Source organism: Myotis myotis, unplaced genomic scaffold, assembly GCF_014108235.1.
Source record: "Myotis myotis isolate mMyoMyo1 unplaced genomic scaffold, mMyoMyo1.p scaffold_m19_p_1, whole genome shotgun sequence".
NCBI lineage: Eukaryota > Metazoa > Chordata > Mammalia > Chiroptera > Vespertilionidae > Myotis > Myotis myotis.
In genome coordinates this window covers 55,297,273-55,441,451 of record NW_023416313.1, presented here as the reverse complement: position 1 = coordinate 55,441,451, position 144,179 = coordinate 55,297,273, and the positions used below count along the sequence as shown (strand labels likewise).

The following is a 144,179-nucleotide window of genomic DNA, read 5'->3' as shown; positions in this document are numbered from 1 at the left end:
TACTGGTACAATTACTAGTGGTCTTCTAATTGAATCAACTTCTGTTAAACCAGTGGTTCCCAACCTTTTTTTGGCCATGCCCCACCTCAGTAGCTCTACAGTCCTGATGCCCCCCTGTGACATATAATTCTTATTATTCAAAAAGTGAACTCCTATTCATGTGGAGGGAGCCTAAAAGGCCATTAACTTGGTCTAAACAAGCTTCCAAAGAACATGGCATCCATGAAAGAGAAAAATTAAAGAACGAAAGGACAGTTGAAGTACTGAGGAAGAAGTCACTAAGGGGGGAGGGGGGGGAGTTGGGGTTAATGGGGGGGATGAGGACACATTTGTAATACCTTAACTAATAATTAAAAAAAAAGAAGAAGTCACTAAGAAATTGTTAAATAATAATATGAAGTGATATGAAAAAAATAACAAATAAAGTTTCAAAACATGTAATAGAGAACTGAAATGCATAAATATGTCACAATACATATTTATATACTGTATATGAGGCCCCTCAAGCTATAAGAAATGCAAAAACAATTCACTGATAATAACTCATTCTCAAATTGTCCCCCTTAAAAATCAAATTGCCACCCTGTGGGGCATGTGACCCACGTTGGAAACCACTGTGTTAAACACTTTCAACCTACTCACTGCCTTTCCCTCTCCTCTGTCTGTTTTCCCAGACTCCTCTACTATCCCCAAGCCAGTTAGCAACTGACCATCATTTTACTCTTCTTTTTTCCCCACCTCCCCCTATGTCCTATCAATAACCAAGCCTTGTCGTTTGACCTAAGTGTCTCCCATCTGTTTAGAATTCCCTCCTAAACTTTCAAGCCTCCATCTAACTGCCACATCTCCAGGAGGCAGATGCCAGTCCCTTGACCTATTTGATCCCATGACACTCTGTACTTCCCCATTCCTAGAACATCACTCTACATAAACAAATACTTAAATTTTTTTTCATCTGCATCCCCTCTTCTTTGAAGGGATGGCTTCTTTACTCTCTCATTCAATATTTAAATCTCAGTGCTTGGCACACTGTAGTGGCTCAATAAACATTTAATTAAATGTATAAATGGAAAGAAAATGAGCCATTCACCACAATACAATGTGCACATTTTTAAAAAATAAATAAATGGCCATCACCCTGGCCAGTGTGGCTCAGCTGGTTAGAGCGTCATACTGTGCACAGAAGGGTCACGGGTTCAATTCCTGATCAGGGCACAGACCCAAGTTTCGAGTTCAATCTCTAGTCCAGGTACGTACAGGATGCAATGGGTAACTGTTTCTCTCTCTCTACCCCCGCCCCTTCTTCTCGTTCTAGAATCAATGAAAAACATATCCTTAGATGAGGATTTAAAAAATAACTATTTACAATAGTTAAGATCAGGAAACAGCCCAAGTACCCATCAAGAGATGGATAAAAAAAACTGTAGTACATTTACATCGTGGAATACAATGCAGCTGTAAAAAAGAAGGATCTCTTATCGTTTGAGACAGTAAGGAGGGACCTGGGGGGTAAGAGTACTATGCTAAGAGAAATAAGCCAGTCAGAGAGAGACAAGTATCACATGATCTCACTTATATATGGAATCTAATGAACAAAATAAACCGACAAGCAAAATATATCCAGAGACATGGAAGCATGGAACAGATGGATCTCAGAGGGAAGCGGGGAGAGAGGTTGGGAAGAGATTAAGCAAAGAACTTATATGTATATATGTATAATCCATGGACACAGATGATAGTGTCGTGAAAGCCTGTGGTAGGGCTGGAACTGAGTGGAAAGGGGCAATGGGGGGAGATGGGGGACAGCTGTAAAACTCTCAACAATAAAGATAAATAAATAAACAAATAATTTTAAAACAGAAATTGCTTCCAAAAAATAAATTTTAAAAAATAAACAGCCATCACAAAAGTATATCAAGGATAGGAAATCATAGTTCAGGAAGGGAGGGCAGTTAAAGAAAATAAAGAGAGGTAATATATAAGACAATCATAAAATTTGAGAGTTGCACAGACCTGAGAATTTCCCTATTCGTTTTATACATAAGGGATCCAAAAAGTTTAAAGTAATTTGCCGAAAATCACATGATTTAATGGCAAAGCTAGACACCGGTCTTGGTCGTATAACTCCCAGGTACAGTACCACCATGAAATGAATGCTAGCAGGAAAAAGGGGAACAAACTGAACATAGTCTTAGCGAGGATGCTGGCACTCAGTCACTATTCTCTGTATGCGTTTCAGTAATAACATGAGCTAGAGAGACAACGTTCTGACTCATTGTTCCCTGGGCCCATGCCCATTCACCTTACATCTGAGCAATAATGTCTCCCTGAGAGACTGTGCTGTCATTCTCCTGGGAGTCCTTGAACACTCTCAACAGTCTTGTGGGAAATGGAGGGTTAGGGGTTGCTTTTCCATAGAAGACACAGAGTGGCTAATTTCCTTCTCTCCTCCCCCACACACCCATTTCAAACTCATCCATCACATCTCAGGAAAGCACAATACATGAAACAACAAGAATAAAAGCCTTTATATTAAATTCCTTGTGGGTGAACTTTGCAGATAAAGCAGAACAATCTGATCTTAGCAAGTTAAATGGTTTGCAAATCACAATGTGCTGCACCTTTCAGATGCACCCTTATGTAAAATAAATCACCTAGTATTATCATAACAGTATTTGGGAAATTTGCAAGTGCAGTAGAGAGAGATTTGCTTCAGAAAATCTGCATACACACACACACACACACACACACACACACACACACACATCTATATATTTACATTTGTATGAATTTATGTCGGGGGCCTCCAACCATTTGGAAAGAGATAACTAATTTTTTATTTACCTAAAGTCACAATAGCTTGATAGGAACATTGAGACAAGGGAAAGGGGGACTAGAATGTAAAGGCATGGAAGGGAAGAATAAAGGATGTCATCATTGAGTCCGAGTTCATAGGATCAAAGATAAGAACGGAAGGAGACAGCTTGTCACTTCCTTATAGAATTCATAGTATGCTTCATAGAAATATTCCAGGACGGTATCAGGCTATAAGATATCTAGTTGACACTGATATGTTTGTTGCGGATCATGTATATTATACGTGTATTTGTACACATTATGTGATTGTACATAAACAAATGAAAATAAAGGCTGTACTTGCTAAACAAACAAAGAATGTTAGTAGTTTTCTGTTGGTAGGACATCGACTTTCACATCATGCCTTGACATGACCATATCCTATCACTAGCATGTTTAAAAACAACTTGCCATGGTTAGAACTCCAAATTGCATTTAAGAGACAACCAAACACAAAGTAAAATAAACAATTATTGAGTCTACAAGTTAAAGTAACATATAGATATTTGTGTGCGTGTGCGTGAGCACAAGCAAACATACACACACCCCACATTGCTTCAAATAAATGAAAATAGCACTTACTACAAAAAGTATCTGCCCAATAACAATCTCACTACTCTGTATATGCCTAGGTAGATCATACCCCCAAACACACACAAAAAAAATAATATTAAAGGAGATTTTTTTAACTGTGAAGTTAATAGAAAAAAATTAGAGTTATTAATTAGATCATAGAAATAATAATAGGTGCCATTTAGTAAATGTTTCCTTCTATGCTGAGAATGGTGCTTTAAACAAACAAACAAAAAACATAGCTTCAGGCATAAGCCTTACTAAAGAAAAGTTAGTAATATCATTTTTATTTAAAAAGACAGTGTATATATATTGCTGACTTTAAAGTACAATGATCACACATGAAAAATTCCCCCAATGCTGATAAGACAGAAGTTGATTTATTTTACTTATGGATGTAACTGAAAAGTGCAGCACATTGCAATTTGAAAATCATTTAATATACCAAGTTCAGATTGCTCTACTCTTATTGCAAAGTTTAATCAGATAGTATATATTAGAAAGAATTATTCAGCAGGTTTTTTTATGCCATTATTCTCTTAAAGTCTAGTGGCAAAAGTGAAATTTAAGAGGGGGGAAATAGGAGCAAAAAAATTAAGTTAATTGAGATTCAGATAAATAATTCAAGATTAACAACATCCATTCTCCCAAAGGGGCTTCTGGGAGGCTGTAAACTCTGTATCTGGTGTGGAGTCTAAAGTCACTGAAGGTCAGTAGGACAGGCAGTCAAGAAGAAAAGCTAGATGCAAATTGGGGAAAAGCAAGAAATCTGTACCTGACTCTCACCTCATCTAACCCCAATAGTGAAGGTGACTTGCAGAAGAAGCTGGCACTGCCCACCTTCGAGTTTCACATGTGCCTGACCTAGGAGAGAAGCTGAAGTTGCTGATACAGCCAGACCTAGAGGAGCTGTTGGCCCGGTTGCTCCTCCACCCAGAAAGTGAGGTGGCAGATTAGCCTCCTTGCACACCACCTTCCAGCAAACCAACAACAATGTAGATGACCTTTAACCTTTGAAGTGCAATGATTGGTGGAGTACTTCTGCCAGCCAACACTCACCCACATGTTTCTACTAGTCAACCTAATAGAGAACTATAGAAGGAAGGAAATGCTCAGAGACATAGTTCCAACCTAGCTACGTTGACACAGTACAAAGCCAACCCTATGAATTAATGGTGGTTTTCTTTCCTATCTCAGTTTTGTATCCTTTCTTTAATGTTTCTGCTAATTATGAACCACATCACTGAGCCATTGGCGATACACATTTGTGTGCAGATAAAGTCAGTGATTTGGATTTCCCGGTCTCAAAACAGATTTTTTTTTTAATTTGACCTTTGATCCAAGATTCCACTGTATTTTAGCCCAAAAGATCTATTTCTCTAATAAAAAGATTAGCTCTGCATCATCTCACAACCTTGAAAGCTTTACCAAGAGCAAATGTATCTTCATGTTCCAGCAGCAAAAGAGGAGAAATTAAGCAGTTAGGTTTGAAGCCATGAAGAAACCAACTTAAATCTTTATCTTCACCCTTACAATTAAAAAGTCCACCTTCTTTTATATACAGTTATTTACTATAACTTAGCTTCACTAGTGTAAAAGACATTATTTCATTTTGAACGTTGAGGTCTTTTAAATACAGAAGACTCAAAAGTAGATGACAGCTTCTTTTACACATTAAACCCTAATCTTTATTTGATTTTTCAAAATTGTGGGGCACAAATTGTCCAAAGCATAACACTCTGAGTCTCTTTTCTAGCCTGTAAAGTCAACAGTTATGGCGCTCAAGTTTAATCAATCCCATAAAACATTACTCAGAAAGTGACCTGGTGTTACGTCGGAAGTACATCTCCTACATTAAAAAGCTCTTTCACTGCAGCCAGAACAGTGTTATTGAAAGAGATAACTAATAGATACCCAGGTGAGGATGGGAAAAGGGAGGCAGAGGAAGAAAAGTCAAATAGAAGAGAAGGCCACAGAAATCCCATTTTCAAGCATTTCCCTATGGAGAAGTGGTTGCATAGATGAATGCACAGGTTGAATAATAAAGGGCTTTTATATTTTATCCAGCAGAGAGCTCCTCCATGAATTTCATAGTGAAGCCACACAGTGTTTCTTTCTGCTGCAAACTAGAGATTCCAGCGCATAAAGCAGAGGGAATGCCCGATCAGAGGTCACTGACACGGGTGGCTATTTTGGAAATTTCGGCACTGGTCATGCCAATCATTTCTTTTAGAAAATAAGTCAAGACATACCAAGAATATAACCCCTTTAGTTCTGAAATCACACGCACTTATTCACTCTGAGTGTGTATGCACCATGTTTGTCCACTTGAGTAAGTTATGCGTGCATAAGAACTTAAATTATGTTAGATTTTGAAAATATAAATCTAAAAATTCAAACCCTGCCAATTTGGAGGGGAAATGCCCATAGTAAAATATGAATACCCCCTTTCCCTGTATCCCATTTTACCTCCAAAAGGTAACCCTTGTGAACAGTTGGATGCTTATCCTTCCAAATGTTTTCCTCCACTTTTATAAATACAGTGTAAGCAACCAGTACTCAACCGCGCCCATGACTTTGCTTCTAGTCTCTATTAGAAACCAACCCCATGGCCACATTAAGTCCTAAACAAAAAGGCTGACATCTATATTTAATATGTCTAAGCAAGGTAATCATAACTTCATTTTTAACACAAAGTTCAAGCTTCTCTCCTGCAGATATGTGGATGTTACTCACACATGGAGCAGATAGGACAATTGTACTTACAGAAGAGTATGATTGATTTCTTCTCTCATTCACCATCTGCATTTCTACTTATCCTTTTGTTTGTTTGTTCTTTTTTTTTTTTTTAGTTTTTTTCTACTGATCCTTTAAAACTACACTTTCTGATCCCTCAAGGGTCAGAAGAGAGAACATCTCTTAATTATTTATTGTTAGAAGCTGATTTGGGGCTTCCCAGGCATCCAGGAATCTAAAGTTAATCTCTTTGGGACGTTGCCTTAAGTCCTCCTTCCATCTGTATAGTTGGGGCTGTCTCATCTGTAGTTCCCATAATTTTGATAAATGCATCTCTCTCTGCCGGTTGGGACTGCCTTCTCAGCCCCAGGAGTTCAGCTATACCTGCAGCTTCTCTCTGCTATGGTCTGATGGTTCCTCCAAGTGTTTGTTGTTCTTGGGCAGGGTTTAAGTACAAACTCCGCCAGTACGTGTGTGTGTGTGTGTGTGTGTGTGTGTGTGTCTTTCTCATGCATGGCCCACCTTCAATCATGGGAAACACCCTTGGCTCTTCTACCCACCAACTCCAGGAATGAGGGCAGCAAAGCAGCCACGCTTCCTTTGATTCTACTAGCAGGTATCTCCCACCCTTTCCATTTCCCAGCTAGAAGTCAGACACCAGTCCACCAGGATCCCAATCCAGGGCACACGTCTATACTTCCAGTGGCCCAACTGAAACCCCTTTTACCAAGCTCAAAGTGAGGGGCAGGTACCCCACAACCTGCTCCAGGGAAATGGGAGGGGAACTTAGCACATCAACAGTTCCCGCAATATCTTCATAAATCTACCTTGAATCTCCACTTCCCTGAATTTGGGGGGGGGGGGGGGGGTTATGGGGGGTTTTTTGTTCCCCTGAATTTTTTATGTCCTCAAAGTGTAAGAATGATTTAAGAATCATCCTACAAGATGGTCGGTCTGACCAGTCACTTCATTTTTTAAATAAAGTTCTTTAATAGTCTCCATTAAATCAGTTCATTTGTTGTTTTACTAGTCACATTAATATTTAATATCTACTAATTTAGAGTCTTTGTTGAAGTACTATTTTAACATCATTTCATACTATATGTGGATACTATATTGGATACTATATGTCTATACTATATGTATATGTTTATGTACAGTTATGAATGTGTGCATGTATCATACATATAAATAAAATTATTTGTTGTATTTAACCCCGTTTTACAGAGTATTTGGGAAATGGGCATTCTGGTTAACATAAAAATTCCTTTTTTATTTTTATTGAATTTATTGGGGTGATACTGATTAATAAAATTATATAGATTTCAAGTGTACAATCCTATAATACATCATCTGGATATTGTAATGTGTGTCCATCACCTAAAGTCAAATCTCCTTCCATCACCATTTATCTACTCTCTACCCTCTTCTATCTCCACACACACACCGTTTCCCTCTGGTAATCACCATACTGTGTGTCTATAAGTTTTTCGTGTGTTTTTTTACTTAATCCCGTCACCATTTCACCCAGCTCCCCAACCCCTATTCCCTCTGACAGCTGTCAGCCTGTTTCCTGGATCTATTAGTCTGTTTCTATTTTGTTTGTTTATTCCACTCATTAGATTCAACATATAAGTGTAATCATGTGGTATTTGTCTTTCTCTGACTGGCTTAATTCACTTAGCATAATACTCTCCAGGTCCATCCATGCTGTCACAAAAGGTTAAGATTTCCTTCAGCAAAGTAGTATTCCATGGTGTAAATCTACCACAGCTGTTTTATCCACTCATCTACTCATGGGCACTTGGCTGCTTCCAAATCTTGGCTATTATAAATAATGCTGTAATGAACATAGGGGTGCATATATTCTTTGAATCAGTGTTATGGATTTCTTTGGATATATTCCCAGAAGTGGAATTGTTAGGTGATAAGACAGTTTCATTTTTAATTTTTTTGAGGAAACTCCATACTGCTTTCCACAGTGGCTGCACCAATCTGCATTCTCAACAAGGCACAAAGGTTCCCTTTTCTCTTCATCCTCACCAGCACTTGTTGTTTGTTGATTTATTGATGATAGCCATTCTAACAGGTATGAGGTACCAATGTCATCCCAATAAATTTAGACGAAATAAAATTTTTAAACAAATAAATAAGAATAATGGTAGAAGGCATGGGTCAAAAAAATAACAGGTGTGAGGTGATATCTCATTGTTGTTTTATTTTGCATTTATCTGATGATTAGTGACATTGAGCATCTTTTCACAAGCCTGTCCCAGATTCTGCCCAGATCTCAGCAGGACAGGGCCACCAGGAGTTGAGAGGGTGGGGCTAGAGGATCTCCCATGAGAGAGAAGCACAAGTTCACAGGAAAGCCACACCATCCAGTCACTGACACCCCCTGAATCTACCCAGACCTCTACACTCCGGCCCAGGCAGCTGACTCCTCAGTAGGGTTTGAGCTCCATGGGGTGGGGTGAGAAGGAGTCCAGAGGGTAGGGTTATTGCATTCCCCAAAGCTGATACCCTAAGGAAGGGAGTGCTCCACCCAAGAAAGATGGTGTCTGAGGTGCAGACAGTGACTCAGCACAGGGATCCCAGTGGCTATCTCCTCAGCTCTCAGCCCAGAGCCACAAACCTAGTATCTCCTCACATGACACCTGCTCTCCCTACACTGGAACCTAGGGTGAGTAGCTGAGAATGAGATTTTGTACATTGGCCCTTTAGGAGGACACCTGTGTCTCTAGCAGACTGCTGTCTCTCCCTGGCAGAATCCCTGCTGATTTTCACAGCTAGATGTTATGTGGGTGCCTCTTCTCAGGTCTGCTACACTGGGCTGGGGAGACCAGCTTGGGGTTGAGACTGCACACTCCTCAGGAAGAACCTTGGTAGCTGAGATATCCCTCCCTTCAGAATTTCAGCCACTGCCCATGGGACTGGGGCCAAGCCTTTTCTATTCTCTTTGAGCCTTCCTACCAGGCTCAATGTGGCTTCTTCTGTAAATCCTTGGTTTTAATAAGACTTCTATTCAGCTAGTCTTCAGTTGGTTATTCAAGTTGATCATTCTATATTTTAATTGTAATTCCAGCTTGGTCCTTGGAGAAGGTGAGTGTATCATCCACCTAGTCTGCTGCCATCTTGGATCTCCCAAAAACTCTTGTTATTTCAAACACAATTAATAAATATAAGATGTTATAATTATTTAAATTATTTGATTCAAATAAGGTGGCTTCTTAATAAATGCTTTGAGTGGTAATTTCTTTTTGAGTGTAAACTGAGAAAATCCAGTTATTTTAGAGCAGAAATTAGCCAGATTCCAGTTGGCATAGCTTTTTGCTCTACTCCTCTGTTTAAAACTCTCCCTCCCTCCTTTTTGACCATGCCAAGTGTCTTTTTTTGTTGTTGTTACAAAAAGACAAAAACGAACTGCAGATAAGGTACTGATCTACTTTGAAAAAGCCTCTCCCCAACATTTGAGTTGCCTGAAATGCTATACAAGAGAGAAAAAAATACCTTTCCAACTTAATAAAAAAAACAAACCAAAAAACAAAACAAAAAACCTCGAGAGCATTATGCTAAGCGAAATAAGCCAGTCAGAGAAAGATAAATATCACATGATCTCACTCATTTGTGGAATATAATGAACAACATAAACTGATGAACAAAATCAGATCCAGAGACAGAGAAGCATTGAACAGACCATCAAACCTCAGAGGGAAGACAGGGGAGGGTTGGGGGGAGGGGGAGAGATCAACCAAAGGACTTGTATGCCTGTATATAACATAACCAGTGGACACAGACACCAGGGTGGTGAGGGCATGAGCGAGGGGAATGGGGGGGGGGGAGAAGGAAGGATAAGGACACATATGTAATACCTTAATCAATAAAGAAAATAAAAATAAATTTAAAAATAAAATAAAAACAACCTCTATCTATTGCTGTTTTCATCATGGAAGATAATTATGATTCTCTCTAAATAAATAAAGTCTGGTTTTCCAACATCTTGCAGTGCTCTATTCGCTGTTCTTAATACAAAGGATTAGCAACTTCCCTCCTATGACCCCAAGAACAGAAGGGATAGTAAGCAGCCCACACAATATTCTGCTCAAGAATGTTTTAAGGCATCCTAAAGGAAACATTCTCCAACAAAGTCAGTTGTGTTATATGTTCAATAACCATATGTTCCTTTCCATGTGAATAATGTACAGCATAGCCGATACCTGCAATGATTTGAGGAGAAGGCAATTATTGACTCAAGGGGGTTTTACTGATTAGACTCTGAATGGCTCAAACATGACCAGAACTCCAATTGTGCATTATTAAAGGTTTGCTTTGATCCATGGGTATTTGTTCTTTTGTGCATAACTAACTTCTAAGCAGCACATACTACTTCCATGTCCAAGGGGATGTGACGATTAGTTATGATCCAAAACCACAATGTCATTTTATATTTTGAATAAACTTTACTACCCTTGTTCCCAACTGAATACTTTTCACACGTAAAATCATAACTTTAATTCAAAATAAGTCCTCTGAGAAATTTGCAGGGCAGTAAATATGAGTTCATTGAATGGATAAATGAAAAGAAAATGAATAGCAGTCCTACAAAACAGTTTAGATAAAGGAAACCTAAAAAATGAAATAGAAAAATACATTCTTGGCCAGTTTTTTTCTGCCCCAGAGGAAAAGGAGGGGAAAGGTTAAGCAATAATAATTTCATCAATGGTTATAGAAAATTCTAGCTCATTTGATTCTCACAAAAGCCTGTGTAATGGGTAGGGTAGGGGATTACTAAATACAAATAAAGCTATTAAGGTTTAGAGAGCTTATCTTTTCCCCAAGGTCACATAATTACTAAGGCTCATTCACTCAACATATATTTAAGTTTGGGCACTTAGAATTAAAATAATGTCACAGCCCTAGCTGGTTTGGCTCAGTGGATAGAGCATCAGCCTGTGGACTGAAAGGTTCTAGGTTTGATTCCAGTCAAGGGTATAGGCCCGGGTTGCTGGCTCGATTCCCAGTAGAGGGCGTGCAGGAGGCAGCCAATCAATGATTCTCTCTCATCATTGATGTTTCTATCTCTCTCTCCCTTTCCCTTCTTCTCTGAAATCAATAAAAATATATTTTTTAAGTACTGATAATGTGAGGTAATGGATTTTATTTTGACGATCATTTCGAAATGTATATCAAAACATCAAGTAATACACTTTAATATATATAATTTTGTCAATTATACTTCAATAAATCTGAAAAGAAAAAGGAAATAACAAGGCCATAAAAATGAGAGATGTCCTCTCAATGGAAACTAGAAGGCAAGGGACTATTGTCAAACTTCTGAAACGAAATAACTCAAAATCTAGAATTCTACACACAGCAAAAATGGCCTTCAAAAATAAAAGTAAAGATATGTTCATGCAAATTAATTCATATGTTAACAAAAAGACCAGTGGTTAGGGGCAGTATAGGGAAAGGGAGGGATTAACAAGGTGTAGGAGGAATTTGGGGAGGGGGTCAATATATGTGTCCACTATTTTTACTGTGATAGTTTCACAGCTGTATACATATGGCAAAACTTACTAAATTGTATGCTTTAAATATTTGCTGTTTATTATATGTTAGCTATACCTCAGTAAAACTGTTTTTAAAATAAATAAATAAATAAATAAATAAATAAATTTTCAAACAAAAACAGATTTGTCACCAGCAGGCTTGCCCTAAATAAAATTCTAATCGTTTGTTACCACCTGTTTTTTAAGATTTTTTTTTATTTTATTTATTTTTTATTATTTTTTAAGATTTTATTAAATCTGCTGAAGAGAGCAATTTTTGTTTAAATTAAAATATAATAGGTAAAATTGATCATGATATCACTCTTTTTAGTAACTTAATAATTGTATAAATATTCTGACATATTAGAACTTTAATCTCCTACAAATCAACTTTTTAGTGATTATGGTGTACATTGTCCTATACCTTCTAAATTATTGCTTACTTAGTGCAAAATAATTCTTAATAATATTACTTAGTGAAAAATCCATCAATTCCAACATGTTCTTGTTCTACAAATAAGGAACCAGAATATCATTTAGGGTGGCAAGGGGTTGAGTTCACCTTTATTTGGAAGTTGAAAGGCAAGCTTAGGAGGTTTGTACTGTCATTCTCTGATTCCCAATCCTGGGAGCTTTTATTCAGAGTTCCAATAACACACATACATTCAAATAACCATCCTTTTTTACTAAGCTTTTGGGCAAAATTGTGATTTTACTAGTCAATCATCTACCTGGTAACCTATACCAAAAAGCATACAGAGCATTGTTGTTTTCCCAATAAGTACTAAAAATATTTATATGTTCTGCTTGTTCTTTTTCCTGGTTTTCAGCATGCTCTATTAGCTTATCCTTAGCATTCTATATTCTAGAGGTTGCAACCCTAGAAATACCAGAAAAGTAAATGGAAGTACAAGAAGAAGGAAAAGATAAGAAAGAAAGGGGGATATTACAATTTATTAATTTTTTTTCATAAAGCAAGGAAAAATGACTTGTTATTTTAGCAGTTGTCACCTGAGTGCTTCTTAGGGAGAAAGTTTGTATTTATATAGGAAATACTATGAAACAATCTCCTCCGCTGGAGGAAATAGGCAGGTGTAGGATGGCTATAGAAAAGAGAGGAGAAGTGAGGAAAGGAGAAAGGGAGAGACCTAGGGAAGGCTGGGCAAACTGGCAGGAGGCTGGAGCCTATGTAGGAAGCTGAAGGACTTCAAAGAACAGGATATTTAATTTTATGCTGTTGATGCCTCTGAGCTATAAACCCCCGCCCTCATTCTGAAACCTTTAGTAAATTCTGCTATCAACACAAATTCTCTGTGAGAGTTATTTGAAAAGAAATTCAAGAAAAGGGGATAAGTTTCATATTTATAATTGATAGAAAAAACTGTAGAAAATGGAATATTGATGAAATTGAAAGTTTAAAGTTAAAAGTGACTATAGAAATGTAAACTTATAGAACTTTGCTGAAATTGTGACTGAGTGCGCAGCTTCACATAAAAGATTGGGGAGGAAAAAAAAGAAAAGATTGGGAAGTCTACGTTTTATTTAAATCTCATAAATAAGGTGACTACAATTGACATCTAGATCACATCTCATTTCTTTTCTTTTTTTTTTTTTATATCCCTCCTACCACCAAAAGCACTGGAAAGAACATTCAGAAACACAATCTTAATTAAAGATAACAAAAACTACTCTAATGTTAGAAATGATCAAAATAGAGTACACTCATGAAGCACATCAATATCCAGAAACCTTTTGTGATAGACAGTTAGACAGACATGAGTAGAGCAAAGACAATGGGCCAGGTACCAAAGGTAACCAGGGTGGAAAACCCCAGGTGCCTCGCAATGAAAAAACTAGGAAAACAAAGACCTCACCACCAAGGTAACAGTTCCTCCCCTACCATATCACTGGTCATGCAATTCAGACCCTCCTCTGACCTTTCCTCCACTGACATATTGCTAGTCATGAGGGTTAGACCTCCTTAGAGGGGGAATGAGCAAGGGGCCCAGAGAATAGCCCTGAAGCATTAAGCCCCCAGGACAATGAGGTTCTGACCTATATCAAATACATCGAGGCCTCAGTTGTGTTGCGGCTCCAGACCTAGAAAAGCAGCAAAACCAGACAAGTGATGCCATGGCTGACATCAGGACCAGCTGTGTTGACTAATGATCCTCTGCCCTGGTGCCAACCAATCAGCTGAGACATGACTCTGAAAGGACACACCGGAAAGCTCATGAATATTCTATTGGGATCCTCCCCCGAGACCTCCAGGTAAGTACCCTCTAGAATAGTGGTTCTCAACCTTCCTAATGCCTCGACCCTTTAATACAGTTCCTCATGTTGTGGTGACCCCCAACCATAAAATTATTTTCGTTGCTACTTCATAACTGTAATTTTGCTACTGTTATGACTTGTAATGTAAATATCTGATATGCGGGATGTATTTTCATTGTTACAAATTGAACATAATTAAAGCATAGTGATTAATCACAAAAACAATATGTAATTATATATGTGTTTTCCGATGGTCTTAGGCGACCCCTGTGAAAGGGTCGTTCGACCCCCAAAGGAGTCGCGACCCACAGGTTGAGAACCGCTGCTCTAGAAGGAGAACCCAGTGCAGCTCTCTCTGTGGAGCACACCCACACCTTCCCCATCCCCTTCCCCAGCCATGTTTTCCTTGCCTCTCTCTTTCCTAAGCTCCCAGGGCCCTTCTTTTGCCTCTGTGACTTGTTTCCTGACCCTATTTCTGCTACAGCTCACTTCTACCTCTGTGACTTTAAAATAAACTTTCTCTTATAGTTTGAGTCTTGTCTCTGAATTCTTTCTTAGCCAGAACTCAAGTACTGAGGTTGGTGAACCAAGGTCTTATCTGACTCCCTTAGTCTAACACCCTGTGCCATTTCACTGCCAACACTTTAATAAATATCTTCTAGCGATCAGTATTACATCCTTGATTCAGCTTTGACTCCAATACATAATACTATGTTTAGCATATAGTAGGTGCCCAAGAAACTATTGCTGAACTAAATAAGTTTATAGACCAAGAGCTTGTCCTTTTTAAGGTATTTTCCTTAACACAGAATATCACTACATTTTAGTTTTCATTAGACAATGGGCATTCCTACAAGCAGGAACAACTAAGGATTCTAACACTTCTTAGGGCATAAAAATACCATTTTAGAAATTGCTTGTTCCTGGAATAACCTTTTTTTAAGAATTGTCATTGACAGCTTTAGGAAAAGGTCTGGTTTTGTATCTTAAGTAATGTACTCGCTAAAGTAGAGTTTGAATGCTTCTGAACACCCAAGCATGTCCGTAGTGAGGAATTCCAGAGATAGTGAATACTCTTTTTTCTCACTAAATTAACACATTGAATGTAAATGAGATAAATGAAAATGAAAAGAGGTTGAGTAGGTCATTGTATCACTAATATAGTAACAACAAAAATACTGAAGAAAAGTTTAAAAAAGAATATAATAACTTTGAAAGAAAACTGCTTCAACCACTGCTAGAATAATTACATTTGCAGATAAAGCTGTGTTCTGTTCCCAAATACCACCTCTATTATGAAAGGGACAAATGAAAAATATACAAACTAATCAAGAGTTTATTTCAAAAAGAAATTGTCTCATGTAGCAGGAGAAAAAATATATAATCTCACAGCTCTATAAAAATGAAAGATCTTGATAGTTTAAAAGCCTTCACTGAACTAGGCTACTCTGTAGAAAATGGAATTTACATGAGTGGAGAGAAAAGGTCAGTATTCCAGCAAGGAGAACATGAGAAAGGGAGAAACCAAGATGGCGGCATAGGTTAACGCCGGAGATCGCTGCCTCGAACAACCACTTCAGAGATATAACTAAAGGACAGAACGGACATCATCCAGAACCACAGGAAGGCTGGCTGAGTGGAAATTCTACAACTAGGAGGAAAGAGAATATCATACCCAGACTCAGAGGAGGCGCAGTGCTGAAGTGAAATACTAAGGTGCGGAGTGCGCACGCGGAGTGGGCTGGCGGTGGAGGGCGCGGTTGTCGTTTTCAATTGGGAGGGAGTTTCAGACTCTGAGCTCCAGATCCGGGCGAGTCTCTGGGGACCCAGACTCAAACGGGAGAAGCGGAACTGTCTGGCTTCGGTCGGAACTCGAAGGCAGCTTTCTCTCCGAGGTTTGCAGCAGTTGCTGGGACTCTGAGAGGCAGAGCCCCTAGGGACGGAATTGAGAGCCGCCATAACTGCTTGCCCCGGCCCGCCCTGTAGATCCCCGGGGGCCCGCCCCGCGCAAGCCCTGCACAGAACCATTTGCCGGATAGCCTCAGGCAAAGGCTAGATTAGCACCGCCCTAGAGATCCAGCACAGAAGCCCTCCCACTGCAGACACAGCGGAGTCTCATAGCCAGTTAGCCTGGAGGTCAAATCACCCCTGGTATTGCCGACATCAATCAAGGCTTAAAGGCAACAAGACTGCGCCGCACAAAGACTACTAGGGGGTGTACCAAGAAAGCATAAAAAATGCGGAGACAAAGAAACAGGAAAAAACTGTCAATGGAGGATATTGAGTTCAGAACCACACTTTTAAGGTCTCTTAAGAACTGTCTAGAAGCTGTCGATAAACTTAGTAAGGCCCTCGAAAAGACTGGTGAGACCGCCGATAAATGTAGTCAGATCCTCAAGAAATCTAATGAGACCCTCGATGTTGTGATAAAGAACCAACTAGAAATTAAGCATACACTGACTGAAATAAAGAATATTATACAGACACCCAACAGCAGACCAGAGGAGCGCAAGAATCAAGTCAAAGATTCGAAATGCGAAGAAGCAAAAAACACCCAACTGGAAAAGCAAAATGAAAAAAGAATCCGAAAATACGAAGATAGTGTAAGGAGCCTCTGGGACAGCTTCAAGCGCACCAACATCAGAATTATAGGGGTGCCAGAAGATGAGAGAGAGCAAGATATTGAAAACCTATTTAAAGAAATAATGACAGAAAACTTCCCCCACCTGGTGAAAGAAATGGACTTACAGGTCCAAGAAGCGCGGAGAACCCCAAACAAAAGGAATCCAAAGAGGACCACACCAAGACACATCATAATTAAAATGCCAAGAGCAAAAGACAAAGAGAGAATCTTAAAAGCAGCAAGAGAAAGAAACCCAGTTACCTACAAGGGAATACCCATACGACTGTCAGCTGATTTCTCAACAGAAACTTTGCAGGCCAGAAGGGAATGGCAAGAAATATTCAAAGTGATGAATACCAAGAACCTACAACCAAGATTACTTTATCCAGCAAAGCTATCATTCAGAACTGAAGGTCAGATAAAGAGCTTCACAGATAAGGAAAAGCTAAAGGAGTTCATCACCACCAACCCAGTATTATATGAAATTCTGAAAGGTATCCTTTAAGAAGAGGAAGAAGAAGAAAAAGGTAATGATACAAATTATGAATAACAAATATGCATCTATCAACAAGTGAATCTAAGAATCAAGTGAATAAATAATCTGGTGATCATAATAGAATCAGGGACATAGAAAGGGAATGGACTGACTATTCTTGGGGGGTAAAGGGGTGTGGGAGATGCGGAAAGAGACTGGACAAAAATCGTGCACCTATGGAAGAGGACAGTGGGTGGGGAGTGAGGGCAGAGGGTGGGGCGGGAGCTGGGAGGAGGGGAGTTATGGGGGGGGGGGGAAAAAAGAGGAACAAATGTAATAATCTGAACAATAAAGATTTAATTAAAAAAAAAAGGAGAACATGAGAACGAGAGAAGGAAGGAAGAGGAGGGGAGGGAGAAATGAAGAGATGGTAAAAGGCTATGTGCTCTGCAGCGATTTTCCATCTTGTAACATCTCCTCAAATATTTAATCAATGCTGACAAAACTTATTAGACCTCTGTTGAATGTCACTTACAGGGAGGAGGGAAAACCACTGAAATAGAGTGAACTTTGGGTTTGGGTGTGAAAGTACTATTTCCAAAAGTTTTTTTTTTAATTCTCATAAAGCAGATGCCAATGGCTCATTCAACTTATTAATGAGGGGTCCAGGAGGATGGACAGCTAGCTCCAGGGGGATGGGAATTGGGTATCTATAGCCATGTGAAAGAGAATGTTACAATAAGACTGTTAGATTAGATACAAAACTAGTTAGTATCTTACAGGGTAATTCAAGCATAAGTTTAGGATATAAATCACGTTCGTCTCTACTAGAAAAAAAATCAGAAGCTAACATTAATTTCACAGTCCGGGCTCTGAATCACAGCAAATAGTAAGTCAAAAAAAGGTATATTCCCCTTTGAGGAGATGAAAAAAACATGGCCTGCAGGCTAGCCACCTGGTTTTATAAATAAAGATTTTTGGGAACACCGTCATGCCCATTTGGTTAAATATTTCCTATGGCTGCTTTCAAGCTACAGTAATATAGGTGAGTAGTTGTGACAGAGGGTGTATGGCCTGTAAGTCTAAAATAGTTACTATGTGATCCTTTAATGAAAAGTTTGCCAACCCCTGCCCTAAATGATTAAATAAAGGACCGAGATGGCCTATAAAAAAATACTCTGATAGGACACTGAAAGGCATATCACCCACTCTTTGCCTTGTTTCCAAATTTTTAACAATTTTTTCCTAACAAGAAAATGTAGATGGAATAAAGCATAACTTTATGAACCAAGATCCCGACTTTGAATGTGTAAACCCAGAAACCAACTGAAATCAAGGAAGAACTTTAACTTTCACCGACAATGGAATTGACTGGGACCATTATCCAATTATACCTTCACGGGGCAAGATTGCTGCAGACAGCATCCAAGTAATATAGTAACCATATGCTAGAGTCAGAATAGACTCTGTCAAATCTTCTATGCTTTCTCCTTTTCTTTATAAAACACAATGATAATTATTCACAGTAATAATCCTGGGATACAACACAATCTTGAAGTCTGGCACTGTTTCATGAAAAGTAATCTAATCTTGCCCTGGCCTGTTGGTTGGAGCATCATCCCATACACTGAAAGGTGGCAAGTTCAATTCCTGGTCAGGGCACATAGCTAGGTTGGGGGTTCGAAACCTGGTTGGAGTGTGTATAGGAGGCAACTGATCAATGTTTCTTTCTCTTGCTCTCTCTCTCTTCCTCTTCCTCCTCTCTCCAAAAATCAATAAAAAGCATAAAACAGCCCTAACTGGTTTGGTGGATAGAGCGTCGGACTTTGAACTGAAGGGTCCCAGGTTCAATTCTAGTCAAGGGCACATGCCTGGGGTTGTGGGATCGATCCCCAGTAGGGGGCGTGCAGGAGGGAGCCAATCAATGATTCTCATCATTGATGTTTCTATCTCTCTTTCCTTCTCCCTTTCTCTCTGAAATCAATAAAATATATTTTTAAAGCATAAAACATAAAATAAAAATATTTTAAAGTAATCTAATCTTGCTCAGCATAGTTTCAGTGATAATGAGTGTTTCCTTGGTCTGAATCTCACAGTACAAACAATACATCCTGTGGCAGTGGTTGTCAAACTGCCCACTGTAAGGGCAGGTAGAAACAGGATAGAGGAGTCAGCAATTAAGGAGTCTCTCTTATTTAAACTCCAGCAGCTGCCTTTTACCAACTTAAAAAACCAAGTATCCACTTTGAATTAAGGCCTACATGAGGAGAAAAAAATTAAAAAAAATTTTAAGTGCCCAAAGATGCTGCTCAGTTGTCAAGGATATTTAATGAGGAAAGGAAACATAGACATGAAATGGGACATCACAGCAGATCCTGCAGCCATTAAAAGTACTTTAAAAGTCATTGGAAGTACTATGAACAACTTCATTCTCAAAAATTTGACAATTTGAAAGATAAACCAATTCCTTAAAAAACAAAAACCAGCCAATATGAAATAGGCAACCAAAATAGTCCTGTAATCACTAAAGAACTTGGACTGAACATTTTAAGACTCCTGAAAAAGAAATCTTCAGATCACAATGATTTTTCTTAGAATTTTACCAAACATTTAAAGAATTAACACCAACTTAACACAATCTCTTCCAGAAAATTAAAAATGAGAGAATACTTTCCAACTAATTTTCAGGCCCAGTATTACCCTGATGCCTAAATCAGATAAAGATAATTTTAAAAAAAACACTAACAACCCATATCTCTCATGAACTAGAACACCAAATCTTAACAAAATATTAGTAAATAAAAGCCAACAATAACACAAAAAGAAAAATATACTATGACCAAGTGGAACTTATTTCAGATATGCAAGCTCATTCAATATTCAAAAATCAGTTCATATAATCCACCATATCAACAAGCTAAAGAAGAAAAATCCACTGACAGAGAAAAAGCATTTAACAAAATTCAATACTTATTTATGACTTTAAAAAAAAATAGGCACACTAGGAATAGAGAGAAACATTTTCTATTCCACGCAGATTGAATCATGTGGCTTGAGTCCAGCATTAAGCCAGAACTGATACTAGGCTCAGGGAACCAACTCTTACCCTGCAGCCATCGATCATAAAGAACACTCCAAAAAGCTCAGAGCCAACATCATACTTAATGGAGAAAGACTAAAGGCTCTCCCTCTAAAATTGGGAACAGGGCAAGGATCTCCATTCTCACCAAAATATTCAATTCAAAATATTCATGTTTGAAATATACTGGGTGTTTTAATCACTGCAAGAAGGCAAGAAAAAGAAAGAAAATACAAGGAAAACATATTGAGAAAGGATAAATAAAACTATCTCTCTCTGCAGATGACTTAGGTGTCTATTAGAATATCGCAAACAATCTAGAGAAATAACTCCTAAAACTAATGAGTTCAGAAGGGTCACAGGACACAAGATCAACACTTAGAGATAAACTGCATTTCTATATACTTCAACAAATAATTGGAAAATTAAATCCAAAACTCAATACAATTTACAATACAATTGTCCCAAATAAAATAAAATACTTAGGTATAAAATCTAACAAAATCTGCTGCGTTTCCGTAGTGTAGTGGTTATCATGTTCGCCTCACAAAATTTATACAAGATCTATATGATGAAAAATCATAAAATGCTGTGAAAGAAATCAAAGAAGACCTAAAAACTTAGAAAGATAGCTGTGTTCATGGACTGGAATACTCCGCATACTAAAGATGTCAATTCTACTTGAATAGATATATAGATGCAATGCAATTTGTACAAAATTCTCAGCATGGTTTTTGTCGACACCAACAAGCTTATGCTAAAATTTATAGGGAAAGGGAAAAGTCTGAGAATAGCCAAAACAATTAGAAAAAGAAGGATAAGGCATTAAGCAAAAGCAATATGATCAGTAATTTCACACGTTAGTATACTCTTTCATGTGCACTGTTATCTTATGTGAGATGCAGTCTTGCACAGTAGTTCTGCATACAATTTTGGAGCTAGACAGGCCCGGATCCAAGTTCTGGCCTTATTGCTTGCTAGCTTTGTGACCATGGGCAAGTGATTCAATTTCCCCATCAGTAAAAGAGAGATGTGAGGATATATGCTTCATATGGGGTGTTATAAGATTTAAACGAGCCCTAACCGGTGTGGCTCAGTGGATAGAGCGTCGGCCTGCGGACTAAAGGGTCCTAGGTTCGATTCCGGTAAAAGGCATGTACCTGGGTTGCAGGCACATCCCCAGTAGGGGGCATGCAGGAGGCAGCTGGTCGATGTTTCTCTCTCATCGATGTTTCTAACTCTCTGTCCCTCTCCCTTCCTCTCTGTGAAAAATCAATAAAATATATGTTAAAAACAAAAAGAATTAAACGAGATTAATATGTGTAAATGCTTAGAAGAGAACCTGGCACATGAAGAGTGCTCATTAAGTGGTAACTAATGTTATTTCTGATTCTTACTACATACTTGTGGTGCAAATAGGGTTTTAAATTACCATTTTTATATAGCAGTCATGTGACTTGCCCAAGGTCACAAAGGAAACCTTGTATCCTATTCCACCAAAACCCTCTGACAATATCCCTGTAATCTTCCTCTAGTATTTAAATATAACAATGATGACAATAACAATAATAATAGCTAACACCATGCAATATGAAGAAACTGAGCACAGAGAGGTAAGTGGTTTGACCAAAGTCACCCAGCTAATAAGCAGCCTAGTCATGAACCAAACACAGTGAATTTGGGACCAGAGCCCAGGTTCTTAATTTCCACACTATAAAAGAGGTGCCATTTCATTCATTCATTCCATATACACAATTCTTAGAACTACTATTTTTGAGACGGTGCTAGGTTTCAAAACAACAGGATGTATAAAATAGTCCTGGACACCCAAGAGCCTACAATCTAGTAAAGATAAATTATAATGCAATCCGATGAATGTTGTTTTAATGGCATGAATAAGATGCTTCAGAATCACAGAGAGCAGCTGACAGTGTCTGGCCCAATCAAGGAAGGCTTCATGCGGGAGGTGCCCTTTGAGGGAAGTCTTGCCTCAAGATGAAGGAGCAAGTGGCATATTTCAGGCAAAGGAAATGCCATCAGTAAAGGCTTGGGATTCAAATATGCAGACATACTGGGGCCAGTGAGAAGTCTAGTCACATTATCAAGTACATAAAGGACAGTAACAGGGGGAAAAGGTTGGAAAGATGGGCAGGAATGGCATTGGAAAGTCTCCAGCATAGTAAACCAAGAAGTCCGAATTTTATCCTTGAAACAGGAGACGGGGCAAACAGGTTTTTAAACAGCTGTGTAATTAAATTACTGTGATTCAATCATTTTTAGACCACTAACCCTGGAAGATGATAGACTTGGCTGGGACACATATTGGCAGGACATCCAATTAACAAATGGTTAAAATGGTCTTAGAGAGACATTTCCAAATGTGGTTGATCATTAGCATGACCTAGAGCAGTGGTTCCCAACCTTCCTAATGCTGCGACCCTTTAATACAGTTCCTCATGTTGTGGTGACCCCCAACCATAAAATTATTTTCATTGCTACTTCATAACTAATTTTGCTACTGTTATGAATTGTAATGTAAATATCTGATATGCAGGATGTATTTTCATTGTTACAAATTGAACATAATTAAAGCATAGTGATTAATCACAAAAACAACATGTAATTATATATGTGTTTTCCGATGGTCTTAGGCGACCCCTGTGAAAGGGTTGTTCGACCCCCAAAGGGGTCGCAACCCACAGGTTGGCGACCCACAGGTTGAGAACCGGTGACCTAGAGAATGTTTTTTACATATGGATTCTTAAGCCTCACCCAAGATCAAATGAGTCAAAATCACAAGAGTGGAGTTGGGGGATCTGTAAGTGTGTCTGTGTACGCGTGTGTGATATGGTGGTGTGTGTGTGTGTGTTACTCTCCAGCTGATTCTGAAGATAAGCCTGGTTTGGGATCTTAAAAGAAATCCAGTGGAGCCCTGGCCAGGTGGCTCAGTTGGTTGGAGTGTCCTCCTGTACATCAAAAGGTCTCAGGTTCAATTCCCAGTCAGGGCACATATCTGGTTTTCAGGTTTGAATCCTGGTCGGGAGCTTATGGAAGGTGGTCAATCAATGTTTCTCGCTCGCTCTCTATCTCTATCTCTATCTCCATCTCTCTCTCATCAATAAACATGTCCTCAGGTGAGGAGAGAGGGAGAGAGGGAGAGGGGGAGAGAGAGAGAGAGAGAGAGAGAGAGAGAGAGAGAGAGAGAGAGAGAGAGAGAGAGAGACCGACCCAGTGGAGTCCAATTAAAATAATATCAGTGAAAATAAAAAGAGTCTGGGTTAAAGATACTAAATTAGAATCCTCAGGATTTTGTGTAGTGCGGTTGGTGCAGAAGCCTCTGATTCAAGTCCCAGGAATTACAGAGGAACTGCCTCGTGGGACTCAACGAAAGACAAAAGGGGCCAGGCCATCAGCATGATATCCCTAAATTATCACCTCAATGCCAATGGCATGTACTAAAGAGTTACATTTTTATATTAAAAGAAACCTTGTCTTGCCCTAGCTAACACTACTTCATTCACGTTTCCATCCTTTTTCCTGCTTCTCCGCTCCAATTCCAAATCAGTGTCCCTACTAAGGCCCAAATCTTGTCACTGAAATATCTCCTTGGCCATTAAAACTTGTTTCTTCCAAAGTCTGCTGTTTAAACAATCTGAATTAGAATGATTGTATCATCCCCAGTAAATTAGCTACTTACTATTCCCTGACCTATTCTTCCTATCACAATCTCATTTGATTATTCCAAGCAGACAAGTCTATTTTCCTCCGTTGGCAAGCAGAAGAGGAAGGTGGGATGGAAGTTATATTAAGAAAAAAGTAAGTGCACTGTAGTGCATACTTGAAAGCATTTCTACAATAAAAGGACGGAACTTAGCCCAGGAAAGTCACAGTGTCAAGCTTAAATGCTTTCTCTACCGGTGTGCTGGGGGAGGTGGGGCACATAACCTGGAAAGCTGGCTGAGCAATTATATTACTGACAGAGTTTTATGAGACAATATCAAAGGGGAAGTGCAATGAGGCTGTGTCAAACCACAGGCTGCACAAAAATATGGGATCGTAGAAACAGGGACAAATAAAGTTGGCAATGAAGAGGGCATTAGTTTAATTGCTTAACCTTTCCTTTCGACTGCATCTGTAAGTGGAGCAAAATGTCCCCTCAGGTCTCCTGAAGGCACCTGGTGCTTAACGGGAGAATAAGGACCCTGGAGGCAATGTCAGGCAGGAGAGGGAGCTGATCGCCCAAGGAGAAGTCAGGACTAGTCAGGGTGAGATGAAGTGTATAACCCCTCAAATGATGTATTTCAGCTTTCCACCGAGTCCGAAATGGCAGGTGGCAAAGCTCTGACCCCAAAAGAAAACAATTTGCACTGTTTGAGCTGGTGGAAGAATTCATGGAAGAATGGTTGCTTTTGCTTCATGCTTTGTAGGTACCATTAGAGATCACTGGGAATAGACACAAGGGAGAAGGAAGTTGTGTTTGGTGGGCAGCTCAGCACAGCGGCGCCTTAGGGACCTGCAGGCTGTGAATTCTATTTCTGGCACAGCTGCTAATTTCCCCTGGGACCTTGAAAGGATGCACTTAATATTGTAAAGCTTCAATTTCCTTGTCGGGAAAGGTAGGCCTGAACCTTATCAATAAATGATTACTAAGCAAGCATTTCATTCACGTCCCCAGAGCAGCCTATTACACGGGGTTATTCACAGGAGGAGCAAATTAAAATGTTTCTAAGTACAATCAAGCTAATATATACATCCTATATAATAAAAGGCTAATATGCAAATTGTCCCCTCAGGAGTTCAACCGACCGGGAGTTCAACAGCTCACTGTGACATGCACTGACTACCAGGGGGTGGCGCAGAATGAAAGAAGGCCCCAGCTGGCAGCCGGGGGGAGGAAGGCCCCAATCAGCCCTAATCGCCAGCCAGGCCTAGGGACCCTACCCGTGCACAAACTTCATGCACTGGGCCTCTAGTACCTATAATAATAAAAGCGTAAATGCTAATTAGACCGGACATCCTTCCAGATATCCTTCCGGATGATGCCGGAGCTGCAAGGGAAGCCCGGGTCCCAGGTGCCTGCCGGCGGCCAGAGGTAAGCCTGGGTCCCAGATGCCAGAGGGAAGCTGGTGCCAGCAGCCGAGGGAAGGAAGGCCTGCTCTTGAACAAATTTTGTGCATCAGGCCTCTAGTATCTATATATATATGACGGTAGATGTTTTACTTAAATCTAAACTTTAGAGTGGCATTTTTTCCCCTAAAGAATCAAGCCTCAAATGAGAAGAAATGTCAAAGCTCTTTGAAGAAACATTAAGCTCTATTCAAATATGAGGCTTTGTCACTATTAATAAGCAAAAATAAATTAATGTGTTAAATCCTGAAGGTGCATACTATTTCCACCCTCCAACTAAGACTTTTCATTTATTCCATGTTTATTTATCAAGTACCTTTCCTGTGCTGGCACTATCTAGGCACTAAGAATGCAAAAGGGAACTGTAGCCAGATACAAAAGGACAAACATTGTATGATTACACTTATAGAAATATCTAGAATAGGCAAATTCACAGTGACAGTAAGTAGAATGGAGGTTGCCAGGGGATGGGAGGTGGATGGGAATGGGGAGTACTGCTTAACGGGTACAGAGTTTCCGTTTTCAGTGACAAAAAGTTTTGGAAATGAATGGTGGTAATGGATACACACGTTGTGAATATACAAAATTCCACTAAATTGCACATTTAAAATGGTTAAAAAGGTAAACTCTTATGTTATGTATGTTTTACCACAATAATAACACAATAAATTGAACCAAAGGAAGAGAACTGAACATGTTCTTTCTTCCTAACAAATCCAAGACCCTTACCTCCCAGTTTTCTCAAGTTCTTTATCATTTTGCATTCTGACACTAAGAACCTACTTGATTCGGGGTTATTTCCAGAATATTGAGTATTATCAAACTTTCATTATCTTGGATGTTCACTGAAGCTCTCTTCTCACAGCTGAGTAAATATTCTTCCAACAGGAAGCCTGACAGATGAATTGTCTTGGCCCCGAGATGTATTTTCCCATCAGAACTCAGGCAAGTGTGGCAGTTTCTTCCTAAGCTCCTCTTTTGAATAGTTTAGCATGAGTCAAGCTTTCACCACCTTCCCTCACCTTCAGGGTATTCTTTCCAAGACAATTTGCTGTTAATAAAGGCCATCTTCCCACAGGAAAGGAGAGAGGGATTAACTTGGAGAATCAAGCAACACACTCAGGAAAACTGAATTCTGGTTCCAGTTCTAGTCCTAATTTAACCATAAGACCAAAGCCTACCCCTCCAAGTCCTCTCTATGGAAAATGAGAGATTATAACACCTCCTAAAAACCTCTCTGTAATTTAACAAATCAACTCCCATAGGAACATGTTATTAAAAAGATTTAAATGGAGCAAAATTATTTTGGTACTTGAGGAATTAAATCACTTTGGTTGGGATCCAAGACTAATCCAATGTATACTATATTCTACTTAAAGTTATGAGTGTTAAGTCAAGTTATTGAATTTAGGGTTTATTTGGCATAGTACTGCCTGATGTGTTTGTTGTGTTGCTTTAAGAATATAATTTAGACGTATTTTTGTCAGCCACGTAATTCACCCTAAATTTCATCTTCACTTGCTCATCAAATTCACTAATTTGCTGTTCTTTAAACTCATGCCTCACCCTAAGCCACAGTCATTCAACCTCATCTCTAGTGACGTTTTGAACAAGGTATCTGGAATAATTCTTTGTTGTGAGGAGCTATTCTGTGTACAGTAGGATATTTAGCAGCATCTCTGGTCTTGACCCACTAGATGCTAGTAGCACCCTTCCCCAAAAGTTGTGACAACTAAAACATCTGCAGACATTACTAAATGTCCCCTGTGTGGCAAAATTGCCAACACCACCCTGCCACCAACTCCCATCTCTCACCCCCAGCCCACCGAGAACCACAGCCCTCGACTTGTTTCTAGTCATGTAATGAACTGCTTCTGACACCACCACCATTCATTCCTTCATAACACCTTAATGGGCACAGTTTGTCTCACCTTGTGTTTTTCAGAACATCTCCCCTCCTATGATGAATAGAGTAATTCTTGTTCTTGTCCAAAAGGCACATCTATGGGTACAGCACAGGCATGTGATATTCTAAACAGTATCTAAAAAGGATTCACTCCCTTAAAGGCCTCATTGTTCCTGAAAATATTTAGCTAGCAATGCCTAAGAAGATTTTAAGGTAGGACTTAGAGATGAGGTATAGATCAAATCAAAATTGACTAGAAACCTTACCAAAATCCTTTTAGGGGGAAAAAAAAGTTGTGTAACCTTTTCAGAAACCATCACTCACTTCAAATTGTTTTAATCCAATTTCGGTGAGAATTAAAGAGCACACAAACACAGCTTGTGTGTCAAGATCCTCTTGAACTTTTCTAGCAAAAATGGATTCTTTCTATAAACCATTCTTGACTGTGTGGCAAACTTGTCTAATTTCAGTCTGACTGGAAATGTTTTCCACATACTTTCTCCCTGACCCCAACACCAGCTTCGTAAATCTCAGATGGTCCTTGAGAGACTACAATGTGATTTAAAATATTGGAAAACTTGAGATTTCAGGAAACTGATGTAACCTGTTTAATATTTACCCCTCTCTTTCAAATCTCCCAGACTGTCTAATGAGCTTTTCAGGGTGTTTCTTCCAATCGATTGCCAAGATAAATACAGCTACATTTGAGGGAGGGGGGAAAGGAGAAAGATATTTCTATAACTCTGGGTGGTTTCTACCTCTGCCACCTGATTAGGCCTGCAAATGGGAGAAACCATCCATTTGGGGGGAAAATAAGATAAATCTCCTAGTTTTAAATACCATAATGATATGATCTGAGGAAGTACAGTTTCTATTAGACAAAAAAACAAATTCTATAAATTCTTTTGATTAAGTATCCATTGTACTTTCCAAGGAAAGATGTAAGCAGACAAGAGTCCAGGAGCTAAAATTTCAATTCTTTGGTCTCAACTACCTATCACAAGGCATTAGTGAACAGGAGCTGAAACTGTGTGCTTAAGCCCAGACATGTATTGTTAAATGTGACATGCTCAATTTATCATTAGTTATGAAGTGAAAACGGATGAATACACATTCAATTTAGTTCAGCTGCTTTCTTCATTTATCACACTCTTTCATCATCCATCATCTTCCCCCACCCTTTTGATTTGAACAAATAACACACTTTCATAAGTTTAATCTAATTAATCATAATTGTAAGGTAATGTTCCCTTAATGAACCATACATCTGATTTTATAAAGTTTGTTGCAATTTTAATAAAATGTGTTCCAGATAGAATCTAAAAATTTTCTCTTTGAAGCCCAACCACCTAATCATTCCTCTGCCTCATTCATGTTTCTCAACTCCGCGTGGATGCGTGAGCACACACACAACACTCACACACAAGCACACTCTTCTTTCCGGGGTCGATGAAGATATAACAATACTGAGAGTCACTGGAGCATATTGGTCTTCTATGGAACAACTGTTTCAGTAAATTGGAAAGTGTTCGTTGCTTTATGAGATGAGATAGGAAGTTAAGAAAATTAATTACAGAGTAGAGAAAAAAGTAATGAGGAATATAAAGGATTCCTCTCCCATTGTTATTATTATAAATATGAAGTCAGACCCTGATGGTAACCACAAAGACCAGGACAGGAAACATAAAAAGCAGAAATTGACATTTGTGCATAGTAAATTATGCTATCAATCCCAGAATCACCTCTTTCCAATATAACTCCATAGCGAGTCTCATAGGAGAGATGATAGTCTAAAAACTGTTGTAATCACATATCATTCCCCATATTTGAGCAGGGGGAATAAGATGAGTCCCCCAGTCTGAATCTGCAGAAGCTTTGGTTTAGGTGGCAAAATGTCACAGAACACTTAAAGCCAGAAGAAACATCAAAACTATTTTTTTCAAATCCCTTGCTTCAACAAATGAGGCAACGGAAGCCTTAAGAGGTTAAGGGACTTGCCACAGGGTCACAGAAGTAGGTGGCAGTAGAATGAAGACTACAACGCAAGCCCATTGACTGGCATCCCAGCACACACTCCCACCTGGACTTGCATTCCCTTCCATGGCAAGGAAATTCACAGGCCTCTTCCCTGTTTAATACCAGTTGCTTTCTCTTTTGTATATATATAAAAAAAAAAAAATGAGCACATTTTAGGAAGAAATTAGGACCTTTTAAGAGTCTATACCATACATAATATTAATATAAAGTAGCAGTCTCAGGACACTTTAGAAGCCAAGTATCACACTGATGATGCTATTAGAGGGAACGAAACCCTTCCACTGCGTCTCTCATTGTCCTCTTACAAAAGCTGAGGCACCCTTGCAGGTGTGGCTCAGTGGTTGAGCATCAGCCTATGAACCAGAAGGTCATAGGTTCGGTTCCCAGTCAGGACACATGGTTGTGAGCTCGATCACCAGTGTGGGACTTGCAGGAGGCAGCTGATCAATGATTCTCTCTCATCTATCCCTCTATCCCTCTCCCTTCCTTTCTGAAATCAATAAAAATATATTCTCCAGAAAAAAAAAAGAAAAAAAAAGCTGAGGCACCTTGTTTCATGTGGGAGTGTTGCCTCCAGCCACAGCGTTTGATTTCCTGCTGGGAAAAGCTTCTCTTGACTGACTAGCTGCTCTTTACAGTCCTTCTCATGGGCATGGGGTCTGCTTCTCTGCTGCAATCTCACTAGCAACACTGGCACCATTTGCCACAGCTCCCTCCTTATGTCCTGACATTCTGGCCATAGTGGGTCGGGTCGTTTTTTCCTGAGCAAGATGCAAGGGTCATTTCTTTCCTGGGTTCTTGTCCAGATGGAGTCAAAGAATGAAGCCAGGACAAAAGGTGGTAGATGAAAAGGGTAGAAATTTATTGGAAACAAGTACAGACTCCCACGTAGGGAGAGTGTTCCAAAGCGGTAACCCACTAAGCCCTTTTTATAAGGTTTATAAAGGCTGCAGTGCTTTGTCTCCTGATATTCCCTTCTGATTGGTCACTATATCAGCTTCGAAGCTCAAACCCCACGTGGTACAAGTTGTTTTTTTTCTCCCCCTCCTGTGGTAGAATTCTCTATCCCCTGTGAAAATCTGTTCTCCTCTTTCTCCCATTTGCCAGCATTTCTCTGTCCCCTGTGAAAGTTTGTTTCCTCTTTCTCCCCATACCCTGTGGCTTTTCCTTATCTTTTGTAAATGGATGGCCTCCTCTCCCCTTATCCTGTGGCATCTTTTTTTTTCTCTCTGTGAATGTATGCCTTTTGGCAGCCCCTAGCCTTCACATTTGTAATCCTCCCCCATGGACCCTCTAATGCATCGACCTATGAACCAGGAAATCATGGTTCGATTCCTGGTGGGAGCACATGCCCAGGTTGCAGGTGATGTTTCTATCTCTCTCTTCCTCTCTGAAATCAATAACAAAAATGAACTGTGGAAATTATAGTTCACTGATTAACTGTGTGAGTTATAATCATCTAATTTCCCCTTCTGTGAAAGCAAGACTTGGCCTATCTTATTTACTGTTATATTTCCAGTGCTTTTCATGCACCTAAAGAGGCATAACAGTTCGATAGCTATCTTTTAAGAGAATGCACATGGATTTTTTTATTTCCTTGTTTATGCTCATTGATATTTTCTCAATTTTCTGTAGTGAGAATATATGCCTTTACAATGAGAAAACAAACAATGCGTGTATTTTTATTGTTGTTGCTGCTCCCAATGCCTGTTGCTATTCCCTTCAAAAGCAACTGTGGAGTGCTTTCCTAGGAAGCAGTCACAATGAAGGTCCCAAGGAAACTAGTGAAAACTAGTCAATAGAAATTTGATATAAAACTGACATATTTGCAAATCAGATATCAGCACTGGTAAGCATGCTTTACGGTGTCTTTCTTTCAATCAATAGTTAATTGAACAGCTACTGTGTACCAATCATTCTAATGGTCCTTGGGATGGAGAGAGGAGATGAACACAGTGAGGAACTGAGTAAAAAACTACCTCCCCACCTCCAAATAAATTACGTATTTTATTGAAAAAACCGAGCCTATAAGCATGTAATTAATTCCATGTAAGGCAGAATGAAATGTGATACAACAGAGCTATAAATTAAATGCCATGAAAGAAGAGAAAGGGGGGATTAAATGCAATTGTGTGGTGCAGAGGTCAGAGAAGACTTCAAAGAGGGGCTGACACCCTTAAAAGATCCATAGTTAAATTTTGATAAATGGAGAAGAAGGAGGTCTTTTCTACATTTAACCTTGAATTAGAATAAAACTAATTCCCAATAGCCTGGCATTTAATCACTGCAGAATCAAAAGGCCAAGCAGACTCACTAAACATTCAGGGACAGATTTTTTTCTAACCCAGAGGGCATGCAGCAGCAACAACAAATTACAAACTTTGCCCCAGAGTTGGATACTTGTCCAGCCCATACCTGCCCAACCTGCAGTAGATCAGCGACAGGTTCTGGGCATTCAATTTATTTTTTCCAAAGCATTTATCACCACCTGATTAGCATATCTTTATGTGCTTGCTGTCTGTCTCTCCCCACTAGAATGAAAGCTCCAAAAAGGCAGGGATTTTTGTCTGCTTTGCTCACTACTATACCCCCAGCACCTAGAAAAGTGCCTAGGAGATGGCAGGCATTTGTTAAATATTTGTTAAATGAGTGAATACACTGTGGTGTGGAATGTAACATGCAATGTATGCTCCATTCAGCATCATCACTAACCCACCCAGTTGAAGGGCCAACTGAGATCCTGAATCCAAGACCCCTGTAAGCATATGGATTTGGACCAGTAGATTCAGGACACTCCAGGGATGGCGTAGTTTCAGAAGCTTCCAAGTTCATTACCCTAGAAAAGACCCTGGAGAGGCTGGCTCATATCCCTCAGAAAACCCATCACATTAATTCATTTCCTCCTTCATTCCTCCATGCTTTCATTTAAGAAGCATTTACTGATTTTTGTTCTGTATGAAGTATTGTTATAATACAGAATTGGTCTTTGTCCTTGGTACCAGGGAGAGAGTTCTTAAACTCGGAATTTCCCATGTGTCTTTGTTAGGTGGTACCACACTCGGCTTTATACGAAAGACATGACTCAGGATGAGGGCTGGTCAGACCAGAAAGACCAATCATGTGACTACAGGGTTAGGGCTTTGAGCTAGGTGATATAACCCCAACCTTCACAGAGAAAAGAAGGGTTAGAGATTGAGTTCTACCACATGGGGGATAAGTCAATCAATGCAACTCCAATAAAAACTCTGGACCCTAAAGCTTGTGTGAGCTTCTTGGTTGATGAGCATATCAATATGCGAGGAGAATGATGTGTCCTGATTCCATGTGCCACAGATATGAAAGCTCTGTGTTTAAAAACCCTCCAAGACCTCACTCTATGTGAATCCTTTATAATAAACTGTAACCATAAGTATATCACTTTTCTGAATTCTGTAAGTTCATCTAGAAAATTATCAAAACTGAAAGGGTCATGGGAACACCCAAATTTTTAATCAGTTTGCCAGAATGCAGGTGGCCTGGGAACCCCCAAACTTGTAGCTGCCATCTTAAGTAAGTGTAGTTTTGCTGGGTACTGTGCCCTTAACCTCTAACCTCTGACCTAACTCAGATTTAAAGAGTTTAAGGTACTCACTCTTTATCACCAGTAAAAACCCAGGATAAAAGTAGAACTTGGTAATCAATTAGCTATATTACAAAGTATGAAGGCACCCCTGTAGAAGCATGCTTTCCCCTCCAGGCACCACCAAGGCAATAAGAGGACAGGAGCACCAGGAAGCCACTCCAAGTTCACCCAAAGCTCCAGCAACCCATGATGTGGCTGGGAGGGCTGCAGTTCCAACATTCCCATGTGTGCATGTGTGTGCCTGTGTGCATGCATGCGTGTGTGAATGTGTGTATTGCTTCAAGACATGTAATTATATATATGTATATATAATCTCCTACAGAAGAATTACTTGTTGGAAGACTAGGGGAAAGTCCAGAAACAGGTTTTCTCATTTCTAACCGAAATGTTTCTTCCCAACAAAATTTTCAAGTATACGCTTCTAAGTAGAAAATACAAAAATACTCTCAGAAAAATTATATCTGACAATGAAGTCAGTGCAATATATCAGGCCCAGAAATTGGCATTCTTATTTTAAACAATGATACATATGGTGTTATAGATTATGAGATAAAAGAACAATTCCGACATTAATATCCTAGATCCGTGGTCAGCAAACTGCGGCTCGCGAGCCACATGCAGCTTTTTGGCCCCTTGAGTGTGGCTCTTCCTAAGCCTTAGGAGCACCCTAATTAAGTTAATAACAATGTACCTATATAGTTTAAGTTTAAAAAATTTGGCTCTCAAAAGAAATTTCAATTGTTGTACTGTTGATATTTGGCTCTGTTGACTAATGAGTTTGCCGACCACTATCCTAGATGAAACCAGTTTCTTAAACCTTAGGAGCCCCCATTTTTTCATCTGTACAATGAGAATGACAAACCATGCCCCAGATGCCTTAAAAGATTGTTGTAAAGGAAGGGGAAGCTATTTGAAAACTATTCTCACTGTCAGATATGGGTTGTTACTATAATATAGCCCAAGAAACTACTGAACTTGAGTTTGTTTTTTTAAAGTTATTGCATTTCCTTTTTTAAATTTTTTAATATAATTTTATTGATTTCAGAGCAGAAGGGAGAGGGAGAAAGAGATAGAAACATCAATGATGAGAGAGAATCACTGATGGGCTGCCTCCTGCACACCCTACACTGGGGATTGAGCCCGCAACCCAGACTTGTACGCTGATCAGGAATCAACCATGACCTCCTGGATCATAGGCTGATACTCAACCACTGAACCACACTGGCCAGGCTAAAGTTATTGCATATTTTATCCACTCATAAAACCTTTTCCACTCCATGAAGAATATTTATTTTTTAATGTATTTTTATTGATTTCAGAGAGAAAGGGAGAAGAAGAGAGAGATAGAAACGTCAATGATGAGAGAGAATCACTGATAGGCTGCCTCTTGCATGCCCCACACTGGGGATCGAGCCCGCAATGCAACCCAGGGATATGCCCTGACTGGGAATCGAACCATGACCCCCTGGTTCATAGGTCGATGCTCAACCACTGCGCCACGCCAGCCGGGCCCATGATCAATATTTATAATATGTATCAAAGATCAACAGATAAGACTGGAATTGCATGTTTTGGAAACCTTAGCAAAAATAAATTTGGAAGATTTAAGATAGAAACAATTGAATGAGTCCTTGAGCACTTGTCTCCTTTGCTAGAATATTTGGGTAAAATTTTCAAGAAAAACTGGAAATGGGATTAATAACAAGGATATATTATATAATGAACAATTTAATATTAATCCTGTATACTTACATAATGCATCACTGTCGAATTTCACACCAATTAATCTCTCTTCAGCCTTCTAACAAATGCTATGAGGCTTTCTAAATATGATGCTGTAGACACAGAAATGCTAACAATTTTCCCAAGGTCACAAAGAGAGCAAATATCACCTAAAACAGCTGACATTGAACAAAAATAGCTCATATTTATTGAGTGCTTATTATGGGTCAGATACCACTCTATGCATTTCACACACTTAATTTGTCTAATGTTCCTCCAAACCCTATAAGGTAATGCTGTTGTTTAACTATGGAGCTTGAGAAAGAGAGAGGTTGGAAACTTCTTCATAGTCACAGTTAATAAATGATAGAACTAGAATTCAAAGTCAGAAATCCCTATGTCAACTATCCCCAAAAATGGGAACATCCATGAAGGAGTCCCTTGTTTCATTTCCAGGTCTTCAATAAGCGGAGAAGGGTTTCTGGACACATTTTTCCTCATATAATCATTATAATTCATGGTCAGTAGTAACTCTATGTTTTATACGTTAGTATAAAATATATTGTTTTACACTTATATTAGGCTGAACCATATGAAGTTGCTGTTTTTATAGGGCAAAAATGGTAAAACATTAGCAATTTCATACGGTTCAGCCTAACACCATATAGATTTTTGTGGTATAGGCTAGTGGGCATATATTATATTCTCTACATAGATCCAAATACAAACATACAAAACAATTTCTCACCAATACTTCTATAATAACTGGTAAGGTGCTTCAGAGCAGCTACAGTGTTTTATTCATCTTTGTACCCCTCACAGCACTAACCATAACACCTTACACATTGAGCTTCTCAATTAAATATCTGTTAAATGAAAGGAGAATGTGTTTATTTATTTATATCTTTACCTTGTTCCTCAAAGGTCATAAAGTCTCAATTTAGAGATTAGGCCTCATTCTAATAAGGACTCATCATATCCAAAAATTGTACACAATAATTTAAAAAGAAAATTTTAAAAGGGAGAGACTGACATGGAACTAATCCATTTAAAAAGATTTTAATCATAATCGGTTCAAAATTCCAAGCTACCTATCTACACAGAATGACCTGTCATTCTGTTTCTTAAGTAACCTCTATTGGCTTAAGTGTCCCAAGCTTCGGGATAACCAAATCAGCCTGATATCCCTCTTCCTATTCCTCTAGGGTTGTGGCCAATCTGGACCTGCCCCTGAGTCTGAGAAGTGGAAGACAAAGGTGAAAGGTATCATTGACCCAGACTGAATTAACTCACAGAGAAGTTACAAAACATTGAAAGATGGGTGGTGGATTCAAGGATGCAGATAGATAAAAGGATGGATGGATGGATGGATGGATGGATGGATGGATGGATGGGTGGATGGATGAATAGATAGAGACAAATAGGTGAATTGTATGCTCCATAAGGAGGAGGAGGAAGAACAGGAAGATATGATGCCTGTCTCTTGTTCTCTACATCATATTATATACTCTATTGTCTCCGATCTGCACAGAGATTTCTTTCTTAAAAAATAATATTATTAACTTATGTGTGGTATCCACTTGCTCACCTAAAGTACCTATACTAAAGCATCTCTGCCTTAGCAAATTCTAATTCTGTTGAGCACATTCTCCTGCTAAGAAACAGGCTGGACTCTGATGATTACTAAATAAGAACATAATTAATTATTTCTTCAACTGAATAGTCCTGAATTCTACCACAAATCAATCAGTTCTTCTAGCCTAAGAAGCTCTGACTCTATTTTAGCTCAATGAAAACAAAATCAATGAAGGCCAATTATATCCCATCTCGTTAGGGTATGCAAATAGTGTGCCATACAAATGCACAGCCATTGCCCCTGGAGTCTCAGAGGAAGCTGGGGAGCCAACTATGGGCTGTTGCTGTCCCCTAGCTGTTCAGCCTGCACAGTACTGCCATAGCTGGAGTCTGCAGTATGAGATCAAGGGTAAGCTCCCTTCCTTCATTCCTTTAACAAATATGTATTCAGAGGTTCCTATACAGAAGGCATCATTGTTCAGGGAGCAAGTCTAGACAGACACCCGATGTTCAAGAGTATTGATCTACATTCTAGTGTAACAATATTCTGAATCTGAAAGCTGATTTCCTTATAATTCACAAGCTTGCAGCCTGATTGTGTAGTGTTCATAAATTTCCGAGCAAGGATAACATGTCACAAACTGCCAGGCAAACCCTGTGTTGGGGACAGACACGGGGTTGATAAGCACACAATACTGAGCAGATGTAAAATCAAGTTCCCCTGCTCCCAGGATTCCCTGACACCCACCACAACCCAGCCCTGGGGCTGAAATTTCTACTGCTGCTATGACTCTTTGGGGCTAAAGGTGTCCATCTTTAAGGAATTCCTAGTAAAACACAGAGGCATCAGATGGAAAGAGTAGATAACCGGGCTACTGTTTCCTAAACTCCAGGTATTTGGACACCAAATTTCCACTTTTTCCACATCATATTGACCATATTTCATTGAATCTAAAATGTTGTGACTATTGATCCTTCTTGATTTGACTACACGTGTCAACAGCATGTGTACACTCCTGTGAATGTATTGCCTGACCTAGCCCATTAGCATCTTAAGATGAGACCAGTTGCATGATGCATGATTTCAGAGATGTTAAAATAGTGAGGAGGGGATTAAATCTTTACAATCTTTGAAAGAGTAATATTTTTCTCTTTACATCAACTCACTTCTTTTTACTTAATAAATTTCTTTTTAAAATAAAACTTCTTTTTCACTGCCTTAGGAAACCAGTATCACTGACATAAATAAAAGGGCACTCTGTACATAAATGCAATGAGAATGGAAAAAATAATTTAAAATTCTAGCTAACATAATTAATCAAGGTATGCATTTTTGTTTATGCCTTTTTCTAGTGTTATATATTATATTTCAATACAAGAAAAGGTCTAAGAAATAATTCTACCTCCCAAGGTTTTGAGCCTGAAGCCTATACTTGTTTTGTTAAAAAGTGAGATTAGTGTCCTGGCCAATTCTGCTCAATTATTAGAGCATCAGCCCTCATACTGAAGGATCTGGGGTTGGATTCCAGTCAAGGGCATGTACCTTGGTTGCACGCTCCATTCCTGGTCGGGGCTCATGTGGGAGGCAAGCAATCGATGTGTCTCTTTCATATCGATGTTTCTCTTTCTCTGTCTCTCCCCCTCCCTTCTACTCTCTCTCTCTCTGTGAAAATCAATAGCAAAAATAGCCTCGGGTAAGGATTAACAACAAAAAAAAGTAAGATTAGCAACTGTTGAAGGATTAAAACCACATGAAAGCACCAAAATGAAACTTTCTCCTTGTCTTAATAAGAAAGGTTTGGGAATAAATTGGAAAGGGGATCATTTTCGCTTTACACAATTCAATGTTATGTAATGCTACATTTATATGCCACGTAAAATATTCTCCCTCATACCACTAGTCATTCCCACAGTGCCACTGGTTAAGAGACTGAAAAACCATCACTAATCCCATTAGAAAGAGTTATCAGAATTAGCAGACTGTCAATTTGGGAAGCCAAGGAAAGAATACTAGATGATAGGACAGAGGAAAGGGGCACTGTGACAGGTACACAGGAAGAAGCCCAAGACTATCTATCACAGAGGGTACAGTCCAAGAGGACATATCAAAGTTAGGGAGGAGGAGGACGCCGAACTGCCAGGGAGGGGCAGCATGAATGACCTGGGCTTCTGGGAAAGCGGTGTTCTGGGTTGTGTCCATTGAAAAAGGAGACAATTTGAGTAATTGGGAATAATAAGAAAAAACTTTGACCACTTAGCAATTGCTCCTTCATTGAATCAAGGAACAGAGGACTCTATGACAATAAAAGACAGCAAGTGCAGTCAGCCCTTTGCATCCTTGGATTCATCCAACCTTGGATTAAAAGTTGGGAATCTGAGGTTGGGAAACTACTGTTGGGAATGCAAAAATACTGTTTCATTCCTCAGTTAGTTGAATCTGCAGATGTGAAACCCAAGAATGGGAACAGCCCACTGTGCAGTTGACCCTTGACCAGAACAGGTATGAACTACACAGAAGTACTAATACCCAGAAATTTTCATCCTGTAAACAGAGGACATGAACTTACAGTATTGATAAATACAGCAGGGTATTGTAAATGGATTTTCTCTTCCTTATGCTTTTCTTAATAACATTTTCTTTTCTCTAGCTTGCTTTATTGTAAGAATATAGTATCTAACATACAAAATATGTGTTAACTGACTGTTTATATTATCATAAAGGCTTCCAGTCAATGGTAGGCTATTAGTAATTAAGTTTGGGGGGAGTCAAAAGTTATATGTGGATTTTTGACTGTATGGGGGTCAGTACCCTAATACCTGAGTTGTTCAAGTGTCAACTGTATATACTTAAGGACCCTGAATTATTATACTAAGATTTTGTGGGAAAATAAGCTCTTCATTCTGGTACTAAATCACTGCTATTTGCCCTATCCGGTTTGGCTCAGTGGATAGAGCATCAGCCTGCGGACTGAAAGGTCCCAGGTTCGATTCCGGTCAAGGGCATGTACCTTGGTTGCAGGCACATCCCCAGTGGGAGGTGTGCAGGAGGCGGCTGAACGATGTTTCTCTCTTATTGATGTTTCTAACTCTCTATTCCTCTCCCTTCCTCTCTGTAAAAAATCAATAAAATATATTTTTTTTAAATCACTGTTATTTTAGTTCTTTTTGGTATAACTCTCTTAATACCAATATATACCAACCCCCCAATCCCTTCATGTTCTCCTCTGGAAAGCATGAAGAACAGTTAGCCAGAATGGTTTTCACCATAATCCTTATACATTCGCTATTTTCTAAACAATGCAACCCACATCCTTTAACCTAAGATACTGAGATACCAATCACTTAAAATGCAAGGCCTGTGTGTTCCAAGTCAGTGTAACCTGAAGTTGGTATTCTTAATCAAAATGACGTAACCTTTTAACCCCACCTTTAGTCTTTTTCAGTTATTTTTTATTCCATTCATCATTTTGTGCTTCTTGCCTTAAATCTATTTACCTTTTTTACTAGTAAATACAGTCATCAAAATTGGTAATTATATTCTAAATAATGGTTGATCAGTGTCAAGGGTATTCTTGCCCTTCTCATGTCATACTCTTGTTAATATAACTCTCAATCATGTTCCCTTTTTTAAAATAATAGCATTATAAATTGCTGACTCATATTTAATTTATGGTCCACAATACCTCAGCCAATTCTTTTAGTACCCTTGGATGCAAATCACCAGGGCCTACACATTTAGATCCAGATCTCATTTATTTAAATTATCTTCCTCTAAGCCTTCTTTTCTCTTTTCATTCTCCTAAAGAATGCACTACCTGTTTCCAGAGCTCCATTCATTTGATCATGCAGAAAGGTTTTTAAAAAGAGATTAAATGCCCTGTGGCCTTTTGATGTCATCACCGAGTCTCTATCTTTCCTATCTAATTAAAGGACAACACTCTGCTTTAGTCTTTTCTTGCTCCTGATAGAATAAAAAGAAAAAGAAAAAAAGAATATTCTATTTCAACTGTGAACGTTGCATCTCATTTCCTGCTTTAGTAATTCTGACCTTACCTCTCTGAACCATCCTACAGGTATTTGTCCTTGAAGCATCAACTTTCTCTAGAATTTTTTCTATTTCAGAAGCCTACATGATTCTTTGATAAATCAGTTATATTTCTTTCTGTCTTACCAACTCTTTTAGACATGAATATGAACCCTCTTGCCCTTGACAGTATTCTAATAATGCACTTTAAGAAATATAATCTCATATTAGTAATTAGTTGGAAAAGAGATGAAAGAAAGGAGTGCAGGTGAGCAGAAAGTTTCTTAAGAAAATACATCATGTGTTGCTGGGATTTTTTTTTTTCAACACCAAGGAATAATATATGGTCACTTGTATTTGGAATATTTTTCTCCTTTAAATCTGTGATATTTCCCTTTTCTAAAATATCCCAGAGAAAGATATCCCACATTATCCCACCTACCCAATCCAAAATTTGTCCTTGCCACTCTTTATTCTGGACTTAAACTAAATTTTTCTGCTTGCCACCTGAGCTTATTTCCTCCTATCATGACCTCAGTAGAGTAGAAATGAAAACTAGAGTGTTACTATCTAATCTAATAAAAGACAAACATGCAAATTGACCATACATTCACTATGCCTTAAGCCACACTCACCAGCCAATCAGAGCGACTATATGAAAATTAACCCAACCAACATGGCAGCCGGCAGCCACGGAGCTGGAGCAAGCAGGAGGCTTGGTTGCCCCAATGATGGAGGAAGCCAAGCTTCCCGGCTCTGAGCTCCACTCAAAGCAACAAAGTTTCAATTATAGAAGATAAATAAACCCCAGATACCTGCTTTCAGCCGGCCGTGGCCACAGAGCTGGAGCAAGCAGGAGCCGGCTCTGAGCTCCACTGAAGGCAACAAAGTTTCAATTATAGAAGGTAAATAAATCCCAGGATTAAAAAAAAGAAAAAAAGGAGAGGCTGGGAGCTTCTGTCGTTGGGGGGCTTGGCCAGCCTGAAAATGGCCCTCAGCCCCTCACCCAGACTAGCCAGGCACCCCAGTGGGGACCCCCAACCCTAAATGGGGTATGGCCAGCCTGAAAACTGCCATCAGCCCCTCACCCAGGCTGGCCACACCTCCATGGGGTGAGGGTCCCTACTGGTGGGGGCTTGACCAGCCTGCAAACAGCCATCAACCCCTCACCAAGGCTGGCCAGGCACCCCAGTGGGGACCCCCACCCTGATCCAGGACACCCTTCAGGGCAAACCAGCTGGCCCCCACCCGTGCACCAGGCCTCTATCCTATATAATAAAAGGGTAATATGCAAACTGGCCCTCACAGCAGAACGACTGGGAATGACTGGTCACTATGACACACACTGACCACCAGGGGGCAGATGCTCAATGCAGGAGCTGCCCCCTGGTGGTCAGTGCGCTCCCACAGGGGGAGCTCTGCTCAGCCACCAGCCAGGCTGACGGCTGCCAGTACAGCAGTGCTTCCTCAGCAGCGCTAAGGATGTCCAACTGCAGCTTAGGCCTGTTCCCCACTGGCCAGTGGACATCCCCCAAGGGCTCCTGGGCTGCCAGAGTGATGTCTGACTGCCAGCTTAGGCCCGCTCCCTGGGAGCGGGACATCCCCTGAGGGGTCCCAGACTGTGAGAGGGCACAGGCCGGGCTGAGGGACCGCTCCCCCCCCCAAATGCATGAATTTTTGTGCACCAGACCTCCAGTTTTTAATATAACCCAACATTTTATTCAGTACAGTTCTGTAACCACTTCTTAGTACTCTCACTGCCAATAAATGTATTGGACTAATGAATCCAAGCCACCTAGGTAACTATAATAGCCCCCAATTGTTGGCTTGTTGTCCTTCTTACCCCACCTGCAGTCTTTTCTCCAAACAGCAACAGGCTGATCTTTGGAAAATATAAATTACATCATGTTGAGCCTTTGCTCTTAATGTTCTGTTGACCTCTCTTTCCATCCAAAATAAAATGCAAACTCTTTGTCATGGTCTACAAGTCCTTCCTTCATCCAACCCCTGCCCACTCACCTTCCTGCTCATTTTGATACTTGGACCTTTGTATTTGTGCCCTGCCTGGATTACTCTTTCCCTTTACATCACTATCTGCTTAAACATCAGTACTCATTACATTCAACTTGACCTGCTTTATTTGTTTTCATTCCAATGTCCACAACCTTGCATCATATTTATTATACTTACATACATTTGTATCATATGTCTTCTTACTAGAAGGTAAGTTCTGTGAAAGCAGGGATTTTGTCTGTTTTGTTCTCTGCTGTATTTCCAGCAACTGAAACAGTGCCTGGCATATAGCAAGTATGCAAAAATAATTCTGGAATGGTTAGATGATGAAATAATCCCTGATCTGCTTACCTAGTAATTTATCACATTCTTTCAAGGACATAAATGAAACACCATGATAAGAAAAGACTGCTTGTAACTCATGTCTTTGCTCCTAAAAGAAGTCCCATATGTAGAGAAAGAATTTGACTTTATAATGATACTAGAGGCCCGGTGCATGGATTCGTGCACTGGTGGGGTCCCTTGCCTGGCCTGTGCCCTCTCACAACCAGGACTGCTCAGGGGATGTCAGATAGTCAGTTTCAGCCCGATCCCCGCAGGCCCAATCCAGACAGAAGGGAGCCTGATCCTGTGCATTGAGCATCTGTCCCCTCGTGGTCAGTGCACGTCATAGCAACCGGTTGACTGGTCATTCAGTTGTTCACTCACTTAGGCTTTTATATATATAGATTGCAGCTTGGAAATATCTGTTGTGGAACACTATTCTGAATCTTTCATTGCAAAATCACTGGGGGAAATAATTTGTATATTATCTACAAAAGAAAATCTTGCTTTGCCCACTGTTCTTTGCAAAGGTCAAAAAGGACAGGATTGATCAGGGTTCAGGAGGGGTAAGAAATTCTGAATAAACAGTCATTCTGGGTTGAATTATTAAATCTAGGAAAGCATGAGAGCATGCTAAATACTGAAGAGAAAGCTACAGCAAGGATGCTACTGGGAGAATGTGTTTCTTCTCTGTGTCCACACCTACATCTTCCAGGGAATGAAAAACCCAAATTATAATCATACTGTGAATTTTGTTTAACATAGGGTCTGAGCTGGAATAAAAGCTTAAGGGAGAAAAAACTGTCTATGATATGCATGCACTGTTTTCATAAGGAGACATATATAATACTCTTTGTAATACTTTAAGCAATAAAACAATTTTAAAAAGCGGTAAAATAAATGTGGCAAACTCTAAAAAAAAAAAAATTCTTGTTTAAAAAAAACTCAACTGTTAAGTCAAAAATGCATTTTTTCCAAATGTTTCACCACCATTAAAAATCAAGATGGGATCTATTTAGCAATCAATCATACATACATTCCATTATTCATTTAAAAAATGATCAACAAATAGATGTTGCACACTTACTATGTCCTGGTACTGGAGAAATAGCATTCATGGCAGTGGGTATAGGGATAAGGAGAGGGTTGAAAGATGTAGTCCCTGTCCTCATGGAGATCACAGGCTGTCACATTGGTCTTTAGGCTTCAAGCATCCAAGAGTAGCCAAAGGGTCTAAAATAGAGAAACAATTTGGACACTTATTTGATCACGGCTGCTGGAGAAGTGATGGTTTCTCAGGTGTATTACAAAATAAACAGCTCCATTAAATTCGTGAATAAATATGCTTCTCTATGCTTGTCTATGTCTAATTATTTGGTCTCCAAATAATTCAGGTTCTGTGTTAAGGTTCATTGAAATTAGTCAGAGGATCACGATAAGGTGAATGTGTGGTTATGTTTACAAACACACATTCTATTCTTTCCATCAACATACAAAAACAAGTTTAACAGAGAAGAGAAAACTGCAGCCTTCCCAACTTTGCACGGTGTAAACCACTGCATGGGAAATAGATGGGTTAGCTCAACATTCACTCCAACCTCTGTCCATCATGCCTTCCTGCACTGCAAAAGCTGGAGAGATAAAAATATCTCCTGACTCCTTTGAAGATGTCCTTGGGCAAGATCCAGATTCAACCCTGAGTGAAATGGGGAGAGAGAGATTTGTTTTGCTGGTGACGAGGTAGCAGGCAGATCATGCTCCAGAGCCTGTGTTGGAGCCGGCTTTCTGATTTCTTGATTTTTGGCCCAGGTGGTGTGTTTCTGAACCAACAGTGGAGGCAGTGGCGTCCTGCTCCCAGACTCACAAGTAAGGGAGTGTGACCCTGGAACCAACAGCAAGCCCAGTGGCCTCCTGATTCCCTAATTTCCTGATTGTATGGAAGTCACAGTTCCTTTGCCAGGTGGGTTTGGTTTGTCCTTTTGGTGGCAGTCCCTGGAGGGTCAGCTGGAGCCTGTTCCTCCAATCCTCTCAACAATTTTGTAAGCACACTGTGTTAAATCAACTGCTTAAAACAGCTTAAGTAGCTTCTCTGACATCCAGCAGAGCCCTAACTGATAGAACCCTGAACCATAACTCTACCCAAGGGGTAAATTATTATAACCAGTAGCCTCTGCTTTTTCTGTCTACAGAAAACATGCTCTGAGTCTTATCTAAACACTACTTTGTGTGGTATTTTAAGGGTGGTTTTTTTTACACTACTTTAATGACTCCTAAAAAAGAACATAAAATTCCTTTTATGTCTCCTTGTCCTCTCTCCTCCTCCATTTTTAGTCAGCCTCCATTTCCTGGGTCATGGTAAGCTCCTTGAAGTAGATCTGTTAATGCAAGGGTCATAAAAACAAGACGTGCCCTGAAAACATCGTACGGGGGCTGCGTGGGGCAGGTTGGATTCAAGAAACTCCGTTTTGCTTTAGTAAAAATTATTTTGTTAGAAAACTTTGCACCTGAGAAATATCAAAATCTGGGATTCCATGCTTAGGGTTAAGACAGAACACTAAAGACAATGTAGTCAGGCCTTCCCAAGCTGACTGAATGAGGCATTTACCATTAGTTCTTTTCAAGTTTTAAATCAACCACCACCTTCCAGCAGGTGGAGCAAAAGCATCATCACCACCACCACCATCATCATCATCATCATCACAGCTCCTACCTGTTGAGAGCTTATGCTATGGCAGACTATATGCTAGATCAACAATTATTCCCAAACCTCATACCACCCCAGAGATATCATTTCCTTTCTATAGATGGAAAAAAACTGAGGCACAGAGAATTTAAACTGCCCAGGGTTTTAACTCTAACTCTTAATACAATCACCCTTCCAGTATGTTCATTCAATCCATCATTTAGTAAAATTTTTCTGAGCACCTCCGTGGGGCGCTGCTTCCCTGGCCCACGCTGCCCACAGGTAACACGGGCGATCACCTGCCACAGGTGGGACAGCTCCACAGCCCGCTCTCCTCTGGAAACCCGGAGGCCAGTCCTGCCCACTGCCCCGCCCGGAAACCTGACGCCACTTCTTTTCAAGAACGCCTTGCTCTGCTTCTGACCTTTTCAGTTTTGCTCGTCATGCCTGAGTTTGCAACTCAGCACCGCCTCTCCTATGTAACTTGGAGCAAGTTATTTAAACCCTCGGAGCCTCAGTTTCCTCTTCCTTAAAATGCACAAAATAACACTACCTACCTCGTGGGGGTTTCATAAGGACTAACAGAGGATTGCATATGGGACACTTAGGAAAGTGCTGGCAAGCGTCGGGAGCAGCTGGTCACGCGAAGAGGCCCAAGGGTGGGCTCGAGGGTAGAGGGAATCGAAGCATCTGGCCAGGTGTCCACCCCCGGGTGAGCGCACCCAGAAGCGGAAGCGGAAGCGCTGGAGAGCTTAGGGGAAGGGGCGGGGCAATGCCAGACCCTAAGCTGGCCGTTCAGGTCTCGATCTCGTGTGGGCATCCAGCAGAGCCTCTCAGCCCGCCAGCACGCACAGCTACCAAGATTGTCCTCTGGCTGCTCGGCTCCAGCTGGGAGCCCAGGATGCCCGGGAAAAGCTATTGCAGAACGATGCCCGGTTCCAGATCAAAGGGGACGTGCATGATTCCAGGGAACTCGCCTGGCACCCAGAAGCCCCACCCCCCTGCCCCGCAGGTGTCTGATGCCAGGGAGAAGCTGTTTGAAGGGGTTTCCCTGCTGCCTTCCTGAGTCCCCCCAATGAGGACGGGGACCCCAGATCTGCTGCTCACTAACACCAGGTGCCACAGCAAAAGGCATGGCCCCACTTCATGCCCCTCGTGCAGGAACGAAGATCAATGTCAATAACCACCAGGCTAAACAATTTATACCACCTGGATGAAGACAATGGCGGTGAGCTGATGCTCACGTGGCTTGCCCTATCCACAGGATTTACACTTAACTTTATGTTGTCTTCTGGGAGGGATAAACATTAATATTTGCCTTCTGAGTACAGGATAGTCAAATTCAGCCCAGTTTGTAGCTGTAATTTTTAAAAGACTGAACAGTTCCTAGTTCCCCTTGAAGGCAAAAGAATCATCTTCGCAGCAGAATTCACCCGCGTGAGGATGAATTCAGGCCTGTGTAGTTTCCAATAAGGAGGGCATGACATAAATTTGCTTCACCCAGGGCAGGTGTGATAAACGTGTCTTTCTCCTCCTTGAGCACAAACCGGACCTTAGTTGTGTCTGCTTCCTGCTCTCCTCTCAGCCAGAGCACCTGAGGAAGATGAATCCTTGACACCAGGATGACTTTCCTTCATGCAGAAAGTCAGCGGAACTGCCACATGGAGAAAAGCAAAACAAATTGGGTGCAGGGGTTTGTGTGGACAGAGTTGGTTTACTGTTTCCACTGCTCCCGTTGCCAGTCACTTTCATGCTGTGTGGACAGCTATCCACCCTGTCCCTGCCGGACTGAGCAGACCCTTTTCCCTTCCATCCTGGTTTTCAGCCCAGGAGAGCAGGCATCACATGGGGAGGATGAACCAAATGCAAGGAAACCCCAGGCTTTCTCCCAAGAAGAAACTTGCTGCTTACTACTTCTGAAGAAATCTTCCATCAGACCTTTTTTTAACATTGGTCAAATTTTAACTTAAAGGAATTTATCAAATGGATATTTTATGTTTTTAATAAGTGTATCAGCTAGAACATGGTCCTCATAGTACCTATCTATAAAAGGATGGTTTTAGTTCAGGAGGAAAAGAAGATTGCATAAACTGATAAGGAAGAACTACCATGTGCTAATGTATTATAGCAAATGAATTAAATGGCTCTCCTTTTATTAATAACTAGAGGCCAGGTGCACAAAATTCATGCACTCGTGGGGGGGGGGTCCCTCAGCCTGGCCTGCACCCTCTTACAGTCTGGGAGCCCTTGGGGGATGTCCGACTGACGGCTTAGGCCTACTCCCCATGGGGTGTGGCCATAAGCTGGCAGTCAGACATCCTTAGCGCTGCTGCAGAGGCGGAAGAGGCTTCCCCCACCGCCGCTGCACTCGCCAGCTGTGAGCCCAGCTTCTGGCTGATCGGTGCTCCCCCTGTGGGAGTGCACTGACCACCAGGGGGCCAGCTCCTGCATTGAGCGTCTGCCCCCTGGTGGTCAGTGTGTATCATAGTGACCAGTTACACTGTTCAGTCGATTTGCATATTAGCCCTTTATTACATAGGACTAGAGGCCCCTCATTTGGGTCCCTTGGCCTGGCCTATGCCCTCTCCCAATCCAGGACCCTTGGAGGATGTTGGAGAGCCAGTTTTATCCCGACCCCCGCAGGCCAGGCCAGGAACCCCACCAGTGCACAAATCCATGCACCAGCTCTCTAGTATGCATATAAGATCTTTGGTTAATCTCTTCCTGCCCTCCCCCCTTCCCCCTTCCCTCTGAGATTCATCAGTCTGTCCATGTTTCCGCCTGTGCATTGAGCATCTACCCCCTGGTAGTCAGTGTGCATCATAGCTAACAGTCGAACAGTCATTTAGGCTTTTCTATCCTATATAATAAAGAGCTAATATGCTAATTAGACCAAACAGCAGAATGACCTTCTGGACAAAGCTGGAGCTGTGAGGGCCAGCCAGGGCTGCGAGGGCTGGCCAAGGCAGCCGGGGCTGTGAGGGCCAGGACCATTGCATGAATTTCGTGCATCAGGCCTCTAGTATATAGATGATAACTGACATACCTACTGTTTGTTGAATACTAACTATATACCAGGAATCATGCTAAATGAGGCTACATTACCTCATTTTATCCTAATAACTATAGTGAAGGTGTTGTGTCCAATTTATAGATAAGGAAACGGAGGTTGCAAGGATTAAGTGGATTGACCCAGGTTACACAGCTAGAAAACAGTGAGAAAAGGGATTCCAGTAAAGGACTGTCTGACTCTGCCCTTAACCTTACTCATTGACCATTGGTCGCTTTGGAGCAAAAACTAAGATAGGCATCCTGCACTCAGCCCTGCTTTCTTCTTCTTCTGTGTAATCTGTGCCAGGCCTGCCCGTCCTGAGACTCCACTAGTGCACTACGTGGCTCCATTCCCGAGGCCTCCTGAAGTCCCTCCCCTGACCAGCCTGGCTGCTCCACAGATAGGACACCTACCTGGCCAAGTGCACAGTTCCTTTCCCCTGCGTCCAAGGTCACTGCAACCCGGACGCACTTCTCAGGCATAACAGTCATTTTCAGTAAAGCCCCATGCAGCTTTCAACAGAGCAGAGACTCATCTTAAATTGAAGACAAACTCAAAGGGCTTACTTTAGACACACAGTAAACACTGAGTTATTTGCATGGCATTTCTGAACAACTACAGGTATTTTGCTTTTGACTGGAAAAGGACTACCTGAGCACAGATCTCCTCTGCTCAGAAGTGACCATTCCTTCCTCGTACCTCGTGGCCTGTGGGAGGGCTCCTCGGCCTGCAGCATGGGGGAGCCTCTCCAGGCAGAGAGCCCATTGAGAACATATTTGTTTTGCTCATCTTCTGTCCTGAGAGGCCCTTTTTACACAGGAAGTTCTAAAAAAAAAAAAAAATTCTTGAATTTTACCTTTCTCTCTTACAGAAACAAAGTCCAGAGAAAACCTGTCCTCTAGAGTAACCACATCATCCTAGTTTACCAGAGGCTTCCCTGGTTTGGGCAATGGAAGTCACACGTCCTGGGAACTTCCTCAATTTGGGATCACCCCGTTGTCCTCTCTGGCATTTGTACACGTACTTAAAGGGCAGTACTCCCTGCCCATCTCAGGGAATACTCCAAGGAAAAAACAAGATTATCATACACACACATTTGAACTATTCCAAAACATGAAATGGAATCTAACATGACAGTTGTAGAAACATAATTACCTACAAGATAAACTTAAAAAGAAAAGAATTTTTAGCCCTAAAGATATTTCTCTTCTACTTTCTTTTTTAAAGAACCTAATAGTTACATCATAACTATTGAAAGCTACAATGGGGGTAGGGAGGTGAAATGATGGTAGAAAGAATCGAGACCCTCAACGTGTACTGTCATCTCTTCGAACACCAGTGTAATGTGAACTCAACTGCACCTGTGTAATTTTAGCAGCATACTGTGCACATGTTTTTAAAAAAATCAATTTTTCTTAAGAGCCAAAGGGTTAAGGAGAGGTCGCAGGCACAATTGGAGAGCCTAAAAGCCAGATATTATTTTTGAGAGACTATAATAGCCTGGTGATCAGTTCAGGAAAATCACAGTCATTCAAGATGATGTCTTACATGTACTAGCTTCTCTGTAAAATGAATTTACCTTTTCATTATTATTTACTGAGTGAGCCAGTATTTCATTTGTATGGATTTTATCCAGCAACTAGGGAGAAAAAAACACAGAGAATCTAATAAAAAGATGAAGCTGCTCTACAATATTTTGAGTCTGTATCCTGCCTTTTGAGGTCACGTTTCTGTCTTTTTTATGATGTTCATTTTAGAAAATGAAAAAAAAATTGTACATATGGAGTTATGCATGTTATGTGTTCCAACTGACAGCAAATTCAACCTGACAAGTATGGAGACATACCTACCAGGAATGACAGCCACAAAATAAAAAATAAAATCACAACCTCACAGCAGGTTGGTCACACTGGTTTATCATTTGAGTGATAATATAGAATCTTGTCTGTCTGGTCCAGTTCTGTCGTTTCAGGATGGTGGTGGGAACATGATACAGTTAGATTTGACACATGCCATTTTTGATGTGGAAAGTTGAACCTTTAGAAAGTGTGTTCACTAGCAAGTCCCCTCGTCTGTAAAGTGACTTCACTAAACCCCCAATCTTTCCATTTCTCATCATTCACTGTTAAGTCCTGGTGTGTAGGGAGCTTCATAATTAAACATCTTCTTTATAATATCATTGCACTGTGCTGCCGTCCAGGTTAAAGTTCATTAAAACGTCTTTAAAAATTAAAATCTCATATGCGATGATTTTTCCAAGTGGCTACAGAGTCACAACTAAGAGTCTGTGGCTCTATTTTGGATTTTCCTAATTAATAGATACAAAAAAATCTGGTTATTGAAAGCAACCCAAGTGTCTATCAGCAGATGAATAGATAAGCAAAGTGTGGTGTATACATACAATGGAATATTATTCTGTCTTAAAATGGAAGGAAATTCCAATACATGCTACAACATGGATAAACCTTGAAGATATTATGCTAAGTGAAAGTGAAATAAGCCAATCACAAAATATAAATACTATGATTCCACTTATTGGAGGTAATTAGAGTACAGTAGTCAAATTCATAGAGACAAAAAGTAGAGTGGTGGTTGTCAAGGCTAGGAGGAGGGGGAATAAGGAGCTATTAGAGTTTCAGTTTTACAAGATGAAAAGAGTTATGGAAATAAATGATAGTGATGTTTTCATTTATCATGACTGCATTTAATACCATGGGACTGTACACTTAAAATGGTTAAGATTATATATTTTATGTTATGTGTATTTTACCATACCAATTTAAAAATTTGAAAAAATATATATATAGCTACTATCATATAAGGGTTCTTAAACTTTTTAACACAAAAACAGAGTCCTGCCATAACCGGTTTGGCTCAGTGGATAGAGCATCGGCCTGGGGACTGAGGGGTCCCAGGTTCGATTCCTGTCAAGGGCATGTACCTTGGTTGCGGGCACATCCCCGGTAGGGGGTGTGCGGGGGGCGGCATATCGATATTTCTCTCTCATCGATGTTTCTAACTCTCTATCCCTCTCCTTTCTTCTCTGTAAAAAATCAATAAAATATATTTTAAAGAAAAAAAAAAAAAAAAAAAAACAGAGTCCTCATACTCAAAAGTTTAGGAACCTCCAGCCTAGTGGGGAAAGTATGGGTGGGAAACATAGAACTTTGGTTTGTAGCCTATCTCAGACACTACCTTTTGGAGCTTAACTGAATCATTGGTCTTTTCTGTGCCTCAGTCTCTACAGTAAATAAATGAGAACAGGTGAGGGGAAGCTCATTGAGAAGCTTAAAAATAGCCTTCAAAGGAAATAGTTATGACTTATCCAATTTCCTGCCCCATTGCTACTAACCATGACCGAAAGTATCCAATTAACAATACTCATTTCTCAAGTAAATACAAAATCCACTTGAAACCATAATTATGAATCCCAGATTTATTAATTAGGGTTATTTATTTTAATCCTATCCCTGGTTGTCAATACTTGACCACATTGTGGTTACCTAACTCTTCTGCTTTGTGAGTGGTAGAAAGCTTATCTGTCAAATGACATTGCTTATGGCATCCAAATACAGGAAGCAGTATTCCCTTCTAATCCACAAACCATCTGGGTGTCTGTATTAACCAGGTCCAGGGCCATGGAGGCAGTCCCAAACCTCCTGGGTCCATCAGGAGAGAGTCGACAATCACTGGGTCCTGGCAGCCTGCCGCAGTAGAGGTAAAGGCTGGGCCATGTGTCGCTGGGGTGGGGATGTGAGAGAGGTGTTGGCTTCTTTTCCATGCCAGCCACTACAAAATACCCAAGCTCTTATAACTCATTGCTGATTTCCCTTAATTTTTAGAAGTCAGACTAAATCCTAAATCTTAGCTTGAGCTGAACATCAAAATTCAAGCTAAGAGCAACAGTAAAACTTGCAGTAATTCTGAACAATAGCCATCTTTGAAGCAACATAGCACCTGTCCACTTTAATTTAAAGATGCGCTTCAGAAATTCAATACTAAAAAACCTATTTGAAACCACAGCTCTGTGGCCCATCTTGATGGATATAAAATAACATTATTGTTCATATGAAATAACATTAAAGAGGAAAAATTGAATGTAAAATGATATTTTTAAGACAAAGTGATTGATTATAACTATGCAGAATGCTTATATGTACATTAGTAAAGATTGATTATTTTGAATAATAAAAATGGTTTAATACTTATTATTTCATTAAATATGTTTAAGTTTGGAAGGACATTAGCATGGAAGAAAAAGAGGCTCAGAAAGATTCAATGCAACTTAAATGGGACCAGTTTTAAAGAAGTGACCTGGAACACTAGCCCGTAAAAAGGCCCCCTTAGAAACCTCGGGCATTCTCAGGGTCAAAGGTTCATAGTTCAGTGGCCATTTCATTATCTGAATCCAGTGGGTGCCATCCTAGCCTCATGCTCCACCATCACCTTCATTTCTGTTATTCCTCACTCTGTCCAGATGAGAAGCTGCAATTTGTTGAAGAAGCAAAAGTGCAACCCCCCTGGAAATGGGTAAAGCCCCCAAATGTCTGGACAGGTAGTATCATCTCTCAGAGCCGGAGGGACACAAAGCCCGTCAGGAGGGAAGGGTCTCTGCTGTATGCTAATGCTGACCTTCTTGGAGCAGCATGCTCTCTTTAGCTCCTACACATGTCTAATCACTAGGGAGTCGTCTAGCTACACGAATTTTTCACATTTGTCAGCTAAATCAGCGCTCCAAATGCACAATGCAGCACTTAGAAACATTATGTGAATTTATTAAATTCTCTGGAGGACTTTGGGTCCATAAAGCAGTAAATTGATTACAGAGAACTGAGACCATAATATTTTCATCAGCAACAAAAGCCGTCATGCTCCCATATTGTCCATGGCATGTGAAGAGAAACTGTTCCTCACTTCACTTAAGCCAGCAGGCTGAGGATCACACAGCAAACAAGGAGAAAGCTCTGAGATGCGCTAACATAATCCATCATTTAATCAGTTTCTTTTAGGATGCCAGCTTTCCCATGCACCGGTTATAAGGAAACATGTGAGAAATAAAAATGGCCTCTTTCTACTCTGGATTTGCCTATGAATGCTTCCAGAATTAGCCCTTGAGATTGACTTTCCCAGGAAATTCAGGGATGATGAGTGATAATATTTTTTTAAACCTATCACTTCATTTTAATAAAAATCTAAAATGACCATAGCTCTTTCCTCTGTGTTAAAAGGTCGTAGTACAAGGGGCATAATCAGAGGGTCAGCAATTCTTACTCCCCTGTAGCCTCCAGACTAGACAAGGTCTATGTATGAGGGAAGCAGGGACCATGCTGCAGAGAGAACCACAGATTTAGGGAGTATGACTCCTCTCCTCTCACCACAGCCCTTGAACCAAGACCCTTAGTTGTGATGGAGAAGTAGCAAGGTCTTCCTAAGGCCTGAAAACAGCTGGGCTAAAGGAAGGGCTCCGTTTTATTCATTTGTGGATTCCCAGTGCTTGGCAGGCTGCCTGGTACACAGTAGACCCCCCAACAAATGTTTATTAAATTCAAATGAAATATTAAGACAAGCTCAGCAGTTTGTCAAGTTGTATGAATTCACAGTATTAAGAGTTACTTTGTGAGTTGTTTTTAAATGTAGTAATTTGCAAACATAATTATATTTCATATGTGGTAATTCACAAAACTACATCCAGCACTTGCCAGTTCATTTTAAAGCTACACTAGTATATTCAAGCGACTCTTTTTTTTCTTCTTTGTTTTATATTTTATTGATTTTTTTTTTTTTATAGAGAGGAAGGGAGAGGGCTAGAGAGCTGGAAACATAGATGAGAGAGAAACATCGATCAGCTGCCTCCTGCATACCTCCTACTGGGGATGTGCCCGTAATCAAGGTACATGCCCTTGACCAGAATCGAACTTGGGACCTTTCAGTCTGCAGACCAACGCTCTATCCACTGAGCCAAACCGGTTAGGGCTTCAAGCGATTCTTGATCCTGTAGCAACAACTATCCATTATATCCTCTTTTTTTTCCACTAGCATATGTGCCCATCCAGAATAGTCTTCCAAAACTGGAATTTTCTAGGCCACACCAGGGCATAGAATCAAAACCGATCATCCATCGTTCTTTGTGTATTTCCTCTTCCCCACACTATTACCCGCAGTTGTCTGAATTGCAAAGACTGTATCTCCCTCTGACTTTTTTGCTTATGGAAGGGGTGGAGGTGGTTTATTTTTTCCCCTATTGTTTCTCTGATGCTAAAAAAAAAAAAAAAAAAAAAAGCCTATCAATCCTTCAGAAACTAATCTAATTCATTTTGAGATTTATGTTGTGAACTCCATTTACACAGCCAAACCCAAAAAGCCTCAATTGCTACATGAAACAGCACCACCTACTGGCACAATTCCCACATTACACCCTCATATTCTCAGCCCTGGAATCCGTTTAAAATTACTGCTCTCTCCCTTTGAAAACTTTGACAAGTAACCTCATAACAGAAAAGTTTAGAAAGACTTCAAACAATAAATTTCTTACTCTACCCTATACTCAAGGAAACTACTCCCTGCTCACAATATTTGTTTGTGGGTTTTTTTAAAGGGAAAATACCTGATCTCTACCTTTTTCTTGGACCATAAAATTGTAAAAGACAGACATTTCCTTCAAGTGTTTCACCAATATCAGATGGATTCAAAGCAAGTATCTCATGTGTTTGTGTTAAATGAGTTCGCCAGTACTATTTCATATGTAGTACATTTATTTCTTACAAAACACCAAAACTAGCTTTAGTGATAATCATGTAGTTGGTTTTTTCACTGTAAACATTTATTTACTAGAGGCCTGGTGCACAAAATTCATGCACAGGTAGGGTCCCTCGGCCTGGCCAGCAATCAGGGCCTTCCTTCCCCTGGCTGCCTGCTGCCAGCCAGGGCCTTCCTTCGTTCTGCACCATGCCCTGGTGGTCACCACACATCATAGCAAGCAGTGGAACTCCAGGTAGGTCAAACTCCCAAGGGGATAATTTGCATATTAGTCTTTTATTACATAGGATTTTTGATCAGAACATTCATTCAACAAAAATTTACTGATCACCTCGGCTTGGGATACCACAGTGAACAACATGGATCTTGCCCCTGCACACATAAAGATGATAATCTAGGGCAGTGGTCGGCAAACTCATTAGTCAACAGAGCCAAATATCAACAGTACAACAATTGAAATTTCTTTTGAGAGCCAAATTTTTTAAACTTAAACTATATAGGTAGGTACATTGTTATGAACTTATTTAGGGTACTCTTAAGGTTTAGGAAGAGCCACACTCAAGGGGCCAAAAAGCCACATGTGGCTCGCGAGCCGCAGTTTGCCGACCATGGACCTAGGGGAAAGAGTACACAACCCACACTGTGTCCTAAGTTTTATAATGGAGGAAATTATAGGACCACAGAGCAAGGGCACCTGACATAGAAAAGGAGGATTCAAGAACAATGTTGTAGCAGGAACTGTTGTTGTACCACCCATATCCCTTCAACCCACACTGAAAGTCATTTGTATCTTCAGTAGTTTTAGTCACACTGTTGGTTTTCTACATCAAGCACCCGTGTCTCCACAAAATGGACCAGCTAAAAGTGCCAGGGAATTAATACCCCAAAACAATCCTCAACCAGTGAAGGGTGGGAGTTGGTTGACAAATACCCAAGCTTCCTTGCCCCTCAATAGATAATTCTGAAGTGTATTCTACTCAGGCTCTTAAGAGTTACCCAGTGGAACGTATGTAATTATTATGTTGCTAGCACTGTTGATTTCAATAGGTTCAATAAATAAATCCATCTTTCCCACAAATGTTGTGAGATGATTAAGAAATAAGACCAAAGAATAAGACTGAATATCACATTGTTAATATTGAAGAATGTACCACACATATACACAATGGAATATTATGCTGCGGTAAAAAAAAAAAAGGAACTCTTGCCTTTTGCAACAGCATGGATGGAACTGGAGAGCATTATGCTAAGTGAAATAAGCCAGTCAGAGAAAGATAAATACCACATGATCTCACTCATTTGTGGATTATAGAGAACAACATAGACTGATGAAAAGGGACAGACCCAAAGACTGAGAAACAGCAATCAGGCTATCAATCCCCAGAAGGAAAGTAGGGGAGGCCGGGGGTAAGGGGAAGAGATCAACCGAAGGACTTGTATACATGTATATAAGCCAAACCAATGGACATGGACAACAGGGGGATGGGAGCATGAGTTTGTGTGTGGGGGGGAGGTTGGGGGTTAATGGGGGGGATGAGGACACATTTGTAATACCTTAACTAATAATAAAAAAAATATATATATATATATTGAAGAATGTAGCTCATATCTTTAGGTAAGTGGATTCCATTATACTCAATCTAAGAATTAAAATATAGTTGTCCTCTCCTGCCCCTACCCAGTTTTGCTTTGTGTGGTTTCAGTTACCAGGGGCAACTTCACTTTGAAAATATTAAGTGGAAAATTTCAGAAATAAACAATCCTTAACTTTTAAGTTGCACACCCTTCTGAGTAGTGTGATGAAATCTCACAGGCCCGATCCTTTCCATCCGAGGCATGAGTTACCCCTTTGTCCAGTGTATCCGCACTGCACACCCACCCATGAGTCACGTAGTAGCCTTCTCAGGTATCAGGTCAGTTATTAAAAAGAGATCGCATTCACATAACTGTGATTACACTATATATTATTGTAACTGTTTTATTTTATAGTTAGTTATTATTGTTAATTTATTATTACAATGTATAAACTAAACTTTATCATAGGTATGGTGTATAGGAATAAACATAGTGTACACAGGGTTTGGTGCTATCTGTGGTTTTGGGCATTCACAGGGGGTCTTGGAACATATCCCCCATGTATAAGGGGGAACTAGTACACTTATCTTCTGAATCACAAGCACCATTGTAGGGGGCAAGCCTCTGAGAGGCAGGGCCTGTCCCTGGCATATTTATGGCAAGGAGCTGAATAGAATGCAAGCTTCCAGCAGACGGCCTCGTTCCCAAGAAAAAAAGGGAGAGGCTGAGCCATACAGTACCAGTTCCTCCTCCCACATTCGCCAGACAGATAAGTGACTCTTCCTTCAGAAAGGAACAAAAACGGCTGAAAGTGTTACACTAGCAGAGCTCCCTTCACATAGAACAAAACATCAACAACGGGAAAGAGTGTCCCAACACCACTACCGATGCTGCATCACCTATCAGCAACACTTTGACATAGTCTAGTCAGTGATTCCTCCACAAACCCACTCAATATAACAAGTAAAAACAAAATCTTTTAATTTTCAAACTCTCAGTACTTTCTCCAAATAATATAGGCTCCCAATTAAGGCCACAATGATCAATTATATGAACAGGCAATGATCAGTGAATCAATGATTTCCAATAATTAATAAATGGGTTTTAGCCCTAGCCGGTTTGGTTCAGTGGATAGAGCATCGGCCTGGGGACTGAAGGGTCCCAGGTTCGATTCTGATCGAACACATGCTCGGGCACATGCCCAGCTCTGATCGAACACATGCTCGGGCACATGCCCGGGTTGCAGGCTCAGTCCCCAGTAGGGGGTGTGCAGGAGGCAGCCAATCAATTTCTCTCTCATTATTGATGTTTCTATCTCTCTATCCCTCTCTCTTTCTCTTTGAAATCAATAAAAATAAATAAAGTAAAATAAATGGATTTTAGCGAGGTGAATACTGATATTATCCCCACTGCTCAGATCAGAAAACTGAGACTTAGAAAGTTGCTGAAGGGCACACAGCTAGTAAGAGTGGAGCTAGGATTCAAACCTTGGCCAACCTTATGCCAAAATCTATGCTCTTAAGCACTACCCTATTTTCCCCCTGTAACCATTAAGCTACTGTGCCTTAAAGTAAGTCAGTCACGGAGAAGGACAAGAACCATATGATTTCACTCATATGTGGAATATCAAAGAGAAAGCGACAAACAAACAAACTCACAGACACGGACAGCAGTGGGGTGGTTACCAGAGGGAAAGGGAAGTAGGAGGAGGTCGCAGAGGGTAAAGAGGATCAAATATATGGTGGCAGGAAACGACTTGACCTTGGGTGGTAAGCACACAATACATGATACAGATGATGTATTATAGAATTGTACGCTTGAAATTTATGTAATCTTATTAACCAATGTCACCCCAATAAATTTGATAAAACAAAAAAGGGAGGAAGAAAAATAAGTCATTCAATTTGCTTTAGATTAGAAATGCCAACTGAATGGTGTGAATTGATTCTGCTTCCATCTTTTTAGACAAACCACTGCCAACTGTCTTCCAACCTAAAATTAATCAAAAGTCGGTAACATCTCTAATTTTTTTGAGATTCTATTTATCCTTATTCTCTATATCAATGAAGTTCCCTAATTCCAGCACCACTTTTGAAACATATGCAATTGTGGAGAATGCTACAAATGAAACACATACACAATTCATACTGCAACTACAGCTCCTTAGTACTTAGTGCTGTAATTGCTTTTTTATGTCTTTAAATTCACAGAATACAGTGACATATCCTTAGCACCTAAACTGATACCTGAAAAAATATTAGAGGCCCAAATAAGTGTTGGTTTGAATAAATGAATGAATGTCTCTGAAGTGTACGACTCACTAAAATAAGTTTCTCACATAAGTTTTCTTTTTTGGGAATTTTCAAAGGTATGTGAAGTGAACCCAAAGTTGATCAACACAAGTGAACTAAATGACTGTATTGTCAAGCTTTTTTTTCTAATGGAAATAGACCGTTGGACCAAGAGTAGCCACAGTATCTGGACCTCTGAGGAATGCACATTATCCAGAAATCCTAAGCTTGTATCTTTGAGTTGTCTCCTCTTGAGGAGGGGTTGAGTCTGAGCTGTTGTACTCAGAAACAAGTCGGAATTGCATACATGGGGGAAAGGTATGGATGTGTGCTGGTGTCCAAGTAGTGGAATAGAGTCGGTTGTGGTTGCTCTTCTAGTTTGCTTATTTGCCCAGCAAGCATCCTACATATCCTGTCACTAAGGAAACATATTCATGTCACTAAGGTCCCTTCTCCTCTGCCTCCCAAATACAGTGGATGATCACCAGACTCATGCTGGCTGTTCATGGTGCCTCATTCCCCTCATCACCTGATTGGTGCAAGGCTTGGCATGTCATCTAAATCAGGCCAGTCCTTCCTGGAGATCCCTCTATTATACCTGAATTGGAATGCAGAAATGTGGACTTCTAGCAACAATCATCCTTGAAACAAGAAGGAATAAAACCAAACAGAACTGAGAAAGAGAGGAAGCAGGTCTTGGTGACACTGAGTCTGGATCTAGCGTCCGTGCCCTTGACTCCCACAGCAACTCCTTCAGTTCTGTGAGATAGGTTCCTATACCCTGAGGCTGAAAGAGACCTGATGAGCATACCAAGGCTTTGCCCTAGCCAGATAATGTAACCTCCCTTTATGACGTTGATTCTATTGGGAAACGTTTTCAAATCCAAACAGCCCAAAAGCCCTCATCAAGGTTTTAAACACAATCTCTCTGGCAAGTTGAGGAAGAGTCGAATTCAATACATTCATAATCCTGGCCACAAGATGGCACCTAAAGCATTCTTTCAAAGATTTAACCAGACACTCAGGATGATTACCAATTTCTAATGTCTTACTCATGCCTCACATAGGTCCTACCAGGTTGCAAAATCATTCCATTCTGGTCATTCTGTTTGCGTTCTGATAGTTACAGTGCGCCTCTAAGAGCATCTTATACTTAATGGTCTCAGGGAAATCAAGTCACTAAAACGTTGGACAACTGTTAAAAGGTGAGGTTTGATCATTTCAGGATAACAGCTCTATCTGCAAAGTGTTCAAAGCATTTAGTCTTATCAACAGGTTGGATGACTGCTGAGATCACCAAACCTTATTATACAGCCATGATATTAGCATGATTATTGGCTCTTTCTTCATGGCCAAACACACTTTATATTATTTTTAAATTGTTTTCTTTGTTTTCCACTTAGAGTCACAAGTTTATATCCCTGTCTTTAAACCAGATTTAGTGTTTAGCAATCGGCCCAAGAAGCCTTTTCAAGGCTTGCCTTTGGTTTTCAGTTACAACCTATAACACATAGGTCAACACAAAGATATACTGCATCTTACAGACTCTATCTTTGAATTATGTTTTAATACGAGTTTATGAAAATGGAAGGACAAAGTCTCTTGAATAAAATACAATTCTATAACCAAAATAAAACTTCATGAGTCTTCTTTACGGGGAAAAGTCCTTCCTCACTGACCCTCCTTTGATAGTAAAACAACACCATGATCACAGCTTGTAATTTTCCTTCTTAACACTTGGCACTATTTGTAATTATACATTTCTATTTAGCTATTTGCTTAATATTTTCCTCCCTCTATCTATAGTTACTATCTTCATGAAGAAGAAACCATATCTTTCTACCACTATGTACTTAGCACCTACAAGATTGACTAACACTCAATAAATACCTATTAAATGAATTAAAAAATGAGTGTCACAGTTCTAATTTCCTGAATACAGAGAGTTGCTATAAAACAGGTGCAGTTGTTTATCAGAATGTGATTTATGTCCTGATAAACAATGGCAGGTACACAGAACAGTCCCAGAGTCCAATCTAATCCAGGTAGGGAGAAAAGCCTTTCTCAGAGAACTTGGGATCTGTACTAATTACTGGTATCCAACCCATTTCCAGCATGCACTCTCTTCTATCTATAGAAGAGGCTAAGAAGTTTCAGGATATATTCCTATTCCAGCTAGAGTTCTCCTTAAACTCCCTTAGCCACAGATAGGACACACTTAACCTGGTCCCCAAACTTACACAGGACTCTTGACCACGTAACATCTTTCTAATCAACCTTTCTTTTCTGCCTTTTCTCTCCTTGTAACCACTATTTTCAGGTGATTTCAGTAGGATTTCCTACACTTTTATTAACTGTTTAACCTGGCTACATCTTGTCTCCTGGCTACAAGGACTTTTTCTTTACAAATTCACATATGAACAGAAGTATTTAGATAGAATATAAAGACTGCCCACAACAAAGGGAACACTGAGAGGCCAGTACTGTCGCTGTACCTATTAGAGATATTTATTTTTTTTTTCTGAGATATTTAGTTTTAGGCAACAAAATTAAATCTTGCTGACTTACACTAGAAAGCAATGTATTAGAAGTGCACTATAACTTGTAGAATCAAAAGAAAAAGTGTAGAATTAGTACTCAAGGAGGAAACAGAGAAGCTTTGAAGAGCCGGGTAACAGGAAATAGAAGATTGTCTTCAAAATGCCTCAAAGTGAACCAGCCTAGTCCATGTTCAGTCCTGTGGACACTTCACTCCAGATTCCAATTCCAAATAGAATATCTGGTTGGCCTAGAGGGGTCATGTGACTAACCTTGATCCAGAGATGAGCACCTTGGTTGACAGGCCCACTGAGAACCCATCCATGGGGGATGCTTCAGTTACTGGCAAGTTGAGGAGGAAGAAAATGAAATAGATTATGTCCAAATGTCCATTAAAGCCTCTCAACCTAATACAGATTTCGTTGGGTACTAAAATGTGCCATGTACCTGTTAGGTCCACACCGACAGGAGCCAGGCCAAAAGACATTGTGAGAGTTTAAGAAATTTTATTACATTCTCTCACAGAGGCTGAGACTAGTATAGAGGTGTCAGGGAGCAAGAGTAGGGAGAGTGGGATATTTATATCTCCTGTGCAGGTCAGAGTAACCAGTCAGACTAGGTGCAAGCAGGAGGCCAGATGTAGGCAGTCCACCAGAAACTGGAAACTAGTCTGTGTGTTATATGAAGACTTAGAAATAGACAATAAAGGCATTTGAACTTGGTTTTCTAAAGTCGAATGAGTTAAACTGGGCCAGCAGAAGTCTTGGAAACTAAATCTAGCAGCACTGAAGGTCAGTGCCAGAAAGACCTGAAGAATTCATCTTTGTCTAATCCCCTCACTACAAAGATGAAGCACTGAAGCTTTGGGAAGGAGAAATAGGGGAATTAACAGCTCACCTAAAAACACAGAAGCTGACAATCTCTCTTTTTTTAATAGATTTTTATTGATTTTTTTAGAGAGAGGAAGGTGCCGGGGTCCAACCCCAGCAGGTCCAGGGGTCCCCAAAGGTGTGGATGGAGTCGGCGAAGAAGGAAGGACACGGAGACAGCGTTCAGTTGATCAGCAGCCTAGCCAGGATCTCCAGCCAGGATCTCCAGCCAAGTTCTGGTCTGGATCTCCAGCGAAGTTCTGCTTAGGATCTCCTGCCAGGGTCTGTGTCCATGTTCTCTTGCTAGGTTCTCCAGCCAGGTTCAGTCACCAGGTTCTAGTCAGGTTCTCTTGCCAATTTCTGTAGTCAGGTTCAGTCCAGGATCTTTTGCCATGTTCTCTCGCTAGGTTCTGTCTCTAGGTTCTGAGGCCAGTTTCTGTCCAGGATCTTTTGCCATGTTCTCTCCAGCGAAGTTCTTCTGTCTCTAGAGAACGTTCTGTGTAGGTTCTGTGCCTAGGTTCCGTCTCTCCTCGTTCTGTCTTCTTACATCTGTATTTATACCAGTTGATTCCAATCCTATCAATCTCTATTTCAAAGGTTAGGGCGTTTCTTATCTCCATTCCAGGGAGTAAAGATTATGTAGCTTAAGCATGATTGTTTGTAGTTAAAGTGATTAATTACCCACCTGGCACTTAGTTAAGAGGTTTTATTCCCTCCCTAACTTCAGGGGAAAATCCCTACCTGGGGAAACAACCTTTCTCAGAGACCTTGGTTAAAACACATAGTGCCAAGAAGGTGAGCAAACATATTAAGAACAGTATGCCATATATGCCAGGTCCCTTGAAACAGCAAGCATGGACCGGCTCCCGGCAGGAAGGGAGAGGGAGAGAGAGAGAGAGAGATAGAAGCATCAATGATGAGAGAGAATTATTGATTGGCTGCCTCCTGCACGCCCCCTATTGGGGGTCAAACCCACAATCCGGGCATGTCTCCTGACTGGGATTCGAACCATGACCTCCTGGTTCATAGGCCAACACTCAACCACTGAGCCACACCAGCCAGGGCTGACACTCTCTTTTTACTTGTAACTCTTATCTATTCAGTACTTGCTCTATGCCAAGCACTCTGTCATTTCTACAATGAGACATATTTATTGTCTCATTTACTTCTCCAACACCCCTGAGAATGACTGGAATTAGGCTAATTTTACAAAGGAGTAATTCGGGCTTACAGAGGGGAATTTACTTGCCCAATGTCAAAGAGCTAGTAAATGGAGGGCCAGTTTTCAATTCCACGATATTTGATGTCAGGGCCCAAGCTGTTAACCAGGACCTACTATATGTCAGACACCATGCTGAGAGTTTAAAATACATGACTAACAGGATACAATACCAGGCCCTGAGTTGCTGGATCTGATACTGTGAGTTACTGCTGTGGTCTGCAATGATGTTTCTGTCAGGTTAGGAACAAGGATTTCTCCTTTGAAATCTACTCAGTAGCAGCAACTCACTATTAGGCAATTAGCTTAGTGCAAAGATTACAGGATTTAAGGTCTGAAGACTGGTTTTAACCTCAACTCTGCTATCTACTAGTACTTGTCAATTAGGAGTCCTGGGTTGGCCTCTGTTCCCCACACACAAAAGAAAAAAATGCCCTTCCTGATTAGCTCAAAGGACTATTGGGAATTTAGAAAATTATAGACTTGAAAGCCCTCAGCAAAAGGTCGAGAATTATTGCAAATACCCATCTGAAGTCACATAGAGTATTATCCCACAAAGGTTTTCAAACCTTTGTAGAAGTTGTTATAATCAGTTCATGAAAATTCAAGAAAGTAAGACACAATAGTGGTTCCTAGCAGGATGAGAAGGATGGGAAAAGCAAGGAACCACACATGAATAAAATAGCACTGGTCGTGTCCTGGTTCTTAAGTTGATCAGTGGTATTATGGGTGCTCAGTTTATTAGTATGCTTTTTAACTTATAAATGTGGTGTGGACATTCTCTCTTATGTCTTAAACTAGAGGCCTGGTGCATAAATTCATGCACCAGTGGGGTCCCTTGGCCTGGCCTGCAGGATTGGGCCAAAACCAGCTCTCTGCCATCTCCTGAGGGGTCCCAAATTTTAAGAGGGTGCAGGCCAAGCTGAGGGACCCCACTGGTGCACAATCGGGGCTGGGTAGAGATGTGGGAGGTTGGTCAAACAAGGAGGGACCACGGGAGGGCTCCAGGGCATGTCCAGCTGTCATGCTCAGTCCCCATCTGCCAGACCCAGCAGCAAGCTAACCTACCAGTCAGAGCATCTACCCTCTGGTGGTCAGTACATGTCATAGCAACTGGTCGACTAGTTGACTGTCTGCCCCCTGGTGGTCAGTGCACATCATAACACGTGGTAGAGCAGCCTCACACATCTTCTCAGCAGCCTGCTTCTTGGCCTGCAGCAGCTGCTGAATGCCCTGCGAGTGACTGGCCATGGCGGCGGCGACTCCCAAGCCCAGGAGAGCGGCCTAAATCTGCTCCATTGCCCCACAGGTCAGCTCTGGGATTCTTTTATGGAGGGAACTTAAGGCCACACAAATTTTAGTGGGGGATGGAGAGGAGAAAAAGCAACATATCTAACCTACTAATTTCCTTAAACTCAGATCCTACCAAGTTTCAGTCTTAGAACAGTTTAGTGTCCATTTCCCCTTTTGAATAGAAGACAATTCCTCTTCCAAGAAAGAACTCTCATCTGCTCTAGAGAGATAACGCATTTGTTATAACTATAAATTTATTTGGAAGAACAACTGGGCTTTACACAGGCCATCTGGAGAAGACAAATGTTTCATGTAAGCATGTGGGAAATTTCACTGACAACATATGTAGCTAAATGAACTGTCTGCAGCATGCCAAAGGGAGAAAACTCCATTACACACGAGGGAGGTATTTCAACAATCACCTGAAAATAAGTATGCATCAACCTCTTAATTTAACTAAAACACATGTAAGGTGTAGCTGTGTTTCTTCTCAATGTACTGACGACCAAATATACAGCTTCTGCAGAGAAATACATTGGGTTCAACTCCACAGGGACAGCCATGAAATTACTGCCTTCATCCATCTACTCATGTTTAAAGAAATACATTTGCCACCCTAGCCAGTTTGGTTCAGTGGATAGAGCATCAGCCTGCCAACTCAAGGGTCCTGGGTTCAATTCCAGTCAAGGCACATATCTCAGTCACAGGCTTCTCCCTGGCCCTGGTCAGGGTGCATACAGGAGGCAACCAATTGATGTGTTTCTCTCTGTATTTCCCTCTCTCTTCCACTCTCTCTAAAATCAATGGAAAAATATCCTTGAGTGAGGATACACACATACACACACACACACACACACACACACACACACACACACACACACATCTTTTGATTCTATAATTACTTTAAAATAAAAAGTGTCACCCTAGCTGGTTTGGCGCAGTGGATAGAGCGTCAGCTTGCAGACTGAAGGGGCCCAGGTTCGATTCCAGTCAAGGGCACATGCCCGGGTTGTGGGCTCATTCCCCAGTGGGGGACATGCAGGAGGCAGCTGATCAATGATTCTCTCTCATCACTGATGTTTCTCTCTCTCTTTCCCCTCCCTTTATGAAATCAATACAAATATATTTAAAATAAAATTTTAAAAAAGGATAAAGAAGAAGTACATTTGCCTACAACCTCCCATGCTTTGAACCCCTTCCATTCCTCTTGACATGGTGTCATAGAAGAGTATGAGACAGGAAATCAAAAGTTCCAGTCCTACCCCTGTCACTGATTCACAGAGTGACCTCAAACAAGCCACCACTCTTTTAGTTTTATCTCCTCTAAAATGAGGAAATAATTTCTTTCCTATTTATATCTTAGGGTTTTTGTGGGGAAAAAATATTTACACCTCATGTTAGTAATTTTACAATATAATAAGTGTTTCAAATGGATTATTTCATTCAATTATAACAACTTTATCCTCATATTATCTATGTATTAGAGGCCTGGTGCACAAATTCATGCATGGGTGAGGTCCGGCCGGCCTGCCCCGATGGGGGCCAATCAGGGGAGGGGCTGTCTAGGGGAGCAAATCAGGGGTGTGGCCACTGGGGGGAGGGGCTGCAGGCAGTCGGCTGGCTGGCCCTGTCACAGATTGGGGTAAGGGGAGCTGATCAGGAGCCAGGTCAATAGGGGAGAGGACCCACAGGAGGTTGGGGGGATCGATTGGGGCCCCGATTGGGCCAGTTGGCCACTGCAGTTCGTGTCATAGCCACTAGTCATTCCAGTCATTCCAGTCATTCTGTCATTCCCATCACTTGGCTTTCATATATCCTATCTAATAAAGAGTGAATATGCAAATTGACCATCACTTTGTCACAAAGATGGCTGCACCCATAGCCACAAGATGGCAGTGCCCAGTCCCCTAGGCCCTGCCAGAGTCCCCAGTGCTTTCAGCCCCACTGGGGGGATGGCAGGCACATGGTGCAGCTGGACCCACCCTCAGCCCCCCAGCCTCCCAGGGCCGGCCTGAGGCGCAAGCAGGCCTCAGATTTTGGCTGTCCAGTCAATGCCCGAGGTACAGGCAAGCCTCAAATGGCAGCTTCCCAGCCGCCCAGGGCCGCCCGAAGCTCAGGCAACCAGTGCCAGCCAAAGCTTGCACTGCCGGCAGTGACAGCAGCGGAGGTGTGATGGGGTTGTCACCTTCCCATGATTGCCAGGTTGCCTCCTGACACTGAGGGCTCCCGTACTGTGAGAGGGGCAGGCCGGGCTGAGGGACCCACCTCCAGTGCAGGAATTTTCATGCACCGGGCCTCTAATCCTATATAATAAAAGGTTAATATGCAAATCGACCAAATGGTGGAATGACTGGTCACTATGATGTGCACTGACCACCAGAGGGCAGACACTGAACACAGGAGCTGCCCCCCCTGGTGGTCAGTGTGCTCCCACAGGGGGAGCACCATTCAGTCAGAAGCCAGGCTCATGGCTGGCAAGCGCAGCGGCAGTGGCGGTAGCCTCTCCCACCTTCACAGCAGTTAGACATACCCTGAAGGCTCCCAAACTGCGAGAGGGCACAGGCTGGGCTGAGGGTAGCCCCCCCACAGTGCACAAATTTTGTGCACCGGGCCTCTAGTATAGATATAAAAGCCTAAGCGACCGGCTGACTGGCCAACCGGCCAGCAGCTATGATGCACACTGACCACCAAGGGGCAGATGCTCAATGCAAGAGCTGCCAAACTGCCGAGCTTCCGAGCTGCAGTCAGTTGGCAGCAGTGGTTCTTGGGTGACACACCTGAAACCAGAGAGGAAGGAGCCCAATTCCAGGGTGCATCACCCGAGAACCACCCTCTCGCAATCCAGAACCCCTCAGGGGATGTCAGAGAGCCAGTTTCAGCCCAATTCCCACAAGCAAGGCCAGGGGACCCCACCAGTGCACGAATCCATGCACTGAGCCTCTAGTAGATAAGAATATGAATACTGTATTAAGGGAAAAGTAGAGCTACAATAAGTAAACCCCAAAACTCAGGGGCTTAAAACAATAATAATCCCCAATAATAATGCAGGTATTCCTGCATTAGGAGCTTTCCTGCCTGAGGTGATTGGAGAACCCAGGCTCCTTCTGCCCATGGTTCCACCAGGCCCTAGGACCTTGGTGCCCTTTGCCTTCACCTGGCAGACAGGCAAAAAGAGAAACACACCCACTTCTTAGCAACCTCATCCTGTCAATGACCTAGGTTACTTCCATTTATATCTCATTGGTGAGAACCAGTTAATGGCTTCACCTAGATGCAAGGGGGCACTAGGAAATGCAGCTCCTAGTTGGCCAGCCACTTCTCAGTGATAATGTTATTATGTGGAAGATGGAGCATAACTCTGTGGTGAACAGTTAATCATCTCTGCCACAACGGAGTGGTACTGTAGTTAACTCAATAGTACACAACTAGCAGATAAGTGTATTAGTTATCTATTTCCCTATAACATACTACCACAAACTCTTAAAGCGACCCACATTTGTTTTCTCACAGTTAATCTGGGTCAGGGGCCTGGACATGGGTTAGCTGGTCCCTGCTTCACAGTCACACAAGGCTGCAGGTGAGGTGTTGACTGAGATGAGGTCTCATCTGAAGGGTCAATGAAGGAAGGATTCACGTTCCCACTCAGATGGCTCATGGCAGCATTTGGTTCCTTGCAGCTGTAGGGTTCATGGAAGCTTCCTTCTTCAAAGCCAGCAACGGAGAGTAAGCTAGCAAGAGAGCGTGAATATACAATGTAATATAACCTTTGCTATATTCTACTGGTTAGAAGCAAGTCGCAGGTCCACATATATTCAAGAGGTCCACATACACAAAAATATAAATGTCAGGAGAAGGATCATGGGGCCACCTCTAAAGTTTGTCTATCACAATAAGAAACTCAAACCCAGATCTCCTGACTGGGGATATAAATCAGTGTTTCCTCCATTTAATCATTTGTCCAGCTATGGATTCCATAGTTCTTACCTGTAAAATAGGGATAACATTTCCATATAACATACTCAGTTGTTATATGAGGAACAAAGGAAATAGTGGATATTAAAGCACTCTACAAGCTGTAAAGTACAATGTAAATTTAACGGGCAATTGCTATTATTGTTGTATCTCCTTGCTTCTGATGTTTCTTTACTCTTCTTGTCCACCTAAATCGTATTCTTCCGTCAAGAATCATCTTATCGTTGCCTTCTCCATGAGGTAACAAAAGTTTCTATTTCAGTGACAGTTGGATGAACGAATGAATGAATGTCCCTATAGTCTTTGTTCAGAAAGTTGGGCTATAGAACAGGTGACTAATCCGCAAAGTATTTTGAACTGATGCCAGAAGATCCACTTGCTTAATTTCATCCATAAGTATGATTATAGCAGAGCAAATCTCCTGAATTGGAAACTATTAAGAAGAATAGACAATGGAGAGAAAGGAGACATATGTAATACTTTAAACAATAAAGAATTTTTTTAAAGAATTTATTAGCTTAAACAGTTGGGGGGGGGGGCGGGTAGAGAGAAGGAATAAATTTAAACCCTGTATCCACATAGCAATTTCCCATTATTAAAAAAAAAACTGCTAATATGACATTATTTACTTTATTAATAGAAGATGAAGTTGAACTCTTGGTCTCAGACTTTGGCTTATGTCTGTGAATTTTCTTCTAATGATGTAAGCAATTATTTGATGAGACCACTTTAGAAGGAAATGAGATCAGTTCTAGGAAATAAATCGTTCTTGCTACAAAGCAAATCACATAAGAATTCACATATCCACTTAAAAATGCTTTTTAAAAAACTGAACACTTAGAAGAAAATTCTGATTTGGTCATCACTTCAGTGATTGCTATGCCTTTGTTAGCTGAATGGCTTATGCTGCCAAGACACATGATCCTGATCCAAAACCACCTCAAGAACGTGTTAAAAATAGCAAACCAAAACTGAACTGAGCACGGGCAACCAAAGCCAGCCCAGGGCTGAAGGAGCCACGCTATTAATAGAAGAGAAGATCGAGAGAAAACAAGGTCAAAAAAAAGAAAACAACCAAAATGTTTTCTTTAACGCAGACTAATGTTTTCTTCAATACAGTTAGGAAGTGGGTTACTGCTTACCTTGTTTTATGCAAGGCTGCCGTGGTTTACACATTCTGAAATTCTGAGAGATGTTTTTCTAGAAAGCAGCATTCTCTCCCAAAATGTGAGTGTGTTTACAGAAGAAATACACTGCTACCTGCCTGCTCCTGCTCCTGCTCCTCCTAAAAATGGGGCTATAGCATTGTGAAACCTCTACTTCCCCTTTGAGAGTCTGTTAAATAATCTCTTTTATATTCAGCTGTGAGAAGGAATGGTGTGTTCTACGCTGAAATTTACCACTTTATTTTGTGTGTTTAGCCTTGAATATGGGTACTTCTCTCAGACTGCAGAGGGTAGAATCAAGTGTAGATTAACAGTGAAAGATATTCAGGGCTTCAAATGCATTTTTTCTCTATCTCACTCCAAAATGGGGAATGGAGACTTCTGAAAGGTCTCCCTCCACTTCCCATGAGCTTGCCAGAACTTGCCCTGCCCCAGACTGCTTAACTGTCTGTCCTGGCACTGACCAGAGATTTTGAGCTCTACAGCTGCTGAAAGGTTCATGTATCCGCAGGCCCCATTGTCTCTGCCTCAGACAGGAGTTCTGCACCAGGCAGGAAGCTACCAGAAGGTAATAGGCACAATTACCTGTCTCAGCTAGACTCAGGTATAATTACATTAATATTAATTAAATTTAATGGTTGATACTGTCCAGAAACCTACTCTGTGGAAAATATTTAGATTCTATCAACATTCAATAAGGTCTGCTGCAGATATATTGTGCTTAAACCATTAAAATTAGGTGTTACAATTGAGGGAGGGGAAATCTCTATTGGGATGATTGGCATCATCCGCTAAGGTTTCCAGTTCAATCCCCTGGTCAGAGCATAGTCAAGAAGCAACCAATGAATGCATAAATAAGTGGAACAAGAAATCTATGTTTCTCTCTCCCCCTCCCCCCATCTCTTTCTTTCTTTCTCAAATTAATAATTTTTTAAAAACACACTAAATCTAAACTATATTATAACATGGATCTCTATTTTTCTCTCTGCTTTCCTCTGTTCTTACTTCATTCTCAGAAGGGACTTTGATTAGGGCAGCAAAGACGACCCCCGGGAGCTCTAGAGTTTTTTCCATGTGCAATCTCAGAAAAAAATTAGAAATTATCTCTCTGTGACCCTGTTGTTCAAAATAATTGCTTGACACTCTTAGGTCATGTGTCCACCCTTAGACCAGAAGTCCTCTGACTGGCCAGCATGTGGCAGAAGTCGCTTGTCCAATACTAGAACATGGCAATAAAAGGAAAGACTATGGGAGTAAGAAAAGATAACATTTACCCATTGCATCATAGCAATATCAGACCTTAGTTTGTTTCATAGTAATATCAAGCCTCAGTTTTCAAAATGAAATTTAAAACATTGACCTAAAACATGTAAATTTTTTTTTATTAAAACTCATCCAGGAAAGTGACCTGGTTATTAAAAGACTATATTTTAAATATGTATACAGTCATCTTTCAGTATCTGCAGGAGATTCTCTCCAGGACCCCCATGGATACCAACATTCAAGCATGCTCAAGTCCTTTAGTTGACCGTTCATATCCATGGGTTCTGCATCTGTGGATTCAACTAACACCCAACCCATGGTTAGTTATTTTTGACCAATGGTTGGTTGAATCTGCAGATGGGGCACCCATGAGTACTAAGAAGGGCCAGCTGTACTTATCTATGTGTAATGTAAGTGTAAAATTAGAAGTAAAGATGTGGTGAGTCTGGTCTCCACTTGGATTCCAGAAGGTGAAATCTAATCTGTTCCATCACACTTTGCCCATCAGTTATTGGTAATTTTCAAAGAATAATTATTTGTCTGCTATCATTATTCTATATCTTGGTGGAAAGTTTATAACAAAAAGTAATGTCTTTCTTAAGTCATGAAATGAGCTTAGTGTGATTATTTAATTAAAATCTATTTAAGGACAAAAAAAAAGAAACTAAAGGTTGATCCCTGGCCAGCATTGCTCAGTGGTTAGAGCAGCAGCCCATGCACCAATTCCCAGTCAAGAGCATGTACCTGGGTTGCAGGTTCTATCCCAGGTCCCAGTTGGGCCTGTATGGAAGGCAACCAATCGACGTGTCTCTCTCACATTGATGTTTTTCTCCTCTCTCCCTCCCCCTCCACTGTCTGTAAAGGTCAAGGGGAAAAATATCCTCTGTTGAGGATAAACAAAAACAAAAAAGTAAAGGTTAAAAAAAAGAAATGCTAGAAGAAGAAGAAGAAGAAGAAGAAGAAGAAGAAGAAGAAGAAGAAGAAGAAGAAGAAGAAGAAGAAGAAGAAGAAGAAGAAAGGAATAGCTCTTCTCCTTCTATCTTCCTGAACAATTCAGTCCTAAAGCCACAGGTGAGGGGTGGGGTGTAGTAAGGCGAGCCGCCACACTGGTAGTGGGAAGTCCACAGTGGACCAGAACAGGTGTCAGAGCCTGTGCAGGATGAGGAGGACATCCATATTGGGAAGGAATAGCTTCGTGTGGGGGGGTCAAGGCTCACAGGATGAAGGGGCATCCACATGAGGGAGTGGCCCCACCTGATCAGGTTAAGAAAAACATTGGTAGAAGGGGATGGTCCGGCATGAGCTGACAGAGACTGACTGGGAAGAAAAAGCATTCCTGTGAAGCAGTGGTGACAAAGGCGGTGAGGGATTGGTTACAAATAAGTAAATATATCAAAGACAGGGATCCAGATGTCTCACTGTCTGAGAAGGGACTTACAAAGATAGAAAGGGAGAAAACTAAAATGAACCCTATGGCATTGGTTTGGAAATGGAGATGTTGGAGAGAATTCATGGTTTTTCAGACAAACAGATATAGCTGATGATGGTGGTGGTAATGATGATGCCATATAGATAGACAAAAATAAATACAGATGTGTGTATGTGTGCATACATATATCTCTAGCTCTGTCCACTGAGAAGGTCTGCGAGCAGCAACACCCCAAGAATAATATGCACGCCTAGCACTTTGATCTTGGCTTCAAAATGCTATTCTCCCCAGAAAGAAACCAGGGCTCCCTTGAGAAATGATTGATTTTAGGGTTGGGGCAGGGAATGTAAAAATTGAGTCTGAAACAACTTGTGCTTATAAGCAAGGACCTAAAATGATAGGGATGTATCAAAAGGACATTGTAGCCAGCCAGAAAGTGTTCCCACAGACCAAATCTGGGACAAATTCATAATTTTTTTTAAAAAAATAATAATCATGGTAATAGATTTGAATTCATTAAATGAAATAGAAAGCCCTGAGTCTATACTATTACAAATAAATAAATGAATAAAAGTTTGATAAGCAATGGGATCCTTACCTAGTTTCAAATTATCTCCCTCCAAATGACTCATTAATCGACAATGGAAAAGCCTAGCAGACACCATGTATTATGGACGAATTGTGTCTTCTCAAGATTAGTACGTTGAAGTCCTAACACACGGTAGCTCAGAATGTGACTGTACTTAGAGAGGGGGTCTTTAAAGAGGTGATTAATGTAAAATGACATCATATGGGTGGGCTCTAACCCAATATGGCTGGTGTCCTCATGAAAGGAGTTTGGAACACAGAAAGCAGAGAGACAAGGCTATGAGGATGCAGAAGATGGCCATCTGTGAGCTGAAGAGAGAGGCCTCAGAAGAAACCAACTCTGCCAACACCTTTATTTTGGTCTCTAGCTTCCAGTGCTGTGAGAGAATAAAGTTCTGTAGTTTAAGCAACCCAGTCTGTGGGAGATTGTCATAGCAGCCCTAACATAGCAACTAATCTATCACCTTAAGTACCCAAACTGAAGATCCTCAGTAATGAGAGAAATCAAAAGAATGTGCCACCTAATAGGATGCAATGAAAGGACCACAGTGTATCACTTCTTATTCCTGACCAAACTGCATAACCCAGATCTAATCATGAAAAAAACATCAGGGCCATCCAAATTAAAGGACATGCTCCTAAATAACTGGCCTGTTATTTTCAAAATTGTCACGGTCATGAACATCAAGAAAGGACTGGGGAATGATCAAAAATTCACCCACTCATTTGACAAATATTCTTCAAACTTACAGTGTAGTGGGGAGTGCATAAAACAAACAAGTATATAATGTCTATTAGGTAGGATGGCCAGGGAGAGCTTCAAAAGAGGGGATATTTGAGCCAACAAATAAAACAGAAAGGAGCCTCACAAATACCTAGATCTTTCTAAGCTTAAGTAACAAGTGTCAAGACCCCGCAGCAGGAATACTCTTGTTGGTTTCAAAAAAGAACAAAACAGCCAGCGTGTTTGGGGTAGTTGTGGGAGGGAAGAATGACAGAAATTAGCCTGAAGGGGTGACCAGTGGCCAGATCTCATCAAGGCCTTGGACATTGAGGTAAGGACTTCGGATTTCATTCTCAGCATGATGGGATGCCACTGGAGAGTTTTGAAGGTGGAAGTGACATGATTCAGTTATAAAATAATCACATGAGCAGAAGCAGCAGAACAGTTGGAAGATTCCTATGGTAGCCCAGGTGAGAGAGGATGGCTTGGGCTCAGGTAGTAATGGTGGAGGAAGAGTAAATGGCTCTGAAAAGAAGAACAGGCAAATTTCAGAAGCAAACAGTTCTGATGATAAAGAACCCTCTCCTGTTTGGGTTTTTTGTTGTTTTCTTTGGGGATGTTGGGTGCCCGTGCAGGTACAAGGAATTCATTCACCTGCATTTTCCCTAATTCACCAGAGAGCGCTTACTTGTCCTCCACAGCTCACTCAGAAGTCCTCCTTTCCACACACTCTTCCATGCACAGCTTTGGTCACTTGTCCAGACTCCCACAGCACTTTGATCCTGGGCCAAAAAAAGGCCTTGCCACTTCCTCTTGTGGTTAGTGGTGTTTATCTCCACTTCCAGATTCTAAGCTTCTACGGTGCAGATTCCTGTCTTGGGCAGCATAGAGCTTCAGAACTGAGAGAGCCTGAATCATCACACACATTTCATAAAATATGTGTTAAATGTCTAAAGAAAAGCAGTCGAATAGATTCACCATTGGTTAATCAAATGACTGCAGAACCCGCTGGAGTGGACAAGGTGTTCCTCTGCCCCATCCTGAACACAACTCTGGCTTTTCAGAACCTGCCTTACAACCAACCAGCACTGAACACTTTTCCCAGTTAGGAAATTTGGAACTCTTTCACTTGAGCCTGATTTAGCAACAACCAGATGTCAGGGCTGCTTCTATCAAAAGGTGGTTGCTATAATAAACAGGCCTAACCAAGGTCAAGCGCTCCTTCAGCTCAGCAATAAGCATTGTCAGGTGTACATTCCATGGAGCTTAGACTCCGCCTTCTCCCAGTCACAGTCTTGATTCCATTGATGTAAGGGGGGTATGCTTTTTTGTAAACTCTTCCTAAAGAAGGCTTAGGTATTTACTATCCCAAGCTTTATAAAAATAAAAATAAAAATAACAGCCATTCTGAATCCCTTGTGATGATTCTGTCCAAACATGTTTCCTGATTTCCGCCCCATTTGCTTCAAAGGGCTTCCACAAGCCCAGCTACTTTGTCATTGCTGTGTCCTCGGACTCAGAGTAGTAATGGGCACGTAGCAGGCACCAAATGTATATATTTGCTTTATAAAGCTAGAAAAATAGTAACCTGAAAACGTATCCAACTCTAACCTGTGATTCCCAATTGGTTTTTATAATTGGCAAGTATGTGTATTAATTATATTAAAGGATACAATTTTCAAAGCTTCTAAAAAATTTTAAATTCCCTTTTTAAAAAAAATATGTATTGTATTTCACCTTGAGAAAAGACTAACTCATTGGTCCCACTCTTCCAGGCACCACACTCCCTAATTATAGCTTAAAACTCAAAGGGATCTGAAATAGTTTAGTTCACCAAGATAGAGCATACATATTCTATTTTCAAAGCTATCCTGGGCATCTTATCCACAAATAGACAAGAGGCTATCAAGTAGTCAGAATTACTATATTCTTCCTACAGCTGCAAGAGGTACCCAATCATCACAGGGATTTTTGACCCCAGGGAGCACCATCAAAAGCCTTAATGGGACCTCAGCTGATACATGGGCAGTCAGAAGACTTGCCACTCGCTACAATGCGAATACCATTGAACTTGTAGTTGCTTTCAGCTGCCCTCATTCTGTTAGGTTATTGCATTCTTCACCAATACTAAGAATTTCATAGCTTTCCCTGCGTCAGTTGTTATCTTCCTGTATCACTCTTTTTATAAAAAATGTTCAGCAGGGTATTTAGTTTGCATATTAAGTTACTAGTGGCCTGTTGCATGGATTCGTGCACATGGAAAGGAAATTAATTAGAATATTTTAATGTCGCTATTCACCCATTCTCGATAATAGAAGTGTCAACTAAATTCATGATCAACAATGACAGATGGAAATACACGCGTGTGATTGGTGCCAGCAAGAGCTTTATATATATCACGCATGTGCGAGTCAACTTAGCCTTTTATAGATATAGAATAAACTTGCTTAATGAGACCTGCTTTCTGATTTAGCTAAACTTTTTCCTGGCCAGTGAAGCACCCCAACTTCTCTTTCAGGTAATTGTCAGCAACACAGCAGTAAATATCAACATGAAGCAGATTGTTATTATAGATCATACAAGGAAAACAAGGGTAAAATATTTCATTGCAGCAGTGTTTGACTATATTCCGCTCAGTGAGAAAACCTAAAGTCATTTTTAAGGTCCACCATTCCTTACTTCTTCTCAGTTGGGTCAAGTTTCTAAGCTTTCTAAACCTCCATTTTCTGGCTAATGAAAAGAAAATAGGATTCCACCAACTCTCCTATCTACCTACTACAGGGCTTCTTTGAGGATCAAATGAGATGAGGCATGGGGAAATGCTTCACATTTGGTTAAAGTGTGAAATGTTTGCACCTGTCTATAAAGCAAATCGTGTTTCTGGGCTGAAGAAACTGCAAGGAGGCTAGTTGTTGCTATGGAGAGGAAGTCAGGCGTTGCTGGTGATGTCATTACCTGGTGCCCACAGCAACTGGTTCTGGGCGGGGCTGGGCTGTGGGTTGCATTTTGCACCATGGGGTCTTAGCAGCGTTGGCTACAATTTGGTGGGCTGTCGCTCAGGGGTGGTGGAAGGGCCTGTGTCCCACTTGGGGGAAGCTGAGTGTTGCTTTGTGGGTGCCAGATCCATGGTGCCGTTTCTCTATGCGTGTCATGGCAGCTCCTGCATTGAGTGTCTGCCCCCGGTGGTCAGTGCACATCATAGTGACCACTTGGACACTTAGCATATTAGCCATTTATATATATAGACTAAAGGCCCGGTGCACAAAAATTTGTGCACTCGGGGGGTGGGAGGTCCCTCAGCCTGTGCCCTCTCGCAGTCTGGGACCCCCTCGGGGGATGACTACCTGCTGGCTTAGGCCCGCTCCCTGGGGGATTGGGCCTAAGCTGGCAGCCCGACATCCCTCTGGCAGCCCAGGAGCCCTCAGGGGATGTCCACTTGCCAGCGGGGAATAGGCCTAAGCTGCAGTCGGACATTCTTAGCGCTGCTGAGGAGGCGGGAGAGGCTCCCACCACCACCGCTGTACTGGCAGCCGTCAGCCTGGCTTGTGGCTGAGAAGAGCTCCCAATGTGGGAGCGCACTGACCACCAGGGGGCAGCTCCTGCATTGAACATCTGTCCCCTGGTGGTCAGTGTATGTCATAGTGACCAGTCATTCCCAGTTGTTCTGCTGTTAGGGTCAATTTGCATATTACCCTTTTATTATATAGGAGTGCCTGGCCAGCCTGGGTGAGGGGCTGATGACTGTTTGCAGGCTGGCCACAGCCCCCAGCCACCCAAGCTCCCAGTGGAGGCTGGCCTGAAGCATATATCTAGGATTTATTTTTCTTCTATAATTGAAACTTTGTTGCCATGAGCAGAGGCCACAGCCAGCTCAGGGCAGGCGGGAAGCTTGGCTTCCTTCATCGCCCGGGCAACCAAGCCTCCTGCTTGCTCCAGCTCTGTGGCTGCCGGCCGCCATCTTGTTTGGGTTAATTTGCATATAGTCGCTCTGACTGTTTGGTGGGCGTGGCTTAGGGCATAGCGAAGGTATGGTCAATTAGCATCTTTGTCTTTTATTAGTGTAGATAGATGATTCTAAAGGAGTTTTTGCTCTTTACATTAAAATGGCTCAGGGAACAGGTGTGTGTTTTAAGTTAGAGTTGTTGATTTCTAGAATTTTTATTTCTACCAACATGTACTCAACCTCTTTCTATATAATAATAATAATAATAATAATAATAAGATTGGAATGCTTCCATTTACTAGCAAGACTGTTATGACTATTCAGACCAAAGACCAAAGGAGGCTAGGTTATCCTAGATAGATAAGCAGGACAGCAGGACAGCTGTGGGGCCTTCACCTTGAGGGCACTGGCTGAACCACACTTGAGCAGCAGTTTCCAGAACCTCAAAAGACAATAGATGAAGTTGAAGGCTGGACCAAGGTGGGAAGTCTAACGAGAGACTTCCATTGAAGGTGGGATCTCAAAGGGCAACATCTTTTTAGAAGAAAGTAAAAATCATTCATCTCCAACTGCCAGATACCAGCCAGGTAAATTGTCTGTGTCAAACCTTAATACCCTAGTGCTAAGAGAAAAGGGGGGGAAAAAAACAAAAAACACTCTCTCCTAAGGATTTAAAGCCACTAGGTTTAATAAGAAGGAACAAACTACTTATAAACACAATGCAGATGAATTTCAAAAACATTATGCAGAGAATTCAAAACCACAAGATGGCCTTCACTGGGCTTTACAAGCTAAAGTCTCACTATTTGCATGCCTCAGTAAACCTCAAGCCAATAATGCAGTTTAAAGTTGTCCCAGGTTGATAGTGCCGGTGACCAGAGGTAAGCAAACTATTTCAGGTGAAAGGTCAGAGTAAATAATTTAGACTTTGAGGGCATCCAGTCACTGTTACATCTACTCAGCTCCACTGTGGTGGTGCAAAACCAAACAGACCATGTGCTAACAAAGGCATGTGGCTGTCTTCCAGCATAGTTTTGTTTACAAAAACAGGCAGAGGGCAGGAATCAGCAATCTGTGATTGGCCCAAATGAAGATAAAATTCTTTGGATGACAGATCATTATGAAAATTCTCTAAACACACAAAGAAATAAAACTCCATCAATGAGAAGCCACAGGGGGGGAAAAAAGACCCTGAAAAGGTGTAAGATTTTGGAATAGGTGGGGAAAATACCAAATCAATAAGCATAAGATGCTTCAAAACTTATTTAAGAGTAAGCACATTTGAAAAAGAATCAGATATAACTCATATAAATGAGCAATATAAAAATTGAAATTAAAAACTCAATGAAGAGATGTAGCAGCAGATTAGATAGAACTAAAGAGAGAATTAGTGAAATGGTAAGACTGAAGTTTATCTAGAAAGAAGTCTAGAGGATCAAAGAAATGAAGACGGGAGGCTGGGCAGGGGGCAGTGAAGGGATAGAGCAACAAAGAAAAAACTCATGGACACAGACCACAGCGTGATGATTGCCAGGGGGAGGGAGGTTTGGGGGAAATGGAGAGGGGTATGGGGGGGATACATGGTGATGAACGGAGACTTCACTTCGGGTGGTGAACACACAATACAGTGTACAGATTATGTGTTGTAGAATTGTGCACCTGAAACCTGTATAATTATTAACCAGCGTCACCCCAATCAATTCAATAAAAAGGAAAGAAAAGATATCAACAGAATGACCAAAGTACAACATGTGCACTGAAGGTATAATGGCGAATCACCACGTTGGATATGCTTTGGCAAGTCTGCTTATACAGGAAAACTTTCCTCAGACTGTTTTTTGCACCAGACTGTGATCCAGGACTATTTCCCTGTGCTCTGAGTATATTTACTGTTTCATACATGGCTGCTCATCTGATCTCAGAATGTGCCAGGACATTTCATAAGCCCTGGGAATTCCTAAAACCAGTATCTGTAAACAGCACGAGGACAAAGAATCGAGATTTTAAAAAGGCCATCTCATAGTTCAATAAACGAATCTGTGCAAAGGGTTAGATGAAAGGTCTTACCTAATGGGATTTTTCTACCCAATCCTGCCTACCCTTGATATCCCATTACAGTTACAGAAGACTCAGGAATACTAAACTCTGGAACAATATTTCTAAAGTGGGTATAAATAATATAAAGAAAGGCAAATGCAAAAAAAAAAAAAAAAAGGAGTTCCGAGCATAAGCTAAATCTAAACAGTATGTATTTACTAAAAACATGTTTTCAGTAACATAGCAACTCCTCAAACAACTTGAAAACTAGCTATGTAAGCAAAGACTACAAAAGTTCTGAATGAGCCCAGCTGGCTGACTCAGTGGTTGAGCATCAACCTATGAACCAGGAGGTCACAGTTCGATTCCCGGTTGCGGGCTCAATTTCCAATGTGGGGTGTTCAGGAGGCAGCTGCTCAATGATTCTCTCTCATCATTGATGTTTCTGTCTCTCTCCCCCTTTCCCTTCTTCTCTGAAATTAATACAAATATATATGAAAAGAAAAAAAGTTCTGACTGAGATAGCATGAGATTTTCCAGTGACTATACAATAGCATTATTGCTTTCACGGTGCTCTTGGAACGATATGTTGTATCAGTGTCCAAACAAGACAGACTTGCCACAGCATATTCAACTTGGGGCTTTGCCATTATCCACTGAAGCTCTCTTGGAGAAAATAACAAAAAAGGCACTCTTCTTTCTGAGAAAAAATAAATAAGACAATGAGTTACCATGGATTTGCTGATGTTCAGTCAAGATCACCCCGGGTACAGTTTGGGGGGGCAAAACTTAAAGCAAGAAGGAAAAGATGAGGGTTGGGGGGATGAGAATAGCAGAGTAACTAACCAGGAAGGTAGCCTGTTTGCAAATTTTCCTTTGGGATCAAATCCGTGTATCTAGATAAGACTCTATGCCGATAACACTGTGCCAGGCCAACCTATAGTCAATTAAGAGATAGCTGCCTGAGTTCACCAGCGAAATAACTGAAGTCTGTGACTCTGCTCAAGACAGAGTCCACAGGGTCAGAGTCCAGATAACCAGGCCAGACAAAAAGAAGAAAACAACCTAAAACCAGCAGCTCATGCTCTCATTTCCCAGATGTTCCAGTCCGATGAAATCTAACTATGTCATTGAAACAAAAAACAATCATTGGTTGTAAGAAAAAAAACCTAATTTACTCAAAACCAAAAGATGATAGAGGTGAGGGGAAAATAATACAAAACACACTTAGAAATATAGAATTTATTTATATTCACCATAAGGTAGTTTCACATTCTGTACATGGTGACCAGGAGAGATATAATACTCTCCGAGTTTAAGATGGCATTATATTGCTATCAAACATTGCTTATGCTGTGCGTCAAAAAACACTTATTTTCCCCTTTACAAAATTTAAGGCTCAGTTTCCAAAAGATCATTTTACCACTTATTTTTCTGTTTAAGAAACTGGAAAAATTCTGAGACAAACTATAAAGTGGTGGAGGGTGAGGGGTAGTGCCACACACATCACTCATTCATACTCCTGCTGAAGACACTAAATGTGATTTTTGTTGTTATTATAAAAGGTTCCTCCTATTTGAAATGTGTTTGGTTATAGTAGATGGGAGCGGTGCTAGGTGCATATCTTTAGCATACAAACCAGGAAAACTAAAAACGTTATCACCAGTTTCTGGCTAAATGTATTTATTGGCAACGTGCCTACATATAAACCCACTCACACAGTAACTTGGACTCACTTCTCTTTGGTAAAGCTCACCAAATGGTATTTCTCTCCAAACACACTAGTAAAAAATATTAACATTGTCATTCGGCTTTCAGGTCAGATGGCCACGGAGTTGTCCTTTCTCCTTAATACTGCCCTCGATTTTTCTTTTCAGGCTTGCAGGAGAACATAGCCATGATGCTAACCTCACCCCACTGTTTAAGAGACTGAAGGAAGAGGTTAAAAAATGGCATGAGAAAGCTAATCAGGAAAAAAAGAGTTTGGGATACTTTTTGAGAATGACCACATCAATGACTCCAAACACAAAGAGTTCCAAAAATGTTTTTCAAGTACTTTTTCCTGTAAAGTATTCATTCAATGACATAATCATCGTACAGAAGGCAGAATCTGTTTAAACTCAGTCAACTACCTTACAATCCAGGAGGCTAATGCTCCAACAACAACAAAAGGACACCAAAGGGTTTTGCCTCTGGCATAAAAAGGTAGAGACAACCATCCAGTAGAAAATATTTACAATAAAAAACAAACAATAAAACAAAACAATGCCCCCCCAAATACACACACACACACACACACACACACACACACTCCATTCTAAGGACTAGTCTGGGAAACCAAGCTTTATCTCCAGGGTGGCAGTCAGTCCGATTCAGAGTTGAGAGATCCATTGCCAACAATCATCTTGCTGTAGTTCTTCTGCTGCTCTTCCTTAAAAGTGTTCTTCACCTTATCTCTCTTCAACCCACCATCCCTGGGAATAGAAAGGCAAACAAATAAAAGATACTCCTACCAATGATGTAAAAGGGTTACCTATTAATACTTGCTGCATGGTTTGCCATGACGCTTATGCAGCTGGTCAGCAATGGGACAAAGAACACAATTTTAGAAGCAGAATGACCCAGATTCTAGTCTCTGCTTTACCACTGACCAGAGATGTGTTCCTATGAGGAAGGAACAATCGCTCTGAGGCATGGTTAAAACAAAGAACAATATATCCACTCCGTTTCTTCTTTAGGGCTGGTGAATTCAATATGTAGACTCTATATTAAAACTAGAATTGTTTACCTATCTTTTTCCCCAAGGAAATCAAAATATTGTTGTTCTTATCTAATTGATCCCTGTCTTACTAGAAAATCATATAGATAATCTATAATAATAAAAGTGTAATATGCTAATTAGACCGGCGTCCTTCCAGACAACCTTTCAGACGAAGCCAGGCCTGTGAGGGAAGCCCTGGTCCCAGGTACCTGCCAGCGACCAGAGGGAAGCCCAGGTCCCAGGTATGGGAGGGAAGCCAGTGCCGGCAGTCAGGGGAAGGAAGGCCTACTCTTGCACGAATTTCGTGTATTGGGCCTCTAGTTTAAACTATACACATAAGAAATGGTGAGGATACTGAACATGTACAAGTAAATTCCTTAAAGATAAATCATTACTCAAATCTAAGCCTATGTCTACCAAGTTGTATTTTCATTCACAGCACTATGTTTCAAGCATGTAAAATATAATCTTCTGTATTCCAAAACAGACTCAGAATAAAACAAAATAATAATAAGTTGCATTCAACTGGTAGGTAGTGCCTACATAAGCAGCATTCCTTAGCTCAGAGCCTGTGAATCTTTGAACTCTCTCCAGAGTGGTGAAAACACAGACCTGCCTGGGTTATGAGGACTCCGTGCGTGCCTTTCCTTCTTTGGAGAACACAAAGGAACAACAAACTGTAAGAGTTGGGAGGAGACTGGAGTATCAGGGGCCACTCTCCCTCCTAATCAAATGTTTTTCATTTCAACTCTTGGGAGGGCATCAACTGAGAACTTGCTTACTTTATACTGTGCCTGTTTAATTTTAACCCAGTTAAGCACAAATGCTTACCAAGTGCTCCCTGATAATGATGAATAAATCACAGGTTAGCCCGTGAACTTAATGCCATGAAGACAGAACCTGACCTACAAGCAGACGCTGTCTGAACCCAGGGCAATGCTCTCTAGAGCAGCAGTTCTCAACCTGTGGGTCGCGACCCCTTTGGCGGCCGAACGACCCTTTCACAGGGGTCGCCTAAGACCATCCTGCATATCAGATATTTACATTACGATTCATAACAGTAGCAACATTACAGTTATGAAGTAGCAACGAAAATAATTTTATGGTTGGGTCACAACATGAGAAACTGTATTTAAAGGGCCAGAAGGTTGGGAACCACTGCAGAGTCAAACCTAAGCCAGTACACAAGTAAGTCCTCAACTTAAAAATACACAATGGGCCACAAACCCTCCAGGGATCAGTTGTAAAAATATTTCCATGGAAAAAAAGTTATAAAGCGTCTTTAGGTCCCCAAAATTGCCCACAAAAGCCTCTTTTATCCAATGAACTGCCTCGAACAACCACATTTATGTGAACGCTGAATGGTAAGAACTGAGGAAGGGAGAGGGAGACCAAAAGAAAGGCCATTCCTTCTTTCCTGAGGTCCAGGCCAGAAATGGCAAAATATGAAGTGAGCAATGTTTGCCCTTAAGCATCCTGACATTATTTTTATGTAATTCTCCTTCCCAAGCATTCAGTAAACCTCATACTACCCTAAGCGCCCCAGCTTTTACTTGCCACCCCTATAGACTTCGAAGTTGTGCCCAGTTCCCCTTTGCAATGACAGCAGATCTTGGTTCTTAAGGCAGGCAGCAGCCATATTTAAAAGCCAGTTTAAGATGATATAACTAAGTTTTCATTTAATCTAGGAGATAACTGATCCAGATGTGCTAATTGAGGCCTAATAAGTAGATGACAAATACATCTGGAAATGTAGTGAGTCTATTTTCTTTTCAAAGAAGAGGCTATGTAATTAAAATAACCTTTTAGTATAAAATTGCATCTAGCCTGATAAAAGGAAATTGAAAAATTCTGAGAATCATTTCCAACAGATTTCATTTAAGCCGGCCGATGTGATGGGAGTCTGTCCTGTGGCTGACAACCCTTGGCTGTTTTTTTCTCTCACAGCTTGCTTTCTTTCTTTCCTTTCTGAGGCTATTGAGTTAAAGCTCTAAGCTTTTCATAATGGCTTCAGGACAGGAGTAAGGCTGGGATGTCAGGTAAGAGGAAAGGAGAAAAGTTCAGAAAACAATGAACAAGGAAGCCAGTTAGTTATACAATGGACATGAACCCCTAGGGCATTTGTAAATTAAGTCATTGTAAACTAGGGCATTGGGAAGCCTGTCCCTTCATGATGTTTCACTTATTCCAGCTTAGACAGCATAACACAAATGTTAGTCTTAACCCATCTTAGCCCTAGGGCCAGTCAGTTGCCTTGAATCAAGAAATCAAACTCTGGCCCAGCTGGTGAGGCTCAGTGGTTGAGCGTCCACCCATGAACCAGGAGGTCACGGTTTGATTCCCAGCTGGGACACATGCCTGGATTTCAGGCTCCAACCCCAGGGGGGGCATGCGGATGCAGCTGATTGATGTGTGTCTCTTATCATTGATGCTTCCATCTCTCTTTCCCTCTCCCTAAAATCAATAAAAACATTAAAAAACAAACAAACAAAAAACCTCATACTCTGGGTGGTCAGCCAGGCATTTAATCAGAAACCACCATAAGGCTTCAGCTATCTTGATCTCCCATCAACCTCCCAAGCTTTGTCAATCAGCATAATGAATTTTCACCGTAAAAATTAGTGGCTTGTTAGTTAGCATAATTAGTGGCATGTCCAACTTCTAGCCTGTGCTCTAAGGACATGGATGTGTCATGTCCTTCTTGCTTTACTTCCTCCCTGCTAGCCATCTGCTGAACACACTGAGCAGAGCTGGGCAGCCATAAAGTACAAGTGCATTGAGGATGGTAGAGTAACACAGCATGAGCTGGAAGGAAAGGGAGAAACTTCTATCTTATTTAAGCCACTGTTATGTTGTCTGAACCCCTGTCACTGTCAGCTAACCCTCCAGCTGACTAGCATAATAAATAACATTAATAAAGTGTTTTTAATTTTTAAAAAGTGGTAGTACTTCTGAAAAATTTCTTACCAGGGAAGCTCAGTCAATCCTCCTTGTCTAGCAATAGCAGACTTAACCCTGTTAGCAAACTGGACTGCATCTTCTCCTTCCTGGGGGGAAAAAATTACAAGTATATCCTGGGTACACAATTTTCAAATCATGCCTTAAAATGTCTCAAAATAATTTAGATTTATTTTAAAATATAAGACTCACATTTTAGCTCAAATATGTTTGAGTCTCAATCATAGCAAGTATCATTCATTTTATTAAGAAAATGCAGTGCTGTGTTGTTTCATTTTTTTTAACCAGGGGTACATATTTATTATGCTTTCTATTAGTCTTATCCAAGATACAACTTTCCATAATACCTGTAGGCCCAATAAACTAACAGCAATTATAAAAATTATTATGGAAAAAAGAGTCTCTGAATATAAAATGGCCTGATTTGAAGAGAACTACATTTTTTTTTAAAGAAAGACTTTTGCAATTTATTTATATACATATATTTCATCAATTTTTAGAGAAAGATGAAGGGAGAGGGAGAGGGGTGGAGAGAAAGAGAGAGAAAAACATTGATCTGCTGCCTCCTGCACACCCACTACTGGGGATTAAGCCAGCAACGTGGGCATGTGCCCTGACTGGAATCTAGCCGGCAACCTCTTGGTGCACAGATGATGCCCAACCAATTGAGCCACACCCGCCAGGGCCAAAAGAACTACATTTTTAAAAAAATGACTCATTTTCCTGAGAAAGCAGAAAGGCAGTCCAGGTCTAGCTGATGTGAGGAAGGGAGACATCCACGTTTTCAGGTAAAGGTTTTCTCATTTTTATCTGATTAAAGCCCCAAAGTCCAGCTATTGTTTTCTATGGCCTACCTCTCTCGTCATGGGAGGCAAGTACCACACATCACAGACGATGGCCCAGCTGGTCATCATTCGAAGCAGGTAGCTCACCATGTTGTATTTACTACTGTTCCAAAAGGCATCACCAAACTGAGGGTTATACTGAGAAAAGAAAAGAAAACACGGCACAGTTATGAATTAAGTGCTGGCTTCTCCTATCCAAGTCAATGCTTTCAAGGTGGCAGGCCCAACCTCTCTATGAGATTCAAAAAAAGAGAGAAGCTTCTTTGCTTGACAGAAATGATCAAGGAAGCAAACCAGTCCAGCAAACTTCTCTGACCACAGCCCAGAGCACTGCAATGAGAGGCTGATTGACTCTTTTTCTATTTTATTTTTAAGAGTTTATTTGAGCCAGACTGGTGACATACTAATAATGCCGGGTACATGACCCTTAAATGTCTGTCACCCCACTTAACTGGAAGGTGGGTGAAAATAGGGACAATATCTGTTCTGCTCATCACTGACTATGCGCTCAGTGTTCAGGCTTTGGCCTGGCTTGAAGTCCCTGGTATATATCCTATCCATATCCATAGGGAGAGAATGATCAAGCAAATGGGCAAAATGTAAACAGCTGGTGAATCTGAGTAATGTATATACAACTGCTCCTTATTCTCACAAATTTTTAATTATCAAGTAACTAAGTGCCCTTTTCTGAAGGGAGGAGGGAATCTGTTTTACCTTAATTGCAACTGGATATATGGTTCCTCCAATTTCAAAGCTTCCCTTTTTAAACATCATGACTGAAGTATTATTGATGCAAGTTCCTGCAAGAACATGGGGGGGTGGCGGTGGGGTGTGAAGAGGTGTTAAGAGGAATTACTATGATATAAAATAATTTAAATTACTCAAATCATATCAAAATTACAGACATTTTACTACCATTTCACAAATTGATTCCTGCTTAAGTAGTAATTTGATAGTTCCAAGCAGTTCTAATGAGAAACTTTTACTTTATTATTGAATACTTTAGAGATACAACTTCTTCACAACAGGTAATAATTTCAACACATTTAAAATAAGGACCTTGTAAAAGTTATGGAAAATACCTTTCTAAGTTCATTACCCAGAAATAACTTTTAAGATTAAAAAGGTAAGACTTCCATGCCCATAGGACAGCAAATGTAGGCTAAAAATGCCAATTCCAGAACAATCCAAATCCTCATACACTTTTGGTGCTTGTTATCAACTATAACTTGGTAGACAGTCTTTCTCTTACCTTCAGGAAAGATTAATATGGGTAATTTTTTCTTATCAGCAATGTGTTCTCGTAGTCTGTGAAGAAAAATAAAGGATCAAAATTCTATCTTTAAACAGAGAAAGATGGAAATCATCTTTGGTATTCTCTACACTCTACTATCACAAATATATGGAAAAGCAATAAGGAGAAAAGAAACAAGATATAAGTCAAGAAAATAAACTCAGGTGGGTCCCTTTATAAAGAAGTGTAAGGACAGCTGCACTAGTTCAATTTCTCTCATCTCAAAGTGAGTGATTGGCAGTGTCTTCTGCCCACTCTTTAAAAACAAATGTTAGGCAGTCAGATGACAGGAGCTCTGGAGTTCCTGTCATGAGCTTTGTGCCCTTTCTTCTGTATCTTTATTACTCCATCTGAAAAATGGGGATATTGATTGCTTGACCTGTCTGCCTATGGCCATTAAGTGTAAAACATTCCTTAAATGGGTCAGGCTGAACTTTCCTAGGAAATACGCACCATAATAAAGCCTGTATTCTTCCAGGCTTAGGTTCTGTCCTCCCTGCAGCCTGCCCTGAATTCCAACTGCTCATCAGCAGCTAGTAAGGCTGAGACAGGGAGATTACAGCCCCCAGAGTGGCCCACTGCTAAATAATCTCCCACTGCTATCCCCATCTAGGGGGTATTCTAACAGATTTCAATAAATATACTTTTCATTTTATCCTTAAGAGCATGGCTCACCTTCATGCTTATAGAAACAATGACCAGAGTGCCTTCAGTTAAAGGCCTCAGGCAAAAAAGGGTTTCCCAAAAAAGGTTTCTGGTAGCTCATCTCTATCCCAAGTCCCAGAGGGACTTATCCTGTTTCATAGAGATTAGCTCTGTCTGTCTCCAGGTAGATTTAAGTGGTAATAGTCTTTCAGCAAACATCAACCTATTAATTGATTGATATAATCTATTAATTCACCAAACAGTTACAAATTATTTAACTTTCTAGGTAGTAATTTTAACTTTGAAAATTCAGTAACTGGACTATACCTAAATCACCACCACATAAACTGATGGACTTTCTAATCTCATCATATGCTCCACTATTCCTGCAGAATTAAAACTTTTTAAAATCTAGCTAAGACAGGTGATGTAACCAGAAAAAGCCTACCACAAATAGAGCTCCATGTTTAGCTTTAATCTTAGCACTGTTCTGCCCTCTTGGGCAGGAAGGCCAAGATTTATCACATTTTATGCTATGCAAATGGGTAGTGAGTCACTGCTTACCTCTTAGTAACCAGGTGTCGATCCTTCATTTCTGAGCGTTCAAACCAGACATGTGGGCAAGCCTTAACCATAGCTCTCTGAATAATTCCCATCAATCCACCATGAACCTGGCCAACCTAGAAATACCATCAGAAAGAGAAAAAATGTAAATGTAAAGGCACAGCAGTTCAAAGAAGGCGTGTGTGTGTGTGTTTAAGTAGGAGTAAGTTCTTATTCCCCAGTAGAAAAGATCAATCTACTTCTACTGCCTAAAGTTATTAGCCTATACAAAGGACATGAATGGCCAAATATAAGCAAAAGGTGTTCTTTAGTAGCACCTTTGAATTTTAAGCTATGTTGATATAATAGCTATACTATAGGTTTAAAAAGTAGAGTAGTCAAGAGAAATTCAAATTCAAACTACACTGAAATACCATCCCTCATCTATCAGATTGAAAAAGAACCAAAGCTTAACAATGTACTCTAAACCAAGGCTATGGGACACGGGCACTGTCGTACATTTCTTGGAATGGGGGAGATTATAATCCCCATGGAAGGAAATTGTGCAATACCTTTTCAAAACTGCATATATATTTATCCTTCAACTCAATAATTCTACTTCTAGAAACTTATCCTGAAGATAGACCATTTCACTCCAACAAAATGAAAATACATGTGCACAAGGTTGAAGTGGCTTCCTTCAAATGACTCCCTAGAAAAGTACCCCCAATGGAGTACTACTATGCATCGGCGAAAAGAGCAAGGTTGAACTCTATGACTGATTAATGATTTCCAAGAGACATTATTAAATGCGGAAGAAGCAACCTGCAGAGAGCAAATACAGTATAATGCTTTTTGTATGAGACAGGAGGGGAAACATAGATATATATTAGTTTACCTCTACAAAAATAAAGAATAACCAAAAACAATGAAATTGGAATCTTACAAGGGTAGAAAAGAATGCGGTAGAATGGAAGGAATGGGATAATATGCCTTTAAACAAAAAATGTTTTGACATTTGGAAACATATTAATGTCCTACATATTCAAAAATTAAATCAACAAGGATGGGACTGGCAAACTGAAAGCAAATGAACCCAGCTGTATTTCAAATGAGTAAAAGAACAACACTGAAGCAAGGTGGAGGGGAAGGGGGCACGGGAATCCAAGAAATTTATAAAGACAGTATTTGAGCACACACCCTCATCTTGGATGGGTTACTGAGAACTGCAAAATACCCTGAATTATTCTTATATTTGTTTCTCGTAGTAAAACAGGTGAAGCAATCCTGAAACAATTTTGGATGTATTATAGAATTGAGAAAATGAGTTGATATTGTTGGGAAACAGGACACTCACTGCGAAAAAAGGGAGATAAAATATGGATTGGAAAAAGCAAGAAAGAACCCTATAAATTTGTGTAGACTCATATATCTAATATTATATCAGTATTAGGAATAACATTAGGGCCCTAACTGGTTTGGCTCAGTGGATAGAGTGTCGGCCTGCGGACTGAAGGGTCCCAGGTTCGATTCCGGTCAAGGGCATGTACCTTGGTTGCGGGCACATACCCAGTAGGGAGTGTGCAGGAGGCAGCTGATCGATGTTTCTAACTCTCTATCTCTCTCCCTTCCTCTCTGTAAAAAATTCAATAAAATATATTTTTTTTTAAAAAAAGAATAATATTAGGAATTTTAAATATAAATATATTAAAATATAAGTAGTTTACATGCATTTTTATAAAGAAAGCCAATATATGAGAATGCAAATAATAAAGCAAATGAGCCAAATATTACCAATAGGTAAATGTGGATAAAGGGCACATGGATGTTGTAACATTTTTATTATTTCAACTTCTATGTAAGTTGTAAAATACTACTAAATTAAAAAAAAAAAAAAGTAGAGACCTTTGCTTAGGAGGGAAAAACTTTGAAAAGCCACTGAGATGGGATCTTGAACATTCTTCAAATATATAGTCTATGTTTAGCCAAAAGAAACCAAATATGACCTCTGGAGGGTAGCAATAGTTTCCTCCCTCCATTTCTGCCCCCTGCCTCTGATTGAAATTCAAATGGCTTTAGGTTTCTATCACTCAACACATTAGAAAGTTCATAAGTACTATGCTTTCATAACCTTGACTAATATTGTAATTGCAACTATACATGATCAAAAAGCACAGAAAATGCCAACAAAATTCTGAGACCTTCAGTCACAAATGAGCTATACTCAACTCTTGTTGACAAGGACACTAAATGAATATGGTCTCAAGGACACTAAATGAATATGGTCTCAGAAACACAAAACGATGATTAGGTAAGTTGGTTAAAATGCCTGAACCTCTGTTTTCTTATCTATAACAAAATCTCAACTCTAACTTCACTGAATTACAGGGAAGGTCAAATATAATGGATGTGAAAGTGCCTATCCACATAAATGCAAGGAATTATTATAGACTCCCAGGACTACACTGGGGTAGGGGGTCTATCAAGGGTTGTGAACTTGAGGCTCCTTGGAAGGGCTTTCTGGAGATCCATAGACACACTGAAATTAGACACCGAATTATGTTTGTATGATGCACAAGTATGTTGTTGTGATTTGTTTATTTTCCTTAAAAAAATTACATAACTATTAACTGATTTCTAACCTAAAAAAGGTTAAGAAGTACCAATTCCCAAAAGTCTTTGCAGAAAGTTGGTTAATGCTCCCTTAGATTCAGAGAGAACCCAATGACTTATTAGTACAGTAATTTAGCAATGTGTTAAAATGTGTTACATATCTGAATTCCTATTTTAGGCAGATTAAATACCTAGCAATAAGTTAGGAGTTTTCACAAAGGCCTTCAAAACCCCCTCAGTGATTGCATAACCTGTGTACAGTCAAATACCACAATGTGCCAGAACTCCCACTCTCCTACCTACAGCAGACAATGAATAGTGGCTTCCTTCAAATGCCTCCCCAGAAAAGTACATCAACCATGACTGTCAGTCACTGGAGCTGAGAAGTGAGGGGGAAAAATCCATCTGGTCTTCCTGAAGCCCAAGCCACCACCACTAAGGGATATGAAAAGAGGATCCCCCAAGACTGTGGGTTATGAGGTTTGGGTAGGGTTTTCTTTTTTATTTTAGGGTTATAGACAAGAATTGAAAAAGACAATGTGGTATAAATATTTGCCTTTCTTGTTTAATCTTTATTAAAGGGATAGTTTGTTTGTTTGTTTGTTTTAAATTGCTTGTGACTCCCTGAAGGAAGGCAGAACTAATTTGGCTGGTAAGGGATTTTCACAGATCTAAGGAGGAAGACATTAATCTCTGAAAGTGTTATTAAACATCACAGGGATTTTAGAAGCAAGATGGAATCAACTTGATAAAGTCCTATTAAACTCAAATGTGTCTGCATTTTAGTAAGTTAAATTTTTATTACCTTAAATATAATGGTTTTTTTTCTTTCTTTTTCTTACACTATATGTTCATGTAATTATATTACATAACATATAGCTACAGTAGTATAACCCAATCACTTTGTAATATAAAACTTTATGATTTGTGCCCAAATAAATTTAAAATTTGAGCAAGCCACAAAACATGGAACTACTTGAAATATCAATAAGCTGCTCTTACCATAGCATAGCATCCATCCGTTGTTAAGATCAAAACATCTATTGGGGAAGTATGGTTGGCAACACAAATGCCTCCCTTCTGGGGTTTGTACTGCCTGCAATCACAAACAATGGTAAATACTAAACATTGAAAAATGGTGACTATTTAGAAGAACAGCATGTAGAGATTCATCTTATTTTGTTTTAAAAAGTTCAGTAAAAAAATTAAGTTCGTAGTATATGGGCCCACCTTAAAAAGGTTGTCTCTGGGGGTCTATCTGATTTAAACAGTGGTGAATCAGATTGGGGTAAGAGTATAGGAAAAGAAACCCCTGACTTTCCCTTTATATATTTTTTGTAATGACCAGATTTTCCTTTTATGATGAAAATATAATTTTAAAATATTAGACTGAGTTATAATGATTCTATAATTTTAATAAATTTTGTGATAAGTTTCATTCATTTTACCATAAGCATTTTCCTGTTATTTTCATCTTCATAGCATCACTTTTAGAGCCTTCACGGTGATCCACAGAGTAAAATTCCTATTGGTTCCTTTCTCCCTTCTATCCCCCTAAAACAGAAGTTGGCAAACTTTTCCTGTCACAGGCCAGAGAGTAAATACTTTAAGCTTTGCAAGCCAGCCAATCTGTCAAAACTATAGGACTCTGCTGTTTTGGCACAAGGCAACCACAGAAAATATGTAAATGAATGAGCATGGCTGTGTTCCACTAAAACTTTATTTACAGAAAACAGATGGTGGGACACATGTGGCTGACGAGCCCATAGTTTAGTTTGCTGACCTCTGTCTTAGAGTTCAACCAGTACTGGACACTAATGAAGCAAAGCAATTTTCTTTGGTTCTCTGCTGAGAAGAAAGGAAACCAAATGCACGGCTTTAGCAGGTTTTCCTTAAAATGAGAGGCAATTCTATTAAAAGTTATGAATTCCTCTCTATGTAATTAAAGCACCTTTCCTGTGGAAGGTATCTCCTCTGCTCACATTTCTTCTGAAGCATTTTCTTCTACTACTCACCCCAAAACTCACAGCCCAATTACAAAATCATATAATTTTAGAAATTGAAGGGGCCTTTTATGTTGGTGTCACATGGGAAAGCCAAATAATAAACTGTTTCCCTTCCACAAATGAAAGAGAAGGACCCAGACACTGAAAAATTAGAGGCTTGTCCCAGAACTTTTAAAACAATGATGTTAAATGTAAGAAAAAATAAAGTTGAGTTAATAGAAAAGTTAGAAATCAAAACTCCTCTCATTTAGCTTATAGCTTCACTTAGCTACCATTACCCTCTACAACTAAGGGTTAGGGAAGCAGAATGTCGGGGTCCGTATTAAGGCTCAGTTATGGAATTTTAGGAGGGGCAGGAATGAGACCAGAGACTAGGCCTCCAGATTCCAAGTCTGGTCCTCCTTCAACCACACTAAAGGCCTGTCACCTTCACCACTGTTTAAGTCAGACGGATCTCATTCAAAATCTGACTGCCACTTACTATGCAATCCCAGACAACCAATCCCAGAGCCCCCGTTTCTTCCCCTGTCAAACAGGAAAACAGCACCTCTTAGAGGGAAGACCTGGAAAAGCACAGGCCTGCCCTGCACACCACAAATGCCCAATGACCAAGTGTCATTACATGTTTATGGGTATGTTCCTTCTGCAAACGGACTGCTTTTTTAAAGAGGTTTTGTGTGTGGTTATGTCTCTGACACTCTAAGAGGTAGGGATGAACACAGAGGAAGTCCTCTCATTTCACCTGTCCACACGCACTGACCTGACCTAGAGAAAGCCAGGCCCGAAGTCAGCAGACACTCACCTGTTGTGATAATGAATGGTCCCAGAGAGGGCGCGCACACAGATCCGGCAGCAGGTCAGGTGGACCAGCTCACTTAGCCAGGTTTTTAAACTGAAGGAAAGAAAAAACATTTTATTGTGCCGTTCTGGGCACTCTTAGGAAATAATACAATAAAAGCTTTAATGTGCTCCTTCACAGCAGCAGCCTGTGCTCTGAAACACAAGCACAGTTCAATTCTCATAGTCTCACTGAGGCACTTAGGACAACATGCTGAAGGAAAATAGCTCCCTCCCGACTCGACTCTCCGGATAAGTTCCCCATCAAGAGAAGCTGAAGCTTCTTTGGTCTCAGCCTTATGAGGCTGACAATAGTATAAGACTCTCGCTTTCCTTAAGTTCTTCAGTCATTTTCTTTCTTCTCTTTCTTTTCCCTTTGAAAATACAACTTCTTGGGACTTACATGAAAGTATGTTTGAGAATATGAAGTAAGCAGGATGTTAACAAATGTGTTGAGGCCATAGATTTGATACTGTACATTGGAATTCATCAAATATTCTCTTTGTGGATATAGCTAAGAAAAGGACAATCCTATTTGCAGCTGTGAAAGGAAACATGTCACCTGCTGTCTGGAAGCTGCCCAACCAGTGTCGTTCCAATAACCAACAAGCTGATCCCAATGAAAGCCAAGGTAACCCTGTAAAAGGAAAGGGGATGCAAATGTTTAGTTGAATAGTAGGGGTAAAGGAAAATAACCTGAAACTTCACAAATAACAAAATTGTGGATAAGTTGTGGGGCATCCATGCTATGGGATATGGTGCAGCCATAAAAACTGGATAAATCTATAGGTTCTGACATGGAAGAACGATCCTTGGTACATTTTGAGAGCAAAAAAAGCAAAGTCTCAAGACAATGTATGGAAAATGATGACATTTTCAAAATCACAGCAGGCACATGAATCGTCTATAATACACAAAGAAGGCCTGGAAATCGATTCACAAACCATCAAGTTCAATCTACATAATCATCAGAGTGTTAAGTGGGCTAGTGAAGGGAACAAATGAAAAGTCTTGACCATCTGCTTTATTATTCTAATTTTTAAATCATCCTGAATTGCTTAAATTAATACATAGTAACTTCTATACAAAATAGATTTATGTTGTATAAAGGAGTCATTTCAGGTTGAAAGTAGTCATCGTGTTTTGTTCAGGGTACTTTGGTGTGGTGTGATAAGGTTGTAAAGGAAAATATCTTGCAAAGGTCTGAAAATCACTTGGTTTTCCTGGGTTTTTTTAATGACAGGTAAGCAAAAGGGTACAATTCAAAATTTTCTTGAGTATATTTAAAATTTATAGCAGATGGCAAAATAAGCTGTACTTACAGGCTCATTCATAATAAGAACTCCATATTATATATTCCTCAATGCAAACCTAATGGTTGTTCCTTTGGACAGTTCGAGATAACTTGAAAGTTAGCAAACAAGATGACTGACAATATTTTAAATCTCCACACAGACATTTTCTCATTTTTGAAAAGTGCTTTTAATATATATTTCAATAAATTCAAAAATAACATCACTTTAGAAATTAAATAGAATTACTCAAAAAGAAAAAGTTGAATTTTATAATCTTTCAGAATTAATGGATTTCCTCATAAACACCTCATACGGGTATTAAAGTCTTGGTTTAACACCTTTTTGTTGTTGTTGTTGTTGTTGTTGTTGTTGTTGTTGTTAATCTTCACCTGAGGATATTTTCCCATTAAAGAGAGTGGAGCCCAGCCATGTGGCTCAGTGGTTGAGCATTGACCTATGAAACAGAAGGTCATGGTTCGATTCTCAGTCAAGGCAAATGCCTGGGTTGCTGGCTTGATCCCTAGTGTGGGGAGTGCAGGAGGCAGCCAATCAATGATTCTCTCTCATCATTGATGTTTCTATCTCTCTCTCCCTTTCCCTTCTTCTCTGAAATCAATAAAAATATATTTAAAAAAATAAAAAATAAAGAGAATGGAAGGGAGGGGGAGAGACAGATAGAGAAACATCAAGATACATTGATTGGTTGCCTCACGCACAAGCCCCCGGGATGAGCCTGCAATCTATGTAACGTGCCCTTGATCAGGAATCGAACCTGGGACCCTCTGGTCCGTAGGCCGAGCTCTATCCACTCAAACTTGCTAGGGCGGTTTAACACATTTTGACACTGCAATAGAAGGTCAAATTAAGCTTCCTTTAGTTGCCATACTTTCATGTCAGTCACTGATGATAACTAAATAGCTGTTTTAATCTTAACCATCAATTATGCAAAAGTTTTAAAATGTTTTGCCATCTTGCTCTAAGGAGAATCACTTGTTCCTACACATTAAATCAGAAGGGGTGACATTTCAACATGTCTAACAATTATGTTCCAAACCATTGAAGGTTTTTGTCTGCTAGACCAACAAGCCAGAAAATTCTCTTTTCCAGTTGAAGTAAGCAAACAGGAGAATTCTCTTAGATGACACAAAGTTTTCAGCCACAATCTGTTTATGAGGTTTTTTTAAGAGCTTTATGGAACTACAATTCACATATCATAAAATTCAGCCATTTAAAATGTATAATCCAATTGTTTTTGGCATATTCACAGAGTTGTACGACCACCAACACAATCATTTTTAGCACAATCTGGGGGGTTTTTTATGCCTACTTTATAGCAATTCCTTCTTTTAAACACCAGTTTTAAAGCAATTCTTTCATAATGAAGAGTTTGTAGTAAGAGTAGGAATCTTAATTTTGCCATTTCTTCTTGTTCTTGGATGCTTACATTACAGGATTATCTTAAACCTGGTTTCTTTGCAAGAATCTTTTATGTCACATCTATTGTATGTGCATTAATTTAATTTAAACTAGATAATAAAATCATAACACTATTTGCTGGACACCCACAGCAGGTGAAAGCTAACCAACAAATGAGGGAATCTCAAGACTCTGTTGTGAAATCCTCACTGTTCTCAATGGCTGCCTGGGATATGGTGCCTGATCAATGGACCAAGTGAAGATGGAAGAGCTTATCTATATATTCAGCTTCACTGAGGTTTCATTTTTTTTAAGAATAAAAACAATAAATGGAAGCTCTAATTATAATAAACTAGAAACTGCCAATAAATAAAAGCTCGAATATTGCCTTCCATAGCATGCAATTAGATAGTTTTGGGCATCCCCGAGTACATGAACCCCACACTGGCTTAAGGTTCAAGCAAAAGTGTATATAAAGCCCTGCTGGAGTGTGGAGTGTCTCAGCTGGTTGAGTGTCATCCTGTACACCAAAACACTGCTGGATCGATTCCTGGTCAGGGAACATACCTGAGTTTGATTCCTGATTGGGGCACATACAAAAGACAACCGATCAATGCTCTCTTTCACATTAATCTCTCTCTCTCTCTCTCTCTCTCTCTCTCTCTCTCTCTCTCTCTCTCTCTCTCTCTCCCCCCCCCCCCCCTTTCCTTAGTATGTCTTCAGATGAGGATTTAAAACAAAAACAGAAGTGTATATGAAACCCTGAATTTCACTTTGTTATTAGAGCTGAAATGATTCCCAAAAGACGTAACATGCCCCCAATATCTAGTCACTGGCAACATGAGCACAGGAAAGCAGAAAGAGTTTCTTAGAAATGTGCCTTTGCTTATACTTAAGCAATCTTCTCCCCTGTAATAAATTTGAATGAGGCAAGTATAGGCCACCCTAGGGATGGTAAAGAGGTTTCAAGTTATGTACCAATTTTTGTTGGCTGATAGCGACTGCCTGGAATGCTCTATTGAGAGGATACCAAGGCCATGTCCAAGGGAAATGAAGCAAGACAATAAACAGGAATGTTATGACTGATACACATGCATACTACCTGCCACCACCATACTAAACAAGCCTTAGTCACCTGCACTACATCCCAATGCCCAGTGTTCCCTCTTCTACTCTAGTTCCACACCATGGTTCCAGTCAGTAGAGCTTGAGGATACCTCCTCATCAGGTGGCACTCAAACTCAGAACCAGAAAGGAGACCCAGATGTGGAACTTTTAATAAGAAAAGTGAGTGATCATAAATGGATGCGGATAGAACACATTCACTCTACTGAATGGCTCTCTCCCATGTGGTAACCACTCTCGGGAAGTTTCCTCTCCTAGGCAGCTATGAAACACTACAGACCAGCAGAGAGACAGTTATAGTTTGTTTATCACACAGTGAGTGTGAAACTGGAAAACCTCTTCTTTTTTCTCATTTCCCTTTTCTATCCATCAAATTATCTATGACGGAAAGTATAACGTGGATCCAGACTAATATATAATAGATTCTGAATACACACCTTAATTGGGGGGGGACGAGGAGGAGATGTGAAAGGAGAATAGATACTTAATACATTCCTGATGGTGTTTTCTTAAGTGGGAAGGAGTGAGACTAGTACCATAATACTCACATGTGGCCATTACATACATGATTTAAAAGAAAGTTGAACCAATTATACCATCAAACCCCCGGGCAGGAACCTACCTCAGAGGCAATAGGACACAGTAGCGTATTATGACACCCAGCACCCACACCATGGTGAGCCGCAGACTGATGTACTGGAAATTTATATTGGTCCTTGTGAGGAGATTCCATGACACTAGCTCCTCTGAGGAGAATCTCTGGGTCACTTCATCTTCCACAATGGCTTCCAATCCCTTCTTGGAGAAATAAAACGCATCAGACAGCTCAAAGTCCCTTCCTCGCAGACCAGAGAGCCCTTTTTCCATTGGTGACTTATCTCTTTGGATAATACCTTAAAAGAAAGCATCAGGACATGAGGAAATGCTATAGGACATATTTAAGAAATGGCCAAAGGGCCAACTGTGCACAAAACAAATAAATTTAACAGATCATATGGCAGATTTCATATATACAAGACAAGCAACTGCAGTGAGAGAAGAGGTAAAATCACCAAGTCTGCATGAAATGGCCCCTACCCAAGGATTTCGATTTACAAAGAGGAATCTTGGTCCTCAATGACCTTCTTGCTTGCATTTCCTCCTTTCACACCATTAGTGAAAGAACTCACAGAAGCAAACTCTCCCCATGTATAGATCTAGACTATAAAAATAAAGACTTCTGTTCTCCCCTGATAAAAACTATAAAGCAAAAAACAAAGCAAAATGGTAAAAGGTATTTATCACAAAAGGCAAAGGTTGATGTTTTTAATATGTGAAAATTATTTTACAAGAAAAGCACAGGTTGCTACAGAAAAGTAAGCAAAATTCATGAACTGAATTTACAGAAACAACATAAATAGTTAATATGTAAAAACTTACAGTAATCAAAGAAAGGTGACTTAGACTGGCCTATTTATATTGTTAAATCAGCAACATTTTTAGTGATAAATTTCAAAGATAGAAATAATACAGTTACTCTCATACTCAATTTGTATTGAGTATGGAACTGGTAACAACTTTGCCAAAATCTGTTTGGCATGAAGAGACTAAAAAAAAATAGTTTTGCTGATAATTCAATAATTCCAAGAATCTGCCATAAAAAAATAATCAGAATTATAGGCCAGAGTATTCACTGTAGCATTTTCCATTATAATCTTTCCAGATGATGAAATAGAATGCATCCATTAATAAATATTCTAACATTAAGTGAAAAAAAAAGGCAAGATCTCTATGAAACATATATACATTGAAAAAATGTTAAGAAGGACATTAAGTAGTTATCTCTGGACAATAAGATTAGAGTTTTCCTCTTTATACTGTTACTAGAGGTCCGGTGCACAAAATTCGTGTACGGCAGGGTCCCTAGGCCTGGCCAGCGATCAGGGCTGATCGGGGCCTTCCGGATGCCAGCTTGGGCCTCTCTTCCCCAGCTGCCAGCTGCCAGGTGCCAGCCAAAGCCTTCCTTCATTCTGTGCCACCCCCAGGTGGTCAGTGCATGTCATAGCGAGTAATTGAACTCCCGGTCTCCTGGTCGAATCCCCAAGGGGACACTTTTCATATTAGCCTTTTATATGTATAGATTGTATTTTCCATAAAGAAAATAATTCAAAGGTTTTTCAAGTAGCAGAAGTTTGTAAATTGAAAAATGACTACTACTACTCAGTTCTAACTACCAAAAAAGAAAAATTGACGAGAAGGTCTTTGAAGAATAAAGAGTAGCCATAACCAGTTTGGCTCAGTGGATAGAGCATTGGCCTTTGGACTGAAGGGTCCCGGGTTCGATTCCGGTCAAGGGCATGTACCTTGGTTGCGGGCATATACCCAGTAGAGGATGTGCAGAAGGCAGCTGATCGATGTTTCTCTCTCATCGATGTTTCTGACTCTCTATCCCTCTCCTTTCCTCTCTGTGGAAAAATCAATAAAATATATTTTACAAAAAAAGAATAAAGCCGAAACCGGTTTGGCTCAGTGGACAGAGCGTCGGCTTGCAGACTGAGGGGTCCCAGGTTCGATTCCGGTCAAGGGCATGTGCCTGGGTTGCAGGCACATCCCCAGTGGGAGATGTGCAGGAGGCAGCTGATCGATGTTTCTCTCTCATCGATGTTTCTAACTGTCTATCTCTCTCCCTTCCTCTCTGTAAAAAAATCAATAAAATATATTTTACAAAAAAAGAATAAAGAGTAACTATGTACATAATGATATAACTATCCATTTGTCTCTCTGAGGTGTGTCACAAAGAAAAATAATGTATTTCCTACATCAGAAAAGTCTCTCTTTTTTTAGGTGAAGATTAAAGTGTTGAATTCCCTGGAAAAGACCTCCTTTGATTTTCTCACTTTCCAGTTCCCTAGGAACTCAATGAGGAAAGTGAAAAGTACTATATTACCTATCCTCTGGAGAACTTGTATATCGAGGGAACTGTAATGTATCGGGTTTTTTGAAGGAACAGCAGCATAACGCACTGGAGTAGGAAGTAATGAAGACCTGGATTCCAAAGTCAAGTGCTGTTTAGGACAACAACCAGCTCTATGACTGTGATTGACAGGTAAATCCCCTAACTTGGTGTCCTCCTTTGTAAAATGGGGGAATGGTTCTCTAGTTTCCTTACAGGGTTAAAGTTTTGTAACTTTACTTTTGAGTTTTTGGGGTGGTTTTGGTTTGTTTGTTTTTGCCTACTTGTAAAGCTAATGCCTTCATCTTAAGAATTAGCATAATAGCCCTAGCTGGTTTGGCTCGGTGGATAGAGCGTTGGCCTGCGGACTGAAGGGTCCCAGGTTCTATTCCAGTCAAGGGCACATGCCTGGGTTGTGGGCTCGGTCTCCACTGTGGGGGTGGGGGGGGCAGGAGGCAGCTGATCAATGGTTCTCATCATTGATGTTTCTATCTCTCTCTCCCTCTCCCTTCCTCTCTGAAATCAATAAAAATACATATATAAAAAAGATACATTATTTTAAAAAAGAATTAGCATAATAAACCAAGTTCTTGGATGATTATTAGACTATCTTTTTCAGCAGTCAACTCTTAAGTGATTTAACCTTTCTCCACCATCTCTGAAAATTAGTATCAGAGAATGACCCAAGACAGTGTCACTACTGAACTACCCTCTTACTCTTGGGCACTGCAATACAAAAAGCAGGTTACTCAATCCAACTATTAGCCTAAATTTAGCAGTGCAAGAGTTTCATTATTTAGCAATATATAGAATTTTTTTAAGTCTAGAGGAGGAAGGATGAACAAGTTATTCAGCAAATCTCTAAATGAAACACACTAGAGACAGTGGATAGCCCTTCTAAAAATAACCTTTTCCAGAGGGGCCAGAGATAAGAAAGCAAGTTCAAGGTAGCTCATATTATTAAGCTGAGCCAGGAAAGATCTGAAGCCAGGTCCCTAGACCCTAGCCTTGATGTACAATATTTTCTCTGCCCCCTGACCTACTTTATTCTGTGAAACTCAAATAAAATATAACTCAATTTTATATTTTCATTAAGCCTCTTTCAAAAGTATGTGGGTAACTGTAATAAATCTAATTGCAATGGATTGAATTCCAAAATATATTAAGACATACAATAAATTAAAAAGAAAAAGTCAAAGAACCCAGTAAAAATTTTAGCTAAGAATACAGCAAGTAAATCACAAAAACAGTAAGCTCAATGACTAAACATTTCAAAGATGTTCAACTTCACTATGATTAGAGAAATGCAAACTAAAACCACAATTTCATGCCCATAAGGATTGATAAAAAAGAAATTAAATTGAATAATATTAAGTGTTTGTGAAGACTTGGGACAATGGGAATGTAATTAGTACAACCACGCTGAAAAATGATTTGGCACCATCTGGTAAATTTAAAGATATTCATAGCCCAAGAGCCAGCAATTACACTCCCAGGAAGATTTTTGTTTAATAATTTCAAATATACAGAAAAGTTGCAACAATAGTGCACTTCATCCAGCATTATTAATTGCCAACATTTTGACACATTTGCCTTATTGTTCTGTCTCTATAAGTATAAAAAGATACTTTTTCCTGAACCATGTGAGAATGAATTGCAGGCATTATACCTTTTACCCTCAAATAGTTCAGCACAGATTTCCTTTGCACATAGAGTTTCACTTATTTAACCACAGTATACTTATCAAAATCAGGAAAATGTCAGTAATTAACATTATTGCAATACTAGTAGTATCTGTGCTATAGCCCTTATTCAAATTTTGACAATTATCCCAGTAATATCACTCATTAGATTGTTTTAATTTCTGGTCCAGGATTCAAACCAGGACCATACATTATATTTACAGGTCAAGTCTCCTTTAATATGAAAAGGTTCATCAGCCTTTCTTTGTTTTTCAAAGGTATTGATATTTTTAAGAGTACAAGCCACATTTTGTAGAATGTTTCTTAACTTGGGTTGATCCAATGTCTCTTCATAATTAGATACAGGCTGTGTACACTTTTGGCAGAAATACTATGTAAGTCATGTTACATCCTTCTCAGTGCATCACAGGGGAGGCATATTATAGTTAGTCCCATAATGGAGACGTTTAACTTTGATCACTTGGTTTAAGATAGTTAGTGCTTACCAGATTTTTCCACGGTAAAGTTAACTGTTTTTCTCTTTTTGATTAATAAGTATATACTTATATCAATAACTATCTATAAAGGGAAGATACTTTGAGACTATAGAAATATTCTACTCCTCAAACTTCCTCCCAGTGGTAATTAACATCTATTGATGATTCCACCTTAAGGAAGATTTTTTCCCCCCTTATACTCTGGAGAGATTCTTGCAAAACTGTTCACAAGTAGACATCTGTAAGAACATTTTGCTACATTACTTGCAACAGCAAAATAGTGAATCAAGCCAAAGGTCCATTAGATAGATGGACATACAGCAATATATACAAATATCGAATTTTTTTTTATTATGTTGTACACCTGAAACTAACATGTTATATGTCAATTATATCTCATTCAAATCTATTCTATATATTAGTGGTTCTCAACCTTCCTAATGCCGCGACCCTTTAATACAGTTCCTCATGTTGTGGTGACCCCCAATTTCATTGTTACAAATTGAACATAATTAAAGCATAGTAATTAATCACAAAAACAATATGTAATTATGTATGTGTTTTCCAACGGTCGTAGGCGACCCCTGTGAAAGGGTCGTTCGACCCCCAAAGGGGTCGCGACTCACAGGTTGAGAACCGCTGCTATATATATATAAACCTAAGCAACCCTTACGACCAATCAACCAGTTGCTATGACCTGCACTGACCACCAGGGGCCGGCGCTCAATGCAGGAGCTGCCCACTGGTGGTCAGTGCACTCCACAGCAGGAGCACTGCTCAGCCAGAAGCTGGATTCATGGCTGGTGAGCACAGCTGCAGAGGCAGGAGCCTCTCCCGCCTTCGTGGCAGTGCTACCTAGCGGGAGCAGCAGGCGCAGTGGCGCCAGGATGAGCAGGAGCAGCTGCGGTGCTCAGACCCAGCTTGGTCTCCTACCCGGCTGCCTGCTGCTTCACACATTGCACATCTCTCGGGGGATGTCGGACTGCCAGTTTAAGTCCGATCCCGCAGGAATCAGGCCGAACCCAGCAGTCCGACATCCCCCGAGGGGTCCTGGATTGTGAGAGGGTGCAGGCCAGGCTGAGGGACCCCACCGGTGCATGGAGCACTGGGCCTCCAGTGAATAAATAAATGGCAGCTCATATTAAAGATGGATACATACATTGCATACTACATAGGAATTAAAAGAAATTAACTAGAACAGTTACCAATTTAGATAATTTGTAAACATCAGGATAAACAAACAACTCAGAATGATATATGCAAGGTGGCACTTTTATAGAGTTTGAATAATGCAAAACAAAAATATACTATGTCTTGTTTAAGAAACACACATAAATAAGGGAAATATGACAATACGCATAAAAATAATAAATATCCAAAGTAGAGTAGTAGTTTCAGGGGTTGGTGGAGTAAATCAGGGAGGGATACACAGGAGAATTTGACTATTTCTATAAAGTTTTATTTATTAAATTAAGTGTTAGGTACATATGTGTTATTGCCAAAAAAAAAAAAGTTTCTTGGAACTGACAGTTGTTCCTAAATGAAGATCTCTATTATAAGAGAGCATGTACCAGCTTAGGAGTTTTGTTGTTGTTGTTGTTGTTGTTGTTTAATATTTTATTGATTTTTACAGAGAGGAAGGGAGAGGGATAGAGAGTTAGAACCATCGATGAGAGAGAAACATTGACCAGCTGCCTCCTGCACAACCCCCACTGGGGATCAAGCCTGCAACCAAGGTACATGCCCTTGACCCTTCAGTCCTCGGGCCAACGCTCTATCCACTGAGCCCAACCAGTTAGGATAGGAGTTCTTTAATAAGGCACACAAATATCTGAAAATTATAAAAACAGATTTCAAAAGAAGCACTACTGAATATGTAATTTTACTTCCTTCTTGACATGTATTGACTACTGAGAATCAGAATGACTGATTCAATTCATGCTAAATGTAAACTCTGACAGAAAAAAATATTCAATTCAATCAACATATAGTGGACACTCACTATGTATCAGGCATCAAAGAACAATTAGAAAAAGAGGAATTATTTCTTTGGCACCAAGAAATATTCAGAAGTGGACTGACAGTCTTCAAAATATAGACATAGCCCCAGCCGGTGTGGCTCAGTGGTTGAGAGTTGATGTATGAACCAGAGGGTCACAGCTCAATTCCCAGTTGGGGTGCATGCCCAGGTTTTGGGCTCGATCCCTGGTGGGGAGCATGCAGGAGGCAGCCGATCAATGATTCTCTCTCATCATTGATGTTTCTATCTCTCTTTCCTTCTCCCTTCCTCTCTGAAATCAATAAAAATATTTTTTAAAAAATAATAATTGAGTTTCCTAAATGATAGTACAAACCAATATCAAAATTGTGTTTGCTAGTTAAATCTGATATGTATTTATGTATGTGTGTATATATATATATATATATATATATATATATATATATATATATATATATTTCAGAGAGGAAGGGGGAGAGAGAGAGAGAGAGAGAAACATAAATGATGGGAGAGAATATTGATAAGCTGCCTCCCGCATACCCCCTACTGGGGATTGAGCCCATAACCTAGGCATGTGCCCTTGACCAGAATCACACCCGGGACCCTTTAGTCCACAGGCCCATGCTCTATCCACTGAGCCAAATCAGCTAGGGCAGGGAAATCAATTATTATTAAGAAATTAATCCTGATTCTTCAGAACAATCCATAATTCTTAAATTGGTAAAACACTGATTCTAGGAAATATTTCTTTTTGTTACACCGTCAGCTTTAAAAAAAGTAAAGCTATAAACATATGAACTTTGTCCTTATACCAAATGCTTTGGCAGAGGTCCATGCTTCATTGGACATAAAATTAGAACAACTACTTCTATGTAATGCAAGAGATTAATTGCACAAGCTGCCCTATGTCCCTGTGCCTTTAGCAAGTCACTGGTACATAAATAATACCAGCTATGAAAGGCCTTTTAGAAGAAATGGAGGCTGAAGTTAAAATCATCAAGTATAATTAACTCTAAATTAGCTGAGTGTACTCTTGAATAACTGCCCATTTATAAATCATACTAGTTTTCCATCCAGTTATTCAGCATGCTTTCTAGGTTAGCAGTTAGGGGAAAAATCAGACCAGAAGGGGATATGATAGGTTTATATAAAGAAGCTGATTCATAACTTATTAATGGGCTACATTCCAAAAGTCAGAGGCTCAGAGTTCAAAACCCTCTCTCTCATGGAAACTATTTGACTTCATCTATTTGAGCTAGAATCCTGTCCACTCATATGCCTAACTAACCCCCAAAACATATGAGATTACATAGTAGCAGTACCATGAACCAGAAATCTCCTTTATCACTGTTTCAATAAAGAATATTTAAATTAAATCTAATTTGGAACTAACAAAAATATACTTCCTCATCCTGCAGTGACTTAGAGAGGGCACTGGGGAAACTCTCTGGGGTATTGATCTATTCTATTTCTTGATCTAGATGAGAGGTACATGAGTACTTTGGGAAATTCATCCAGCTGTACATTTATGATTTTACATTCTTGCCTATCTATATTATGCTTCAATTTTTCAAGAAGATTTACCTGACATCTGCTGTACAACATTGCACACCGTTAACAATACTGTACTGCACACTTAAAAATTTGTTAAGAGGGTAGATCTCATGTTAAGTGGTCTTGCCACAATTTTTTTAAAAAGAATTGAAGGAAAGGAGACATATGTAATACTCTTTGCAATACTTTAAGCAATAAAACAAAATTTAAAAAAAAAAGAATTGACGGAGACACTATTTGTGAATCCTATCTCAATGATCTACTATTTCCCTTTTTTTAAAAAGTTTACTTTACATGCCTCCACCCAATTATTAAGCAATTGGTCAGGGAAGAGTTCACCTGTCCCAGAACCTACTATTTGGTAGTGAGGTCCTTTTCCTGGAAGGAGGAGCTCTACGGAGGGGTCTGGTCCTGGGCAAGGAAGCCAGGCCTACAGACTTCCCTCCCAGGCCCCAATTTCCTTTCTGATTCATAAATGTGATTGGCCTGATGAAAGAAGAGAAAGGTAAAGTAGTTGTAAAGATGAACTTTATGTGGTTACGGTTGGGCAAGGGGCGAACCAGTGCTGCTGAGATTAAAGAACAGAAACATTCAATGCCAAACTCCAGAGAGACAAGACCCATATTTAAGCAATCACTTAGATGTAATTAAAGATCAAAAGGTCTTTATGCAGTTCTGGCCAGTGTGCGTGGTCCCCTGGCCAATGTGCGTGGTCCAAAGGTCACAGGTTGGGCTCCCCACATGTGCACATGCCCAAGTTGCAAGCTCCATCCCAGTGGGGAACATGCAGGAAGCAGCCGATGATGTTTCTCTTTCCCAGTGATGTTCCTCTCTCTCTCTCCCTCCCTCTCTCTCTCTCTAAAAATCAATTTTAAAATCTCTTAAATAAATAAATAAAATAAAAAGGCCCAAAACACCCAAGTGTTGAAGAGGCTATAGAGCAAATGGATGGAACTCACATGCATTGCTCTGAGAGTATGAACCAATTTGGAATATCATTTAGCAGTGTCGAATAAAGTTAAGCATACACTTGCTTAGCCTATGAAGTTATGTACTCCAGGAAAACAAGTAAATAGGTTCACAAGAACCTGTTCAACAATGGTCACAGTAGCTTTACTCCTAATATCTAATCACTGAAAATAACTCAAATGTCAATCAACATAATAGTGGATAAACAAATTATGATGTATCGGTAAAAGGAATACTCCAGAGCAAGTTTGTTAAGTCTATTGATCTATTCAACAACAGAGAGACCTCAAACATACTGAGTGGGGAAAATACAAAAGAGCACATATTGTATGATTCCATTTATGTGAATTTCAAAGATTGAAAAAGCTAACTGATCATGACAGAAATCAGACAAGAAATTATAACAGGGCTCCCCCCGCCCCCTACCTCCTACCCCCCAGTCCGGGGCAGCTGGCCCAGGCCAGGTGGCTTCGCTGTACCTCCACACGATGTGAAGCAGGCCTCTGGCTGACCTGTCGCTAAAGCAGGCCCTGCAGCCCAGGCCCAGCATGCGGCCATTGGTGCAGAGGGCACTGCTGGCAGCTGGCTCGCGCCCTGGCCCTGGTCCTGGCGTTCCAGCTGGGGCAGCAGGTGCTGGCGTGCCGGGTGGTGCTGAAGGGCCCGCAGAGCCGCTGGCCGGAGCAGGAGGACCTGGTGATGGTGGGCATGGACCACGTGGAGTATCACTACGGCAAGGCCATGCCTCTCATCTTCGTGGGAGGCACGCCCTGCAGTGGCACCACTCTGATGCACGCCATGCTGGATGCCCACCCCGAGGTGCGCCCACCTGGAGGTGCACTCCTGCGGGGAGGAGAAGACCCGCATCATCCCGGTGTGCTGGCCATGCGCCAGGCCTGGTCCAAGTCTCTCGCTGGGAGAAGCTGTGGCTGGAGGAGGCAGGCGTGACAGAAGAGGTGCTGGACGCCGCCATGCAGGCCTTCAACCTGGAGGTGGTAGCCAAGCACAGCCAGCCGGCCCGCCTGCTCTGCAACAAAGACCCCTTCACACTCAAGTCCTCCCTCTACCTGTCGTGCCTCCTCCCCAACTCCAAGTTTCTGCTGATGGTGCGGGCGGCAGTGCCTCCTTGCACTCCATTATCACTCGCAAGATCTCCATCGCGGCTTCGACCTCAGCAGCTACCTCGACTGCCTCACCAAGTGGCACAAGGCCATCAAGGTGATGTAGGCGCAGTGCATGGAGGTGGGCAGGGACAAGTGCCTGCCAGTGTACAAGGAGCAGCTGGCGCTGCACACACACACACACACACACACCCGCTCCCTCAAGCTCATACTGGACTTCCTCAGCATCGCCTGGAGTGACTCCCTGGAGGACCTCATTGGCAAACCTGGTGGCGTCTCCCTGTCCAAAATCGCGATCCACAGACCAGGTCATCAAGCCCCTGAATCTGGAAGCACTCTCCAAGTGGACGGGCACATCCCTGGGGACGTGGTGAGGGACATGGCCCAGATCGTCCCCAGGCTGGCTGGCTATGACCCTTATGCAAACCCTCCCAAGTATGGCAACCCTGACCTGGTCTTAAAGGAGACTATAAAACACCAGCCAATCCGAAAGGATATTTTCAGGGGAACCAGAACAGCACTGCCTCCCACTTAGGAAGCTCCAATTTCCTGATCTCCCCAAGTGGCTCTGTTGCCAAGAAGGGGAGAAACTACCTTCGAGTGGAAATCAGACCTCTAATGCAAGAATATTGCTTGCTATTTATCGCCAAATGGGACTGCTAACAGGGAATGTATTTGCATGTGTTTGCAAAGCCTTGATCATTGAAAACTTTCCTTGAAACAGGCTACCTTCGGACCCTCTGGGATAGGGGACAGAGAGTGCAGACACAGTCCAGCTTTTGAAACTTGGGTTTTTATATTTTTCCCCTTGAGAACTTTTTAAGAAGTGGACTTGCCGTCTCCCTCCAGTGCAGGATGCCTTGGTGGCTTTGTTGGCTGGGATAAGGCCCAAACCTGTGCCTCTCCTATGACCTATTTTTTTAAAATATATTTTTATTGATTTCAGAGGGGAAAGGAGAGGGAGATAGAGATAGAATCATCAATGATGAGAGATCAATCATTGACTGGCTGCCTCCTGCATGCCCCCACTGGGGATCAAGCCTGCAACTCAGGCATGTGCCCTTGATCAGAATCGAACCTGGGACCCTTCAGTTCACAGGCTGACGCTTTATCCATTGAGCCAAACCAGCTAGAGCTGACCACTATTTTTGAATTCTAAGAATCTATTTAAAAATGTAATATATGAGGCTTTCTTTGATTCCTCCTCATTCTTAAATTGATGAAGAAAATAGATATATTATTTGAATAAAATGACCAGGGACTTGTTTAAAAAAAAAAGTTATAACAGGGACTGAGGGATGCATGATATACACTGGGCAAGGGCTTGAAAACTTTGAAGTCATAGATATGTTCTTTAGATGGATCTGGGTGGTAGTTACATAGGTCTACAAATATGCAAAAAACCACCTAGCTGAACACTTGATATTTGTGCATTTTAATATATGTAAATTATGCCTCAATAGTTTTAATCAGAAAAAATGTTACTTTTTATTATTGTTGTTGTTTAAACATGTCTCCTTTTTCCCCAATTGACACCCCCCCACACACCCACCCTCCAGGACAAGCCCCCACCACCCCAGTGTCTGTGTCCATTGGTTATACTAATATGCATGCATACAAGTCCTTTGGTTGATCTCTTACCCTCTCCTCCCCTGTCTTCTCTCTGAGGTTAGACAGTCTGTTAAGTGTTTCTTAGTCTCTGGATCTATTTTTGTTCATCAGTTTATGTCGTTCATTATAACCCACATATGAGTGAGATCATGTGATATTTATCTTTCTCCGCCTGGCTTATTTCACTTAGCATAATGTTCTCAAGTTCTGTTCATGCTGTTGTAAATGGTAAAAGTTCCTTCTTTTTTATAGCAGCGGAGTATTCCATTGTGTAGATGTACAACAGTTTTTTAATCCACTCATCTGCTGGTGGGCACTTAGACTTTTTTAGTCTCCCCACTTTCTAGCTGAAATTGTACCTATCCGATGAGTATTTTTAAATCTTCCTTCCTAAACTAGAAGGTAGATGGCATTTACTGAATGTTTCTTGACACCAGACTGTGCTAAGCCTTTGACACATATACCTATGTAATCCTCATTATCCATGAGCTTTATCTATTATTCCATTATAAGGATAAGGAAACAGGCTCTGAGGGTTTGAGTAATTTGCCTGGGGCCACAAAGGGAATAGACAACAAAACCAAGATTTGAAACCAAGTCTGTCTGTGACTCCAAAACTAAATTCTTCCTCATATCCAAAGCCTCAAATTCCATGTCACTATGTCCAACAACCTCAAATATGTAAGATCTTCTCCATCAATTACACATCAGCCCCCATTCTTCCTTGCTAAATAGAAAGCCCTGTGTAGCAGTTCTTTCTAGCATTTCTCCTATCTTTGAGGGAAGAAATAGAATTCTAACTGATACAGGAAAACTTATATGTGGCCTCCATCTATCATTAATCTGGATATGTACTTGTAAAACTGTAACTCAAGTCACTTTCTACATATATTTAAACTGGGGCAGGAATCTCTTTTTTTCCAGTTTTATTGAAATATAATAGCCATATAACACTATATTAGTTTTAGGTGTACAACATGATTTGCTATACATATATATTACCCAATGATTACCACAGTAAGTTTAGTTAACATCAATCACCTCACATAATTACAATATTTTCCTGTGTTAAGAACTTTTAAGATCTACTCACTCAGCAACTTCTAAATATACAAAACAAATGTTAACTGTAACCACCATGCTGTACATTACATCCCCGGATTTATTAAATCTTATGACTGGAAGTTTGTACCTTTTGATCACTTTCACCTATTTCCCCACCCCTGCCTCTGGCAACCACCAATCTGTTCTCTGTTTCTATGAGTTCTGCATTTTTTAGATTCCACATCTGATGAGATCATATAATACTTGCCTGTCTCTTTCTGACTAACATCACTTCACATAATGTAGGGCAGGAATCTTTTACAGCCTGGAGCACATCTGATTTCTGGGCCTTTTCATGCTAAGCCCAACAAAAATACAGCCCCTGAGCAGTAGTTCACTTAATGCTCCCCCAGTTCTGTATTTCAGACTAATTCGAGTTGTCCAAGGAGGCTGTTCTGTCCAATTTATGACTCTATAACCTCAGCACACAGATGTCCTGTCAGGACCTTACTTTTCAAATCCTCTCCAAGGCATAAGCAGCTTCTCCGTGCATCTTGCAGGTTAGTCAAGGTTTAGAAAGGATAATCACCTTGATGCTTTTTGTTATTGCTGTTCAGATATATTCTAATACCATGAATTCATCTTCATTAAGCTGGCCTATCAATCAACCAAGGTTTGTAGAAAACTGCCTCTATCTCTTTTGGACCCAACAGCTGAGGAACCCTACTACATCCTGACCATGGCTCTAGGTTTGAGTTCAAGGAGCCTGAGCCAAAGATACACTGACCACGAAGCTAATAGGTTTTCTAGTAAATTAGAATTTTTGTCCTTTTTGTCCTCCTCAACCGCACAGCTTCTCCCAAAATCCCGCACCAATTTTGTTTATGCTTTTACTTAAAGAGGGCCTCCAAACTGTATACGCTTCAGGCTCCCACAAAACCTGGATTTGCCCCACTGAGATAGTCAGGCTGCTCCCTGGGCTCAGCTGGCAGGAAGTCAAGACTTGTTTACCCCTAGCGCCTTCTCCACGCCTTAGGACAAACAGCCAATCAGGACGCTGCTGTGAAAGGATTTACTTCAAGGGGCTTAAGGTCTTTCCCTTCACTCATGCTTGGGTGCTAGCTAGAAAGACTGCCCTTTTGGGGACTTTCCCTCACTTAAATGCTAAAAAACACACCCCCGAGTGGCAAGTGAACACACTGATGAGACATGCGGCCCATGAAGAAGTATGTAGTCACACGCACAAGAGCCAAGAAAACCCCACCTCTACATACTTAGAGAACCAAGTTATCACCAATAAGTATTAGAACACTGGTAGTTCACAGACACCATTAACATCTTCCTGCTTAATTTCACCTATTATTAATAATACTCTATCTATTTGATGGCCAAATTAGCAATGGACTAGTACAGGGGTGGGCAAACTTTTTGACTCGAGGGCCACAATGGGTTCTTAAACTGGTCCGGAGGGCCGGAACAAAAGCATGGATGGAGTGTTTGTGTGAACTAATATAAATTCAAAGTAAACATCATTACATAAAAGGGTACGGTCTTTTTTTTTTTAGTTTTATTCATTTCAAACGGGCCGTAGTTTGCCCCCGGCTGTACTAGTAAGAGGAGTTGCTGATGGTTAGGTCAATTATTTGTTGTTGTTTTAAAGTTTAAGTTTTTCTATTCTTGGAAGTGGAGGAATTGGAGAGGATGAAAACAAACAAACAAAATGTTAATATAAGGCAAAATTTTAAAACTCACTACATAAATGTTTCATGAGTGTCCCTGCGGTGGCAAAACTGCTTTAGAAAACTAGATTTTGATATACTGTATAACAGAGCCATAAAAAGAAAAGGGGACGAAATCAGCACAATGATCATGACCTGTCATACAAAATGTGCTCAAAGTAAATGCTGACTTAGCATCTCCCCTGGTTTCCCTAAGAGCTACTCAACCATCTGCCTAGTTTTTAAAGAAGCACTAGAGTTATGAAACTACTCCTGCTCCCTACCCCACCAGCAATGTTTCCCCAGTTGGCACATATTAAGAGTTACAATCAACTTTTTTTTTTACAAGAAAAGGGGTAAAGTTTACTTCAAACACCTATCTATCCCACAACAGTCAACTCTCCATATCAGTGGGTTCCTCATCTACAGATTTCACCAACCTCAGATCAAAAATATTTGGGGGGTGGGAGGGCTGGGAATGTTACATTGCTGCTGACGTGTACTATGCAGTTAGACCTACAAATGGTTCTTGTACTGAACATGTACAGACTTTTTCCTTGCCATTATTCCCTAAACAATACAACTACTTACATTGCATTTACATTGTATTCAGTATTATAAGTAATTTAGAGATTATTTAAAGTATACCGGAGGATGTGCAAATACTACATCATTTTATGTAAGGGACTTAAACATCTGAGGAAGACTTAGGGGGTTCCTAGAACCCATTCCCTGGGGATACTGAGAGATTGTATAATCCAATTAAGAAAACATAAGGGTGGGGAGAAAGCACACATATAGTAAAAATTTAAATTTACAAAAAAGGCCCTGGCTGGTTTGGCTCAGTGGATAGAGCATCAGCCTTCGGACTCAAGGGTCCTAGGTTCGATTCCGGTCAAGGGCATGTACCTTGGTTGCGGGCACATCCCCAGTGGAGAGTGTGCAGGAGGCGGCTGATCGATGTTTCTCTCTCATCGATGTTTCTAACTCTCTATCCCTCTCCCTTCCTCTCTGTAAAAAATCAATAAAATATATTTTTTAAAATAAATTTACAAAAAAGAAATAACATAAATAGAAAACTATAAAATGTATAAGAAATAAGTGTGCACAAAGTCCTATACAAATAAATTTAATAAAAATCTGGGGAAACCATTTTCTACTAAAATAACTTTACCAATACTGACACCAAGAGATGAATACTCTAAAAAGACATATTTGCACAAATGAAATAATGCTATAGGGAGTAAAAAAGAACTATACCCACTCCCAATAAGCACCAAATCGAGACCATTTTACAAGGAATTCCAAACCTTTAAATCTGAGAAAAAAGAAAGAAAGGGAAGAAAGTAGGTAGCTAGGTAATAGACTAATTGCAAGTAAAAGGACCAACTGGAAAAATCCTATCTCCAATTTTGGCAGATGGTTTCCAGCACCATGTTATGACCAGGCAATGTTTAGTCCATAAATGCAAAGATAACTCAAATATTAAGCTATTCATGTAATTTATCATAATATTCCTAAAAGGAAAATATATATTCACCACCCAAGATGCTGAAAATGCATGAAAAATTCAATATTCATTCTTGGTTTAAAACAACAGAACAAGAACCAACAATTACTTCACGTAAGATGCAGAGCTAGAGCAAAGCAAACACAATGCTTACTGGGAAGATCCCGAAGGCACTGCAGTCTGTACCCAACAGGAACAACAACTAGCACCACAGTCACTCAACAATGTAGCAGCCAACACAATTAGACAAGCGAGAGGAATGCAGTACTAACTAGGAAAGAAATAAAATACAGACGAAAGTTGAAGAAGTAGTCACTATCACTATGTGAAATAAAATAATTGCATACCTGAAAAAAAAAGAGCTAAGCCTATCTGAAAACCTTCATACAGTATGAGAATTCTTACTTGTATGTCCTGCTACCTTACCAAGTCAAATATTTTCCAACATATGAACAACCAGCAGTTAGATAAGATGATAGAAGAAGATACTCCATTTATAAGAGCAACCAGAAATATAAGCTTAAGAGGAAATGTACAAAACCTGAGAAAAACTTTGAGACATCCTTGGAGAATAAGAAAGAACGCCTAAACAAAAAGATAGAATGTCCTTGGAGAGTAAGACTCAACATAGATGATGTCAAGCCTTCCTTTATAAATTTAATACAACTCTAATAAAAATAAATAGTTCTATTTCCTCTAGCTCATAAACAAACTGAATCTAAAGGTCACATAGAAAAATAATCAAGCAAGAACAAACAGGAATATTCTCTAAAGGAAAAGCAGCAAGAACAACTATCCCTACCAGATATGAAACCAGTGTATTAAAACATCAATAATTAAAATAAGAAACCAGTGCATGAGAAGACAAGTAAAAACACAGAACAGAATAGAAAGTTCAGAAATAAATTCAAACATATACTGGGATTCAGAAGGTTATTAAAGATGCACCACAAATAAGTGTGGTGGAGATGGACATTTTAATAGAGTGTTATGACAACTGGGTAGCTGGATATAAATCAAAACCAAAATAAATCAATCAAAGACTTAAATTTAAAAAATAAAACTATAAAGTAATCAAAGAAAACATTGGCGAATTCTCTTAAAACTTGTCCAAAGGAGAAATCTTGACACTAAAAAAACTCAAAACCAGGAGCTATAAAAAGAAAATACTGTATTGATTGATTTAACAACATAAAAATGAAAGTTATCTGCATAATAACAAATATGGTAAACAAAGGGAAAAATACAATCACAAAATGAAAAATACTTGTATCTCAATAAGCTAATTTGTATCTCAAATAAAAGCTACTTAATTTAATATAGAAAAAAATGGTCTAAAGACATGAGTAGATAATTCCTTTCCTGGGGGAAAAAATACAAATGGCCCTTAGGAGTGGACTGGCTATTCTTGGGGGGGGAAAGGGGTGAGGGGGATGCGGGAAGAGACTGGACAAAAATCGTGCACCTATGGATGAGGACAGTGGGTGGGGAGTGAGGGAGGAGGGTGGGGTGGGAACTGGGTGGAGGGGAGTTATGGGGGGGGGGGGGAGAGGAACAAATGTAATAATCTGAAAATAAAGATTTAATTAAAAAACAAAACAAAACAAAAAAAACAAATGGCCCTTAAACATGAAATGTGTACAAAGTCCCACTCTTTTTAAGAGAAACACAAATTAAGACTAAACTGAGTTTTGACTTCTCACCTCAGACTGGCACAAATCCAAAAGTTTGATATATATTTATACCTTTGGTGAAGCTGTGGGAACTTACATACACTCCTAATGGAAGTGCAAATAGTACAACCATTCATGAAGGGCAATATGGCAATATCAATCAAAATTACAAATGGTCTTTTGACAGAGCAATCCCAGGTTCATGTTACATGTAACTCATGTTACAGGTATATATATTCCAGCTTTTTTTTAACAGCAAAAGGTCAAGGTCTACAGGTAAAAATAACCATTCACATTCATATAATGGAATTCCTTATTAGCTGTTAAAAATGAAGAAACTTTCTAAGTAATAATTTGGAAAGGACAATAGGACGTGAGTGAAAAACACAAGGCTCAGAATAGTATTTAGTATACACATCACCTCTGATGTTAGCAAGTCTAGAAAATAATAAACATTTGCATCATGATTGCACGTTTGTAATATCGAACCCGGGACCCTTCAGTCTGCAGGCTGATGCTCTCTGTTCACCAAACCAAACCAGCTAGGGCAAAGCCTGTTTTTAAATTGCTATAACTGTTGAATCACTTAAATGCACTACTTACCCCGGCTGGTATGGCTCAGTGGTTGAGTAGCAACCCATGAACCAAGAGGTCACTGGTTTGATTCCTGGTCAGGGCATATTTCTAGGTTTAGGGTCAATCCCCAGCGAGGGCACATGCAGGAGGCAGCCAATCAATGATGCTTCTCTCTCATCAATGATTCTATGTCTCTATCCCTGTCCCTATCTCTCTCTCTAAAAATCAATAAAAACATATTTTAAAAATAAAACAAACAAATAAGTAAATGCATTACTTATGCAAAAAATAAATATATTTTTTAGCCCTGGCCAGTGCGGCTCAATTGATTGGGCAGCATCCTGTGCACCAGAAGGTTGCCAGTCCAATTCCCAGTCAAGGGCAGCGTCCTGTACACCAGGAGGTTGCGGGCTCGAACCTCAGTCGGGGCGTGCAGGAAGCAGCCGATAGATGTTTCTCTCTCTCCATCTCCCTTCCTCTCTCTTTAAAAAAATCAATAAACTATTCTTTAAAAAGTTAATATGTTTACACAAAAACTTGCACACACATTTCCTTTGTGTATTCATCTGCTAGTTCTCCCAGAATCACAATCTGATGGCTCAGTATGTCCTCAAAATTATAAAGATGACACAAGGTAAAACTGCATTACGATCACATTCCACATAACCAGTGATTCCCTTACATTTCAAATCTTACCCAAAAATACTTTATTTCTGGGTTGGCTTTAGAAGACCCTAATAATCTCTAATCATATGTGTATTGGAAAAGCAGTTTACAGATAAGGCAGTCTATGTTTTAATTCTGAAAAGGAGTTGATAGTCAACATCTATTATTCTTGGGAGTAAAATATAGCACAAAGGAATATCAGTGGGCAGAGGAATAAGAAGAAAGAAAATATAAAGTTAGAACTGTCTCTTCTTGGTTTCCATTCCCTCAGTTCTTATTCTCTTTCCTGGTTGATCTTTGTCTGGTTTGTTTATCTCTTCCTGACCCTTTTCTATGATGTCTTTTCTCTAGCCTTGGTAAATGTCCTTCACTCTCTGGGAGTTCACTAAACCCACCATTTCAACTTTCACACTCTGAATAACTCCCAAATGTGCATCTATTGTCCTGACTTCTCCAAGGCTCACATTTTTATGTGGCTGCCTAAACACTCCACTTCTCCACCAACCCCACTGCTCTGGTTCAAGGTCCATTGCCTTCCAGAATGGCTTTCTGTCTACTGTCTCTCCTATCTCCACTTCCCCCAGCCACTGGCTGTCTAATCCCACTTCCACAAAGCTACCAGATGTGTCTTCCCAAAACTTTGAGATCCCTTCATCTTAAGAAGTAATGTCTTAGCATGGCATTCAAGGCCTTTTAGGATCTGACTTCAGACTAAATATCCAATCTCAACTCCTTCCACCTCCACTTGGCTTCTCTCATCCTGGCTCCAGCCACACTAAATCAGTTCTAATATCTTCTAGGCACTTCTGCCCTCCTGCTTTTGCTTTGTTTTCTTCCACATGATACCCCTTTTCTTAAAAAGTATTCAAAATTTTTCACATCAGCAGAACTCCATGGTTTCCTGGGTTTTTGCCTTGAGCTTATGAACCACCAATTCCATGTATTATATGATGAAAGGGTTGTCTTAACAGAGCACAAGCACAGACAAAAAATAAAAAGACCAAGTTACATCAAACTTACGAAATTCTAAGTTGCTAAAATTAAATCAGGTTTGTACTAAAGGGCATAATAGGTGGCTCTCCTATGGGGCAATACCCTCCCCCTTCTTTTTTTTTTTTTTTAAGCCCAAAAGGAAAATAAGGGGGTAGAAGGATGTTAGTTCTTTTTGTTGATTACAAAATGCCTGTTCTCTCTTTCTTGCGTACATACCCTTACACAAATGCTTCATTGACTGGCAGTCCTGGGCACACGCTTATCATACAGAATGCAGGAGCAGCAGAGGCTGGGCCCGGTCACACTCTGGAGTTTCACAATGCCGGAGGCATCACACACTTGCTATCTGTTGTGGAGGCATCATGTGGGTAACCCACTGACTGGCGAGGAAACTTCATTTGAACACATGAGTCATTGAAAATGAGGATGTTCATTTACTTGAGAACAGCTGTGGCATCATGCAGAAGCAGGAAGAGGAAGGGATATGTATGCATGATACACTAACAGAATCCAGCTTAAAGCAGATCGTGCTTGGGGAAATGGAAGACGCACTTATCCTTTGCCATGACATTAAGTACGTTACATAGTCTACCAGGCAGTTAAAGGGTGTCAATCACACATAGCCAGAGGGATGGTCTGTGGAATTCGTTATCAGTTTCCCCTCTGCTTAAACCAAGAGAACGCCACTAGTTGCAAAGGGGATACCACTGCCCGGAACCACTGTTTTCTAACTTGAAGAAAGGTACTATTCACTAAGCATATGCACTGTCTCCAACGTACTTCAACTTTTTGAAAAGAGGTGGAGCAGATCTTTCTCCAAGTTCCTATTCTCTACATAGGGTGCGTTTTCCCAGACATTCAAAGGAAAGTGTCAAATTATCCCGCCCGCCAAGTGTGTCTGTGGTGTTCCCTGCATCCTCCGGCTCCAGGGTCCCATCTTGTTTCCCAGGTGAAGTGAGCAGGTGCGGCTGCCCAGCACTCAGCACCAGAGAAGCACAGAGGCAGGGCCGATCAACTCCAAAGAAAAACATTGAGGCCAGGCAGGGCAAAGGCAGTGACAGAAAAGCAGGCCACAATCCCTTCTTTCCCTTTGTTCACCAGGTATCTCCCAGAAGTTACAGGAGACATGCGGGATCTACTGGTTCTGTTCCTGAGGAACCTTCAGAAAGTTGAACAGGACTTCAGGGAATTAAATATCTTCTCTAGACAGCCTAAGCTTCGGGGAAAACAGAGCTTTGAGGAAGAGAAGCAGGGAAACCAAGCCCTGACATAGAAGAGTTAGTGCAGGGGGCACAGAGCAGAGCTTCCACCACACTGTCTGAGGTTGGCACACAAACCTGGCTATTCTATCCCCTTTCAGAGCATCCTCCTTGGGTATAGGTTCTTGACTGTCATCTCTCTCTCTCTAATGACTCATTTATCAAAACCATCATGATTACTTTAAATTCTAATCCTATTTCCTAGGTTGTTTAAAACCCTGACTAATTTCAAAGCATTTAATTAACTATACTGTACTTTCAATTACATCAACGTCATCAATACAATCTCAAACAATAAAATCAAATCTATGCCAAAACCCAATTACTCAACAGGTTCCCTTCCTTTCAGTAAGTGATCCTCTGGTACAAAGCACGAGAACCCTCCCTACTCTCCAAGTCAGAGGTGGTGACAAGGTTTCATCAGTTTGTACTGAACAGCTCTCTGCAGGATCGTGTTCAGCAGAACTTTGAAAGCCACATATCAGTTCAGTGACAAAGACTTCATAACTAGTGATGTCTGCCAGGGCCATGGAAGGGGTAACATGTAGAATGGATTTATTGACTCTGCTATTTGGGATTAGAATATAATCAAAAGCTTTACTGAAATAAAGATACCTTCTAGTTTCCAGTTTTCTACATGGTTTATACATTTGTAATAGAATTATGTGCCCCTTTTTTTTTTATCCTGAGTAATTTTCTATTAATGTCTCTTTCAGTTATCAAGACTAAAAATACTAAGCTAGAAGTACTGGAGATATACCTTTATTCTCTTGAGAAAGCAGATAAGAAAATCTACCCCCTTTTTTCAAATCTCCTCCTTTATTAGATCTATTCCAGTACGACCGCTACCCTTTTCATTGGCTAATCAGCGAGATATGCAAATTAACTGTCAGCCAAGATGGTGGCCGGCAGCCAGGCAGCTTGAAACTAACATGAGGCTTGCTTGCCTCAGTGACGGAGGAAACCAACGTTCCCCGCCTGTGGCTGCAGGCCTCTGAGCGGGCAGTTTAAGAAGCATTGTAACAAATACCACCGGACTTCAGCCAGCAGATTGGCAACATTGTAAGCAAAGGCCAGAAACCTACTTTCAGCCGCGCGGAGGCCTAAGAGCTGGAGCCAAGCCTCAAGGTAAAGCTGGCCCGGAATAAAAAAAAGAAAAAAGAAAAAAAGGAGCGGTTGGGAACTTCAGTCCCTCCCAGCCTGAAAACAGCCCTCAGCCCCTCACCCAGACTGGCCAGGCACCCCAGTGGGGACCCCCACCCTGATCCAGGACACCCTTCAGGGCAAACCAGCCGGCCCCACCCATGCACCAGGCCTCTACCCTATATAGTAAAAGGGTAACATGCCTCCCAGCACCGGGATCAGCGTGACAGGGGGCAGCGCCCAAACCCCCTGATCGCCCTGTGGCTCTGTGTGTGACAGGGGGCGGGGCCACAACCTCCCTATCCGCCCTGCTCTGTGCATGACAGGGGGTGGCGCCCCAACTCCCCAATCGGCCCTGCTCTGAGCCCGACCAGGGGCTGCACCTAGGGATTAGGCCTGCCCTCTGCCACCCGGGAGCAGGCCTAAGCCAGCAGGTAGTTATCTCCCAAGGGGTCCCAGACTGCGAGAGGGCACAGGCCGAGCTGAGGGACCCCCCCTCCCCCCCGAGTGCACAAATTTTTGTGCACCGGGCCTCTAGTTTAGAATAACAGGCAAAGTTTCATTTTTAATAAGTAACATTTTAACACTACATTCAATATACTGTTGACCCATGTCTTGACTGACAACCTGCATTAGTCTTGTTGATTTGGACATAACCAACTTAATTAAACAAGAAATCCCACAGCATCGCCCTAACCAGTTTGGCTCAGTGGATAGAGCAATGGCCTGTGGACTCAAGGGTCCCAGGTTCGATTCCGGTCAAGGGCAGTACCTTGGTTGTGGGCACATCCCCAGTGGAGAGTGTGCAGGAGGCAGCTGATTGATGTTTCTCTCTCATCAATGTTTCTCTCTCATCGATGTTTCTTACTCTCTCTCCCTCTCCCTTCCTCTCTGTAAAAAATCAATAAAATATATTTTAAAAGAAAAAAAAAGAAATCCCACAGCATAGAAACATCCATTTAACTCCATCATCAAATGAGCCATCAGTTTAACTAAGATGTTAACCTTATGGTTTGACATTTATGTATTGTATCTATTATGGTAATGCTAAATGCTCTTACAAGATTCATTTCTTCAAATATTTTGTTGGTGATTTGAGATTTAAATGTTATGTGTTTCCTAGTATGCAACAAAGCCAACACTCACCGGAAACAGTTCCATTTGTGGAAGAGTCGCCTTGACCTTCAAAGGGAGTATTAGAAAGCATTGACCAGAGAGGCTGGTAAGGAAGGCATGTCTTGCAGGGGGCCGGCGGGGGGTGGAGGGGGATGCGGGATGGGATTTTGAGTAAAAAAGATAAGTTGGGATTCCTTTTCAGGCTGCCTTTGACTAGCAAGATGACCTGAAACAAGTTACTTCACCTTTTTCACCTGCATGTAATTAATTTTCCATGGTGGCACCGGTGTTTAACAAATGGGTGATGATGATTGTTACTATTGATAGGTTTTATTTATAAGGTAGAAGCAAAATTAAGAAGCTTTGGAGTTTTGATTGGGGTTTTCTCTGGGGGGCAGAATGGCCAGAAGGGGTGTGTTGGTGGGACAGTTGGTTTGGGGAACACTTCTAAAATGACAAGCAGGTGGAGCCCGTGTGGATCAGCAGTTGAGTGTCAACCCATGAACCTGGAGGTCAAGGTTCAATTCCCCGATCAGGGCTCGATTCCCAGTAGGGGCGTGCAGGAGGCAGCCAAACAATGATTCTCTCATCATTGATGTTTCTATCTCTTTCCCTCTTCCATCCTCTCTCTGAAATAAATAAAAACATATTTCTTTTAAATAACAAGCTAGATTTTGAATTTCATGGGTACCTGATGAGATATCATCATCCTCCCAACAGTACTAGTAAATAGAATTCTAAACAACCAGGGGATGTATTGGTGAGTTGACTATCCTGTCACCTAATCCTATTATCTTCTCAAAATCAAAGAATTCTTGAGTCTTAGTTCTCACCCAGTTTTTTCAAACCTCGACAATTCTGAGATTCAGGTACTCTTCTAAACTGCTCAGGGCTTTGGGACTAAGACCTAAACCACAAGATCTCCATCAGCTAATTAGTGCTAGGGCTAAAAAGGGTAAAGAGCTGCTTATATTAAAATGTTTAAAAAAAACTAATTTCACAGAAAATAGGGATAGGGCACTGGGCATATCATCCACTTTGTTACTACCCCACAAGAAAGAAAAACAATCTGAAAAGTAATAGAAACTAAACTTCCTAATGGGTTTCTTAGACTAGGAACCTTCTCTTCTGTGATTTGGGGTTTAAATCATTCACTTCCCACCCATCACTTCACAACAGTTAAGACCATCAGTCTGATCTGACCTACCTTCTCCTTTCCTGCCAGAACCACTCCATCCTGCTTACTCATTGTTGGCCAGAATTAAATGCTAAGTCATCTGCTTTCAAAAGTCAGAGCACATAGTTATATGCAGGTCTCTAAACCACTTTAAAGTAAATGTCCCTCCAAAACAGTTTCATTGGATTGTGAGGTGAAATTTGAAGATGCCCTTGTCTCACCTCTACCTTGCCTTAAGGAATGTGCCTCCTCTCCCACCATCCAGGCTTCTACACTAACCCTGCTATTCACATGGCTTATCTTGCATTCCACCTTTCTCCAAACCAGAAATTGCTCTTTCAAGGGCCTATTTGTTAGGAAACTAAAATAAGTTATGCTAATGAAATGGATGCCAACCAATGAATGCATTATTCTCCAAGAGGAGTGGTTCACAAAAGACTGAAGGACAAAAAGGAAAGGAGAGTGAAGGATTTTGCTCCTCCCCACACCCCCAAACCAGGGAACATTTGGCATTGTCTGACTAGTGGTTCTCAACCTTCCTAATGCCGCGACCCTTTAATACAGTTCCTCGTGTTGTGGTGACCCCCAACCATAAAATTATTTTCGTTGCTACTTCATAACTGTAAATTTGCTACTGTTATGAATCGTAATGTAACTATCTGATATGCAGGATGTATTTTCAGGGGTCACGACCCACAGGTTGAGAACCGCTGGAGGCCAATCGGGAGGCATTTGGCATTGTCTAGAGACAATGGTTGTCACATTAGTGGTATGCTACTGTCATCTAATAGGTAGGAGCCTGGAATACTGTTAAACATCTTACAATGCATACAACTACTCCCCATGACAAAGAATTATTCAGTGCAAAATGTCAGTAATGCTGAGGTTGAGAAACCAGCTCTAAAAGGTAATAGTATTTCGATTAATAACTCCCTTGTTCCATAGGTTTAAATTTAAATTCCAGGCATTGGTCAGGCTGAATGGAGATGTGTTTTGGAGCAAGTAACCATCAATCACATCTCTAAGACAGGAACCTATTTTCTGTTCATATAAAACTAGTCTCATCCATCACACTAAAGACTCTAGCTGAATGATTATTCAGTTCCTTTTTTAAATTTTTTATGTTTAAAATATAAGGTTAACAAAAATGAGTTCAACAAAGAAAAGATACCCATTATTATATTTGCTTCAGATATTTTTTAAAGAAAAAAATATTATACACAGTTAAAGTCTACCTGTTCCCGCCCTTCCCCCCCCCCCTTTTCCTCTCTCTCCTAAAAGATAACTACGATGGTCAGCCAACGTGGCTCAATACTTGAGCATTAGCCTATGAACCAGGAGGTCATGGTTCCATTCCTGGGTTGTGGGCTCGATCACCAGTGTGGGGCATGCAGGAGGCAGCCGACCAATGATTCTCTCATCATTGATGTTTCTATCTCTCTCTCCCTCTCCCTTCCTCTCTGAAATCAATAAAAATATATTTTTAAAAAAGATAACCACTATATAGTAGTATATGTCATTTTCACATATTTTATACTTATCTACATATATCCACGTAAATATATAGTGTCTATTTTGGGTACTAAACGTTAAATAAATGTGATTATACTATATATCTTCTTTGCTCTCAACATTGTTTGAGATTTGTCTACTCTATTCTCATGTAAATCCAGTTAATTCATTTTAACAGCTGTAGAATATAAATAAACCAGCTTACATATTAACATTCCTATGGTTGAGTGACTGGGTTGTCCTACACTTACACTGTATACACTTGTAGCATGTCTCCTATATGCTAAGACTTTAGGTAGGTTCAATATCTTAGAATAGCAATTCTCAACCTTTTTCATCTCATCGCATACATAAACACTAATTGCTAAAATTTTGCAGCACACCAAAAAATAAATATTTTTGCCAATCTGATTTTTAAAAACAGGTATAATTTTGATTCAATCACACCAGACAGCTATTGTTGTGTTGGCTGTTGTAAGATTTTTATTTGACAATCTAAGGGAAAAATAAGTCAGTGCATGTTTTAAAATTGCTAAAAATCACTATCTTAGAAGAAGTGGAATTGTGGGATTATGATGTAACTAAAGGCCTGATGCACAAAAATTTGTGCACTTGGAGGGGTCCCTCAGCCCGGCCTGTGCCCTCTCACAGTCTGGGACCCCTCAGGGGATGGCCACCTGTTGGTTTAGGCCCGCTCCCTGAGGGATTAGGCCTAAGCTGGCAGTCAGACATCCCTCTGGCAGCCCGGGAGCCCTCAGGGGATGTGCACTTGCCAGCAGGGAGCAGGCCTAAGCTGCAGTCGGACATCCTTAGTGCTGCTGAGGAGGTGGGAGAGGCTGCCACCACCACCACTGTACTGGCAGCCATCAGCCTGGTTTGTGGCTGAGCAGAGCTCCCCCTGTGGGAGCACACTGCCCACCAGGGGGCAGCTCCTGCATTGAGCATCTGCCCCCTGGTGTTCAGTGTGTGTCATAGTGACCAGTCATTCCCAGTAGTTCTGCTGTTAGTGTCAAATTGCATATTACGCTTTTATTATATAGGAGTGCCTGGCCAGCCTGGGTGAGGGGCTGGTGGCTATTTGCAGGCTGGCCACAGAAACTTTAGTGTGGGGGTCCCCACTGGGGTGCCTGGCCAGCCTGGGTGAGGGGCTGAGGGCCATTTTCAGGCTGGCTAAGCCCTCCAGCAGGGACCCTTACCCCATGAGGGTGTGGCCATCCTGGGTGAGGGGCTGATGACTGTTTGCAGGCTGGCCACAACCCCCAGCCAACCAAGCTCCCAGTGGAGGCTGGCTGGAAGCAGATATCTGGGATTTATTTATCTTCCATAATTGAAACTTTGTTGCCATGAGCGGAGGCCACAGCCAGCTCAGCACAGGCGGGAAGCTTGGCTTCCTCTATCACCTGAGCAACCAAGCCTTCTGCTTGCTCCAGCTCCGTGGTTGCCAGCCTCCATCTTAGTTGGGTTAATTTGCATATAGTCACTCTGATTGGCTGGTGGGCATGGCTTTGGCATAGCGAAGGTACGGTCAATTAGCATCTTTGTCTTTTATTAGTGTAGATAGGTCTTCAACTTTGCTACAAATTGCCAAATTATTCTTCAAAGTGGCTGAACTAAGTTTTCATGATATTGTACTTAGAAATATAGATGACTAATCTTGTGACTTTCAAACAAACAAGCAAAATAATCAAATCTTTGTCTTCTACAGAGTTATATTAAGATGTCAGGATAAAAAGGTATGGTATGTTTGTAAAATTTTTCAGAATCATCTACTTTCTATTAAGTAATTTTTATTCTGAGAACAAAAACCATACTCCATTTGTCCAATAAATCAGTGTCAATAAATAAACAAACAAACATATTTGTGGACCATGACTGAATCTTGATTCAAACAAAACCATTATAAACACTTTGAAACTTTTAGGAAAATTTATATATAGGCTGTGTATTAGATGATATTATGAAACCATTCAGTTTGTTGGAGGGATAATAGCATTATTGTTATTTTTAAAGTCCTTTTTTAAAAAAATCCATGGAAAGACATGTCTGCATTGAATCCTTCAGCAGAAAATAAGAAGTGATTATACTATTCTCTGTTTTGGTGTATGTTTGAAAATTGTTAACATCATCATGACGGTCATCAGGAGTAAGAATTGCTAAGAGGCAGACTGGTAAAAGCAGGGTTAGACAATTGGCCATGATAAAGAAAATCTCAACCTCTAACCTTTCCGTCTCATAACCGGGTTATTTATCTCTTTCAGGTAGTTAGACAAGTTCCAATATTTTAAAAGTGAAATAACCCTGTTTTTTCAGGGCTTGATCCCCAATAGGGGGCATGCAAGAGACAGCTGATCAATGATTCTCTCTCATCATTGATGATTCTAATCTCTCTTCCTCTTCCTTCTTCTCTAAAATTAATAAAAATACAGTTTTTAAGTGGCCTGTCCAAGACTACACTGAGTATAAAAATTATATTCCTCAAATGTCTGTCACAAACTATTATCCCACATTTTGTGTGAATTCAAAAGATTTGATTAATGTCAGTGTAACCAATGTTATACGGGTATCAATATTGTGAGTCAGGTCTCACAGAAAGAATTCCAAAAATAAAATTACTGCAGAGGGAAATGTTAGGCACCCTGTTTTCTCTCTGAATAGGTATAACTTCAGAAGTTTCACCATAGCATTTTCTCCTTTGTGTGTGCTTGGGTGGGGGGGAAAGCAGGGACTCGGGGACAATAGATACAGAGCAGAATAGAAATTTAGCATAGGGGCTTAATTAACAGTAGGTCACATGACACAAAATCTTTAGGGTGCAGTGCCTGCTGGAGTAGGGTACAGTGGAGGACCTGAGGAGGTGGCATGCATTTCTCACTGCCCACAGTGCTGAGTCAGACCAGCAACACATTCCAGAGAACACTGCCAAAATGACTAAGCCACACCCCCATTTATTTGTATTGTTTGTGACTCATACAACCCCAGGCAAGGGCAAAGAGAGGCCTTGATTCCTGACTGTTGACTTTTGGTTGGTAATCATTCAAAATGTCCTAGTGTCATAATGTAATTATAGTGGAATTAATCTTGAGCATAAAAAGGACATAATTAATTACATTCATTACAAGTGTGGTAGGCAGCTAGACAGGCATGAGCAGAGCAAGGACGATGGATCAGGTATAGAAGGTCACCAGGGTGAAAAGCCCCAGGTGCCTAGCAACGAACAATTATGGGGTTGTAGGGTGGGACAACCCAGGATGACTTTTCCTCCCCCTTAGCATATAGCTAGTCTTGAGGTTTGGACCCCAGGCCTGACCTTTCCTTAGAAATAACATCTAGGTCTCAGTAGTATTTCAGCACCAGCCCCAAAAGAGCAACAAAACCAGCCACAGCTGACCTCAGGACCAGCTGCATTGAATAATGACCCCCCGCCCTGGCGCCAAGCAATCAATCAGTGGAGACCCCGACCCTGAAAGGACACACCTGGAAAGCTGCTGAATATTAAGATCTCCCCCAGGGACCTCCACACAAATCTCCACCCTTAGAACCCTTAGGACAGAGGACCCAGTGCACTCTCCCTCCTGCGAGCCCACCCACGCCCTTTCTTTTCCTACCTCCTGCCCCCTCCCCACAAGCACTTTACCTTCAGCTTCCTCACTCCCAAGCTCCAAGGACCCTTCCTTTACCTCTATAACTTGTTTCCTAAGCCCTCTTCTAGGAATTACTTTTTCTACACCTGTGATTTATAAATAAATGTTCTCTTATAGTTTGGATCTTGGCTCTGAATTCTTTCCTGGCCAGAAACCAAGTCCTGAGGTTGCTGAACTCAGGGCTGGTCTGACCCCATGGATCTAACACTCAGTGCCATTCCCACTGCCTACAACACAAGTATAATCAAAACTACTAACTGTTTCAAGTTTGATAGCGTAAGTCCTGGAAATCAGGCAGGCACCCAAAGAGTGAGGCTTGTGGCTATTCAGAGTCAAATGGTCCCTGGCACTGTTCACAACAGAGTAAAATAAAAGTTGCTAAAATCTCTGTCAGACCACGTCTCAGGGTTTGAAGAGATGCATCTGTCTTTTGGCTGAAGTGGTGAAAGCTCAGCTGATGCAAGGAAGCAAAGGAACTTTCTCTCATGTTAGCCTTCTAGCACATCAGCTCTCTGAGAACAAAAATTAGGATAGAGGATAAATCTATATTCCCTACCAGAGCTGACTGTTACTTGAAGGGAGTAAAAACATTGAACCTCATCCTTGTATCAACAATGAGGAAAAGTCCTAAACCTAGAAGAGGAAGGTGTAATAATATTCTTAAAGAGATCTTACCATCATATCTGAAGCTTAATAACTTAGAAAGTTGTAATAGAAGACACAATAGAATATGGCTAAAGACAGAGAGGATTATTTAATCAGATAACATTTCCATAGGTTCACTTTTCAGTTGACTTATTCAATAAAAGCGCAGATGAAATATAATGCAAGGGGAGGGAGACCTTAAGTCAGTGGTTCTCAACCTTCCTAATGCAGCGACCCTTTAATACAATTCCTCATGTTGTGGTGACCCCCAATTTCATTGTTACAAATTGAAGATAATTAAAGCATAGTGATTAATCACAAAAACAATATGTAATTATATATGTGTTTTCCGATGGCCTTAGGCGACCCCTATGGAAGGGTCGTTCGACCCCCAAAGGGGTCGCGACCCACAGGTTGAGAACCACTGCCTTAAGTGTTTCCAAAAATGTGCTTCACCAAGTAAAAGAGCAGCAGAAGGAATTTGTTGGTGCAGAAAATAAATATAACTATTTCCCTGTTTAGTTCATCTCTTCTCAGTTGCACAAAGCTATCATCGGCGCAGTATCATTTAGATAGACACCTCCAAATTGCTTCCGTGAAATCACGGAAATCTTTCCTGGGAGAGAGCCTTGGTCTGCCTATGACCCTGGACTAAACTTTAACCAGCTCATCTCAGCCTTGTGCGGTTGTTGGCTGCAGTACAGAGACATGATGCTCCAAAGGCAGAAGATTGCACCAGCCAGGCCAGTGCTGTGTGTTTCATCACCCTCCGCCAGTCATCTAGGATTGAAATAATCAGGCTGACTCCAAACACCAGGATGTACACACCCTGGAACAGAGCTACCTAAGCAGGACGTAAGTCAGGATGGGAGCAAAGCTGCATACCATGAACAGTTGTGGGATTAACAGAGATGAAGCTGCAGGTGTCAGAGCCTAAGTCAGATCTCACATTGTCCTTTGCTGATGCACCTATTTTAGCATTTATCACAGTGGCCTCTTGGATGCCTGTCTCCCCACAGGAACCATGCCTTAATCACCTTTGGATCCCCAAGTAATTCTAGAAGGATCCCCTGAACAACTGCCACTCTTTCACTTCCACTTCCACTCTTTCCTGGAGGTACCTTGGGAAAAATAAAGACCAAAAATAGAAAAGCCAGATGTATAACAACAACAAATTCCAACATGTGAAAGTATTCACTTTCATATAGGTTAAAGAAACTAAACCAAGGCCACTGGCCATCCTCACCTAGTGATTTTTTTGAGCCTCTTAACCTACCAAATTGAAACACCTTGTGCCCTTTTAAATTCATAACCCAAGAGATGAACCACCACTGCCACCACCTCAATACATAGGGCCCCATAAACGGTCACTCAAGATCAATGAAAGCCCAAATTCTCAGCAACCAAAGACAACAGAAAACCAGCAATAAAGTTTGTCCTCTCCTTAAAACATAAGGACACACATGAAAAAATGTACCCAACCCAGAAAAACAAAAAATTAGTAGATCTGCTCTGAGAAAAAGGTATCTGGCACTACAAAGAGGATATCCAATCTTAGTATTAATATTTTCAGTAATAATACTTTGGTATTTAAGTAGATATCACAAAACTACTATTCGCTTCACTCATTTGAACATAACAATAAATTATACAGAAATAGACAGATGTTTTCATTCAAATAAGTTATTTTTTTAATAAAATTTCTACAACTCCTCTTAGACAAGCCTCCAGAAGATAAACTCCTTCTAGTAAAGTGTTTAACATTTTGACCTTCTTTAATCCCAAATTAGATGGGCACAAAATGGTTTCAACAATTATTTTTGAAAAATGCATAAAGACTTAATCTTTTAATTAACTCTAGTGATTCATTTCTTACTAATTTGTAGCCACTACGCCCATAGAATTCTACTCCCCTACGAACCTGCTGTCTTTAATAATTCTTAAAATTCTTTTAAACAGTTTTCTTGGGGACAGAAGCAGGGACTGGTTAAATCAGTTGATTTGTTAATTCACTTCTAACAAAAATTAAACAAGTTTCATTACTTGCAGGACTTTTCTGAGCCTTTGTTACTGTGCAACACTACTCTCCAACAGGAAGGTGTAGAATGTGGTGATTCCCACGCTGATTTCACAGAAGAGATTTTTGTTTTGGGGGGTTTTTTTTTCCATGTATCATCAATTAGCTTTTAGCAGGAAAGAGTATTCTTAGGAACAGAATACTTTGAAAGCCACATAATTAGAATAGTGTTAATAAAACCTCAAAAATAGGTTTAATTCCCAGTTTAGTCCAATTACTTTTATTTTTAAGCCATTGACTACATCTTTAAAACCATGAACAATCACCTTTAAATGCATGCCTTTACAAATACCCTGTAAGAACACACAGGTAAACTAGCAAACGTTACCTCCTTTACAGTAACAACTCATTCAACACTTAAGCAGCTACTATTTTGAAAAGAATCATGAACAATCCTACAGAATGCACTACTCTATGCATATTGCAAGTTCAAATTGAGTAGATATAAATGGGACATTTTATATCATCATATATTTGATATTTTAACCATCAAAATGAAAAGAAAGACTCACCAACAGAAGCTGAGTTTTTAAGAACTGACTCCTTTGGGACTCCTTTTTCAATTCGTAACGTGGCCCACTGTTCAAAAACAAGAAGCATTAATTTAAACTGTTCCATAGACACAGTATAGCATACTTAATCATGCTTATTCAGAAGTGGAATTAAACAGTAAGACTTGGTGTTACTTGAATTAAAGAGATCCCCCAGTGAATCTCTGATGTAGCACTATTCCACGTCCCAGGTATACTCTTGTATTAGTTCTGATAATGCCTTAATGATAGGAGGAACAGATCACGTTTACCCCATTTAAATCACTCACACACAATCTGGTACCACAATAAATTACTCCTTGAAAAGGTGGTGAAGCATGTTGGGTAAGGGCGCAGGTTATTGCCTTAAGACTACCAGGGTTTGCCCTGGCCAATGTAGCTGAGTTGTTTGAGCATCGTCCAGTCACCAAAAAGTCACCAAATTCCTGGTTAGGGCACATGCCCAGGTTGCAGGTTTGGTCCCCAGTTGGGTACATTAGACAACTGATCAATGTTTCTCTCTCACATCAAAGTTCCTCTCAGTCTCTCTCTCTCTCTCTCTCTCTCTCTCTCTCTCTCTCTCTCTCTCTCTCTCTCTCCTCTCTCAAAAAAATCAATAAAAACGTAATTAATTTAAAAAAAAAAGACTACCTGGGTTTCAAGCTACTTAATCCTTCTAGGCCTCAGTCTCTTCATATGGAAAGTGAAGATAATAGTTCCTGCCGAAACCGGTTTGGCTCAGTGGATAGAGCGTCGGCCTGCGGACTGAAAGGTCCCAGGTTCGATTCCGGTCAAGGGCATGTACCTGGGTTGCGGGCATATCCCCAGTAGGAGATGTGCAGGAGGCAGCTGATCGATGTTTCTAACTCTCTATCTCTCTCTCTTCCTCTCTGTAAAAAATCAATAAAATATATTAAAAAAAAGAAAAAGAAAAAAGATAATAGTTCCTATCCCATAGGATTTGCTATGAGGATTAGATGAAATTAACACATGTAAAAACTCAGGGCCCAAAGAATAGCTATTATTTTCATGGTAAATTAGGCATTCCAGGGTGAGATGCACTCAAGCCTAATTGCCTGCATCAACGATAAGCTTGAAAAGGAAGACAGAGTGAGACTTGGAAAGCAATCAGTGAAGTCGGTAACTAAAGAAACCATATGCCCAGATGGTCACTTATGTTTTAAGATACATAGGGAAAATGTTATAATTAGGAGTAACCAGGGGTTTGAGAGAAGTTAAGAACAGGGAAAATCAACTCCCATTTTGCTTTGAATGTACATAGGAGTGTAAAGAAATATACCAAGATGTGACTTGCTATTTTTTTTTTACACTTTTTTTAATGCATTTTCAACATCATCTACCATTAACATCATAGTTCAAAAACTACAAAATGGCCCTGGCCAGCGTGGTTCAGTTGATTGGAGCATCATCCTGTGCACCAAAAGGTGGCAAGTTCGATTTCTGGTCAGGATCAGGACACATAGCCAAGTTGCAGGTTTGATCCCCAGTCGATTAATGTTTCTATCTGTTTCTATCTTTCCCTTCCTCTCTCTAAAATCAATAAAAATTGTGGGGTTTTTTAATGTGCTTTAAAAAAAAACAACAACAACAACTACAAGTTAACCTTGTTGACAGCATTCCAGAAAATCACAATGGTTATTTTTTCTAGTTTAGAAAAGGAGCCATTAAGATATTATTTAGATTATTACAATTCCAGAAGTTAACACTGGCTAAATTGACTGATTTGGGGGGGGGGGGGGGGCGAGGAGGGAGTGGTGAAATGCATTGTAATAATTATAATTAGAACTTAAGCACCTTCGAGGAACAAAAAGAATTTATTAAATACGGCAAGACATATCAATTATTGATAGGCTCAGAGGAATAATTCAGAGAGATGAAAATAAAATTTCAAATAAATAAGACAATAAACTGATAGAAAATAAATAACCTAAAATATGTACATGAAGGTCAAAGAGTAAGGCATGATCTGACTACGTCAGGACCCCTGCACAACATTCCAAAGAGCCAAGTAGGAACATGCCATTTGTGCTTAGAGTACAGCCTATAAATAGAAGCTAATCTTCCAGGCTTCAAATGTCAAATCACAAATTATAATAAGACTCAGTCTTAATCTGGTTACATCTTTTTCTTTTCCTTGAAAACTTAAACTCTAGACCTCCCACGTTTTCTCAATAGAGGTAAAGGTTTATTCCTATGTTTTTACTTTTTAACTTTTACTTATTGATTTTTAGAGGGGGGGGGGAACAATTTGTTGTTCCACTTATTTATGCATTCACTGGTTGATTCTTGTATGTGCCCTGACCTGGGATCAAACCCACAGCCTTAGCACATAAGGATGATGCTCTAATCAACTGACCTATCTGGCCAGGGCTCTATGGTTTTTCACTTTAAAGCTTTATACCTATTATCATTGTAAGTAGACCACAAATATGATAAAAATAAAATATTGTAAACAATCAATCATTATCAGTCTTCGAGCTCAGTTTTCTTTTATGGTAGGCATCTGATTTTATATTTTATATCAATAGTAATTACCTTCAACTAGGACAATTATTTCATGCTCATTTGATGGAAAATATTGATATTTTGTGGTTGTTATAGACTAACTTGTGTGTTTACCCCCCCCCCCCCAAATTCATATGTTAAAGCCCTAACCTCCAGTACATCAGAATGTAACTGTATTTGGACATATCACCTTTAAAAAGATGATTATGTTAAAGTGAGGTCTTTAGGGTGAACCCTGATACAATCTGCCTGGTGTCCTTATAAAATGAGAAAATTTGGCCAAACAAGGAGATACCGGGGATGCACACACACAGAAGAAGGGCCATGTGAGGACACAGCAAAAGGCAGCCATCTGCAAGACAAGGAGACAGGCCTCAGAAGAAAGCAACCTGCTAACACCTTGATCTTGGACTTCCAGCCTTCATAACTGGGAAGAAATAAATTTCTGTTGTTTAAGTCACCCAGTCTGTGGTACTTTGCTATGGCAACCCTAGCAAACTAACACAGAGGCATTGCTTAAAAAGTATGATTTGCTACAAAGAGTTCCATGTTCTGTCACCAGACAAGGTTCAGAACACATAACATCTCCTGAAATGGTAACACCAAAGGCCTGTCCTACCAAATGCAATTATGGTGTTCAAGACTAGCAAACTTTAAGGTGGGAGAAGTTATTTAATGTAACAGGGAATTTATACTGGAAAACCATTTTCTTCTTTGGGCTTCTTCTCCAGTGAATGTGAAAATGTGCCTGCTCTGCAGTCAGATATACAAGCATATGAATCGCAGTTCTGCCACTTCCAGGCTGTCACCATCTCAGACAAAATACTTTAACCTCTTGGGGCCTCATTATCATCATCACTAAACCTGGGACAATTACCAAGCATTGTTATAAAGATTGAAAAAAATAATCTATCTGTCCAGGGATGCAAAGCTGGTACAATATTCACAAATCAATAAACATGACACATCACATAGGCAAAATGAAGGATAAAAATCACATGATCATATCAATAGGTGCAGAAAAAGCATTTGACAAAATCCAGCACTCTTTTTTGATAAAAACTCTCAGTAAAGTGAGAATAGAGGGGTCATACCTCAACATAATAAAGGCCAAATATGACAAACCTAGAGCCAACATTATACTCAATGGGCAAAAACTAAAAGTGTTCCCCTTAAGATCAGGAACAAGACACTCTTATTCAGCATAACACTGGAAGTCCTAGCCACAGCAATTAGACAGGAAGAAGAAATAAAAGGCATTCAATTTGGAAAGGAGGAGGTTAAACTCATTATTTGCAGATGACATGATATTGTACATAGAAAACTCTAAACACTGTACCAAAACCCTAGCCATGTGGTTCAGTTGGTTGGAGCATCGCCCCATACACCAAAGGGTGGCAGGTTCGATTCCCAATCAGGTATTAAAAAGAAGAAAAAGACTCCACCCAAATACTGCTAAATTTAACAAAGTAGCAGGATAAAAAATTAACATTCAGAAATTGATGACATTTCTAAACACTAATAATGAAGTCTCAGAAAGAGAAATTTTAAAAAAGAATCCCATTTACCACTGCAACGAAAAAAACAAAATATCTAGGAATAAACTGAACCAAGGAGAAAAAAGACCTGTATTCGGAAAACTACAGGACATTAAAAAAAAGAAATAAAGGAAGACATAAACAAATGGAAGAATATTCACTGTTCATAGATTGAAAAAATTAATATAATTAAAATGTTCAAATATAGCCAAAGTAATCTACAGATTTAATGCAATCCCTATTAAAACACCAAATGCATATTTCAGATCTAAAACAAATGTTTCAAAACTTTATATGGAACTAAATAAGACCGTGAATAGCCTCAGCAATCTTGAAAAAGAATAACAAAGTTGGAGGATCACAATCCCAGATATCAAACTACACAAATTATACATATATCAAACTATACTACATGGACATTGTAATCAAAACAGCCTGGTACTGGCCCAAGAACAGACATATGGATCAATGGAACAGAACAGAGACTCCAGAAATTGACCCAAGCCATTACTCTCAATTAATATTTGACAAAGGAGGCAAGAGCATACAATGGAGTCAAGACAGTCTCTTCAATAAATGGTGTTGGGAAAATTGGACAGGTACATGCAAAAAAAATGAAACTAGACCACCAACTTACACCATACACAAGAATAAACTCAAAATGAATAAAAGACTTAAATGTAAGTTGTAAAACCATAAAAAACCCTAGAAGAAAACTAGGCAGTAAAATCTCAGACATCTCATATAGCAGAATTTTCAAATACGTCTCCTACGGCAAGAGAAACAAAGGAAAAAACAAACAAGTGGGACTACATCAAACTAAAAAGCTTCTGCACAGCAAAAGAAATAAAAAAAAAGGGGGACCCCACTGAATGGGAAAACATATTAGCCAATGATACATCTGCTAAGCAGTTAATTTCCAAAATATATAAAGAAAGTATACAACTCAACACCAGGAAGACAAACAATCAAATTAAAAAATGGACAAAGGACCTAAATAGACACTTCTCCAAAGTGACTCTTGGACATACAGAAGGCCAAGAAACATATGAAAAAATGCTCAAAGTCACTGATCACCAGAGAGATGCAAATGAAAACAACAATGAGGTATCATCTCATACCTGTCATAATAGCTACATCAACAAATCAACAAATGACAAATGCTGGCAAGGATGTGGAGAAAAGAGAACCCTAGTACACTGCTGGTGGGAATACTGATTGGTGCAGCCACTGTGGAAAACATTGAGTTTTCTTAAAAAATTAAAAATGGGGCTGCCATTTGACCCAGTAATCCCACTTCTGGAAATATAGCCTAAGAATCCCTATCTGAAACACCAATTAGAAAGAATATATGCATCCCTATGTTCATAGCAGTATTATTTACAATAGCTAAGATCTAGAAACAGCCCAAGTGCCCATTAGCAGATGAGTGCATAAAAAAGCTATGGTACATTTATACAATGGAATACTACATGACCATAAAAAAGAAGAATCTCTTACCCTTTTGACAGCAAGGACCTGGATATTATTATGCTAAGTGAAATAAGTCTGACAGAGAAAGACAAATGCCACATGATCTCACTTATATGTAGAATCTAATGAACAATATAAACATGAACAAAATAGGTCCAGAGGATTAATGCATGGGACAGACTGTCAGATCTCAGAGGGGAGGGGTGATGGGAAGAGATTAACCAAAGAACATATACACATATATACATAGCCAATGGTCAGAGACAATAGTGTGGTGAAGGCCTGGGTGGGGCAGGGACTGGGTAGAACGGGGCAAAAGTGGGGGGGGGAGGGGCGAGATGGGGAACATCTGTAATACTAACAATAAAGAAATAAGCAAATAAATAAATAAATAGATAGATAATCTATCCAATGACCACCACATCACATGCATTTTTAAAATGATGGAAACTAATTGGTGGACAGAAAAGAGGGTAAAGGAAAAGAATGAGAATTAAAATAAAAGGCAGGTATTATCTGCTCTGAGCACATATGCTAACCTATCAAAAATCTGAAGGTAGGTTAAAATTTAGCCACGTAGAAGAAAACAAAAACAAAGACCAAAGAGTTTTTTAATTCAAACTCCAAGAATTAAGCTCCTACTATGCATCAAGTACTTTAATTCACCTCTCCTCATAGAATCTTCACAATAACTCTTAGAGGCATATTCCTATATACACAAGTAGAAACTAAGGTCGAGATGGTTAGGTAACCTGTCCAAGGTTACAAGGCCAGAAATTTCAAAGAACTTGTTCATGCTTCCATCTTATTCCTCAAAAATTGAGGGGGAATTCAAATAACATTTAAAAAATCTATAATAATAAAAGTATAATATGCTAATTAGACCGGATATCCTTCCAGACCATCTTCTGGATGGAGCCGGGGCTGCGAGGGAAGCCCAGGTCCCGGGTGCCTGCTGGCGGTCGAAGGGAAGCCCAGATCCCAGGTGCCAGAGGAAAGTTGGTGCTGGCAACCAGGGGAAAGAAGGCATACTCTTGCAAGAATTGTGTGCATCAGGCCTCTAGTAAATAAATTAAAAACTTGAGGGGAAAATTTAATAACATTCCCCTACCTTCTTCCTCTCCATTAATCCTTTATTCTCTTCCCATTCTTTATTCCCCTCTAATCTTAGGCCAATGAATTGCAACTTTTTAACCTTTTCACCTCCATCATTAACCTTATAATTAACTTTCCTGGTTGACAACAGCATTTTTCAACCTTTAATCCATGTTCCTCTCTGATAAACATGAAAACTTCACACACCCTCTACAGATTCAGATACATACACCCCACCATCCAGATGGGTCACTCTCTACACACCATTTTCTCAGCCAAAATTTTACTTTTCATAGTTTACATTCCTAAAACAATTTTCCCAATATAATTGTGACATTCCTTAGAAATTATTATGTAGCCCTTGAAAATCAGTAGTTTAGAGAATCACTAAGAATTCAAGCCTTGTCAAGTGGCTTGCCATCTCAGGAGCTTACGCACACATCTATATATATAAAAGGCTAAGTGACCGTCTGATCATCCGACCAGCCAGTACATATGACATGCACTGACCATTAGGGGGCAGGCGCTCAACGCAGAAGCTGCCGAACTGTGGTGACTTGGCAGCTGCAGTTCTCAGGTGATGCACCCCAGAACCAGAGAGGAGGGAACCCAATTCCTCCTGGGGCTGCTCGATTCAACCTTCAGCAGTGGGTTATGTTGTTGCTGGGGCACTGTTAGCCCCGAATCTGGTTTACTGCCGAGCTGCCGTTCTTCTAATTAATTTCCTTTCAATGTGCACAAATCCGTGCCCCAGGCCACTAGTATAGAGATATTCAGCAATGCACAAGGCAACATGCAGTAAGTTCTCAATAAAAAAATTATTACCTGAAATGATAAGCAGCTAAGAAGGAGTTAGAGAAGAGCTGGGTCAGTTCCTTGACAAACAGCAGTTACTACAATCAGCTATTCAGAAGGCACCCCACACACATTTAAAATTCCAGAATTTGAGTTTGTGGTCATGAAAAAGCCATCCATTGTCAATAAAACTTAGAAAAGTAAATATATAGTGTACAAAACTAAATGACCTTTTAAACAGTATGTAGGTTGTAACCAGGGAAACTTGAGATTTTTCAACTTTCAATCAAAGAGCCCATAGAATGTTCTTGGGACTGGAACGCAAAAGAAACAACCAAATCAGCTGCAAACATACTAAGGAATAATGAGTAACAGGAAAGGCTGGACCTTGAATGGAACCTACAAAAAAGCAGGGTATTTGTCCAGAACTCAAGATGTTCTAATACTGAACACTAACAAAGATGTTCTAATACTAAACAACCAGTACAATTTTTAAGGGAACCATTCCTATAGTCAGAAAAAGTAATCCCCTATACTAATCCCCGCCTAATAGAAATGTCTTTGAAACAACTATTGCTGTTCTAGTGGGAGGATGGGGAGCGCTGGGTTGCCACTTTCATCCCCTTTGCCTAAAGCAGATATCACTGTGGGATCGAAACTCTTTCCTGATAAGCCCAGCGTCTTCCTAACACAGATGCTCCAGGCAACTACAACCAAGTCAGAGTTGGCTCACACAATGAATCCCCATATATGCCAAGCATCTCACTGACCTAATAACTTAGTCTTGGCAAAGAGGATGGTTCCTTATGCCACCTCTACCTGGTTTCCAAGCCAAGTGATGGGTCTCCCACAACAATTCGAAATTGTTCTTGATAGTTTGATTAACAAAGAGTCCATTTCTGAAAGTCTCTTCAACTCTAGATGGACAAAAATGAAAACTTAAGGTGCTGCCAAACTGAAGGCCAGATCCTAGACCGGTGATATCTCTTCAAAGTATAGTAGTTATTTGCCAGGCTGACAGCAATTACTGTTCTCTCTCCAGGACATAGCTTTAGCTGTACCTTGAATTATGGTATTAAAGCAAGAAACACAGGAGTTGGCACCTGGAAGCCAGTCTGTGTGATTTACCCTCACTCCATCCTTACTTCGGTATAAATTCCAACAGACATTGCTGTATGGAAGAACAGCTCAATTATTTCAGCGTTCTGAGAAAGAGTGAACACCAGCTGAAGAGGATCCTGTGCTATAAGGAGAATATCCTGAAGAAGTCAAACAGTAGGAGGCAGCTTGATGTGACCATGTTCAGAGTGTGAAGTCAGAAAGAAAACCCTGTCTGGTGTGGTTTGGTTGGTTGGAGTGTTGTCCCCTACACCAAAGGTGGCAGGTTTGATTCCTGGTCAGGGCACATATCCAGATGTTTCCTTCTCATAGCGTTCTCGTTCATTCTCTCCTCTCTCTCTCTCTCCTCTCTCTCTCTCTCTCTCTCTCTCTCTCTCTCTCTCTCTCTCTCTCATAAAAGCATATTCTCCAGTGAGGATTTAAAAAAAAAAAAAACACTGAGAAATATCTCCCATGTACAATAACAGAATCTCCTGTTATCAGCAGGTAGAAAAGATTTGCAGGAGATTAATAGGTGAAAGATTAGCAAACCATCTCCAGGTATGAAACCAGCAGATTGGAGATGATAGATAGATAGATAGATAGATAGATAGATAGATAGATAGATGGATGATAGATAGATGATAGATAGATGCCGGGGTCCAGCCCCAGTGGTCCAGGAGTTCCCAAAGGTGTGGACGGAGTCGGCAAAGAATGAAGGACATGGAGACAGCGTTCAGTTGATCAGCATAGCCAGGTTCTCTAGCCAGGTTCTCCCTTTACTCTCCTGTTACATCTGTATTTATACCATTTGATTTTAATCCTATCCATTCTATTCCAAAGGTTAGGGTGTTTGTTACCTCCATTCCAAGGTCACTACTCTACTGTTCTGTTAAGCTACAAGGAAGTAACTGAAAGAGATTATCCTAAATAAAGATTATGTAGCTTAAGCATGATTGTTCGTAGTTAAGGTGATTAACTACCTGCCTGGCACTTAGTTAAGGGGTTTAGATAGATAAATGTAGGCAGATAGATGATAGATAGATAGATAGATAGATAGATAGATAGATAGATAGATAGATGGATGTAGGAGCCACCGTGCAGGCTGGGTTTCATCCTGAGATAGGAAATAAGGACAGAAAAATGAGAACCCACATTAAAAGTTAGAGAAATGAGGATGCTAGACCCTAAATAATATTATTATTCTTTGAATAGCAGCAAACACTTACATAACATGTCTCAGCACCCGTCTGAGATGTTTGATATATTTTAACATACTTAAACAAGCCTATGGAAATCGGCGTTATTGTTCCTCCTGTTGGATAGATGAGAAAAATGAGGCTTCCTTAAAGCCTGGTATTAAGAAGCAGAGCTGGGAGTTTGGTATCACATCTAAGAAAATCTGTACCCAAAGGCTGTACTCCTGACCGCTAGGCAAACACACCCTCTCCTTAGTTATGACCACTTCATTCAAACTACTGAACTGAGTCTCAGTTTCCTTATCTGTATAAAAGGGGATGAGTGCCCCCCTGTCTTCCAAGGCTTGGGGGAGTAGATGCTGAGACAGCAGCAGGGGAGCCCTTGTGATTGAATGAAGCCACAGATACCATGAAGCTGCAGCTTCCCCACTGGGCCCGCCTGCACCACATACCTTTCTTTGCAGGATTTGGAAAGAGGAATGGAAGGAGAACAGAGGTCAAAGACACATGTTCGATGACATTTCAAGTGCCACCAATTAGATAAAATTTCCATGACTTCATTAAAATATTATCAGATTTTTTTTCTACCATTCAGCAATTGGTTTCTTATCTTGAGCACAAACATGATGCCTTAGTACAGGAAAGGACCTCTGAAACCAGGGGCCGTAAAAACTTGGAGAGGGAGCCACAGCGCACTGCGTGACGGATTGAAAGAAAGCGAATGCTATAAAAGGCGGCCACACTGTTAATCTGTCAGTAAAAATAATAATAACGGAGCAGCGGGTGGGGTAGCTCTGCCTCCGAGAAGAGGAACAATAGAGTGGTCCAGGGGTCCCAGCCCCGATCTCTCCAGCTCTGCAGAAGCTGTCTGGGCGATACTGCGGAGGATAAACCGAAACGCACAACCTGCGGACCACTGACCTTCAGAACTGGTCCCCCCTAAACTGGGCACTACCCTCGGTCCGCACCCCCAAACTCTCCCTGAAGCCCTCCGAGGTGCGGGGACACTCACCTCTAAAGTTTTCACCAGGATCTTCATGTACATCTCGGAGATGCCCAGAGACACCCCGAAGGCCGAAGGCAGGAGGATGAGGCCGAGCACCAGCGTCAGCCAGGTGAAAAGGATCTTCCCCACCAGCTCTGCGCCCTCCATGGCTGTGCGCACCCTTTCGGAAGGGGTCGCGGCGGAGGTCCGAGAGCGACGGCTGTCCCTGTCCCCGGGCACTCGGGCGGCAGCTCCTGGAGCAGAGGCGCGGAGCCTGGCCCGGGAGAATCAGCGCCGCCGCCTCCCGGCACTCACCTCTGCAGGGGGAAAAAGAGAGGAAGGAAAAACTTTCAGAACTACGGCAATTTCCTTCCTTCCTTTTGGGGCTCCTCCTGCGGTGGCCGGTTAACTCTTTCTCGGCTGGAGACCCTGACCAGCGCGGAAGTCACCGCGGCGCACGCAGAGCCGGTGGCACCAGCCAGGAGAGGCGAGCTGGGGTGACCCCGCAGCGCCCGGAACGCGCCCCACCCGGTGCCTGATTTCCTCTGGGTTGCGATCGCGACAACTCAGCGGGTGACTCACCGAGGCCCTTGGGGAGTAAGGATCCCTGCGAGCGTCCGCACTGCACCACCCCAGCCTCCGTGGGAACTGGCTCTGGGCAGGAGACTGTACTGGTGGCTGGCGGCGCTCCGCCGCCCGAAGCCCTATTTCTGCGCGCCGCCCTGGCCCCACCTCCTCCGCCACCCAACCCGGAGCACCCAAGCTGGACCGGCTCCTAGAGCGTTGCAGTCTCCAGGGCGTCCTCGTTTCGTCCCCTTGCCCCGCCTCCCCCAGCACTCTCAGCGGGAATCCCTTCAGGAGCAGAATTTTCACCTACAAAATATTAGCATTCTCTCCACCACCTCCAAACGAACTACTACGTGCCCGGGATGCTTGAGAAGGTCTTGTTTGTGTGGGCGCACAACAACTTCTTGCAAGGATTTTCGGGGAGAGCGAAATGGTCAGAGCGCTTCAAGCTACCGTTTACCCCGCTCCCAGGTCCCCACACCTTCCCCTCCGTCCCCCACCGAACTGAGCTTTCTAGGGCGGGGTGAAAACTCTCTCCGCGAGTCGCCTACACACTCAGCCGCTGTCTCCCTGGCACAGAAATTTTTCAGCTGAGGCTCGCTCTCTTCCTGGGGTAAGAATCCAACCACAGATTCCCTTACTGTTCACGCAACACTCAAGCGCGCTGAGAGCTGCAGAAGAACGCCGGGCTGGCGCAAGCCTTCGCCAAGCTGACAGCGCCTCCTGGATAGTATGCCGCACTACTGCCTTGCTAGCTCTGATGGGAACGAAGACTGCAATCACCCGTAGGTATTTACTTCACTTCATGCTTCTTAGAGAGGTGATCTGATTTTAAGACTGAGCATGAGAATCCGGATTCTGGGAGTGCAGTAGATAAGAAAATCCGGCTGCCCAGGTTTTCCGGACCATCACTGATGGTCTCTTTCCGGTGTTAACTGAACCTGGAAAAAACTAGGAGAGCCAGCAAACTGAATGGAAACTGTTGATAGCAAATACTGTAGAGAAAATGG

At 40.6% G+C, this 144,179-nt stretch overlaps 1 protein-coding gene across 4 annotated transcripts; it reads right to left on the bottom strand.

The window, feature by feature from the left end:
* Window positions 1-82,243: 82,243 nt before the first annotated feature.
* GPAT3 (glycerol-3-phosphate acyltransferase 3) lies at window positions 82,244-143,322 on the bottom strand. 4 transcript variants are annotated; one of them, XM_036338284.1, is made up of 13 exons: window positions 143,185-143,322; window positions 142,630-142,919; window positions 131,876-131,942; window positions 98,874-99,144; window positions 94,978-95,052; window positions 94,381-94,470; window positions 92,575-92,668; window positions 88,981-89,096; window positions 87,730-87,785; window positions 87,192-87,277; window positions 86,487-86,615; window positions 85,642-85,721; window positions 82,244-82,387 (listed from the first exon to the last, which is right to left on the bottom strand). In XM_036338284.1, exons 2-13 carry the CDS (start codon window positions 142,768-142,770, stop codon window positions 82,276-82,278), a joined length of 1,317 nt encoding a protein of 438 aa, XP_036194177.1. In that variant the 5' UTR covers window positions 142,771-142,919; window positions 143,185-143,322; the 3' UTR covers window positions 82,244-82,275. The 4 variants fall into 4 exon arrangements, with proteins under 4 accessions (XP_036194177.1, XP_036194206.1, XP_036194187.1 ...); XM_036338313.1 differs by lacking the exon at window positions 143,185-143,322 and adding an exon at window positions 141,648-141,733 and having other exon boundaries at window positions 142,630-142,760; XM_036338294.1 differs by lacking the exon at window positions 143,185-143,322 and having other exon boundaries at window positions 142,630-143,138.
* Window positions 143,323-144,179: the final 857 nt, after the last annotated feature.

Coding starts and splice junctions, on each gene's coding strand:
- GPAT3 (XM_036338284.1), bottom strand. CDS start 142,770: ATGGAGGGCGCAGAGCTGGTGGGGAAGATCCTTTTCACCTGGCTGACG. Junction 99,145..131,875: donor TAAAAACTCAGCTTCTGTTG/GTGAGTCTTTCT, acceptor CTTTCTTTTAAG/GTATTATCCAAAGAGATAAG. Junction 92,669..94,380: donor ACCATTCATTATCACAACAG/GTGAGTGTCTGC, acceptor TTGTGATTGCAG/GCAGTACAAACCCCAGAAGG.